The sequence below is a fragment of the Brachyistius frenatus genome, unplaced genomic scaffold, assembly GCF_029030835.1.
Source record: "Brachyistius frenatus isolate BFR_SWC_R1_liver_20210118 unplaced genomic scaffold, ASM2903083v1 Contig_9, whole genome shotgun sequence".
NCBI classification, from domain to species: domain Eukaryota; kingdom Metazoa; phylum Chordata; class Actinopteri; family Embiotocidae; genus Brachyistius; species Brachyistius frenatus.
In genome coordinates this window covers 5,917,250-6,061,428 of record NW_027210608.1, presented here as the reverse complement: position 1 = coordinate 6,061,428, position 144,179 = coordinate 5,917,250, and the positions used below count along the sequence as shown (strand labels likewise).

The 144,179-nt window shown below is 40.7% G+C and overlaps 1 protein-coding gene across 2 annotated transcripts; it reads left to right on the top strand.

Moving 5' to 3' along the window:
* Positions 1–89,564: 89,564 nt before the first annotated feature.
* Positions 89,565–134,897, top strand: insyn1 (inhibitory synaptic factor 1). Of its 2 annotated transcripts, none has more exons than XM_069690483.1 (3): positions 89,565–90,035; positions 90,543–92,191; positions 133,961–134,897. In XM_069690483.1, the coding sequence occupies exons 2-3, from the start codon at positions 92,048–92,050 to the stop codon at positions 134,771–134,773; spliced, it is 957 nt and encodes a 318-aa protein (XP_069546584.1). In that variant the 5' UTR covers positions 89,565–90,035; positions 90,543–92,047; the 3' UTR covers positions 134,774–134,897. The 2 variants fall into 2 exon arrangements, with proteins under 2 accessions (XP_069546584.1, XP_069546585.1); XM_069690484.1 differs by lacking the exon at positions 89,565–90,035 and adding an exon at positions 90,065–90,271.
* The last annotated feature ends 9,282 nt before the right edge of the window (positions 134,898–144,179 follow it).

Genomic DNA, 144,179 nt, shown 5'->3' with positions numbered 1-144,179 from the left:
GGACAGAGCCATCACTAAATCTGCGGTGAGGGACAATGCTGCCTGATCTGTGATTTGCTATTTCTCGCTTTTAAGTCCGAATTTTTCTCCCATCTCTCCAAACACTGGCAACACACTCAGGTTTAGCTGGGATGCACTTCCTATCCTATCGGTATTTCTAGCTTTGTACTTTATCTGAGATGTATTTAATTAAAATATTCATAGATCAATCTGAAGGTGCAATCAGCTCACTTTTCCCCCTTTTATTTACTGCAACAGCAGGTAATTTAATGGAATTTAATCTTCCGCACTCTGAGTCTCATGGAGGGATTCCTGTATAAATACAAGCGGATAGTTTTGTGTCAGTGTGTGTGTGTGTTAACGCTATCTATCTATCTTTAAAAAAAAAAAAAAATTCCCCTTGGGAATTAATAAAGTAAATACCTACCTACCTACCTACCTACCTACCTATCTCGCTCCAAAATGCTATACGGTCTCAGGAACCTCCACTTCATTTAATTTGGGATTAGTAATGGCCGCTGTTACTGAAGGATGCTACAAAAATGAGTGAATGTGATGTACTTTGAGGGTATATGTATACAGTACATCCATATCTTTTCCCTTTTGTCTGTGAATTTTGTTAACTAACTTCAGGATTTGGTATAGTAGGTTGTTCCTTTTACAATGTACGTGCTGTATACAAAACTTATGTCCATGGTAACGGTCAGTCTCAGCTACACGAGATTGAAACCCAAATGTTTTTTAAATGTACTGTTGTCTTTTGACAGGGACATCTGCAAAGTCTTGAACAAAGCATTGGTTCAAAATTGACCAACTTGCTCAAACTTAGATCACCTTCCTCCTCTTTCTCTGGTATGACATCGTGTGGACTTCCACTCGACTTAATTGTGACCATTTCAAGCATTAAGACTTTTGTATTGACACCAAAACAAACAAAAAACACTGATTGTAGTAAACACCAAGTGCCTCAGCTGTTAAGCTTCCTTGTGAGAAAATTCACACGAAACTGGCAACCCAGTCAATGTCATACCAGAGAAAAAGGAGGAAGGTGATCTAAGTTTGAGCAAGTTGGTCAATTTTGAACCAATGCTAAACTTTGATTTAACAAAGACTCAAGAGTGTTATTATTATTGTTCGCCTCTGCTGCTTTAAAGCATCACGTGTATCATCAGCATTCATGTCAGAATGGTCAGAAACGGTCTGTGAGATGAAGATTAAGACCTCAGGGAGTAGCAGAGGGCTCCTGGGTAATTGAAGAGCAGCCGCAGACCTGTGTGACTCTATGGGGTCAACGTGGATTAATTGGCAGCCTGCTGAATTACTTGCATTATTATCTGAGGTACACATGCTCTGCATGGACGGTGAGGTGAGTGAAGGGGCAGAGAAAATAAGGGGGGAAACGCTCTGCTCTCTCTAATTACTGAAACCATTTCCTTTTGGGGGTTTTGTTGTGTCTGATAAGCAAGAACAAAATTAGGTAAGGGTTATACACACACTGTACGAAATTAAAACAAAACACTAGTCTACATAATGATTCATGCATTTGTTCAAATCAAATTCCCTTGATGGTGAACCGTAAGTAAAGTCAAATGATATCTGGGTGCAGCTGATGTACTTGTGCAGTGACACCTGAATAATTTTTTAAATTCCGTAACACACTAATTTATGGTCTGTCTGTTTGCAGAGGGTGTATTTTAAGCAGGTTGTACAGAGTGTGTGAGCTCATGAAATAATAGGATACTTAACTCAGTGAGGCGCAAAACCTTCCTTATGTGCAATTAAAGCGAGGCAACACTCATTTTTCAATGCAGTCATGCCTATCAAATTGATCACGCCTTTTTCAATTGTGTACATATTTCATAATTCTCGCCTTTTTCCACATATATTTAAAGCTGATGGGTCAGCAGTTTCTATTTGTGTACCTTTCCTGTCTTGTGCTTGGTTCTTCCAGATGATGATGTAGTGCTGCCAGCAGATGAGAGATTGGAGAAGTGGAGCTGGGACCTCAGCCCTGCCCCATGGTTAGATTGCGTGTGTCAGCAAGACGCCACAAATGCCCAGTACACACAAACCTGTCTTTTAGACGCTGCCTTGTCAAGACGAAGGTCAGATGAATGCAGAAAGTAGACAAAGGAGCAGGAGAACAGCACTGTGGGTCCCTGAGCCTGGATTTGTCTCACATGACTAATGATACCGGCCGATGGCGGATCATACATGTCATCAGTGTTCAAAAGCCTCAAATCCAGTCCCTGAAAGCACCGTTAGTTTTCCTCTGCCCCTGGCCCTCTCCCCTGGGTGGTCATTAGTGGTGGTTAAACATCCCTCTTCCCATCCACCAGTAGATGGCGTGGGCGATCTGACTGTTCTGCCAGAGGTAGTGGCTAAAGATGGAGGCTCTCTGCCTTCTCTGACAGTCTTCATAATGATGTTGCTGAGTTACATAAGAGTGCAGTATCTCTCAGCAGGCTCTCCATAAGAAATTATGTGTTAGATCTCTACCCAAACTCCCTGCTTTTATTTCTTTTTGTTCTTTCACAGAGCTGTAACAGAGAGCCACCAAAATATTTTTTTTTCTCCCTTCCCGAATGATAGAGAAATCCTGCTTTGATCACTGACCTAATTAATGAAGCAATTGATGAATGTAAATACCAGATTGGTTATGCAAATGATCACAGCACAGGGAAAAAAAAGAAAATACATTGCCCCCATTAGGACGTTCTGAAGGCGTAGAAATTATCAATGCATGAGACAAGATCTTGTTCATGATAAATTTCAGAAAATACAGATAAAAATAAAGCTGAGACTGTGGCAGGCAGGTTTTAGGGTGGAAGTGATCTGGATGAGGGGCCTTTGCCCTAGCACTCCTTTTGTTTTTCTAGCTAAGTAATGAATCCATCTTATTAAGATCATCTATGACATTTTATGCCCTGCGTTGGGCAAAGGAGTTTGTATGTAGATCAGCACTCGTGATAGGTTAGAACTATTTGATATTGCTGATATATCCAACTCTGTGTGAAAATTGCTGCACACACAATTATAAGACAGACCAGAGAATTGCCTACAAAACAACAATGTGATCTACTGTATATGAGACAGCAAACACACAGCAGGAAAAATTATGTCGTCTCAGTAAATGTTAACAACATGAGTCGGAAGGAAATACCCTGAGGTTATCTTCTGTATTCTGTTTGTGCAGATGTGTATATCAACTACTGTATGCATGTGCATGTGGATGTGCATGTGCATGTAGATGTGTGAGTATTTGTGTGGAGAAATATAGGGCTTAGGACAGCTTGAAGCAGATCTAATTGATATTTTAATCATTATAATATGAAGAGGTTCCTCATATATGACCCTACAGAGAATTATCATCCGAACCGGCAGCTGATTTTGGCCAGATACAGGTTTTAGTTTTAGCTTATTGTCCAGCCTGCAGTTTCATTGTTTTGGCTCATTCATCCCAGTGTAGTTTTTTTTTGTGTGCTGAAGACTCAATTGGCAATCACTGAAGAATTTAGCAGCTATAGAGCCAGATATTTCCCTCAGGTGGTAGTAGAGACCAAAAATAGAGCAAAAAGAAGAGTGAATGTTATATCTGCATTCAGCAGGTGGCCAAAACATGAATCTAAATGATTGGTAAGGTTACTCTATCACCACTGAATGTAATATCAACTTGAAGGATGTGTCACAACAAGGCTCCACAGCCATGATAGCGGCTGTGAAAGGCTGTACGCATGCCCAGTGTTGCTTGGAGCTAAATGTTGACATCAGCAGGATAGCATACAATGGCAATGCTAACATGCTGATATTTATAATGTTTGCCATGTTCACCATCTTGGTTGAACATGTCAAATGTTGGCAAGCTATTATAATTACTTGCGAAGGGTACATCAGTATTTTCAATGACTTTGGTCATAAATAAACATTTTGGACAAATTATAATTTTTTTTCTTGGAGCTAAAATCAGGGATTTTGGAAAGTCTTTCCAATTCATGCTCTGGGGACCATGAATGTATGTAAATAACACCGTCGCCAATCCATCCAATAGTTGTTGAGCTATTTCATAAACAAATAAAAATGTTAAATTGGTTTTAGTGCCAGGGGATCCAAGTGGTATGCTGACCAATTATCTGACAGAAAGAACAATCGATTAATTTGCTGCAGCCGACAAATAAGGGATCTTTCCAAGATCAACGCTGTAGTACCAAAAAACTGCACTCAGCAAGTTGCCAGGCATGTGAGAAATTTTGGCAGATTTTGAACTTGCTCTCCTTCTGCCATTTTGTGTGTACAACACAAAATATTTCTTAGAAAAGAAGTCTTTCCCCACTTTCAAATAATTACCCATTTTGTGTGTACAACACAAAATATTTCTTAGAAAAGAAGTCTTTCCCCACTTTCAAATAATTACAGACAATCCCCCTCTCTGTGACCACAGGCTTTTCATCTCACCTACAAATGTGGCTTTTGAGAACAGCTAAAAGCACTTTGTGTTTCAGATGTGGCCGGACATCATGTTGTACAAACTATTTCTTTTTGTGCATACTAATGCCTTTAGGCTGATCAAATCACCTCTTGGTAAGAGGGAAATATTTCCAACCCCCCCTCCTCCCCCCACAGCCATATTGTCATCAAAACAATTAAATTCAGGTTTTATTGTTGAAGACGTTTAGAGGAACTTTGTGATGTTTTCACTAAACTCTCAGCGTTGTTGCAATGCATTAAGTAAAAGAGGCGTGTTTTTTCATAGGTGGTTTGATACATGTTTTGCATGTTTGCATTATGTATGTATATGTATTATTACTCTGTATAAAATACATAATGGAAATATTATAAACCTCGGGCTTCAAAACTTCTAAGTGCTCTAGATTTGTGAAGAAGCGTGGATAATTACATTTTTGGTGTTCTGCTTTTCCAAAATAATTCTGAGATGCTGGCATTTTGGGATTTCAATCAAGTAGTAGTGGTTTTAGTTGGAACCACTGTGAATAGGTTTACAGATTATTTTTGGTGATGAAGTCCTATTGTAGATAGTCTATCTAAGATTGGAAGGTGAGGTGCATTCATCCAGCATGCTAAATCATTGTGCATTGTTTTTAGTAGTAAGGAGAAGTTAAGATTGAACCGTTGTCAGCTTGGCACAAATGTTTCATACCTAAATATTCAATGTTGCCAATATGCAGAGAGATTGGTGGTGTTTGGACTGCTGCGTCCCATCCACTCAGACAGAGTGGAAGGATTTATTCTAGACGATGGAGTAATTTGTGATTTGGGAGAATGCCTCACTAAGCTGGATGGTCTCTTGTTTCAGATTTTTACAGCAATGTCATTATATGCCTGAGGAAGTCAAATCGTGGACAGAGCTGAAAATGGATGGCAGCAAATGTGTTACTGGAAGGTTGCTGGATCAAAAATCTGCACCAGCACTAAAATCTTGGCTCTGACAGTGAATGAATAATCCCCTCTTCCTAACCCCAACAGCTTAAGTGGAGCTATTTAGAGACCTGCAGTCAAAGACTGTGGTCTTAGTGGGCAGCTCTAACATATGAATGAGCAATGAGGGTAAAGTAGGGCATTTCTGCAGAAGGGAACACATACACAGAAGAATTCTCTGAACAAATGAGTTAAATTGTCACACCTTTAAACTTTGACTATTTGTAGGAAAATGAGAGTTAAATATATTTTTTCTTTCCCATTTAAGCCCTCTTGTTAAATCTGAACAAATTGTTCCTTAATAGAGGTTTTTACAAAATAAAATATACTTTACACTTCTGCTGATGGGCCTTGATGTGAGGAGAAATAATGACAGAACTACAAAGGCTTAAAAAGAAGTCGCGCTTTCTAAAATTACCTGAATTATTCTGGCAGTCTGTGCCATGTACTAATAAGGATCAGAGGCCCTTCATATGCTCCTCATGTCCCTTTCTACAATGGAGGCTCCAGGGATTAAGAGCTTGTGCTGTAAATGAAGCCAAACTGACCTCAGCTTTACCGGGGCATATAGACAGAGAGAGAGCATGAGAAAGGCAGGGTGATGTTCATTCTCAACACTGTAATCTCACTTTGTGTTTGAACACAGACTTATGGCAGCCAGTTTGCTTCTTCCCCTAAGTGTGTGTTTGACAATATTTTCACTCCAACAGTATTTAGCTACTATTATCCCCAAATAGACGTTCTGGTTTCACTGGCCTGGCTCGCACCACCATGAACGTATTTAGAAGAACTGGGTACCACATTCAAAGATGGCACCCAAGTCACTCCAATGAACATTGCCAAAAAAAATTCACAGGGCGGGGGGGGCTTTTCCATACTTCACTGAGCTGGAACATGAGTGTCCTTCTCCAGTGGAACCGGCTGAAACCATATGTGTCCAAGACTTCCACCTGCTGAGCTGTCGGTTTTGCTTTTGGCTCCCTGCACAAATTAATGGGATAAAATAAAAAATAATCAGATTTTCTATTGCTTTTTAATTGGATCGAATGCATTCAATTCTTTACGTTTCCTCGCTGCTTGTTTTTCAATGATCGTACAGAGAAAGATGCTTTTGGGCCAGTGTCCATCACGTGATGAATATGCATGATGTAATAAAGTGGTTTGGCCACAAACACATACTTGCTGCCATCCTAGTGCTAGTCCTGGGGGTTGTAGTGTTTCTGGCTAGCTAATCTACTAGCATGTTTACTGCTGGTTGTGAGAGATAATGTTACCTTAACAGACTAACAATTTTGTTTTATATAGTCTTTTGTGGTACCGTAGATATAAATCAGAAGAACCTGATATTTGAAAATAATGTTTTGGAAAAAGCTTTACCACATTTGTCCCTTTGTTGTAGACCTTTAAACAATCTCAAGGCACAGTTGTGTTCGCTTCTTAACCAATTCTCTTTTTTTCAGTAGAAGTAGACAAGGAAGTAAAGTGACCAGGTTTGTGCATTTAGCAGACAGTTCAAAAAGGCTTTCAAACATTTCACATATTAATTACCACAAATCCTTTCATAAAGATGTTTTTTCTCTATGGATGCACATTGTGTGTTATATTAACACCACGCAGGTTCAACTTCTGAAATCCGGGCTATAATATAGCTTCCAGTAATCAAACAGATTCATCTAGCTGTCCTCAGATAACTTTGGTGTTTTTGGTTGAAGCTGACTGCTGTAGCCTTTTCTTAACTTCTCCAGGGTCCTGATCCCTTAATGACTAAAAACAATCAAAGCAACAACACAAATGTGCTTCACTCAGCCATTCCAAAGTCAACAGGGGCTCATGACTTTAACTTACTCCATCAAGAGTGGCTGTGACTTAATTAAACCCCGCAAACAATGTCACGGACCACAGGGGCTGGCACTGCTGCCTTGCCAGAACTTCAAACGCGAGCAAAATGCCATTATGTCAACTCGTTTAAGAAAGAAAACATTTTTCTCAGAGGAACGTACGCTGCTTCTGGCTATGATCCTTCAGGAGACAATCATCACTGTTTATTGGCTACTAATTAGGTACTTTGTATTCATTCAGCATCCTGAATTTGAGATGGAGCAGAGATCATACTTATTTCCCTTAGTTATCATAGCAGCACCATAACAATGTGCAGTTTACTGACTGCTGACTTTATACGTTTTTAAGTCAAACAATAAAGTTCAGAAGTACAACTTGGATAAAACCTGTTGACTGTTGGCTTCACCACTTGAGGACTTATATGGTTATAGAGCATTATCAAGTGATCATTAGAACCAGTTCAGCAACGTGGAAAATGGGATGTTCAGCATGTCTAGTTACAGGTTTGTGAAGCAGATTGCATTAACATTCACTGAGAAGTAACAAAACTCAGAGGTTACTTAATTAAAAGAAGCCAGCATCTGTTCAGTGAACGATTAAATATGAGAGGCATTTACACGTGGTATTTAAAAATAATTTTGGCAATGTGGGTTCTTTAACAGATGATTTAGCAAACAGCTGCTGGTTTTTGTGAAATGAGCGAGAGTTTCAATCACTCTGCCAAGCCACTTTGTTAAGATGCTATTTTCTACGCTTCAGGTGCTTGTGGCTCATAACTCTTGTTTGGCAGTGACGGGTAGTTAAACGAGTTGATGCTCAAGACAGGTTGGCTGACCTGAGAGGCAACCATGAGTCTCTGAACTGCAACATAACTTTATGATCCATCTCTAACTCATGATGCTGTGCACTGCTAATCGGTTTTACTGTTTGCCAAGTTTTCAGCACAGAAAAAGAGTCGAAGCAGCTCACACACTTGATAGAACCTTCACAAAATAGAGTAGAAACGCAAAAAAAAAAAAAATTTTGATTGAACTATTTGGTTACTGAAAAGCTTAGCTCTATAATGGCTGAGTTATCAATCAGTGACCTTTGACTGCTCATCATTTCTCAGTTACAGGAGCCGAACTTTAAGTCACAGCATCAAAAAAGTTAACTATTAGCAACATAAGTAAAGCCAATAATGAGACGCTGTTCTTAAGGAAAAGCAAAATGATTGTTGAAATGAAGCTGTCAAAGATAAAGAACAAAGAATGAATGATAAGTTTAAGTGCACCATCAAGACCGTCCTGACATTCAAACCAGTCCATCAGGTTCATCGTTTACTTATCATCAGGAGAAGAACGTTCATGTAGCGCTTCAGCCTTTGAACATGATTCTAGTTATAAGTTTATCTTATAATTACATCAACAAATGAATACTTGAGTGAAACAGAGTTCTATAGTAGACACAGGGAAACAATTCAAGGTCAGAATATACAGCATTTCAGAGACAATTGTTTCAACTCGGGTGCAAGCCTTTAAGAGCAAAACAGCTCACCCTTTGCTCCTGTCCCATGATTTTCTTATGACCACAGTAAAGGACAGTCACCACACAGTCTGCTGGCTGCATTCCAGGAAAGCCAGGGAGAGCGAGGAGGGAATGGATTGGTGGGATGCTGTGACAGATGGGTACTGGGGGTCAGAGACAGGACAACAGCAGTGTGCTTCACTGTGCATCACAAATATTATATCCTGATTCATAGAATAACTCAAGCAAGCGCTGTGGCATGGCAAGGGATGAACAACTCAAAGGCTTTGCTGCATGAAAAGGAACAGTCTGGCCAAACATTAAACCTCTGATTCCAGTGTGGTGCACAATGGCACCTTCTCCATCATGAGGGGAAACGCTTTCATACAAAACAATTGGGGTTTGTAAAGTCCAACTTGTCTCTCCACGGGGAAGAAAGTATTTACTTTATTGTACCAAATAATCCTCACTTTCAGTGCACTGGTGTGGTTTCTCCTGTTTAACTTTAAACAGACATAGTTGAATACTTTTGAGTCACTAGACTATAAAGTGGCTTTTAACAGTGTAGAACATTTTGATCAGAGATTGAATGTTATTTAGCCAAATCTTGCTGTGCATGTATGTGACTTGGCAACATTTGCTTTCATTTAGAGCTCTGTCTCTTTATCCGGATGAAGTTAAAGTATGTCCTTTTAACACTGTTTGGGTCTCCACCATCTCCCGAGAAAAGAATCAACCTGTTTGTAACTTTTGTCTCCAGCTATCAGCTACATTTATCTATTGTTTAGTGTTGCATACACTGTGTTGTATACAGTGTGTTTATGAAAGCTTTTCAGTCGAAAACAACTGTAGGCACTGAAAGTAGGTTTAATAAGACTATACGACAGCATATGTGCAAGTCCAACCAAAGCAATAAGCTAAAAGAAGCTAAAAATGTCTGTTGAGCATCCTCCTGTGCTGAAGCACCTCTCAGTAAGACCCTGTGCTCTGGCATCCCGACTCCTGCTTTGAGTGATTTTTATTAATTGTCTCTGTCAACCTGCCTCATCCTGCTTGCTGTCCAAATGCAAGCCAACAATGTTGAGAGTCTTGTCACCTGGGCTTTGCCAGTGACTGAGCCGTCTGTTGGTTGCACAACATTGCCCTTGACTTTGTCAACAACACACCCGTCCTTATTACATTAAAACAAACCACAATATTTTATTTTTCATGTGCCTCACCACAAGAGGAACACAGATTCACAGAGGCTGCTCTGTTCCCTCTGTTTCACTTTTATAAGAACTGATTTTCCCTTTACACTGTGTGATGTTTTGTTGGACTGTTTTTTTTTTGATTTTTTTTTACCTCCGTTACACTTTATACTTTTTATTTATTTATTTATGAAGTTAATTTTTTTAAAATTCTGATTGACTTGGAGTGCACTAATGATGGTGACTTTACCCAGCTGTGTCAGATTAAGACAGATCAAACCATCTTATGTATGGTTGTGGTCAGCAGTTAATCACTGTTAAGCTGCTGTCCCACAGCTGCCTTCTACTTCATGTACATACATTTCTCACAGTGGGGGAGGAGACTAGTTTTCTTTTTTTGGTGCAACCTATTGACTCATAGCTATGGTGGTGTCTCTGAGTTGTACAGCTGCCTTAAATAGGAGCAATCACTACTTGCAGAAAGATCTCTTCTAAATCCATATTGGTGAAACTTTTGGAGCGTATATGCAGCTCGTGTAAGGATCGCCGCCTGTCCCTGTTTGTCATTCCCTCTGTTTCCCCCTTCTCCTCATGTTTCCTGTCTTCTCCCCTGTTTGTTTTTGTATGTCATATGTTCCTTGTTTTAGTCTGTGTCTGGAGGGTGTGGATTCAGTCCACTGCCCGCCTCCAGTCACCTCCCACTACTACGCCTCATTCAGCTGACACAGCTGGTTCTCATTTAGGTAATCACCACCTGGTAATATCCACCCCGGTCCTGCACTCCACCTGCGTCAGTCCGTCCGATTGTCTCACCTGGTACCACGCTGTAGTTCTGTAAGTCAGTTTGCTTGTTTGGCAATTCTGGTTCTGACTCCCTGTCTGTGTCCTGCCTGCTGCATTCCTACCAGTGTGCCTGTCTGACTGCTACTTTGTGGTAGGTACCCGCCGTCCAGTGTCGATCCACGGAGATCACCTGCACGAAGAAGCCGTCCTGTGTCGTTCCTCGGAGATCACCAGTTGACGTGTATTGGCAATCCTGTGTCGGTCCACGGGAAGCCACACCATCGACCCAGCCCTCTGTCCTGCGTCGGTCTACGGGGATCACCAGGCATCCAGCCCTCGTGCTCGGTGTCAGTCCTCAAAGACCACCTGTCTGCCTGCCTGCCTGTTGCCGCTGCGGTTCCGCCCGAACCCAGGCTGCCCAGCGTGGAGCGCGAGGACGCACCCACAAGCCAGCCTGAACTCGCCTGTCTCGGCCCCGGTGAGAATTACGGGGACTCCCTCACCTGCCTGCACGGGTCCCGCTGACTCTCTCTCCCTTTCCGGACTAGCCCGAGTACCTGATCCAACTCGGGGAGGATCCAGAGTCGGGAAAGAGACAATTATTGGCTTCCAGCCATCCTGGACTGTTTCTGTGTTTTTGCACATTCAGTTTATTTTCCCCATGCTCCATTGGAAAATAAAGCTACCTGTTTTCAAGAAACCTGCTGTGTGTTTGCTTTTGGGTCCGGTCACCAACACCACCACATAACAGCTTGTGCAAATTACCGTGCTTTTAGTGGCAGCATCACACAGTGGTGTTTGTCTTTCCAGCTGTTTGCCTGAAAATGAATGCCAAATTTGCTGCTAGAGACATTATTTTCCAGAGATAAATTACTGATCCTAATGCCACTGTTTTAAATGTACAATAATATTTCTTCTTTCAAACAAATCCTTCCAGGCAACTGCTAACAAATTGGTGATGTTGGACTGAATGAAAAAGTTACAAAAATTGGTATAAAAATATTGAAAAAGAGGCACTATCATCAGACTTAAGTGGACCATGATAGCAAATAAATTGTTAATGATGTTATCTAATTTACTAATTTGATTGCAGTCTGGATCTGAAATCCAATTGTTGGTTTCTTTCACTTCAAAAGAAAACTAACATGAATTTTCATCTTGACTACTGCAGTTATTTTCCATTGTGTTTTAGCTGCAAGTATGTATGTATATATATATATATATATATATACACGTTATTTTATATATTCTCTATTTTATGCATGCATACATAATTTACATGACCATTAAATATGATAACACTTGTGCACACCGTAATGAAAGTAAGCACAGAGAATACTGATTTATTTCCCATGCAGCAATATGTGTTTTTGAATCACTTTGTATATGCTATGAATCCCTACACACAGGACAACACATGCACTTGCAATGATCACCTATTGCCGGAGGGATGTGTCATTTACGTTTGTGTATGCTCACAGTGAGTCTGTGCGTGTGATTCTGTGTGTGCATGTGTTTGCTTGCGTCTATGCATCAAGCAGCGAATCTTGTTTGTGAGTGGTGAAGGTAATGTTTAAATGCCCAGAGGTGCATTCAGACTCTATACAAAGCTAAGTTTTGCGTCAATTAATTCATGTGAAATAATTTTACGATGGACAGCTTATTTAAATGTACTAAGTCATAATAACCGCTAAAATGTTTTACACCCATCTAGGATGAACCAGTGCATGCATTTGCATATTTCCATTGACTCTGTAAATATTCACTTCATTACATATATTTTGCATACAGCCAGGGTTTTAGATGATCTCTGATTGCCTGACAGGGTTCTTGGCCAGTCACAGTAAGCTGGTGTATTTGCAGCTGATTTATCCCATCTCCACCCTTATTCCCCTTTGACCCATGTCACATTTTGTTGATCCAAGATGGCCGTAAATGGAGAAACCAAACTCCAAAATCCCCCCAGATTCGAGGTTTGAAATTCTGTTTTTATAAAAAGAAAAAACAGCAGAGGGATCCATGTTTAGACACCACTGCAGTGCCAAACATCAACAATCAGAAATTCTCACGCTGATTTTTAAAACCGACCAGTCAGCGTGTTGTGGTTGTACCACCAACACAAATCAATTTGTCATCATCATCACCCTGCAACTTACCAGCTGTGATCCAGCAGTGAGTCACTGGACACTCATGATGACTGATCCTGCATCAGTTAGTAAGTGAGGCCAACAAGCCATCAGTCTCTATGGCCTGGATATAGCCATTAGTGTAATATGATAAATAGGAGACAGATTAAGGAACACAATTTCCCTTTTCTAATATGACTGGAGGTCTCATTTGGAGATATGGCTAATCTTTACACGGCTCTCCATCTCCATCATGGCCCCTCTTCTGAAGCCCAGTGAGACGGTTTCTCTCCTCCTCCAATGACATCCCCATTAAAGCAATCCTGCTGATAAATGCCAGGCAGATTACAAAAAGGGTGGTTTCATTTCAACATGCTCCTTAGGCTGCACTTCAAGACAGGCCAAGCCTCTATTCCCCGCCCTTTAAATTATACCCTGTTTCTTCACACAGTCAACCAAGACTCACTGACTATGAATAATGCATCAGGGTAATCAGGGCCTCTCAATAGATGCGCAGAGCATGGAGAGGATTGATAAATATGGTAGAGATTTGGCTACCGCGTACTGTATGCTTAAAACATGGCAGAAATAATTCAGACACGATTGGAAACGATGAAACCGTCGATGCAGTCAAGTGTATTAAGCAGGGTTTAAGTAAGGCAAACATAAGCCTCCTGAATGCAGCACAGGTCTCGTGTATTGAAAAGGACACTTATAGACTCCCCTCAGATCGATAGCATGCAGTTTTCTGGATTTGAATGATCTACTGCCCTGTAGGATGCAGATGGTCAACAAAATAGCTGAGCTTTTAATGTACATTAAATCTACCCCCCAGCACATCTCCTGGAAGTTACAGTGCTGAAGAAAATGTCTTGTTCTCATTGGGAAGTGATCAATCAAGAGCATTGAAGGAGTGCCAAAGGCACATTGGCGGTCTCCATAGTGAGGATCAATCAGAGACAAAGCCCGTCCTCCTGCTAGTGGCAGTGGGACTGTTTGCTATCAGTGCAACTGGCACTTCAGTTATAACAGTAGCAAAGCTCAGATCCAAGATAATACCAAAGACAAGAAAGGGCTCTAACACACAGAGCCACAGTGTTTCTCCCTGGTTCTCTTTGTAAATAAAGCCACCGTTACCTGCTATCCATCAAACCGACTAGCTCTGAAGCCATAACTTACACTATGAAACAAGGTGTTATCAGAAACTTTTGTATCTTATATCAGCTCCAACACTTTGACAGCTTTGCACTCACTGAGTTTCCTTTCCATCTTTTCAGGAAGTAGGAACTTCTTAACGCTAAAATTAATGACTCCTCAGAAATATGTATGGTAAGGTCAAGGACAGTCGTTTTGAAAATACTGTGTAACAACTTATAAAAGAGACTGTAATGCTTTAAATAGCTTTTGAATGATCTTGTAGCCACAGCAGTGGCATGATAAACTTTCCCCTGTTCATCTATTGAGAGCCGATAGTAAGCAACATTAACAAAAATATATTTGCTGGCCACAAGCTTCAATCTCTGCTGGCCAACACAGATAAATCCAATTCTGACCTAAACATGGGACACATTTAAAAAAAGAAATATACAAAAACCCAAAAGACCTTGACAGACATGCTGCTGATGGCACAAAGGGATTAAGTTTAAACTATATATTGTTAATATAAAACAAGTATGCTTTGTGAAAATACCTATTATAGAAAGAGTTTTTGCAGTGATAGAAAGCAGGTCAAAACATCTGGGCAGGTGTTGATAATGAAGCTTTTGAAATGAAAGAAATGCAAATGTTTACTTTCTCATATATTGCCTTTTTATATTCTTGACAGTATCATCATTCATAGTCAAGTAGTGAAATGGATCAATCTCCTGCCAAATAGTTCCTCAGTGGGGTGCGATGAGCTCACACCACACAGTTTGTTTACAAGCTGTGACAGTCTGTCTCCATGGCGACAGACATTACTTCCTCATTGGTAGTGGAGGCTTGTGTCAGAAACTGACAAACCATAGCAACGAGCTGGTAGCCCACACACACAACAACAGTGTAGCAAATGAACAACTGCGACACTTTTCCTAATGTAAAAATGTCCTGGAAATGTACAATAAATGTGCCTCTGTAAGAGACACCAAACGAGTCGTTATGTTATGCAAACTTATTATGTACTGTCTTGAAATATTTATACTGCATATATTAGTACATACCATGATTTTTTTTTTTACATACTTGGACAAGCAAACATTTGTTCCTCTCTGAGAGTTTCTATTGGTAGGTTCGATTTGGGTCCACAGCGTAGCTACACACACAGTTCCCTTGCTCTCACTGTAAACACTCAATGGAAGAGGACTGTGTGTTGACAAAATGAAATACAAGTAATACAAATCACTAGATAGTGAAAATTTGAAAAACAATGTAAATCTATTCAGTAAAAACGAGTACGTATGTAGCTCAAACTTCAGTCCGTTCCCGTCATGTTGCTGTCACACTACTTCTCACTCGTTAACCTGTTTGCAGCTATTAAAGGAGTAAGCTGAAGGTTAACACCATTTGGAGGAAAACAGATTTGTGGAAAATACAGGCTTACACTGAAAAAAAAAAGAGCAACGATAAAACCGTCCATCTTAACGCGCTGTTAAAACGTCCACCGTAAGATCATTATGGGCTACCTATAATACAATGTCGTGACAGCAGTCCAATAATAAGACAAGTCCAGTTGACTTTGCTGACATTTTTAAACTGATTATTGATAGGGAATCCACATTGCTCTCCTGCTAGTCTAGATGTTGTTGAGATGACTCTTCCCAACAGTCAGTGTTTGCTTTTGAACATAAGGAAATCATAGAGGCTCAGTGTTATACACAGCGTGAGGAATAATAGGGTTTGACTGAGACTTGCAGTCACCAAGGAAACTCAGCTGGGCAGATACAGTGACCAAATAGTGATCATTTGCTACCAAATGTTTGTGATGCTCCTGTTGTGGTCGCAACCACACTGATGGCTCTTGTTCGTTTGTTTTGTTTTTTCCGCAATACAGCCAATGAGACAGCATAGTGTGCTTTTTAATGAATTGAGAAAAAGTGACAAGTCAAAGAAATGTTCTGTTTCTTTTCCATATAATTTCAAAAGTCAGTTTCAGCTATTGCTGAAATAGCATAACATGATAATAATAATAATAATAATAATAATAATAATAATAATAATAATAATACAAAACTTTATTTGTATAGCACCTTTCATATAAGAAATGCAGCTCAAAGGGCTTCACAGCAAAATAATTACATGCAGTGTTTCACATAAAAACAGATATAAAGGAACAATTAAAAATATAGAACAGAAATTAGATAAAAGCATAAGCAACAGATAAAACGCATAAAAAGGAATACAAGTGGAAAATGTAAAATTGAGCAATATGCATTTCAAGGTACGGTAGTTCAAGTGCAGTTGTAAGAGAGCTTCAAGAGTAGCTAGTCAAAGTCTGATGTAAAGAGATATGTTTTGAGCTTTCTTTTGAAAGTATTAACTGAGCTAGCCTCCCTGATATCTGCAGGTAGTTTGTTCCACAGCTTTGGAGCGTAGCTGAGAAAAGCTGAATCCCCAATTTTCTTCCATCTGTTGCTGACAACCTCCAATAAACCAGCAGCAGATGATCTCAGTGTTCTTGAAGGCTCACAAGTAACCAGAGAGTTAAAGATGTAACTCGGTCCAAGCCCATTAAGAGCTTTGTATGTGAGGAAGAGGACCTTAAAGTCAATCCAGTGTCTTACAGGCAGCCAGTGCAGAGCAGCCAGAACTGAACTGATGTGTTCTCTCCTCTTGGTTGTGGTTAATACTCGAGCTGCAGAGTTTTGGATGAGCTGAAGTCTCTCTGTTGTTTTCTTTGGTAGGCCAGTAAAAAGTGCATCACAGTAGCCCAGTCGGCTAGAACTAAAGGCATGAATCAACTTTTCAGCATCTGTTTGATTTATAAACGCCCGCACCATGACTATGTTTCTCAGATGGCAAAAATAACTTTTCGTCACTTTGTTCATGTGGGCCTTGAAACTTAGTTCTGAATCTAAGATTACACCCAGACTAGTTACCTCTGATCGTACCCTTGATGTATGTTTTGAACCAGTCTAAGACACTGTCGGACAGACCAACCAACTTCTCAAGACGATTGATCAGGATGTCACGGTCAATCGCATCAAAGGCTGGGCTCAGGTCCAACAGGATCAGAACTGAGACCTTATTTTCATCAGAGTTTAGTCGGACGTCGCTGATTATTTAACTAAGTGCTGTTTCAGTGCTGTGATGTGCTCTAAAGCCTGACTGAAACTCTTCCAGGATGTTGTTTTCTTTAAGAAAGGAGTTTATTTGCACTGAAACTATCTTTTCAAGTATCTTACTAATGAATGAAAGGTTAGATATTGTCCTATAGCTGGTCAATGCATTGATGTTGAGGTTGGGTTTCTTCAGTAATGGTTTTACAACAGCTGTTTTGAAGGCATCTGGAAAAATGCTTGTTTGAAGGGATGTGTATGACATGTCATACCTGACCATGTACACATTATTTCAGAAAACTACAAGGGCACTTAGAGAGTGCAGACATCTGCCAATAAAGCCAATATTTCACATTTCTAGTATGTGCAAATCTGAAATCACCACCACCATATATGTTTGATTATGTTTACAATTGTGGGGATTTAAAGTTGTACTAATTGACATTCTCCCCTCTGTAACCACCCGGCCATGAGTGCTCCACAGTGGTGTACTGGCCATCGGGAATAATGGGAATTCCAATGGACCACTGCATTAGTGGGTCAGTGGACCATCAAAAGTTACCAGGGCTGTCCACCAAATAGAGTTTAAGATGTATGGCCACATTTTATTTGGCCAAATGCCCTATCTCTCATGTTAATGAAGGTTAAAAAATAATTTGTGGATTCACTCCATGACTCTGATCCACTCCAAAATATTTTAGGTTCTTATTTGGCCCATGCCACACCCCTCCACCGTAATCCTACAAACAAACAAACAAACAAACAAACAAACCAAACCAAAAACATAACCGTCTTGGCGGAGGTAATACGAGCATTTGATTGTTCCTTGCAAGCTGGTGTACTTAGTAAAACTTCAATGGTCCATGTGACAGAAAGCAGATCACATCCAGAACCCTGTGTGTGACTGTCTGCAGTGGTGAGATTACAAAGGCGATAATAGACCTCAACCCCGCCCGTCATATACACACATCAGACACACACACACACAAAAGAGCATGGGACCAAAATGCAATTTCCATGCAAATTTTGAGCACACTTACAAAAAGATTTCCATATTCAATGTGACTGCAATTCAAACTCTGTGTTTTCTCTGCTTAACCTTTTGATTTATTTATACATTTATATCTATTTCTTTTCCCCTTCTCTCCATCACTCTGTCTCTTCCTCATGTGTTGCCTTAATGCAGGTTTTGTGCATTGACCAGAATGTACAGGCACAGGGCCGTTTTTACCCCCCTGTTCTTGTCATTTTATTTATTCATGTGACATCTTGTCCTTTTGCCTCATCCAGCTCAGTGCTTCGCAGGGATACAGATGCTTTAGATAGCAGACACATTTGGGTTGCTCAAGCACTGATCGTATGCCAGCCACTCAGACAACACCATTAATCTCTCTTATCAGCATCTCAGTGGGTGCTCTGGCCTCAGAATGGTATGCTCTGCATTGGGCTACCATTACTCAACGGATGCTAAATAAACTACATTGCTCCTTCTGATTTACCCTCAGTACTGAGTTACAGCCCTGAGCTGAGGAGACGAAAAGGGCCATCGGTCTCCCAGTGGCATTGACCACTTTGTTATTGTTAGTTCCTTCAAAGTGTTCCTGGCCTCTTATACCAACTGCTTGACAATTTTGTAATTGCATTGTGTGATAAAAAGCTAATTAAGTTATGGAAGATCTCTTATCTGTTTTATTTTCCTCAGCCCTATCCAGGGGATGACCTTGATAAGATCACTCGGAGGCTGCTGGCTTCTTTCACTGGTGCTCTGTGTTAATAGGGACAGTGATAACTACTGTGGATGGAGATGAGAAAGGGCTCCTTGATGACAGTAAGCTTAACACAAGATACAGAGATACAGGCCCCGATAAAAAGGCAGAGAGTGCCTGAGGGAATCACCCACCAATAAAGTTCTGGTTCTTGTGATCCCATAAACAACTGATAAGACTTGGAAGCCTAATGAGTTGAATTATTTTACTGACACTTGAAAATGCGAGTTGACTGGTGTCTTATGAAGCAAGACAATATGCTCATGCTTGCAAATTTCTACCATAAGCGACAAAATGACTTTGTGAAGCCCCTGGTGCTTTACAGCGTCCATTGAAGATGTGGTAACACTGGGAGCAAACATTAGGCTTAGACAACACTGTGCGCACACTGGGTCGTGCTGCACTTCCACTTGAAAAGCCAAGATGCAAAAAACATCTAAAGCAAACTCATCTCCAGCGGGCAATGGCGCCCACTGTCACTCAGAAACCAGCAAGCACACCACTAATGCAGGCACACACAAACACAAAGTGATTACATTCAGACGGCCTCTCTTTCCCTTATACTATTCTGGAACTACACAGTGTTGATATAGTGACTGTGTATTAGGATTGCGCTGTCTGTGTAGGAAATACATCTTTTATGGTGTTTACACTGAAAAGGATGGCTAGCTGAGCAAGCACAGCCGCAGACATAAAACATCTTTTATTTTTGTTTGGAATACCCAGCTGGACATATATGGCAAAGACACGGTACTAAATGGCTTTTTCAGTCACAAACACACATCACCACTTGCCATCAGGCTGTCACAAATTAATTGTTCGTATTAAAATCATAGCAACAGGCACAAATATCTATATAAAACTAGTTGAAGCTCTGATATTGCTACATTTGAATAAAAGAAAAATAACACCTTTTTCTTCTCAGACTTGCCTATTTTCAAGGATTTTGAGGCCCGTGGGAACCCTTCACAATTAATGATTGTGGCAACATTTCATAAGAGTAGACAATGTGGCTATATATTTATATTTCTTTGGAAGTGTTAAGAATGTATCTGGGGGAAAATTTGACAGTGCTCTCACCATGCATTACCTAAATGAACTGTTATCCTCGGCACTCACCCAGACCTTGTTTGGTATTAAATAATTCAGGATATTCTCTGTTGCAAACTTCAGTTGCATGCTCGTCACGTCTCTGCTTACTGTCTCCCCTGTGTTTTAGAGGCATAATACATTACACCGGCCCATGATGCAGTGGAGACTGTTGCACATATTGTATGTATTGTGACAGACTTGCACATTCACCTGCACAAGGGTGTGGTTAGGGACATCATTATCATTTTCCACACTATGCTTCTATACACCGATAAACTGCAACATTAAAACAAAACATCTCAGACCAATCGAGGCACAGACCCCTCAAGATTTCCAAAGGTGTCATGTGGTATCAGACATCAAGACCTTGCAGTCCTGTAAGTCACAAGGTGGGGCCTCCAAAAAATTGGACTTGTTTTCCAGCAAATCCCACAGATGCTCAACTGGATTGAGATCTGGGGAAGTTAAGACCATTAACTTTTTGTCATGTTCCTCAAACGATTCCTGAACTATTTTGCTGTGAGGCATGGTCTATTACTCTGTGGAAAGAGACCACTGCTGGCTTGCCTTCTTCCCATAGTGCAACCTGCTGCCATCTTTTCTCCAGGTAAATTATGCACATGCACCCAGCCATCCAAATGATGTGAAAGAAAGCATGGTTCATCAGACCAGGCCATCTTTTTCCTTTACCCCACAGTAAAGTTCTGATGCTTACATGCCTAATGTAGTTACTTTCGGCAGTGGACATGTGTCACCATGAACACTGTCCGGTCTACCGCTGCGCAGCCACACATGCAACAAGCTGTGAGTTCTGACACCTTTCAATCAAAGCAAGTATTGAAGTTTTCAGCAATTTGTGCTACAGTAGCTCCTCTGTGGGATCGGAACACATTGGTCAAACTTTGCTCCCCACATACATCAATGAGTCCCTCATGAAGCTGTGCCTCACAATACCCACTGTTTTGGAGATGCTCTGACACAGTCAGGTAGCCATCACAACTAGGCCCTTGACAAAGTATACTTCAGATCATTATGCTTGCCCAGTTTTCCTTTTTCCGACACATCAACTTCAAGAAATGACTGCTCACTTGCTGCCTAAGATAACCCACCCCTTGACATGTGCCATTGTTTCAAGGTATTCCATGCAATTCACTTCACCTGTCAGTGGTTTTAATGTTGAATAGAAAAAGCAGCAGATGATAAACATAGTAATATAGTTAAAGGATCAGCTATAAATGGAATTAGATACTTAACATAACGGGCAAAAAAGTAAATGGAGAGATTAAGAGTGATAGAGGACTATTCTGACCATCAAAATTAGTGGGAAATTACCTTAAGCTTTTTCTTAATGACTGACTCCATGATCTTTTTGTCCTCGTGCAGCAGGAGGTTTGCACTCTTAAGCTTCCATCAGCAGGACTTGTCTTGAACACCTTCTCTTGCAGAAATTTAACTGTCCAACAGGCTAATTAGTTCTTTGGCATGTGGCCTTTCCATTACAGAAAGAGAAAATCAGAGCTGTGTTATCACTGCTACAAGGCGACCTGCTGACAGACAGTGCCGGAGACCCTGCTGGGATTGGTGTATTGATCAGACAGAGTAAAAACCCATCACTGTGAGAATTGACTGTTTGCATGTGAGCAGACCTGGAGGGTCAATTAAAAATGTATATTGTGGAACTAACAAAGGTGAGAAAAAAGAGACACATTAGGAACAAGAAAAGGAAAGAGCATACAAGTATAAACATTCAAATTTAACACACACACAACACATACAGTATGACAAAGAAATTGTCTACATTTTACAATATTTCTCCCATATATACACATCTATACATACATCCTACTGATTTCTTAATTTAAGGCAATATTCCTCAGGGAAACAGATATTGGATTTTTTTTTTTTTTAAAGTACTGGGTGAATAGAGCAGTCCAATTGACACTGCAAGGAACATGTGCCCTTGAATGACTGCCCTCAGCAGTCATGGCATTTGTACTTGACAAACAAGCTCATTATTGGATGACTTAATGAAAGCCTTCCATTCAGAATAGATTTCAATCCAAGACAAATGATGTGCACGTGGCACCAAGAAATTAGCAGTCAGGAAATGCAAAGCATGGCTCTGTCAGCATCCACTTAATTGAACAAATCCCTGCATCCAGAAGGGGTAATGAGCCCAGATCAATGCAATGATTGTAATTATGATATTGTTTTGATCAGTTAGTCTTCTTTATTGAGCTGGTTTCAATATGACGGCTTTCACAGTCCTTTTTGATTGAGCAAAAACAAAGATCAGAGTTTAACATGGCCCTATGAACTGCTTGGAATTACACTCATTGCCATTTAAATTTGACACAGTAGGTCTGAGTGAAGGGTAAAATATCAACAATTTTACATGAGACATAAATTAACCATATGAATATACTTAAATAATTTAACTTATTTGGTCTTATGACAGAATAAAACAATCAAACTATTGTATTTCATCCCCATAAATCAGGAGTAAGTCAAATTTCTAAATTTGCAAACATGTTGTGAAACTGTGAAATCACCTGTACTCATATTTGTGTTAGATAAGAAGGCATCCACAGTTCCACATCATCAACCCTAGCAAATCTGCATACATTATTTATAATTCAACAATCAAAAAAATGTGTATAGCAAGGTATAAAACACCAGCCTTGAAAACCAAAACGCACAACAACACAGACAACACAAAGTACTTTATGATCATAGTTCATGAAGTAAACCGGCTCTGTCCTGGCAATTTACCCATAAATCTACCTCTCCCAACCTCTTTTTCCCCTTGCTTCACTCATTAATACAATGTCACCCGGGTTCATCCCACCGTAGTCTCAGTCCTTCTTTGCAAAACTGCCCCTGCTTTCTGTTAGGAAATGTAATGAGGTCAGCAGAAACACAGCTTGGCCACCTTGAATAACCCAGTGGATTTCCCATAGACTGTATATAAAGATGGACGACGCATTACCACCACTGCTGTGCTGCCATTTTGTGCTGGTTTTGGCATTTGCAAGGTGGTGAGGATGTGCTGCGTGAGCACATGGAGAACTTACTCGTTTAATGTCATGCAGCCCACCTGGAACAATATTGGTTGTTGTGGTGGCTCACTGTATGGCTATCTTTTTCGAGATAAAAAATAATTGCTACTGGTCTAGCTAGCGAACTAATTATCAACTACTGTTTCGTCATAGATCGGTCGTGCTCTTAGTTTGGCATTGAGGGCCGGGAAGCGAGGCGTGCCCTGAATAACACATTTTCAACCCCTGTCACTAATGTTCAGACTCTGGTTGCAAATGACATCACCCGTACAAGATGGCAGCACCATTTCTGACATATTTTTGCTTCACTTCTGGGAAACTGTCATGTGTTCCATCTTTACATACAGTACTTTCTATAGGATTTCCAAAGATCCAGGTCGAGTCGGGTTGATTCAATATGTTTGGGCTTGAAAGCATTCTCTCGATACATAGCTTGACATGAAGACTGAGCATCTGTTTCAATACTATGGAGGGAAATGAGTAATGCCAATAAAGACAGCCTATTCATGTCAGATTACACAAATAAAGAACAACGTCCTCCTTTTGCATTCACCAGGTCAATAACAAAAGCGTTAAAGAAGGTGATTATTCATACAATGACAGCCCACTCATTCAAACAGGCCAAGAAGAAGAAGCTGACGCTTAATTCAAACAAACAAACAAAAAACACGACAACCCTTATTGTGTGAAACAAGAATGGTGGACTTCAGATGTCTTCTTTTCCACGCATTGACAAATCCTTGTAGGCTGTATGAATCACTGTGGCATTGAAATTCACTCCTCCAGCCATATTTAACTGCGATGCCTCTTTACAGAAAACCTTCACTTTATTTCTCTGATCGACAGTTTCGACCACATTCAGCAATCAATGAAAAAGGTGCTGCATTTAATTTGTAACCACAGCCACTAGTGATGTCACTAGGTCCGAGGTTACATTTGATCATCACTGCAGCAAGGTGAAAATGGTTAAAGGTTTAGCAGTCACAAGATTTTAAGAAGACGCTGAGTTAGTATTTCAACCTGCAAAAACTGTTTTTTTTTTGGCCACTTGGTGGCAGAAGGAGCAACCTTTGAGCACAACATCTTCATCTTTACGCTTTTTAAAGAAGCACTGTGTAGGATATAGTGGCATCCAGTGGTGAGATTGCATATTGCAACCAACTGACCACCCCTCACCTCACCCTCATCTTCCATGCTTCCAAGAGATTCTACAATCTATAATCTTGCAAAACACTCTACAGCCTGTGTTTTGTTTGTCCATTTCGGGCTACTGTAGAAACATGGCATGGCAACATGGCGCGCGCCTTGGAAGAGGATCCGCTCCCTATGTAGATATGAAGGGCTCAGTCAAAGATAATGAAAGCACAACAATTCTTAGTTTCTGTTAAAGTTTCTAGTTAAATGATACTATTTAAACATAATTATGAAAATTATTTAATATGCTGATGATCCTTCATACAGAACATTAAAGTTAATCACCGGATGCTTATGCTTAATGCTTTTTTTTGGCTTTTCCCAAGATTTAGGGAAAAGTCATTTTCTGAAAAAATACATTAAGGCGAGTTTTTGCTTAATGTAAAAGTCGAGCTGTGTTTTACCTCAAACAATTTTCTAATATTGATGAAGCTATGCAAGCCTGTCATGAGCTCAGTTATTATGGCTAGTACCTTAACACTTAAGTACTTTTGAAATGAGCGTATATTTTTTCTTTTATTTAAGGAATGCCCTCAACATTTATTTATTTCTGTATCCCTTATCAGGCAAGAACACACTTTTACATATTTCTGTGGCCTCAGGAAGTTATGAAATCTAATTCCTTTGTGAATAAAATTGCTTTGATGCCTCGAAGGTACAGTACCTCTACTTTTACTTGAATTATTTTTAAATATATCAGTCAGCACTCGAGTTCAGGAATATGTAGGTTCAACATCAACGGGAAATGGATTACGTGTATACAAAATTACATTATGACAGCCTTCTAACATCCATGCATGTAAAGCACCCATGAACATGCACATTCTTTGCCTTTAGTTCCACGTGTGTATGAAGACATACAAATAAATGGATTAGTGACACAACTACGGTATGTGCATGGGGCATTTGCACTAATGTATAACGACATGGAAACTTTAACACGAGGGGCAATCAAAAAGTTCCAAAATTGCTCCTGCTGTGCATGAAGGGAGAGCAGGACTGTGATGTGCTTGAGAAAGCATTCCAACTTAGGCAATGAATCAATGACTCAGGCAAGGTGTTTTGAGTGACTTTCGCATTTCAAGAGGAGCCTAAGACTGAAGAAAGCGCATCAGATCTGGAACACAACCAGGTGGGTTTTCTTTGACTGTTGTGGGGTTGTGTTCCATGAATTCTTCTCAATTACCAATCGATTTCCCAAGTTTGACACCAAATTTGATGTACACTCTGCTCAAGTTTCAATTGCCAATGCTCACAAAAATGTGTGTAACTCAGGTGCTGTTTGTGATCAAGAAACGTACCTTGAAGTACATATTCACAAAGGTTACCATTTCCACCTGCTCCGTGCACGTCCATTGTGCTGTGCTTTGTTCACACATAAAAGAAGCTGTCTCAGAATTTTTTTAATGATTGGTGATACTGTGATTCTAAGAGTCAGCGGATACTGGTCCGTGACATTAACGCTCTGTCAGAACTAATCACTCATTTAGTTTACATTTCAGTATTACACAGACAAGCTATCTTAAGCCTTATTTAACAAACTTTGAGAAATTAAATACAAAAAAAACCTTTTTATGGGAAAAATGACAAAGATGCAAGAGAGCAAATATCTACAAGAATCTCAACATAAATATGAACGGCAAATGTAGACCGTTTATCCATGTCTCTCAAAGTACAGAAGCCTTCATGGAAAATGATTCAACACTGCTGCCAAAATTGCACTTTTTACCATGTATTTGTACATTAGCAGAGTAAGCATGGCCTCATTTAATTAGTTTGTCCAGGGATGGTAATGGGCCAGAAGAATAATGTATTCTTCTCATGTTCACAAAGAGCTTCCTTTCACTTTACTGTTTTACAGTGGTCCCGGATGTATGAATACTCTAAGCATTAGCAATGATATCCATCCATCCATCCATTATCGATACACGCTTTTATTCCTGAACAGGGTCACGGGGGCAGTGATATATATGTAATGATATATACAGTGGGTACGGAAAGTATTCAGACCCCTTTAAATGTTTCACTCTTTGTTTCATTGCAGCCATTTGCTAAAATCAAAAAAGTTCATTGTATTTCTCATTAATGTACACTCAGCACCCCATCTTGACAGAAAAAAACAGAAATGTAGAAATTTGTGCAAATTTATTAAAAAAGAAAAACTGAAATATCAAATGGTCATAAGTATTCAGACCTTTTGCTGTGACACTCATATTTAACTCACATGCTGTCCATTTCTTCTGATCCTCCTTGACATGGTTCTACTCCTTCATTGGAGTCCAGCTGTGTTTAATTAAACTGATTGGACTTGATTAGGAAAGGCACACACCTGTCTATATAAGACCTTACAGCTCACAGTGCATGTCAGAGCAAATGAGAATCATGAGGTCGAAGAAACTGTCCAAGGAGCTCAGAGACAAAATTGTGGCAAGGCACAGATCTGGCCAAGGTTACAAAATAATTTCTGCAGCACTCAAGGTTCCTAAGAGCACAGTGGCCTCCATAATCATTAAATGGAAGAAGTTTGGGACGACCAGAACTCTTACTAGACCTGGCCGTCCAGCCAAACTGAGCAATCGTGGGAGAAGAGCCTTGGTGAGAGAGGTAAAGAAGAACCCAAAGATCACTGTGGCTGAGCTCCAGAGATGCAGTAGGGAGATGGGAGAAAGTTCCACAAAGTCAACGATCACTGCAGCCCTCCACCAGTCGGGGCTTTATGGCAGAGTGGCCCGACGGAAGCCTCTCCTCACTGCAAGACATATGAAAACCTGCATAGAGTTTGCCAAAAAACACATGAAGGACTCCCAGACTATGAGAAATAAGATTCTCTGGTCTGATGAGACCAAGATTGACCTTTTTGGCGTTAATTCTAAGCGGTATGTGTGGAGAAAACCAGGCACTGCTCATCACCTGCCCAATACAATCCCAACAGTGAAACATGGTGGTGGTAGCTTCATGCTATGGGGGTGTTTTTCAGCTGCAGGGACAGGACGACTGGTTGCAATTGAAGGAAAGATGAATGCGGCCAAGTACAGAGATATCCTGGAAGAAAACCTCTTCCAGAGTGCTCTGGACCTCAGACTGGGCCGAAGGTTCACCTTCCAACAAGACAATGACCCTAAGCACACAGCTAAAATAACAAAGGAGTGGCTTCGGAACAACTCTGTGACCATTCTTGACTGGCCCAGCCAGAGCCCTGACCTAAACCCAATTGAGCATCTCTGGAGAGACCTGAAAATGGCTGTCCACCAACGTTCACCATCCAACCTGACGGAACTGGAGAGGATCTGCAAGGAAGAATGGCAGAGGATCCCCAAATCCAGGTGTGAAAAGCTTGTTGCATCATTCCCAAGAAGACTCATGGCTGTACTAGCTCAAAAGGGTGCTTCTACTCAATACTGAGCAAAGGGTCTGAATACTTATGACCATGTGATATTTCAGTTTTTCTTTTTTAATAAATTTGCACAAATTTCTACATTTCTGTTTTTTTCTGTCAAGATGGGGTGCTGACTGTACATTAATGAGAAATAAAATGAACTTTTTTGATTTTAGCAAATGGCTGCAATGAAACAAAGAGTGAAAAATTTAAAGGGGTCTGAATACTTTCTGTACCCACTGTATGTTGTATATAATTATGGTTATGATGATTTTAAGACAAGGACAGATACAGGAGATAATTCCTGCCCACTGCAATAAGACCGTACAATAACTCACCTGGCAAAATCCATCACACAACAATAACACCGTTGGTTGTCTGTTTTCTTGTTTGTTTAAATCTTTGCACTATTGTTTAGTTCGTTTTAATTTAATTTAATTATTCTATTTTATTCTATTTATTGTACATACTGTGCATTTTTATATTTAATATTTTACTATTGTTTTATTGCTTTCCTGTACCTATAATGCTGCTGCCATCCATCCATCTATCTATCTATCTATTTTGATATATAATAACCACAGTCAAATTCACCAACATTTGAGTCAGGAGCTACTGAGAAAAGGCTTTGTTTTGTCAAAATCACATGCAGAATTAAAGTCTGCAATAACATGAACTGTTGTTAGATTACAAAGGGAAACTTTTGTTAAACTTGTACCCTCTTTTTACTCGAGGAAAAAAAAGATACAGCGAGTCTGATCATTGACTTAACACACATGGATTTAGAAATGATTAGATGGAGCCACGGTGAAAGATCCTGAGTAGAATCTATGATTTATTCACCCTTGTGAGGAAATGGGATGCTGCCTTATTTTTTTCTTCCAGTGTTAGACAATGAGACGAATGGTTGCATTAAAAGATAAAAGAAAGTGAACAAGAACTGAATACAAAGGGGAACATGAGCGTAGCTCCAGAGATATGAACTATAATTGTTTTCATGACGCAAGCATTGACCTGCGGTACCATTCTTTGCCCTGCACTCTTTGGCTCTCTGTTTTGGCGTCTTGGGTCTTTCTCCTCACGCTCCCCAACTGCCACACAGCAGAGGAAATGCATCAAAGCTGCAAAGAACTCCATGTAATTTAAAGTACATTATGTCTATTCACTCATCCTCGCCTCTTAACACACTGCACACGAGTGTATCTGTGCTTTCTATCTCTATTCGGCTATGCTTCAGAGAGAGAGGGAGTTTGTTTGTGACTGTGTGTGTTTCGTGTATTAGTGTTGCCCACTGAGCCCTTCTCTCATGACATATCTGAGCAGTGATTATGTCTGCTGGGGACCTCATGTCTGGCTAAAGGATGGGAACAGATGTGATTGTGATCTGTGTCTTTTGCTCTTGACTGAGCAGCATACAAACATCATACTGTTGGTCGGGCTTCACTTCCCTTCCCTTCCCGTAGCTGTTCTTTCTGTTTAGTTTCATTACAGAGTTCCACATTAAACAAATGGCTAGGTGCCCTGTGCCTTCAATATGCTTGTATTGATCTGGACAGTAAGTTTGCGCTTTTGTGTTGCTGCCGTCACCTTGAGTCATGCCTGGAGAGTAGCCAGACTACTTGTAGCCAATTTGCGTCACACTAACAGCACACAGTGTTTTCTTAATGGGATTGTCACAGTGCTAGTGTAGGGTTCATCCAAACACAACGCTTTTCCAAACCACTGATTACTCTTAAGAGAAGACCCAAATTAGGGCCTACTGCCTTCACTTGTAAAGAGGGAAGTAACATACTAGCAGTTAGCTTTCTCATTCGCCTGTAGACCATATGACTCAATGAAAAATTCAGCTCCTTGGAGAAGGGCACGTAACATTTGAATATGTTTTTCCATCTGGGCACACATATGTATGGACACACTCACTCAAGCACCGATCCGCAGTTATCCAGCAACAGAAGCAGGACACACATTAACCACACTTCACTGCATCTTGACGTTGACATGCTCATACCTCACATGATTTCCATAAACCATTACATATTAATTGAAGGGATGTCAATGCAGAATGTAGCGCAATACAGGTGTGTCCTCTGTAGACAGGAATACAATTTGCCAAATTGAAACATAAGACTTGACACAACGTATCTGCTCCTGTCACCAATAGCACGGTTTGACATGTCTAACAGTTAAATGCACGCTCACATGGAGCCAGCAAACAAAACGGGATTAACCACACAACACTGGGAATCATTTCTGCACCAGATCCATATCAAACATGTTTGTTTCACATTAGGTTATTCTGAAATTTCATACACCCTTCACCACAATCACTGCATAGTCTAACACTTGTATATTAGCAGATGGTTCTTCATTTTACGGCTCTGTGTTCTTTGTAGACATCTAAGCACTAAATTTCATAGTATTCATACACAAACACAAGAGCCAGGGTACACTACAGTGATTTAAGATACAGCATTCAGTGACATTTTGCTGAGTATGCTTGCTATCTTTAAGCTGCTTCATATTTATACTGTCAACCACATCTATACCTGGAAGCTGCTCACAACACCCAAAGTCTGGCCACAAGTCTAAGAAAAACTGCTTTACTTAACAGTGCCTTACTTGTATGTAAATAGATGACCCTTTAAGTAATTCTTCCCAGCTGTTTTTTTCAGCTTTAAGTGAATAATAACCTTGACTCTACTTCAGATTATACTTTGTATATGTGGGAGAAAAGTCAGATAGCTCAGTGAAAACTGGTCAAAACATGTCCCATTTAATACAACCTCCCAACTTTAATGTGGTGGATTCATGAAAACAGAATCTGAATAACATGCTCAAACTTTTAGAAGATTTGAAAAGCCGAATAGAGACACTGTTGCCCTGTGAAATACCACACATAGTAAATGTAATGTTTATTAGTGTGGCTCCATCCAAAAATTGTTTTTTTGGGTTGCTTTTCTATTTTCAAGGAGTATTGTGCTTATGTCCTTGTATTGGAGACAAGATTAACAGCAGTTACAAATTGGAACAGACAGGAACATTTCAGTCAGGACCAAAATGGCAGCACTATATCTTAAAACAAATTTCACACAGGGTAAATTGAAAGATTTATGTCACATATCATGCTCAAATTATTTCAAATCATGTTTTTTTTAAAACACCATCAACATAAGTGTGGCCAGCTACCACCAGATAAAAATCAAAGATATGGCAACACTTAAACAAAACATGAGTAAATTGTTAAGACAATGGGAAATAATTTATATCAGATAAGGTCTTGCAATTGCAGACTTAACCGACAGAAATGGGCAAGTCGGTGGGTGACTCACTGTCGCTTTCCCAGCATTATTATTTTGTTCATGTGGTTTTCTTCTCATAATTCAAAGACATTCAAGAGCGATGGTTTGTGGACTTTAAATTGCCTGTCACTACAAATGTCGGTGTCTTCCCATTTGTAGCAACCTCCACAGTCCAACTTCCCCTGAAAAGGAAGTTTTTAAGTCAGTCAAATTGAAGTTCTATGATAGACTAAAAAATAAACCGTGACAGAGAGGAGCTACTAAACTCTTTTTGCATTTTTTGTGGATATTAACAGAAATATGAATGTGTTTTTCGTTTCTATCTTGAAAGGAGAATAAATCACAGTCCACAATTAACACAAGTAGGAGTAGCAGAAGCAAAGACAAGAACTGTAGTGGGAAGTCTAAGCTGTTTTTCTGTCCCTGCCAAGGTGAACCTTTTGAAGCTTGAGGAATAAAAGTCCCGGTGTTTGTGCCGGTTGGTTACAGTTAGCCTTCCACTGGAGGGACAGCAGGGAATATATTGCCAGAGTAAATGAACCAGTCCCTATCTTTGACCACTGTAGCTACAGATACCTCTCTGACAGGTCTGGTGGGGGAGGGTGTGTGAGGGGGGGGGGGGTGCAGGTACAATGTCCTGAGGAACATCTCCTTCCCTACCCTCAAAACCAACACATACGCAGATAAGGATGGTTGTACCATTTCACAACAACAACAAGCAACTTGCAGGGTTACCACGGTTCCCCTCGTGTCAGCAAGGCAGTTCTAATGTTGTAGGGATGGGCACACACAAGGTTATTGGACCACAATTCATGTGGCAACCACAATTCCGCAGGAGAATGTCAGCCCAGGAGAGGGGTAGTTGCAGAATTTTCACACTTCACTTAAGACTGGCAATGTTTGACCTCTTCAAATTGCATGCTTTTTCCCCAAAGACACATTTACCCACCCTTTGAAATAAAATGAATTGCCCATCAGTGGCTGTCGACCTGTTATAGAATCTCCTTTCTCCCTTTAACCATACCAGCAGTAGAGAAAGCAGTAAGCAAGGGTAAAGCATATTCCATCCACCAACCAAAACAGCCACAGTTTGATTCATCATAGCGGTATCTCTAGCTTGGTTACACCTGCCTCAGATCCACACTAGAGTTAGCGCTGACCAAGACTGCAGTACTGGACAATCCAAACTACGGGAAAATTTGTGAAAATCTGCAAAGGTTACTTTTAAAAATACTTTTTTCCTGCAGGCAATGATTTCTTCCAAGAGTGTGGGGAAACTAAAGACTCTCGCCTTTCAACAAGATTTATTGTTCGAGTTGTTTCCTTAAAGTGTAGGCACATGTTGACTGATGGTTAGAAATGGGAAATGGACAGCAGTTTCTTATGCTGAAGTCTGATGCTAAGTGACCAATCCATTCATCCTGACCTCCTACTTACACTGACTTTGTCACTGTAATATCATCACCGCACTTCCTCCTTTCCTCCCATCATATTTACTATGACTGCTGGAGGGCTTTTCTGACATGAACACAAACATATTGTTTTGGGGCGCATGCTGAAATGACTGATGCTGCTGTTCTTGGGAGGACAATCTCTACACAGAATGTCCCATCCCTATCTACCATCTTCATGTGACTGTTGGTGATTCAATTAGGGAGCAGTAGGTACTTGGCATCGCTCAGCAGTGGCCATTCTTAATCCCATTTGCTGACACTTCATGACATAAGTGGGGAAAGAGAAGTCAAAATGATCAAGACCTCGGGGCTCAACCAAACTCTCTTTAGCTTGTGTTAACATTATTATTTATTGCTGTAATGTGCTCCCTTCTCATTTTAAATGTGCACTGGACCTGAGTAAATTGTTCTAAGTAGGTTAGAAATAAATTCAAGGCAACACTTGACCAAGGCATGCAAATAGATCACCATCTTTTTTTTTTTTTTTTTTACCAGATCAGTAACCTCTTAAGGGCCATAAATGCTGTTTCAATAAGCGTGGGTGCACATTAGTTCACCTTTTTACTGTAGATCCTGTAAAATGGTGAGAAGAGCACAGCTGTTACTCAGTGGAATATGCTGCAAAAATATCTGAACACTTTCAAAGGCTTGACAGAGCAGAATCAGTGATAACTATTGATTTATTTTTCATTACTGATTCAATTCACATACTAGCTTATGAATAAAATGTATTATGTAATTGTTGCTACTTATTTCTCATATTTGTGTACACAATAACTGCATGTTATTTATTTTAGACCAAAGCAAACTAAGTTTCTGTGTACAAAGGTGAAGAGACTATGCCTTAAAGCAAGCTACTCTTTTCCTGACATCTACAGAGACATCTATACCTGTGGGGATCATCTGCTCCAATCTCTCATACCTTGCAGTAGTGCTGACAGCTGTAGCTGCTCTGACTCCCCCATCTGCCTAGACTAATATATACATTACGCTCGATAAGTTGGAGTTGGGGAGCAAAATGTACATTGGATGGTTTTCCCTGATGCAATTAAAGACTGCTAAACCATGAGCAGTGGCTTAGTCTGTTCCGTAACCATGAAGCGGAATATTAGATTTCCCAACTCCCCCTGCTTGAACACTGTGAGGGTGAGAAGGAGATGGGAAAATCCCTGCAGGAGACCTGGAATCAGGCATAGAATGGGCCCGGTCTGGTCAAAGGACCAAGATCAGAAATAATTACAATGCAATTACTGAAATTATAATTTACATTTAATTATTATAAAGTTTGTTTGTAGTTTCCAGAACATTTGACTTGTCTTTTTAAATACTTGAATATGTGCCTCTGAAGAACAGACAGCACATATAAGAGGTTCTTGCATGAGCTCTATTGTGTGCTCAACCATCCCCCTTGACCATCACATTGCAGCACTATATCCTATTCCTTGTCATTTGCAATTTTATTTTAGAAATCACTTATTGCTCCTCAATGGCATTTTTAATTGATTTATGTTTGAATAACTGGGTGTGGTCAAACCTTTACATAAAATTCTGCCTTGTTAATGACAGGTCCAAAGGTCAAAATGAGGTCTGACCTTCTAACTTGTCACTCTATTCTGACATATTCTGTCCCTTCAAAATGTGACTGCTGCTGTATAGAGAGAAGCATTTGAGTGTGGTTATAATACTGTGAATAGAGATGAATTCGGGGCCATAAAGTTTCTTTTACTTTTCACTTCAGTAAAGCACGGCTCCCAACACAAAAACTGTCATCTTTCAAACGTCTACTTTTTGTCTTTTGGCATTTTTTTTTTTTTTAAAGGTTAAAAGGAAATCAGCTGAAATATTCCTGCAGATATCTAAAAATAATATTACAGTTTTTTATGATTGCTTAAGCAGGATTTTGAAAACAGGGCTCATTTTGTGAAACAATTACACACAGCTATACAAGCACTAGAACACATCAGATCTTTTGCAAAAGGAAATATTTCGACATTCAAAACACACGTTCGTATAAAATCTGATTTTGTTTACAATTAAGCGCCTGTAAGTGTCGGCACACATGACGGCAGTGTTGGATCAACTGGTTCAAAGGCAGTGCCTTGAAATGGCAGAGATTTTTTGTTTCGTAGTTGGAAATATTTTGACATTCAAAACACACATGTTCGTACAATCTGATTTTGTTTACAATTAAGCACCTATAAGTGTCGGCACACATGACGGCAGTGTTGGATCAACTGGTTCAAAGGCAGTGCCTTGAAATGGCAGAGATTTTTTGTTTCGTAGTTTAGTAGTAGTATATTGTAAAAAGTGTGAGGCTGAGAGTGTGCTTCGAGTTGTGCAGATCTGGGCTGCGGTTCTTTGATTCAGTTCATCATACTACTGTCGGGTCTTCGCTGTCTCAGTACAATTGATAATCTCTAATTTATGTATTGTGAGGGGGGATATTGCATTTGTATTTGGGTCCAGTGGAGACAAATTCATTGTTTAGAGACAAGTTTTCAGGGGTGTGGTGAGATCATGCTGTCCATTTGGGGATATGACAGAGGGTTATTAAATGAGAGGGCCAGACTATCCATCTGATAAAGATTCATCTAAAAGGCAAAGCTGTTTGAAGACTGAAGCCAATTAGACATGATATGCAAAGGGCTCCAAGATTTACATTTTCTTCCATCAAGCGACAGATGGATTTATGTCACTAACGCCTCAGATCAGAAGAGGAACGGAGACCAAAGGCACGCACATTATTCATTCAACACTGCTGCATGCATAATGCTAAGTCTGTATTCGATAGAAATATTGTCTCAGAGGTCTGCATCCACTGCACAAAAATAGGAAACTCTTTACTATAGCTCATGACTTCTGAAATTGAGCTTCTTTTGCAGGAGGGTTTAATTCTGTCCAGATGTATTAAAATAACCAATCTAATTACAAGCCTTCCATTTGCACAGAGAACAAAATCACATCAATGGGATTTTGAAAACATATTTACAGAGGCTGAGGCAGGGAGCATATCTGCAAATATTGGATTTTGCTGTGAAGGGAGCAAATGGGTCAGGGTAACATTAGGAACAGGGGAAACAATGACAAAGCGAGACCATGGGGGGAAAAAAATCTGATAAATAAGAAAAGCAATAAGTCAGATATCAATAGAGTGGATATAGAAAGCACACCAATAGTAACTTGCGTGCCTGCGTGCGCGCATACACACACACACACACACACACACACACACACACACACACACACACACACACACACACACACACACACACACACACACACACACACACACACACACACACACACACACACACACACATAGTTTATCAAGTGACTGCATGAAATAGGCTTGAAAAAACCTTCCAGATGATACACTGTAATATAACACAGCACACACATATGTAAAAACTTTAGAGGGAACAGTAATTCTTACTATAGTGTTGTAATAGTGCGGTGATAGTGGTATGTCATGCTTATAGAGAACATTAATCTCATTAAGAATCTGATGTATTAACAAGAAACATTGCAAACCAGCATACAGCACATGACAAACTGTCGCTGGAAACAAATCATCAACAATAAAGGAGTACAAACAAGAGAAGGCAGGAAGTTTGCAATTATTAAAAAATTAGGAGTAGTTTACTAGTAAACATATTTAAACATAATTTTGTTGGCTTGTGTGTTTATGAGACACTTAGCAGACAGATTTATTTACGGTAAAACAGGAGGGCAATGACTAAATCACTTTCTACTTTGTTAATTGCAATCATTTTCATAGCATAATATTCACAGTTTCACAGCAGAGCTACTTCTAGTAAAATGACTTGACCATCTACTACCACCACAGTTTCAACAGAACAGCAGCACGCAGTTCTCTTCTCATGTTTCCCAACTCTTTGTCACCTAAACATCTGTCCTCTGACTGACTCATTTTAGACAATACCAGCCTCTTGAAGTCTGGCATCCAATCGAAATACTAAATGATAACCTGTGACAGTGACAATACAGAGTTATTCAGTAAGCTGTCTGCATTCCAGTTTTCCCCTTCATATTTTACTTTCAGATTACTTATGAAAATGATGAGCTATCTTCGCTTTAACTGTATGTGACTTCATTGAAACAACCATTCATGAGTAGCTGCAAAATATCTTGATGATTGCAACAGTCACAGCACAGATGATCATTGCTTTGAATAATGAGCATTGCTGAGGTACTGCTCGGATTTATTTAGAAAACCTATTTAACACACTTATCACAATGTACTTTCCAAGGAATCAGAAGATAAAGATGCAGACAAAACAAGAAGTAAAAAATCTCATCAGTTTATGTGTGTGTGTATGTTGATGATTGCTGGTGAGTGGCATAGTAACATTGAACAGGGCAAAGCAATATCAGGAACTAAATGAGAGACAAACAAGAGGACCTGAAAAAGCCCCTTAAGCCACGAAACATAAAGGCTTCAGGGCAACTGTACTATACAGGGTATTTAACCCATCACCACATGTAGTGGATGGCTTTGTCTTAAGTGCATTGATGTATGGGTGGACATTTTTAGCATGAATGCTTGCAGTGGAAAGTCCTTCCCAGAGCTGTGTAGACACACATGCAAAAGAAAGCAGCTAGCAGTAGATTTCAGTTCAAACCAAGACTAGGTCTATCTACAATAGAAGCCTGCAGGTGGGTATACTGCACTGTACAAATAAGACAGGTAGAAAACCCCAGTTTTAGTTGTGGGAAAACAAAATTTGACAAAGATTTTCAGTTTCAAAGCTGGTTCACTGCTTTTCAAAGCAGTAAAGAACACTGAACGTATGCCTCGTGCATGCCTCAATAAATGGCAACTGGCGCAGAAAGAGATATGCACAAGCAGGAGAGTAGCAATTAGAGACACAGTGGAGTGCTGAGCCAATATAGGCAGATAAAGAGCCCCTTTGCCCACAGTTTTCAAGCTGTAATTATGTGTAATTGTGATTTTTTGTGTGTGTGTGTGGCTCCTGAGCTGCTCTCAGCACCGCAATTCCTCTCAAATGAGTCCTGTGGGGCTCACCTTCACTTTCCCTGCTCAGCACTTTAACACCACACCCACTGATGGCCTGCTCCAAGTCATTATTGTGGAGCCATGTATGGTTGGGTCTTCACGCCTACATACCCACAACCGCTGCCTCTGCTGCCAACGCAAACTCCATCAGTTGAATTTAATTACATTTCAGAATTTGCATTAAAGAAACTGTCACCACTGAGCATGATAAATGTAGAGAAATACTGAACCTATCAGGAACATTCATGCAGACAAACTGATGCGTAGTTACAAGGACAGGTCCTTGTGCACAATACAAGGAGAGAGTGCAAAACAAGGCCCATAAAGTCAAAACAGCACTGAAAATAGCGAAAAGAAGCGTATAGCCAAGCAAACGGCTCTGTGAGAGCAGAGAGAGAGAGTATTAGCAGAATAACATTTGCTCGTCTGGAATGACCAGATCCAAATTTACTCTGAAAAGATGGTCTGGCAATGCTCAATTGGGATTGATTCCAGTCATTGCATGCTAATGGACATAGACATTAGTTTAATTTTAGAACTATTGGATCAGCCTTTATCCAATCAAAACTGACCACCTTAAGATGTATTTTGGACACCACAACTCACCAAGCTGTAAACAACAGAGACCCTCCCACAATGCGGGCAGAGTGCAAAGCTATGTCCACCAATGACCAGTGCAGACTTTGCAGACTCTGGCTTCAATATCTCGATACTTGCTGGTGTTGCTACAACTGATCATATTGCTTTATCTATCCCCGCTGCCATTGTTGGAACTACATTTTGAAACAAACAATTGACTTCAATGTCTTTGTAGTGACTGAGCAAACCCTGGTGCAAACAGGGTTTCCAGGCCATAGTCACAGTGAAGATGGAAGCTATGAGCAATAGGAGGGCAGAGCCACGCTTAAAATGCATTCATTAGTATTAAATACAAAATCAAGGCTGATGGGAATAACATTAGTTTTGCAGGTACGAGGTCAGAAAACAAAGTATTGAAAAACAGACTGCCTTGCTGATGGAACTGAATAAAAAGGATGGGATCACCAAAGTCATCACAATTGATCCTGAGGGACAAAACTTCCTGAACAAGCCATCCAATAGCTGTTTTCAGTAAAACTATAAATGTGAACCCCATGGTGGCAATTGGAGGAAAAGTCAAAATATCACAAAAGCCCTTACAAAATATCTTCTGGGGGCCGTAAATGTCTGTACAAAATTTTGAGGAAATGATATTTTTTGAAACCGTTTTTGAGATAGCGCAGTTTGGACCAAAACTACGGACTGAGGACGCAACCAACAGGCCAACATCTCCATATACTGTAATGTATGTTCAAGTTATTAAAAGAGCGTAGCTGATGTTTAAATCAAGTGCTGGTAAGTCGTACTGGCACATATACTAAACAAAACTTGAGATTTCTATGCATATTATAGTAAAATGGAGCAGTATACGGTTTTAGCTATATATTATGGTGCACAAATGAGCATAAATATCACTGAAACAAATATGTCATGCAGTTTCTCATAATACTCTCCATGTTTTCTGGCTGTTCTGTTCTTCAGGGAACATTTACTGCACACTATCTACCTGGGATAAGTCTCCCCCTATCAAAAATGATACATCACCTGAGACTTGCAGCATGTTGCTAAGTAAATACTTTGCCAGATTATCCAGTCAGTGCTCCTCTCTCCTGTTTTACTCCCTTTGGTGATGTCTCTCATACAGAGAATTGGAATTTCAAATTTCCGCTTTTGATGACATTTGGGCTGAGGGCTATGACATAATGTTTCCTCAGTTGAATAAATATGTAAATACAGAGCACTCTGTCATGTCTGGTTAAACAAATGAATGACTTCATTAATTAGAATTTTTGCCAGTTTTGTGTTGAATGGGTGAATTCAACACAATGTGAACACATTGTGATCTCATTGTGTTTACGTCTTCGCTGTACCTGTGAATGAATGTTATGTTGACAATTTTGAATCCACAATAAGCAGTTGAATGATGGTACTTCACTAATATTTGCTGCAGAGAAAAGTAAAGCAGAGAGCGGTGCAATCTGTGAACTGAAAAAGCTCAGATTTGTGGCAGAGCTGGATCCTGGGAGTGTGAATATTGAGTTTGTTCCACCATGATGCCACCCTGCGAGCCCCCAGGTTGATGCCTTGGGTTTTTCTCTACAGTTCAGGGTTTCTTTCATGCCATCTGTGCCTGGCTCCAGGACATGGCATTCAAACAGTGCACTAAGCAGGCATGGCTTCTATACGCCTGCTCCAAAGAGTCTGGAAGCTTTCAGTTTGAGTGAACAAACCTCAGGTCAGATGGGGACCACAGAAAAGAGACCTGACATCAATGCCACCAACAATGAGCACATAATCCTCCATCTAGTAGTGGATATGCTGTTTATTTTCATCGCTGTTAGATGCGCCATTGTAGGTATTTATTTTTAGGGGGCACTGTAACTTGGAGAGTGGCAGTTTAAACTATACAGACTAAGATTTTGTAATATTGCTGAAAGTACAGCGATATAATCATCTACATCCAAATAATGGTCATACAGCTTCTTCTAAAACAAGCTGGACAAACATCTTTAGTAACATCAGCAGCGACTGTCCCTTTCTCATGACCAACAATAAGAGGATACAGCATCAGGTTTCTGTTTAATCAGATGCTTAGGAGACAGAAGGAGGATGGCCGCCAGCTACTTGTGTTTCTGCATCTACAGCTCAGCGTGAGTCCCACTAATCTGGAAGAAATCAAAGATTAGCATTTTTGAGAGGTTTGCATTTGCCTCGAAGACCGCTGACTCAGTCGTTCCTGAGCCCTTCGCAGCCCTCCGGGGAGAAATCTGTCTGGCACATTTCATATTCCATACTACAAATAACTTACATTTTCTGGGAGAATGTAGGTTGGTGCTGGCGTGTGCCAAAGTTGAATTGATGGGGACACCACCTCTTTGATACGAGGGGCGTAACCGATGGGGCCGATTGACTGTGCATTAAAATTTCAGCGTAATTAAAATCAATCTTTACAGGAGAACATTTCATGATGTGAAACAAATTGCCCAGTCCTTGCAAAAAAAATATTAATTACTATCTATTCTAAACATGTGAAACATTAAGAGTGAGAGCAATTTGCCGGCATCGCCTTGACAGGCTCAACTCGTAGCTCTCTGTCGTTTTGCTGCTGAGATGAAGCTGACCTAGATTCCATTATTTCTAAATTCTGCTGATTTTCCAACAGCAGGTAATTAAGTGTGATTCTTCCACCTTGTTCAACGGGGCTCTGGATGTTTCAGAGTTGGCTGCTGAGTCAGATGGGGTGGCGCTATGCAGCTAACTGAGATCTAGGAGCACATCTCAGTGCTGCTGCCTTTAGTGTGCATGCCAGCTGCCTGCCAGAGGCCCAGCCTCATTAGCTGAATTACAGAGATCAAACAGAGAGGCCGAGGAGGAGAAGAAAGAGAATCCGCTGTCCCTTTCCAAGAGGATGGGATGAAAGGCACACAGATAGTGAAGTGGGGGCAGCAGAAGACATTGTGTAACTGGCTCTGAGTTCGAAGGGTGGGTTCTTTGATTCCCTGTCTATTATAAATGAAAAATGTGTAGCACTTTGATGGCCTGCACAGGTCTGTTGACATTCTAGTCTGGTTACTGATGTATCGCGGTGAAGAAATATCGGCCCTATTGTGTCTTTGACGAGGCCAGACAATGCTCGATCAATAATGTTTCATTAAACTTTTAAAGTTGTTTGTGAAGTTTAAAAAAACAGTTTTTGCTCTTGATGTTGTTTTATTAAGTCCAAATGATAATTTTTGTATGAGTGTAAACAAATCAGTCAAAAAAAATCTGCTCAGATTGGAAAAAGGATAAATCCTGAGTCTGGTTCTTGAAACAAGAATGGTAATACAAACTTTGATGCCTGATTTATACATTCTCCTCAAGGAATTCCTTCTAATTTTAAATTTCATTCACTTTGAGACACACATAAAAACACACTTTGTGTTAAAGACGATTTTCTTTGCAAACAAACTTTATTAACATGTATCAAACTCTGTTCTTTGTCCAAGACTACTAAAGCCCACTGTTACAATGGAAAACTCTTTCTGAATCCCTCAATTCTACAGATATCTATCCTTATAGGTCAAAGGTCTAAACACCATGAAACTGCATCTTATCTCCAACTTCTCATCATCGTTCTTTAATAGCACATCTGTTGATCGCAAACATATAAGAATATACAGAACTGGTTATTGCCAGCTGAATAAAGTAATGATTTATTCAGGGTGATTGATCTGGCCTTGGACTCTTCGTTCACATTTTGCTTGTCAATTCCAAAGACAGCACATGCATAGTGTATCAGTTAAGGGTTGAGATAGGTAAAGCATACACTGATTAAAGGTCAACAGGGGAGCAAAGTGCAAATCAATAAATATAGCTATGCAGTAAACTCATTGGAATGTGAGCAAATCATGATTTTATTGTCATTTTACTTCGCTAGGATGTGCACATAAATTGACTGTATGTTACTATACTACGGTGTACTGCATGTATGCAATTTTGCATACAATTCTTGAGCTCCAGATCCATTTGGCCTGTTTCTCTGACTTTGCACATTACAGTGCAGAGTACGACTAATAGAGACATAGTGGTCCCCTTAGTTTTAACAACAGAAGCCCACTTTAAACGGGAGAGATTTACAGTGCATCACTAGTATTGCCAGTGAGGCACTGAGGCTTACTTGAGCAGCGGTGAGGACAGCACTGAATTTAGAGAGGGATTTCATTAGGGTGAGAAAGACACCATGGTCTGGACCTCCGGTCACCTCTTGTGAAGTTGACAGCTTTGGGTTTGAGCATATTACCAACATAGACACTTCCCTAATTAAGTCCTCTCTTGCTTTTAGAAACTTAATTGATAAGATAATTGGGTGGTAGTGGGGGTCTCTGGCTAATTACTCTTTTGGACACAATTACTCTTTTTAGACACAGAAGGTGAAATTGCTTTTATAATAGTAGTAATGGAATCTCTGATGTAGTGAAACCATAAAATCAGTTGATGGATTTTTTTTAGCAAAATGTGCAACCGCATCAGAATTACAAGTGTCAAAGTGATCTCAAAGCACTTACAGAAAGTAACTATCTCAGAGCTTCCCATGGACACGTCCCCAAAAACTGAAACATTAGATAAATATGTTTAATACAGGATGAAGGATTTTTTTTTTTTAAACAACATTTACTGGTGTGATATGGAATTTTGTACAGACATTCATTATACTCAGAAGATGATAATTTGTGGATTTGACTGACATTTCTTGAAATCTATGTAATGGATTGCCATTGAATATGTTATGGACATTAATATCCCCCTCAGGGTGTGTTGGAATAACTTTGGTGATTCCTGCATTTTTCATTCTAGTACATAACCAGGTCAAAAATGTTTGACCATCACTTTTGTAAATAACCAAATAGTTGGACAAATAGTGCATGGTGCTAATTAGCAGGTTGGCATGCTAAGATTGTGAACATGAAAAAAAAACAACTATGAAATATGAGCTTGTTAGCATTACCATTGTGAGCATGTTGCTATGATAGCGTTACCATTTAGCTCAAAGCCAAAGTGTCTTACAGTGGTTTGCAGGAGGTTGTTAACTCTGTCATACTTGGCATTCAGGGAAAAACCTACATTTTTTTCTGTAATTAATACAAATAATTATTTTTCACAACAAAATAGTTCCAGAAATATATTGTCTCTGGTTATCACACATTGACGAAGTGTGTGCAGCGTATGAAAGATGAAATCAGCTTCTGGCTCATGTAATTCTAAACACATCCATATATTGAGAAAGAGCCTTTGAAATGCATTTATGATTGTGTTCAGTCCTTGAAACAGAAATGTTCATGGATTTCATGTATATTTTATATATATTACAAGGAGCCTAAATTTTAATGATGAGAATATGTTAACCATCACACATTCATGTGAGGAGTGAAGATGAATCCATTCAGAACACTTCAGTCGTATTCAAAGAGAGTGCCAGACAAGTATGCTCTGCATGGATTTACTGTCCCTGGGGAAAGGGACAGACTCCATTGCAATCTCCTTTCTCATTTTATCCCCGAAAGGTGTTGGCAGTGCTTTGCATCTAAAGTACCTTAGATATTATCAGTGTTACAAGACCTGACATTAAGAGACACAACTTAAAGATCACTTTAAAGACTGCTGAAGGAAAGGGATGATTAAGAAACATATGATGTTCCATGTGATGAAAACTGATGTAAACCGTAATTTATTTAAGTAGTAGTAAATATCCAACTGCACTCATATGATGTGTTGAAATCCACTGTAAATCCAGAAATAAAGACTCAGAAATGGGTCACATACCTGATCTGCAAACTAAGATTACTCAGTCAGAGGCCTTTAAAAATGCTTGAGACTCCCAAATCAATCCCAATGTAGCAATAAAGGCAATGTGTGCTTGTTATCTCTGCTAATTCATGATTCAATACATGGTACCTGGAAAAAGATCAGATCTTCAGTCATCTCATGGGCTTTTCAGCCGATAATCCATCACGCCAGAAGTCTATTAGTACAGTTTAAGTGAGATTTTAGCTGTCAAAGTAGTCATTCAAATAGTCACTCCGAGCCTTTCACAGGTCTCTGCATAGTTATGCCAAAAAGGATGTTAAGGAAATGCAAATGCACCGCCATGCTTCCTTACCTGAGGCAAAGCAGTCTGCTCTCTTTCAACACAACAACCAAAGCAGAACTGCTCACTCTCCCTCATGTATAGCTGCAGCCCATGGCAGCCACGGGAATGTAGCAGTGAACCGAACAGTTAACCAAATTAAAAATGCAAGCAGTGATATGCGGCCCCTCGCATATTGCACGTTGGGGAGCCAGCAGGTCGGGGGTGGATTCGGCCGCGGAGTTTACCACGCCTGATGCATGTGCAATGTTTCGTTAGGTTTGGAGCACCCTTTGACCTTGAACATCAACTTCCTGTGTCATTGCGAAACATCAAACTTTGCTCCATCGCCAAGGCGATGCCATTTGATAAAAACACACAGGCTTCTCAATATATCATCATCAACGTCTTAAGGCTATTCTGACCAATTTGACATGGATGTAATCAACCAGCTCAACGAAGCATGTGAAAGTATGAAAAAGTTTATTTCCTGTTGCCAGCATGTGGCACTATGACTGAGTGAATATAACCATACAGATGTCTTAACCTTCCTGCTGTGCTCGGGTCTTTTTGTGACCCATTTTCACAGCCATTTTGATGCAACGAAAGACCCGAGTGCAGCAGGAAGGTTAAGGGCTGGAATGTTATCATACATGTAAAGTTTGGAGAAGGTCAGTCCATGTACATAAGATTTACAGCAATTTGTAGTTTCATGGCGAGACGCTCAAAATGGCTGCCTTGCCGCGGCCACACCGTTTGACGAAAACAAATTATTTAAACAACTTTTCATCCCAAAGGTGTTTACATTGCACTGAAACAATTTCAAGTCGGTCTGACAAAATCTGAAGGAGGACTTTGTTAAAATACAACATGCGCGAATCAGCAAAAATGGTCACTGAATTAAAAATGGTGGATTTCCTGTTGAGTTGAGGCCATGGTGCCAAGAGACTTTTTTGTACATTTAGGTGCTTACTAGTTAAGAAAAAGGCCCACAACAGCTACGTGTGCTAGCTCATTATTCCCTGTGTTATAAATAAAGGATCAATATTCTGCTTGAAAAACATTACTCAAATTATTATTTTTCATTATTCAAAGGGAGGAAATCACCATACTGGGAAAACACAGCTTTTACGATCAGAATAATTTTTTGGGGGCCTTTTTATTCATGCTTTACTTGCAGAAGCAGCTCAGTGGGCTACCATCTGTGTCTCTTCTATTTAGTTTCATTAGCTTCTACAGTGAAAGGCTAAAATGGTTCAACCAAGTCTGGAGACCATGGATGTGGCCAGCTAATGGCTGCAGAGATATTTCAGCTTGTACCAAAAAGGCAGACATTTTAATTCACACTCTATCTGGCATGTCTGATATGTTCTGAAAGACAACAAAGACAAGCAGAAGACAAACCTTTTATGCATTAACTATGCATTACAAATGTAAGTATGAGGGCTTTAAAACTATGGAGTTGTGCTATGGCTAACGGATAGAAATCCATCAGCTTTGTCACTGAAAAGTCACATCTTTTCTGTTAGTTTGGAATAAAGGACAACAAGAAACACTACAACACCCTTGAGCCTTGCTAAAGGTAAATATGAAGAAGACACAAGTCAAGTTCAAGTACCTACACCAGCTGGAAACTGTAACAGAAAGAGGAAAATTTGGCACAGAAGATGTATTTTTTTGATACACTAAAGTTTCTGTATAACTATGTTGTAATATGACTAGATCAAAAACAAGTGAGAATGATCAAACAACAACAGTAGTTGCTTTACAGATATTTTTTAAACCTGGCTTTCACTGCAATTTTATAATTTTTGACATCTGTTTTTAAATGTGTGCACCTTTTTACTATTCAAAAGAAAAATGGTCATATTTAAAAAATGTAATCTTCTATGAAGATGTACAAAAATACAATTAGATATAGAGTGTGTGATTGATAATAGTGTGTGAAATTATTTGATTAGTTTTAGAATGAAAAGTAAAACTACAAAAGAAAAAATACTACATCCAACAACCACTGTGGCATCTCAACAGGTCTCATGTCCCAGCAGACTAACGTGTTTCTTCTCTTGTTACGTCATGTTCTCACCATCCCCCCTACAAACTTCTTGCAAACCAAATCGTCCTGCAATCGGGATTCATCACAGTTTAATACATGGGACGGGTGGGTCTCCATTGATCTTGAATTCTGTGAAGTCTGCGATACACCATCTGGAAACCACTGAAGGATTCCTCCCAGAGGCCCCTGTAGCAGACAGAGGCTCGGGCTTACAGATACTCACTTGTTTTTTTATAAACTTGTTAAAATACTTTCTTCATCTGCAAAAAAAAACCAAAAAAACACTGACACCACTTAGATTTCAAAATGCAAATCTTTTCACGTTGGCATATTGGTTTGTTAAAGCCATTTCTCGGTTTGGTCCGTGGTATTCTGTAGCTGTTCAGTCTTTCCTCGTAAACAAGGCTCTCTGCGGGAGACATCTGAACAGTGGAGGCTATTTTGATACAGCAGCAAACATCTGAACAACTGGACACGATATCTTGTCTCCCTCAATTACAATCTGCATTTCAATAAGTAAGCTGCTAAATAATAGACATATTTTTGAGTATCTGGCTTGCCAGAATAACAAATGCTTTAAATAAAACCACTGAATGAGAGTCACCGCTCATTGTAACAGCTGGTACCAGTCCTTGAAGGAAATTTTTTTTTTTTTTTTTTAATTCATTATTTAATCCACTGCCACCTGTGAGAGTAGTTTGGTCAGAATTAAAGAGTAGCCAAGGCATTGATTCCAGACAGAATTACACAAAAGCAAGCTTTTACTTTTTTTTGGCCAGTGACCGTTGAGTTTTGAGTTTAGCTCTTTCTTGAAATTAGCCTCAGGAATCATGCGAGGTAGGGGAGAGTTGCAGGGTGTGTAAAGGCAGAAAATGTGGCAGAAATACTGCAATGAGTTGACAGGAGAAGGAGCATGCTGCTGTTTTTAAAACATCTAAAAGTTAGTTATTGTAGTTTGACCCTCACCAACATGGGTAGCAGTTGGAGGTGCAGTCAGGTGTGGCTGCGACACAGTTGCCTGTCAACAATTTACAAAAACAATCCTCCGTGTCTAAACTCGGCCAAATCTACACACACAAGCATGATGCACGTACGTGTATTTGTGGAGTGTGATTTACTCTCTCCGAGGACATCATTATCTCTGTCATCCATCACAAATAACTCTGTTTAGAAGTCATAGAGATGAAGACGCTCCTTATTACTCCCTGAGAATCATCATGTGTTCAGGTTTTCTTCAGTATCAAAATAATAGAGATCTCTTTGTACATTAAAGGCTACATTGCTAAAAGGAAGTGCTAGCACATTTCAGTATAGAACCTTGTTATCTATCAAATAGAAGAAACTATAGACTATATATAAAATTAGGGGAAATCTGTACACTGTGGGTAAACTGTCTGTTTAGATGTGTGAAAGCAAGCTTTGCAAACTGTCAATACATGAATTTAGTTGAAAATACTCAGCACTTTTTGCTGAAAAAGTGCAATAGTTATTTTTTTTTTTATTTGAATACAGCAACAGCACAAGAAGGCTTTAACATGCATTACTTGCACAATATAATACTGGTGAGCAGTGCTGTCAAAGCCTCCCCTCTCTGTAGAGCCTATCATAATGAATTGCTGTATAGTTCCTGCTCCCTCATGAACAAAAGAGCCTGTTTTAAATATCAGACACTATTTAAAGATTTTGCAATCCAGCAAGAAGTCTGGGCTCTCCATTCAGACCTCCATCATGTAATCTTTAATCTACTGTACTCTGTCACTGGAAATTTCCTTTTTCCGCGTCCGTCAAGACCTTTGCTGAGCACTCACTATTCGCACAATCAATCTCATCACTACACACAAATGTAGGCAACCACGGACGAAATAGAGAGGTGTTTCTGAGCGAAAATAAAACAAAAAAGATTACTTTTTGCCTTTTTTTTAAATTTGGATTACTGTGCTCAACAGCTGAAAGAGCAATAATGTTGTGTGCATGTCACAACCGAATGGATGCACATATAGAAGAACTCACACACACACTCTAGTATATCAATACAGGGGGATCATTGTTGTGGCAGCTTTCAAAAATACTCCCTCTCTTTCACATAACACATTTTATATGTAATCATCTTAATAACATATTTCAGCTCCTACAGTTTTTGAACATGTGTTAGGCTTCTTCTTACTGGAACATGGTGGCAATGCTGCAACGTTGACTTATGTGTGCAACTGCAGCCCGTGCTTCTTGTGTGAAAAACAAACAAACATAAACAGAAAGGTTAACCAAGGCCACACAAACACATACAAAACAATATTTGCTGTTGTGTGTTCAAGCTCCATGCCTCACAAAATACATTTCCACATTGCAGCTCCACCGCAGATGACCTGCCTGGAATCAGAGTGATACTTTAAAGATGAATAGTAACTCAGCTTTTCTGTCTGCACTCACACACTGTTACGTAGGAAGCCAGGAGATTAAGCAGTCAGTGTCTTTTGTTGGCTAAGAGGAACTAGTTAAGCAACAACGCAACAAACAGAATTGTTATTGAAGGAGCGGTTGATCAGTCCCATAGAAAGTCTCTGAATAATTGCATGATGTTTTTTAAGTCTCGATCTCAGTACATGTGTGTGTACCCAGTGCTCCGTTTTCATGTGGCTGAGAACATGCTGCGTTTCAGATCCTGTAAAAAATGGTGACTTACAAACATGATGAAGAACAAGAGCTGTGGATTTACAGCGGTTGACAACACCATTCAGTGTCATGCAAATATCAATCTCTGCGTGGCAAAGATTTTCTTTCAGTGCGCTCATGAGAATGGAAGGAAATGTATGCATGGTGAAATGTATGCACGGTACTACAACACGAGGAAGAATGATTTATGGTACTCAGGGCTGTAAATGGACAGATGTGACTGGAAGGACCCTGCTTTTGTAGCAATCTGGGTATTATTATCTTGATAAACCAACAGGCCTTTATACTGTGTAAACAATACGGCATGTACGGTACATCTTTAAATGTAGGGTTGGATGCAAAGGTTGTGGGCAAATTACATACGGTGTTGATACCCCTGCGGCAATAAAAATAGCTTTTTATTCAAATATTAGTGTATTGTTACTTTTTACTTGTTTCAGTTTAAAAAGCAGTTGTTTCCTGTACTGGGCAACCGACTAAGTAAATGCTTACAGCTCACAGCTTGCAAACTCCTTTTGTAGCCAGCAAAAAGTGTTTTCTATTATTGTTTATGGAATTTCTAGTCACAATTTTTCTTGCAGATCACTTCAAGTTCTGCATGTGCAGTTTATGTTTGAGATCTCAATGATATTTAAACACCGTAAGATGACTGCCAACATTGGCTTCTGCAATACTTTGACTACAGTGTTAAGGGAACATTTGTAAACTGTTGCATGAAGGGAACATCTATAGTCCCACTTATTTACTGTCATGATGTTTTTACAGTATTATGGATTACATTACACTGTCTAATGTTCAGCTATGAATGATTTGTTAAGTCATTGTGTGGATATATACTGTACACTAGGATATTTACAGTAGCACTGAAAGCACTTTGATGCAGTCCCCATAGTTTCCCTCCAATAGCACCAACATCCTTTATTTGAACATGAGACTGAATCTTCATGATAGCACTGTCACACTGAGCCACCACTGACACTACTATAAATGTTCTACAAATAATCTTTGTTTGAACACACTCCAGACTTTCCAATGCACTCACCATAATTGCTATATAATTGCTAATATGGTATCTTCATTATTACATTCATGAGCATGGGATATATCTGCTTTGTGATTTACATTTTGGTTATTTGCTGTCTTAACCCCCAGGTAAAGCAGTGCAATTGCTGTCCTCCCAGACTTAATCCTTTGATCCGGTGAGAGGGAGCTGGTGAGATGTCAGCGGGATGAACAGAGCTGTGACAGGTGAGAGAGGGAAGAGGGAGGCATAGAGGAGCCGCTCTGTCATTCAAGTTAGCGGGAGAAAACTGCAAGCTCTGTGTCTTAATGAATGAACCAATGCCCCCTTTAAGAGGACAAGCTTGCGAACCGCACTTGTGCCTTGTTTAGCTGAATGAAGACGAGTGGTATAGAGACAAGGCGAAAAAGGAGAGGAGGGACACGGAGAATCCATCGTGCCCTTCAACAAAGCAGGTGCTGAGCTTTGGTGCAGATCCAGAATAAGGAAAAGGAGAGTCACAGTGGTGAACATGATGGGAAACAGTGGAGATAATCAGGCTCTACAAGTGCTTAGAAAGCCAAACTACAACAATATACACAATGAAGAAGGCGAGGATACAATTAGTTTCCTCAATTTATCTGCATATCTGTGTACATTTGCAGTTCTGTATATGGAAGTACATTTACAGTTTTTTCAGTTTTTGAGGAGGCAGACATATTTTCTCAAAAATGGAGCACACACCGCACATATATTCATCCTAGTAACTTAACCTGAAGTGCAACTGTAGCAGAAAAAAAGGGTCCTGCTACGGTATTCATTGATTCCTATCTAATCTCTTTGCTCCTCACCTTGGGTTGATATATCTTTAATGGTTGATGTTCACTTCAGATGGACTGATGCAAAGTCGTTGACTCTTTTGCAAGGTTCATTGCAGACCAGTTAATCCCGTCAGGGACTGTAGCACAGTGTCATTAATAGTATATGAGGAAGACAATACACCTTGGCTCCCAATGCACAATTCCAAATTACTGAAGTGCATTGTGGGACAGGAATACTGGACTGTCCACTGGCACAGTTCATTTTAGTTTTCATGACCGTAACACTCTTGGCAACGCTGGTGATTATGTTCTGAGGAGGATTTTAGCGGTTACTCGTATAGTATACAGTCTGAGTGACTAATGTAGATTTTTAATTATGCTGCGTTATGAAACAGCCCCAGGGAAAAGGTTGAGGCATGCAAATTGCTTGGAGTTGGTTTTATTAATGCATGTGTTTAGCAGACTGCTTGCAAAACCCCAAACTAACAAAAAGTCTCATGCTCCCCTTCTGCTATAAGATTACTATTCTGTTTTTGTAACTTAGCAGTGGTTATCAATGTACAATGTAGATGTGAGTCAGTAAATCACATGGTGGTTAATTTAAATGAAAATGTGCTGACGCCTGTCATTTATTTTGATTTTTGAAAAATATAATAAAGTTTTCGTGTATATCTAGGTCACTTTAAGTCAAAACAGCGAGATATTTTACAAGGAGTGAGTATTTTTCCAGCCCCTGAAGCAGTAACATCACGGTAGCAGTGACACAGTGTGGTACTTAGATTATTCAATCACAGTGGGACGATACACTGCATAATGTATACACTAAAGTGTGAGAATGCCGCATACTACACAGCTGGTGAAGGAAATCTTAAGGCACACACTCTCTCTCCTCCAAGCTGCCGCCGTGCAGTCGGTAGATTTTGCCCGAGCAAAATAAAGAAACAACAACCGAAGTCAATATGTGTCAAATAAAATCAATTGCCTCATTAAGGGTACAACACAGAAGATTTTTCACAGACAAATGCAATGTGATAGCCCACAATTCACTACATTATTTGGCTTTTTCATTTTGTCAAGATGGAGTAATTGTTTAATTAAAATGAATAAAGGGAAAGAAAAGAAATCAAATCACTGTAAGAGACATTCAGGCAGATTTATAGTTTTAAATACAAGTTTTGGCCTCTTAATCTACCTTCTTTTTGTGTGCACACACTCATTACCATACATTTTTTAACTGTTGAGTGAAAAAAGGAATAGCCTTCAATAGCTTAAGGTAAATTTGGGATTGTTACACTTCATATCAACGTAGCCTCTACATGCCGGTCTTTATGTATTAAACATTTGAGCTTAAAATTCAGATCGTTCACCTAAGCATTGTGAGTCCCATAGAAGCTGGTGACAACAATCTCTACTCTCTAATGAACCTTCATGCCATGTCACTTCAAATGGGCACTGAGTGCACCTGTGGATTTTGGCACACACAATTATCATTTGTGGTGATCAATCATGGCCCCAATCCCCGCAGATTGTTTTATGAGGAAACTGTAGTGAGCCTTGCTTCGCTCTGGGATAATGAACTGAGGCCGTGGCCTGATAGTTCAGCGTGGCCTCACTCTCTCACATTTCCCCTTTTAGCTGGAAAAAGCCATTTCCTGTGGGTTTACTCACTCAATGCCTCGACTACAAGAGTTGTGCAGGATTTTGTCATCACAGTAGAAACTTTTCTGTCTTCTCCAGAATGACTGGTTTTGTTTGTTTGTCATAAATGTAAATGTAACACAAGGATATATAAGCAGGCGAGTTTTAGTGCACTCTGTATTCAAAACACAGGGCTGTATATCAGTCAAGACAGTTCATATTAAACACGATTTGTCACAGGGCCAGGGGAAAATAAAGGTCGGATAGAATAACAAACAAATACTGTATGAATAGGGTATGGCAGTTTGGGCCATAAGCTTGAGACACGTCACATTTTCAATCTCCACCAGTGGGAGGACAAATCGCCTGAGAGGAGGGATTAGGGTTGTGAATCACTGATGGAATAAAAGCCTCTTGTTGTTGCTTTGTAAATTGTCTCTGCCATATTTACATGTTAAAAAATGGATATCTTTTGTTAGGTGCTGGCATGAAAATCGTTCTCCTATGAGTCAGCAGCGATTTTAAATATTCATGACTTTATGTGGAAAGCAGCATTTAGGTCCAGGATGCCAATGAGAAGTAAGCAAAGGCACGGATTAGCAGAGGTGACAGGGTTGATGAATACAAACATTTAGGAGATTATGTTTTTGATTGGAATAATGCTTTGCAGGCAGATTTATTCGCAGCATTGGGGGAACGATTAGATTTCCTCTACTCCCCCTCGCAGCATCCATATGGAATTTTGACATGCTGTGTATGCTGGCTCCACAGAGGTGGGGTGACATTCAGTTTTCCACTGTGGAGGGGGAATTGATCCACAAGGTGACACCCAGTATAAGAGCTGTCAATAGAAGGTCAGGAGCGCTCCACTGCTGAGCATACAGAGTATGTACTAAGCCTCCTGTGCAGCCATGCAGTGTCGATCAATGTTATATGAGAAGACTGTAAACATCCAACTGAATCACCCTGCAGTTTGCATTGGATTGCAATAGAAACCGAGCCGTGTGAGTTAGGGATGAAAGGGAAGTGAAAAGTGAATTAAAAACTTTCTGACAACCTTACCAAACAACACGCGCCAGTACCGGTAGTTTGGTAACTTGTACAAGAAACTAAATACAGTGAGATACGGTGATTTCTTGCAGAAGACTAATAGGTGTGATCACTTTTATGTGACAGACAAAACATCTCCAAGCAACATTGTATTTCTGTTTGATGTTTCCTTGTCAGTGTCGGTGAAATAACAAAAGAAACACACACACACACACACACACACACACACACACACACACACACACACACACACACACACACACACACACACACACACACACACACACACACACACGGACGGACACACACACACACCAGACGAGACACACAGGCACACTCACTTACAGTGGGGAGAAAGTTCAGAGATGAATTTCTGTTCTTAATGTCGGACTTTGATCTGCTATATTTGATGTGCACAACTGAAAGAATGAGTTTCACCTTTTTTCCCCCGCTTTGACCTGCTTCCTGGTTTGACATCAAATAAGCAGTGTGATCTTGTTCGGAGATTGAGAGGTTGCTAAAGTATCCTGAGGTCTAAATCAGAGAAAACATAAGTTGACTGCAGGAAGTCAATAGTCTGATTGTTACCTTATTCTGAATCAGACAATGATTAATAAGTCCAAGAAAGTCCAGCCTGTGTGTTTTAGAATTCCTGTATGCCTTTTTAAAATACTGAAATTGTGACTTGTATTACTGGTATCAGGCAATGAAAATAAGACTCTTGTAAGAGTGTAATAATAGGAGACTTCAGCCACGCTAGCAGCTCTTGGAGGATGTACTTCAGCATTTAGGTAAGTGCTAACACTAATGTTCTACTCGTTTCAAAATGACAGCAAGCTGATATCAGTCTTTGTCTCACGCTCTCACGCAGCCCAAACAAATTTCACGCCAAAGAGGACGAGGCCACATAAAGCCCTATTTACCAGACCCAAATTCAATGTAAGAGTATATGGGTCTGCCCACGCTGTACTTCTGTAACTTTATTATAACAGAGATGTTTCAGTTTCTTTGCTTGAATACAGTCTTAAGTATTTGTAGGAGTGAAATTATGGTAAGCATGGGTTCTTTCCCATATAGATTATACAGGATCTGAGCTGATCTTTAAAGTATATCTCTAAATATAGCACCACGTAGTAAGAATGAAGAGACCTATTATTGTGCCATCAGTTGCTGTGTTTAGATAAATTAATATTACATGTGGACGGGATAATGAGCATTTAGGAAATCATAAATTCAACTAGTAAAAGAGTTTGTCAGCAACACATGTTCTGTATTTAGATTTTTAAGAAACCACCTTATGTTCAATTCAGGTTATATGGCTGAATATAAGACAGCACAGAGGCCAGTCTATTTGCCTGCAGTGTCACATGGGAACATGGAAGGAGGTAATTTAGTTTGTTGTGTGTTAACAGAATTCAGTTTGCTGTGAATTAATACTAATTAGTACTAATGTCTAATTTAGGTAGTAGCTTCCAGTTACATGCCTTTTTTCCACCGAGCGTGTTCATCTGTTTAACTATAGGAGAGGATTAGTGAGCTGATGCTAGCAGCACACGTCTAACTGTTCAAATGTTGTACTTAGCTACATTTGCACTCCTGCACGTGCTGCTAAATATCCTGATTTAAAGTGGCAGGTTAGATAGCATGCCAATCATTCAATTAAACAAAAGTATGTGCATGCAGTGCAGTATTGAAGGGGATCTCTGTCACTTCATGTCACTGCTGCTGTCATCATGTTGCATTTACTGGTCATTTGTCTGTCTTTTTTGTGTTGTTTTGTTTTGTTAACACTGTTGCAGTTGTGATTATTTCAAGACCTCCATTTACATCACTGTGTCAATATCTCCCTCAGTGTTGACTGGAAGGTGCTCATGCAGGAACAGTTGATTGTTTTCCTCACCCGTGATTTTGGTCATTAACTTACATGAGCGTTGTCGTACCCTGAGAGGAGGCCACAACAGGTGGCCCATGGTCCACTGAGAGCATCAGCCTGGGTATAATTTTTAGTGTAAAATCAGGCTCAACCATGACCACGGGAATATCTCATCAGCCAATGCACAAAAAGATTTGTCACTACTAAATCCTTTTGTGGTGAGAAGTAAGGCATTATTGTTGAGGAACCTTCTACACGAAGCCTGCTGCTTTAGCTTGTCTTCTTAATTAGGACAGTGACTTTGCCCCACAGGACATGTTTGCCTAAAAAGTGACTTGTCTTATTGGGGGATTTTAATTATATTCTACAAATTTGTTTGTGGGTGCCCCTTGCTGATAAAGAAACTTTTAAATTCCACACTCTCTCTGTTTGTGTTTAGGTATGAAAAACATTAGCACATTGGAGTATCACCGTCATGCACAATACAATTTTTAAAAATGATTTTCCTGTCTCAATGAATACAGAGAAATATCCCCCATACATTGAGCGATTAGCATGACAATTTGTCAGAACGTATGGGACTGAAATAAAATAAGAAATAACGTTATTTTTAATATGAAAATAACTTAAGTGTGAGTTAAAAAGATCCAATTCCAGTGGATTATTCACAGCCAAGTCCACCACCAAAAGTCAGCTTATCATGACAAGAAAGGGAACAAATAAACTCATGAATAAATGCAAATGGTTATAAATATGCACATACATAAACCAGGCCGTGCTAGTCTGATGACAAGAGGTGGCTGGATGCGAAGCTTTGCACCATTGCTGATGCGCTGTTGAGCAGGGCCCTCCCGCTGGCCCTCAAAGAGACTCTATACCAACCCCAGGACCCCGTTTACAATCAAAATGCACTTAAGGCACAGCTCTATGTTCTTTCCTCTGTTTGCATTGCACTGGTAAAGAGGCCTCTGTATTCTGACAGTAGCAGGGCGCTGTGTTGAACTGTACACCGTGTCTTTCAGACTGACAGGTTTGTTTGTATGCAGAACACACACAGCCATCACCTGGGGAGCAGCTGGGCTGAAGAGCAGGATGGAAAAGTTCAAACTGGCTCAACTACACCTAAGGGAACAAACAGGGCTACATAGGAATAGACACAAAAAGAGACACAAATACACAGTACATGTCCATGCACACGTAGAACGGGACTTACCAAGGAAACATTAGCGCTGAGTCTCGTTCAAAAATGTTTGATACGAATACCATACTGGTCCCTGAATGATACTTTTTTCTAGACCAATTTTATCAATTCAATTTTAAGAAAAATAAAATTACATAATTTTTATGCAGTAACCTAGGCTCTTTTCTGTAGCTACAAATAAAGTTTGGTACCACATGACATGGCATTTTTCCAGAGTAGATAATATCAGAGCAATTCGGTTGGTCTCATAAAAGTATTGACGTTCGGTACCTAAGCAGCACACAGGGTAACGGGTGTCAATGAGCAGTCTCCTCCAACTGTTCAGGAGCTATTAGAAAGGGGGATCTATATTAGGAAAGCAAAGGCAGGGGCCTTTTAAAACAGCTCAGGGCTAATGACATTAAAAAGACAAGATTGATGTGTGAGGAAGGACTGACACGCATGAAGGACACCGGAGCTTGGCCTTGTCCTCAAAGACAACCAGCATTGTCATGGCAGTGAAAATGGGAACTAACAGAAATATTTTGGAAAGTGGCTGCTAGGCTCCCAGCCAGCACTTCAACCAGAGAGTGAGAAGGTCGAAGGGTGGCGTCTGTTGCTTCCAACACTGTTCTGTCATCACTAAAGCATCCACATTTTCCAAAATGACCACCTCCTTTCAAGGTAATGTAGTAGCAATTTATTATGGAGCTCCTTCCAGGTTTCTAAGCTCCTCAACCTTTGATGCCAGACACACAGCAGAAGAGTCACAGTTAAACAAATTTAAACTATGAGAAAATACTTGCCGATCACTTGCCTGAACTACAGGTGAGAGTCGAACCACCAATCCTTCTGTAATTTTCACACTCCTCTTGCACTCACTTATGAACACAATGAACAAGAAGCCAACATACTTGAACTCCCTCACTTTGACCAGGAAGTCGCAAAATACCAGAAATGTTCAATCCATTGTTTTCAACAGTGCTGTGAGTACCGACCAATTTAACACTACAAATTTATAATTTAAGTCAGATTCAATTTCAGCCAGGATTTGAAGTAAATTGTTTGGGAAACGTAAAGATGACACGGCTGCCAAAGCAATTATTTCCCTATATTATGTCTTTGTCATGCGCACATGTAAAAGCACCATTAGAAACACATTTAAGCATATAAATCAGTTTTATCTAGCATGTATATGTGCTTTATTCATAAAATCTATGGCCATTAGCATTTACTCCTACCTGTCTTTATCAATTTCCCACTCCTTTTAAAATATTGCTTCCTGGAATTACCATTCAGCTCTTTTATGTGCACATTCTAAATGTGCACAAAAAGAGATGGATAGAAATGCACATATTATCTAAGGCGATTTCTTTTGATGTCTTGCCACATAATTCTTACATCAGTGTTTCCGCTCCTCGGTTCATCTAAAGAGAGAGTAAGGAGTCACTTGGAACACAAACAATTAGCAGCATAATCAAAGCAATTAGATTTGTTTTGCATTGAGACAAGAATCCTTTTGTTGTATTTGCAGAGACTCTATGTGCCCAGATTCTTTATTGTCACAATGTTTACAGACTCAAGGTGATCCTTTGCTCTTTTTAAGGTGGCTCGCCTAATCAGATTACTTAGGTGGTGTCGCCCCTGTGATCAGGCTTTGATACAGAGCAAATGATTTAAATTTTACCAGGCCAGCCTGTGAGACAACTTTAGCCTTGACTCGCTGATTGGTGAAGTGCTCTTTAATTGGTTTAAACTTTGCTCTCGCTGCTCAGGGATCTACACGCTTAATTTCAGCAAAAGGTCAATATCAATAAATCTGGATGCTAGAGATGGTAGGAAGGCAGAGGCATGGAAATAAAATGCCTCACACTCTTCTGGTTCGAACTGACCACAGGGAGGGGGAAGCGAGCTGACCCTGGTAACACCGCGAACCAACAAGGTGCTAAGAGAAAATTAGAATTTGAAGCTCTGTCGGCCCACCCTCTTGTCAGGTGTTTATTGCCCATGACCTCTGCAAGATGAGGTCAGATTTTCATATTATAGCAAACCAACTCCTTTGGCACAATTGGTTGCAGTATATTCAACAGCAGCCTAATGAAATGGCTCGACAGGAAGAGGAGGGGCCGCATCAGCAAGCGAGCAGAGACAAGCAGGGATAGGTAGTGAGTATTAAGTGGTAAAGTAGAAGAGACTGCGCAAGATTGTGTGCACTGCAGAGCAGATGCAGAAGGAAGGAGAGTGATATGAAAGAAAATCTACTCTGTTGGGGCCTTTCTTGTTGCATCAGCTCCTCTCTCATGTGAGCATTACAAGGCCCTACAAAGGCAAGCATGAGAGGCCGCGGTGCTGCAGGCCCTCGAGGGGATCCAAACTCCACACTTGCCCCTCAGGATTTCACTCAACCAAATGGAGAGATGAACAGCCCCACTGATTACATGTCTAATACTTTCTACGGCTCATCACTCTCTGATGCCCAAGTGGAGCGCTCGCTCAACAGGCAGTCGCGCAAACACGCACATGGACCGAACTAAGCTATAATCATCAACATCCTGGCTCCGATCCATCAAGAGATTATGTCACCTGTCGATCAGAGTGATGGTAAAGTCTTTCAGTTGACACATAGGACTGTCCAGGTAAGATTAAAATAAATGACCATGGCTTGCCCTGTGGCTTTCTTAATCTGTCAGCTGATTGGTCTGTGCTGTGGTGGTCAAGGCCTCAGTAAAGCAATGTGCTCTCCTGCACAGTGGAGCTGAAATTGGGTAATTATTCCGTCTGGTCACCATGCATCACTGTTCCCATGAACTCAGAGAAAGGCAACATCAGCCAGAGGGGAAATACAAGGAGAAGCAAATAAAAACAAAATGAATGTCAAACCTATATAACATCAGGCCACAGAGTTTTGGGGTTATACCCAAACTACATTTTTACTGCATGCAAATATTCAGTTTCTCTTTTTGTTGTGTAAATCAATCCTGTCAATTATATACTGCATACTTGTCTCACATAGCCTCCAACTATAATACTGAGACTAAACAGATTGTAATTGTCAAATACATTCAAATGAATGCAACATGCTGAGGTCAAACTGAGCCTTTGGTTTAACTTTATAAACTTAATTGCTGTTTGATTCGAAAAGACTTTAAAAATAGTAAAAACCCATACATTGTAAGATAATACCTAATTTTTTTACATATTAATAATAATGGGATCCAAATTACATGCATGTGTTGGACAGAAAAGGATGGAATATCATTTCATAATGTGTGTCAGGTGCTGGCATTGAAAAGCCCTAGTCATTGAGATGGATTGCTACATTGTCATTGCTCTTTGGCTGAAAACAAATGTACTGTGTTGAGCGTGTCTCTCGACAATAGAAGTTACCATTATAAGCTGTTTATAAGTGCATTCATCTGCAACTTCAGTTCATGTACAAACAAATGGTGAAGGTTTGTTACAGCTTTTGAGAAACTGTTTCTTGCTGGCTTTGTGTTTTGTGGCAAGTTCTCTACCTAACAGGGGCTGCCCTCTCAGAGTCGTTGAGGCGAGTCGTCAAGTGGAAGAACCCGGACTCGACTGTAACCTGCTATAAACTGAAGAAGAGGTGCAAACACACAATCCTGCTCATATAGCTCATCATGAGAAACCAATAACTACTGTATGAATGGTCCTACCGTCACAATCCATGCACATTTCAATTCAAATAGCTTCAGGATTTACATATAGTCACAGTCAATATCATCTCTTTACAATAAAGAAGAACTTGTGCTCTTTCATCTGGTGACTTGTAGGGACTTTATAGGACTTACTGCAACTGGGAACAGCTGTTCAATGGGGACAATACACAAAGACCTATGAATCAAAACAATGTACTTGGCCAACAAAAATAGTAATGTCCATGTGCTTTGCCTGTGTTGTACCTGTTACTCTGACCACTTAATACAATAGGACCAAAAGAAGGCTGTGCTACATGTTATCTTCTGCTGACTGGACCTGGGGACCATTTCATACTTACGACCCATATGTGAGCACAGGAGAGGACTGTAGAAATGTATTTGTGAAATTACATGCTGGCACCATTTGGGATCTCAATCTAAGTAGTGCTCACCAAATTGTGAAACAACCCCCCGGCCTCTAAACCATCAGCAGTGTTTCTTCCAAGCTAATGGTAGCAGAATCTGAACACCCAGAGTGCTTGCCTTTTTGGCAGCATGCTTGGTGAGCACTTCACAACAACATGAAGGAGACTGGGGATGGATTGTAAGTATAAATGTGTGATGGAGTTCAATAAAACCTTGCTCTTCCTTGTGTACTGTATCACCATAAGGGAACACAGATTGGGGCCAAGGAGCACAGGTTTCAGCTGTCAGAAAGAGGACCTTGGCATCCCCTCAAGCAGCGATGATGATCCATGCTCAGCAATTCCCAATCAGGAGATGGGGATCTGTAATGACAAGCACCAATCAACTTGAACCGCAATAACTACAGGGCTAATAGCATTTCATGTCCAATTAGGTTAGTTGACATGGGTGCATCTCCCTGACACAACCTCCTCTCTGTGAAAGGCACACTCTGATGGAGAGGGAGGAGGCATACTTCTGACTGGGCTGACAGACTGGGTCAAAATCAGCTCTCCAGTGGGTTAAGTAATTTTGACACTTTGTCTGCCTTCCTGTGTAACTGAGCCTGGTCACAATATACAGTGTTTGGAATCATACAAAATTGAAAATGATATTTCGCTTTTGAAACAAAATAGCTGAGGCATTGCTTTCGCCACTGGAGTCCATCTTAAAGCTTAAATGCCGAGGTGCATTTCAAACCAGACTGAGAGTAGTCAGTAGGGGTGATGCCTCTGAAAATACTTTGATAAAATGGGAGACTTGACCGGTGAGGCGTGTGATGCAAATTAAATTCCTCTAACAGAGAATCTGATTGAAGTCAGAGAGGAACTGACCAAGCTGAACACAGACCTCACAGGCCCATCATCCCAGCCTCGGGCTCCTTGGCTTGTAGCAACATCTACCCCCTGTAACTGAGCAAACACAGATGAGGCAGCCTCATTTGAATACCTTGCTCAGGGGGGGCTCCAATCTCGTCCATGTTTCCCCCAACTGGCAACAGAGATCTCTTGTGGAAGGCAAATTTCAGTCTTTAGAGAAATTGCCTGTTGTTTCCAGTCATTGATTTGCATGGTTTCAGTGTACACAAATGTGCTTGAATGAGTGTGAAGACTATCTTGATTTGTTTTTAGAGGACAAATTGGGGAAGCAGTATACATCATGCTCAGCTCAGGCGTCGCTTTGTTCAGACGAGAACCCCTGTGATCCTCAAACTACATTGCAGAGCTACGGTATTGTTGCCCTGTTCTCTCTAAAACAAACCTGAATGAAAACAGTGGGGAATACAAATAAAAATCACTGTGCCTCTGCCAGATGGAGCCCCGCTTGGTAGATAATGCCCATCGCCAAGCCCCTGAGGTACATTAGCAATGTTTATTTAAACAGCTGGGCTGAATATTGCCCTTTTAAATGGAATGAAATAGCCCCATTAGCGGGCCATGCACTCTACTCCTTCCATTTATTGTTTCCTACTGCTGTAAAAGTCTCTCAACATTGAAGGAAAGTTGATTAACAGTAAGTGAAGCTGAATAGGTGGTAAGGAGGTAGCAGAACAAAATAATTAGTGGGGAAGCAGGATCAAAAAGGCAAAACATTATGTAACCGCAACATTTCTAGATCCATGAAACTTTGCAAAAATGTTAGGCACTAAAGTAAAGTCGTGATGCACTATAATTATGGGATAAATAGCTTTATTTATCAATTAACCCTAACAAAATTAATACGTGATGGGAAATATCTGTAAAGTTCCTTTTTAGATCAGGCAATGATAGAGTCTAGGCAATAATAAGGTGTTGACTTGACTGAGAAACAGACACAGTGCTCCTTGACCAAACGTACCTTGCAGTCTTTTTCCGTAAAGAATGGAAACAATGAAGAAAAAAAAAAAGACTGTTGAAAGTATAGATAGTCTTTCCTTTATTGTATATTGAGCATTACCATGTTGTGCGTGGAGAAGTGCCCAGGGTTCCTATTGGTCAATTTCACTGAACGTGTGAAACTTCTCATATAATGCAAGAAAAAGCAAAATCCTCTGACTGACCAGTCTTTTTGTCAAGACGTTGTACGGTCTCCAAGATGTGGCATCGGCTGTCATCCGCTACGACATAGTAGAGGATAAAACGATATATTGTCGTGCCTAACTCCCATTTTCTGTCCAAATGCCCTGCAACGTTTGGGTCAGGCTATAATCATGTGCAGTCCGAACCCGGCATAAAATACAGCTTGTGTAGCTCAGACTGTTGGAGCTGCTCATCAGCTTTTCCTTACACTCAGCAAGGCGATGAATTACAGTGAGCCATCTATATGGCTTGTAAGTGTAGTATGAGTTGCAATGAAAAAGTTCTGAGATTGTTCCTTTTGTGCACTAACAGAGCGCCACTTAGTCGTGCATATGGAGCAAGGGCAAGCAATAACTTTTGTGAGTATTTCAAGCTGCATCACATCAGAAAGTCACTGTCCAAGACCACAGAACGTGCGCCAGCTCAGGAGAGCATAAGAGAGCATGTTGGTGGTTTTCTCAAAATGAAGTTCAAGTTGAAGGGTCGCAGTGTTTGACATTGTTTAGGAGATCTAGCCAGAATTGCAGATGGTGCCTGATACACTTACAGAACGGGACTTCTGAACGTATGTGACAGAAGTTCTAGGATCGGAGTATCGCTGCACAACGGGACCATTTTTAAGGGGATGGCAGCCACATTAAAATCAGGTACAGGTGTTGGTTGTTATAAGCGCAGCCTCTGAACTTTTTTATCTTAACTCTAATTAGGATAAACTTAAACAAACCAAACCAATCACCAGGTTAATTTGCTTAATATTTCAGTACTTTCAATAAGTATATACTTTTCGTTGTTATTGAGAGCCACCATTTCAATGTCTCAACTGGATGACATCACTGCAGGGATACATGAGTAACACTTCCGACCAGACCTAACCAGGGGCTCATTTATAAAACATTGTGTGAGATCCATACTAAAAGTGTACATGAGCACAAAAGCAGAAAATGGCGTGCGCAAAAAATATTCGGATTTATATAACCGTGCGCACACACACACCTTCACGCAATGTTCCCTTTATAAATCACAATCCACCTGTAAATGTGTGCAGGTAGATCAGCCTCACATACCGCCTTCAACACACCTACATTAAAACATAAATGGTCAATGCAAAGCATATTATAAAGGTTGATGAATATAAAACTAGCCATGTGGATCAGTCAGTGGTTCTTTGGTGAATCGTGTAAACAACGGAGAGGAAAACAGGGAATAGAATTTTTCCGACAGAACCCGAATTGTTTGTGGACGGGGTGGAGGGTATGAGGCACATATTTGTTCAGTGGTTACAGCTGTGGGGTCATAAACGAAAGAAAATGCATGCTGCTACCATCCAAGTAAGGCAAGAAGGACACTGACTCACTGAGTGGGGTTGTAAGGCAGGCTCTTTGTCGACTGTAGTTGTGTCATCTTCGTATCATGTATTTGGACACAGAAGGAAAACGGATGCAGGGTCCACTTAGTGCAGTTCACAACAAACAACAGCCATTTTTCCTACAGTCTGTATAACAGAAACAAACCCAGACTCGTTTGGAAAATCGCACCTTATCTTAAGTTTTACTGTAATGTAAGTCCATAAACAGATCCCAACATAAAAAATTTTTTTAAATAAATATTACTCAGAGGTTGTCATAGGTGTATTGATGGTTTGACAGCAGCACTTCTCCCAGACAGTGGCTGTCAGTCTGTCAGTTGAACTATGCTTTTGCAGGTCTGATTAGGTTGACAGTTCTCTCTGATCATTTTCTGTAACGACTGGTGGTGTGGCTTCCTGCACTGAACATGTTTCTACCTTCCCTGCCTGTAAATTAATGTAATGTTACTGGATAGGAAAGGTAGTTGGGGGGCATCGTAGATTATATGTCAAGTTGGAGCTACAATTTTTTCCTTGCCATTAAATGTCAACTATGAGATGTAGGTGTGGAAAAAAATCAAATGAGAAAAATAAACCTAAAGGTAATGAAGGCAAAAATAACTATCTGAATCATTTGTTTGTTGTTCTTTTGATTATGTACCGTATAGCATAATAAAATGAGACGTGCTTGCATAATGTTTAAGATGAGTGTGCCAAGTTTGATGATGATGATGATGATGATGATGAACCTATACAGTAGAGCATTTTTTGTGTGTTAGAGGGAGGAAGAAAGAGAGCAATAAAAGATAAAGAAAACAAGTCAGACAAAGAGAGTGAGTGCAGGGTGTATATTTTAATTTTTCCTTCCATTTCAGAACAGACTATTGTAAGCCTGATTGGAGTGTTAACAAAGCAGGCTGGTTTTTGCTTTTCTCTCTGAGCCATCAGATCAACATGAGAAGGAACAAAAGACCAGGGGACGGCTTTGGTACTTTCTATTCTGCAAGCTATTTCTAGATAGATACATCAAAAAGACATGCAGACAAGCAAGGAGAAAGAGTCAGACAATAGATAGATAGCTAGATTTAAATAGAGTGTGTGCTCAACCAAAAAGTTTTTGTTAGACAGAGAATTATAGCGTATGTAAAACACGTCTTTTCTGCATTCAAAAGGCTGCAAGTCAAGAAACAATTGTGTATTGGCTGACTGCACATAGTAGTCTACGTTGAGGTTAGATACCAGTCAAGTACTGAAAGACGGCCTGGTGGTCTAGAAACAACAGGATGTTAAAAAGGCGCTGATATTAAATCATTATGGTCAACTTTCCTGTGCAATCAGAGGATCCACTTTAGAATGCCAAACTAATTAGCACCGACGTTTTGGTGAACTTATGGGACTCCACATTGTTGACCAACATCAAGTTGCCTTGACAGTGCTGACCTACCGAGAACTATTGCGGCTTTTTGCTGTGTTGCACCATTTACTATTTTTTAACTCCCTTTGTACAAAAGTTGCCACCAAAAAGCAATGGTTTGTAGACATTATGAAACAGGAGCTGATTTGTCCCGTTAGCAAACAAACTAAGCTTATAGGCTCCTTTTCCCCCCTTAAATAACTATTTATTGAACAAAATGGGGTGCAAAGGTGAACAGCAGGGGGAGGGGAAAGAAACAGTGCAGTAGAGAGAGCCTATAGTGAACCTGCGGGTGCTATTGGGAGTGATTATAGCACTAGTGCTAAACGGGTCGACTAGAAAATGAATGGTTAGGTCTTCTGCTACAACAGTTAAACAACTAACCGCGCGAGTGGTCACCACGTCACCAAGAATGTGACTTAGTGAGGTGACAACACTTTACTCAATGATATATTATTACAAATAATAATAACAGCTTACTAAACTGCACATAGGACTACTCTTATTACAAGACAACTATTGCGTTTCCAACATTTGTTTTCGAGGAAATGATAAAACGTTTGAAAGTAGTGCTGCTGGGAAAGTTTCCCTGAGATACTACTAATCCAAGAACAAGAGACTCCTCATCACTGAAGCCTTTTCTCTCACTTAAGTGAAACATGGTTGGAATGTGATAATATATAAAACCCACATTTGTGTGGCTTGTCTATCAGTCACAGACTCACACTCTGCTCTGTCAGGCTCTTAGAAGCGGTCAAAATCATTTTCTCTGACAGTTCGTATTTTTCAGACAGCCTTTTTGAACTCATCATCTGTGACAGCCATAATTCTTGGCCGTTTCACAGATTTCCTTCCTGGTTCTTTTCTGCAGTAAAGACGATGAACGATGCTCTGAACTTATTTTCAGTCGTCATGCACTCATTACTACCATGAGGAAAACACATTAGCCTACACAGAGACAGCTGCAGGTTGAAGTGGGCTTACAAAACTATTCTGGGGTTGACCAATATGATAGTATACATTATAATATTAAGAAAATAACCGTAGACCTAATATCTTAATCATTTTTATCAAGACTTTTGGAAAATCCAGTTTGAGGCAGCTTTTTCTGTTATTTCTGTCCGTATAATTAGTAAACATTATCTTAGCAGCCAAACTAAGACAACATGATCATTTTCAATATCTGATATTGTCAGCTTTAATTGTCAGACATTACTTACCACTATTCTTTAGCAGACAACTACTTAACATTCACCAGTAATGTGATTCCACTTTTGAATGTGACAATTAAAATAATGAAAATGTATTGCCGTTATTATCAATAAATATGAGCCTCTGGTCATTTTAGATCAGAGCAGCCCAATTTGGGGTCCAGAACGTTGTTTGTTTTGTCCCACCATGACATTTGACAAGCTCATGCATATTTTCCTGTATCTTAACCCTAACTGTAATGACTACAAACAGGCAATTTTGTGCATCTAGCAATACATATGTTTTATGGAAATATATAGCATAGTGCTGTTAAGCTTCTCCATTAAATTACATTGGTCTATGTCCTCTTTATGAAGATTTATGATATTTTCTTTCTCTCCTGCTAATGCTCATGTGCTGTTATTGAGTACTGCGTCACTGATTTTGGTTTATTTTTGGCCCGCGGCCCTCCATCCAGATACATTTCTGGCCCTTCTTATGGGCATCTCTGGTTTAGATAAATGAATGATGAATTTCTAGTTGTTTGAAGTTAACTTCAAGCAAAATACTGATTAAAACATTAGTCGGTGGCACAGTTAAACTCTGGTAAAACTAAGAACTGTACTTGTGGTGGATGGCTATATCTACAAGTGACAGGAAAGCAGAGGTGTCAGTGAAAAATGAGTTCTACCCACTCAAATATAAAACTTGGCTATTACCACAACAGCGATCCACTGATTGGGCACATTTGTCATTCTCTTAAAGAGCCAAAATAACATATAATCAGCTTTCAGACACATTTTAGTCAAAACCAAAACTGACTGAACTTTTGCTGGGATCGTTTTTATGTGTCAGTATAAAGACTGATTGATTGAGGCAATAACTCCTCCACCAAGGTTAACCACTCTACATCGGTGCAAAGTTTCCTAAACTCAAACACTCTCTGCGTGTGATTTTAGCTGCATCCCTCAGAGCTCTGTCAGTTTGTGTCTGGAGGTTTGGCTGAGAAAAAAAAAAAGCTGTTTCCAGACGGACAGGGATGATATAGTCACTTCTTCTAGGCCCCCAGTGCTCTAATCGGCTTTGAGAAGAGAGACGGATAGAGGACATCATTGTATGTTGCTTGGTGTTTCAGCCCTCGAGGCCCCATCTCCTGTGTACCAAGGCCAAGCATCTCTCTGGCCTCACACAATTCAGCTTGTGTGAGGCGCGATCTGCTTTGTGCCCCGGGGAGCTAGCCGCTGCTGTAGCTCACCAAAGTTTGTGAAGCATCCAGACTCACTACTTTCATGTCTGGATGTGTCAGTGTCTCAGCAAGATCCAGTATAGCCATCTGTGAAGGGGGGTCCCTTCTTAAGGCTGTTGTCTTTGTTCACCATAAAGATTAGTATTTATTTTTTTCCCTCGTTTCACCTGAATCTAAAAAATGAAGCCCCGGTATTAGAGCACAATTCTCCTGCAGTAAAAGGTCGGCTCTTTTTATTGAATCTACTGAACTGCCCATACCGCTCAAATTAAGTGTCTTATAATGCCGCCACTTAAATTGTCCTCAAAAGTGTATGCAAAGGTACTGCAGATTCCGCTATTAAAACCTGTATCACCAACTCCTCTGGCTTTTAAAATTTGCACTGGCTTTTAGAAGTACACAATTCAGCTATAATGAGGGAGAAAAATGACTAAGTCAAAGTCCCATTTCACCACCAGAAACAAAAGTCTGCATCCATTATTAATTAGTGATTTTACTGCATTTTGCTCACCAGATTGCCTGTTATGTCACCTCGTATTTAGTAGTACTAGCACTAAATCCGACAAATGTGAGGTTTGCACTTTTCCTCCGATTGCTTAAACAAGATCTGTGTTGTCTTTTTAATAATGCATGCTGTATGAGCTTGTTCAATGTAGAAGAGGTTTCTTTCACGCATGCATTTTTAATATGACCAACCTTGTCTTCGAATGACCCATAGCACTGTCTCATTAGGAATAAGATGTAGTTTCATTAGTTTCACTTTGGCACCTGGGAGACTCACAATATTCACCTCAACTCTTGTTTTAGCCCAAAGTAATAGGAAGGATGTATTTGATCAATAATGCATCATCAAGATAAATGCAGAGCACTCCTGTTGTTTATTTCAATGCATACAAATGCTTTCACTTTTAAGAGCACTTTAATAGCCATATTATGTTAAGTTGAATTATTATCATATCTGTTTCACTAAAAGCATTAGGAGTAGATTACTGCCATTATTAAAGAAACATGTTATCTGTCAAACGTTCTGGTTTTACATGAAAAAACAGAAGCCTGATGATTGAAGAGATTTTACATTTCTGTTGTCATAGAAATTCGCAGATGTTTGATGCAAAGTTCAACTTGTCAGAAGTAGAACTGTGCACAGCACATTGTGCATTAAGTTGTAATTATCAAGTCCCCCATTGTCATTTGTGACACTGTCTCCCACTTCTGCCTGGTTAACCCATTCAACAGTGTGATTGTTTGCAGTTGTGTTCTGATAAAGTGAAACAAGCACAATGTTGTTGTTGTTTTTTCCAAATTTCTATGAAAATGGTGGGCACAAGACTTTACTGTCTGAATTATTGTCTGAATTATATTTATTGTTTTTGAGATTAACTAAAAACAAACCAACATGAAGCATGCAAAATGTTGACATCTCTGCAATTGTTCAACATGTTACAATAATGTGAATACTTTAATTTTGTACTAAATATCAATAATGAATATTAGTAAGGAGGTCATTTTCATGTCTTGTTATTTTTCCTGGAGTTGAATGGATGCTGATATTGATGTCATCTGTATGCATTCAGTGGAGAAACTGGTCTGAGATCTGTTACTATGGTAGGTAGGTAGGTAGGTATTTACTTTATTAATCCCCAAGGGGAAATATTTTTAAATGGGGCAGGAGCTGGAGATGCACAGAGGCAATTAGCTTCTACTGAAAGCAGAAATGACCTGTTTTTATGTAGGAGGGTGTGTGAACCTTACTTTACTCCAAGGGCAGGATTTCTGGAGGGCTGTCACCTGGCCAGTGTATCTTCAAAACAAGGGCTGGTTTTCTTGCTAAAATGACAACTTTCTATTTCCTCATGCATTAAATACAAAAATTGTGGCACAAATGTATGGAGTTAAGCAATTATAAGTAAGACAACTTATACTATAAATACTTTTTTCAATGAGCTGTATGCAATCTATATCAATGAATGCAAATTCATTTCATTTTTCAAGTATCTTGCCCAACACTAGTACATGCAGACACACTTTGACTGAAAAACATTAACATCAATTTTGCAACATGAGTTTATTAGAAAGTTCTGAATGCGCAGACCTCATGTACACATGCCTGTCTGTGAAAATGTACATCTGGATGTCTCAGTCTGTGTGCATGCGTGCGATTGTGGCAGCACTGCTATTTTGCATGGTAACTCAATTCCAAGGCTGTGGCTGAGCACAGGGTTGTCTTTGGCTGTCACTTCTCATTATATGCTGGTCAGTGAGACAGCTGAGCAGAGGGCAGCGTATGAGCAGTGTGGAGATGGAGGGACTCCTGGTGATGAGTGACAGACTCTGGCATTGAGTGACTCCGTCCTGTTAGGAACCCTGCTGTCTTCATGGGGAGCCTGACCCTCACGTATAAAGGATGAAGAATAATGCTACATATCTCCACCCTCACACGCACACATACATATAGACATACCAGCAGATGCAGAGGTATTGAAATAAGTTGGAATCCATGCAGAGACTTACACAGTCACACATGTGCAGGAAAAGGTAGAAGTGGATGTATTCACTTTGCAATAACCTCATGAAGAGACGCACACCTCCAGTGCACACACACAGGCTGACAAACAATCACACCGTTGTCTCCCTGCTATTGATATTCCTCACAGCTGCGGCCTTCATGCACTTACAAGTCATCATAGGCTGCTTTCAGCCACCACATATAATGGAACTCTGCAGCACTTCATTCCTCTATTTCTCTTTTCCCTCTCATGAAGGAATGTGAATGCATATATGAGCGCAGTGGTACATTTAGAAATGCAAAGCAACTCACAATATCACAGCCAGAAGTACACATCCAGAGAGTTGTGCATTTAGCAACTCAGCAACACAATAAAGCATCTTTAAACTGAGAGGACCTTCAGCCAGAGAGGTCTGTGATTAATGTAAAGCATATATAAAATTCAGAGGGCGCTATAATAAATGGTCCCTCCTTGGGATTATTAGACAGAAGAAAAACTGGTTTTACTCTGCGTGTCAGCAAGATTCCCTTATAGCCCAATGTCTCTCCACAGAAAAACCATCAGCATCATCACTGAGCAAGCTGTAATACACAGAGGACCGTGAGCAGGAAAGGAAGCGATGCCTGTCAGAGGTTTGGCTGTTAGTTTAGAAGACTGACAACAAAGTAACAGCGAGAACATTTCAGGCTTTCACATTCACTGCATGATCCAGTTTCAGATAACACTGTGGTGCTGCTCTTAAAATTTAATGATCCCCAATTGGTAAACTGTTACGTGTAGGAGAATTTCAATGAGACAAGGTGGTGGATATTCTAGATGTGGGAAAAAGGGGTCAACAGATAAAAAAAAAAAAGGGATTTTCACATTCTGCTCCTTTTTTTTTTATTTTGGCAGCAATCTCTATCAGTGGAAAACAGAGGAGTGAAAAGTTCACCATAACCCTGAGCCCGTTTTACATACATACAAGGGAAATTATGCAGCCATGGTGACAACGATAGCACCCTCTGAAAGGCAACATAATGGTGCAATTCTGTCATGTGGGAAAGTATGTATGGACTTGTGTGTGTCTGTGTGTATGCTGCCATCCTCGGCATTCAAGATTTAATTGTTTTTTTCTTCATTCTTTATAAGAAATGCACCATCGCTCCAAACCCAAAGTGGGATCTGTGACAGTGTTGGTTGAGCTTTCAGCCATTTTGCAAAAAACATCTTGATAAGTCACTTAATTTTGCATCTTGCCTTGAAATGTGATTTATAAGTAAATAAGCACACTGCCAGTGGGATGGGGTAATGTCAACTTTTTCAATGCCATCTCAGTTGCCTCGAGAGTTTTCAAGAATATCTGCTTTCAAAAATAAATCAAGGCTGCAAGATTAATTTTAAGCAGAACACTGATAAGGTGTTCGTGTTTTATACAGCTGTCATTGTGCAAGTGGCACGGATATTTTTTGTGGCTGAAAAATTTCTCCTCTTCCCTTCATTTCTCCAACCCCCTATCTCTATATCTTCCTTGGCAATCTTTACTGTAGGCAGAGATTAATCAAATTGTGATATATTCCACTCAAGCAAAAAGGCTTTATTTATCAACTTTGGTCAGGTCACAGCAGAAAGGTACGAGCCTTAAAAAATGACTTGATCACAATCTTACTTTCACCACTACACCAACACTTTATACATGAACAAAATTCAGTGTGCCACACTGGCTTGGTCATTGAAAGTGACTTGAGAACAGCCAAGAGTTTGATGTTGACTCCATATCAGCTTGTTATCAACGAACCTAAATTTTGGATCCTGTTAGAGATAAAAAAAATAAATAAAAAAATAAAAAATAAGGAAAAGTGCATCTATGTTTTTTTTTTTTTTTTTTAATTATTATTATTATTCTTTTACCTATCCTCGGCTTAAACCATCCCTCAGCACAAACAGTGCCATTCAGCAGACATGCCACAGCCCCGTACTTACTTGTCCTATGCTCCTTGTCATTGTCCATGTTATTCACGCTCTCATTAGCACCGTGGATGTAGGCATTAATGTCTGCTCCATGCGTTATGATATTTTACATCTCGAATCCCAAAAGACAACACACAGTGGGGACTAATATTTTTGTCATTTTTCGCTCTGGTTACCTGCTGAGATACTGTGTGTGAGCTTTGCATGTGTGTGACAGAAAAAGAGAGAGAGAGAGAGAGAGAGAGAGAGAGAGAGAGAGAGAGAGAGAGAGAGAGAGAGAGAGACATAGCATCAGATAAACGTGGTAGCGCATGGCGTGAGACGCATTTTGTTTTCTGCAATTGAGTTTTCTCAGTGAGTTAAGTGTGAAAGAAAAACCCATCTGAGTCAGATTAAAGTTGTTGCTGAGTTAGTCATATAGCCAAAGGTGTGTTGCAACTGTCGCATGCTTAAAAATCGACATTAATAAAGGTAATGAACAAGATAGTGAGATAAGGATGCCTGACCTGTATTCAACGTCACCAGCGTGCTATGTATTTGTGGTACTGTGCAGTTTTTATGGCTTATCAGAATCTACAGAATGTACAATGTATAAATAATTCTATGTCATGTTAGTGTGCGTATGTATATGTGCATATGCTATATTTACATATACTGTACAGTTTGCTTGCGTGTGTGGGACCATATGCACTTCTTTGAGCTTTTTTATGTTTGTTCTTCTAAGCCCACCACCATGTCAGCATGTGGCTCAGGATGACAAATCTCCTCTCACTATCTACAGCCATGCAGCTCTCCAACGCGTGGCCGAGACCATGTTTCCCAGCCTCTCTGACACACAGGCGAGCGGCCTGCTTGCTAAACTACCCCTGCTCCCCCAAATGGAGTTCTCATTTTCAAGGGGAACGGCTGCATGGCATAACGCACTTTGTCTTGGGAATTACTTTTTCTCTGCCTGTGTGGCTCTCTGGGATGGACATGGCTGGCTGGCTCTAGGGGAGACAGATGGAGGCCGCTGGCTAGCCTGACACATGTTGAGCGGCTGTGATGAGTCAGTGAAGAGGGGCGGGCGGAATAGGGGGGCATAGCACTCCGTCTATGTGATGTGTTGATGAGAGCGGGGAGAATCGGAGGGTGGCGGCCCCACTGCCTGAATTCTGCTGTACCCAGACTCTGGAGCTTAGCTTCACCAACCCGTTCAGTGAGCGTGATTTGGATAGGAATGACGACATCTCATCACCACTGGGCACTTAGGGAAATCATGAACTCTTAGAATATTTCAAAGAAATTATTTTTAAAATGGATGAAAATCTGAATGAGCCAGTTTGACATGGATGGCCTCCTTTGATTGTTCCTCTGATATTCATGATCTCCTAGTTGATGATCATAACTTCTTTCAAGTAGATCTTGTGCCCATCATTGAACTGGTGCTCCTTGACACCAGGTGAGGATTGTTTCTAGTTCTCCATCTCTTCCCCACAGCTGATAGTGTCTTCTTGTCCTTCTACCAGCCTTTAAGGCGTTTTAAGTTTTGCTGTAGATTTGGGGTCCTTATGCTTTAAAGAATATGGTGATGAGATTTTCAGACATTCCTGACAGATTCAGCAGGCTAACTAAGATAGATTGTTGTTTGGTGTTGTTGTCCCTCGTGGTGTGGCTTTTGGACAAGCTCATAAAACACCCATCTCTTGTGACCATAAACCAGGAGGATGCTGTTAATATGCTGTAATTTCAACTGGAGACTGTAAAGATCAGAAGAAACATCAAAGTGGCCAGCCTACAATTTATAACCACTTCTTTTCACAAGACTGAGTTTAGTTGTGACACATTACGTCACATATCCTGAGCCTGAAACAATTACACTCACTGAATGAAGACTGATATACAGTTAAAAGTGGTTGAAATCTAGTACTAGTAAGTGAACATGCAGTGCACTATGAGCACCAGGATGGTATATTCAGAATAATCAAAATTTTGTATGGAACATTTGACTGGTCATGGCTACATAGCAAAAAAGAAGGGACCACCAACGTATTTTCAAACTGCAGTGGCAAGAGGAAGCCACAGCTGTTAAGTAACTCTACTGCTGTTGGACCGAAGCCATCAGTATGCCTATTGTGTGGAATAAACAGGGGATGGAAAACAGGTTCATTCCTAAAAGATCAAACAAAGCCAGCAGATATGTTGGCGGGTGATTCATTCAAATGCCAGGACTATTTCTGGTAAATGCACAAGGGCTGTGTGTGATTTGAAACAATATACCTGGCTGAAATTGACGTACGATAGAAGTAATAATAATAACTTTATTTCTCTAGCGCTTTTCAAAAACAAGGAACAAAGCGCTTTACATTTTGCAACAGTATAAAATATAATGATAAAATACAACAGAAGTAAAACAGACAAAAAGCAGACAGTCAACCAATAAAATAAAAGAGTGACTTAAAAGAAAACAGTGTGTTAGCGTCCCTGATCACCTCTGGCAGGTCGTTCCATAACTGTAAAAATAAGTGGTGCACTAACACTGAAGTTAGTTACATGTTTACTTACAGACGTACACGAATTGTGACACAGGCAATGAATATCTGTCCTACAAGTCATGGCAGTCCATTTAATAGTTGTTGGAATACTCCACTAACAGACACAAAATGTCAACGTGCTGCTGGTGCTGATCACCAAAGTCAGGAGGCCTCTGGGTATCACAAATTCTAAGTGTAATTATTGATTGTTAAGATTAGGACCAAAGTGAGTGGACCGACTGACTGACCAACATCCAACAGACTGACAAAGTGAATGCTACCACCATACTAGGCATGACTAAAAAAAATTGTATCTGCCTAATTAGATTCATTGTAACACTTTGTAAGACTTTTGCACAGATGTAAGTAATACAATTACCAAACTTATGCTGGTGTAGAGGAGTATATGGCCACACTTTTGATTGGGCACTCATCATGTAAACTCATCACAAAACAAATATTTCCATGACACAACAGCAAGGCAGAGTGTTAACATTGATGAGGTGACTAAAAATGTAGTTTGAGATCAGGATAAACTGTCCCATTGATTTATTTAATTTTAAATTTTTACATCAGATTTTGATTTCAACTGTACAAATGCTAACTATATGAGAGGAATCTTCCTCTGGTGCCTCGTGCTTGATTCCAGACCAAGGCAATGAGAGACAAACTTGGGCTGCCTTGGGCAATGAAACAAGAGTGGCAGTAGGCATCAGGGTCAAGCTGAAAAATTCAGCCCCTGGATCACAGTACATATTCATATTTTCACTGTCACATTTATACGAGCAACCCCATCCTCCTCTGCCTGAATGCATCTTCCTTTTCAGACCCCATAAATATCTGAATCAACTAACAACTCCTCTTGAGGAATTAAAAAGGCATCATTAGCCAGCACCTGAAGCTTGGGTCTGATGCACTGTGAGGATCTTGTCGATGTTGATTAGGAAAAGAGTCTCAAGGGTTGATCTGACCTACAGCAAAGCCATATGTATTGAGGAAACCAGGCGTACATCTAATGTACAACATTTCCCTTTTGGCTAGTGTCAACACTATTGAAGGTGATTTATTTTTGTTGAATTAAAACTGGTGGCTAATTTGTGTTGATACTAATAATATTATGAATAAAAATAGTGATAAAATACAAAGCACAAAACAAAGTTACAAATTGGTGTAATAGTAGAAGCAGGATTCTAATATTTCATGATTGCAATTAGTCACACAAAAAAAAATCAGTCAATGAAAACTAAAATCAAATAGTGGGGTCTTGTTCACAAGTGAGGGTAGGATGGAGCGGGAGATTGACAGGTGAATCGGTGTGGCATCAACTGTAAAGCAGGCGTTGTGAAGGGAGGTGAAAAGGGAGCTGGGCCAGAAGGCAAAGCTTTTGTTTCACCTGTTGATCTACGTTCAGGCCCTCACCTATATTCAAGAGCTTTGAGTAATGACCGAAAGAATGAGATCACGGATAAAAGTGGCCAAATGAGGCAGCCTGGAGTAGACAGCTACTCTTTCACGTCAAAAGGACCCAGTCGAGTTGGTTCGGACATTTAATTAGGATGCCCCCTATAGGAGGATCTGGAAAATGTTACTGAGGAAGGGGGACGTCTGGATCAACTTGCTCAACCTGTCGCCACCACGAACTAACCTCGGGTAAGCGGCAGAAAATGGATGGATGGATGGATGAATGGATAAAATGGAATGAAATATCCAACAATAACATAAGATAGAAGGCAATAGACCAAAGACCAAAATGATAAAATGGTGTGTTAGCATTAATACATCTTGACAAGTGTTTTAAAAGCTGTTACTAATTTTGCAAGCCTCCTATGATTGGGCAAGAACCTCAAAAGCTGAGGAACTCTGACTGTAAAAGCCAAGGGGCCTCCTTTCTACATTGCATTTACTAAAAGTGTTCATGCGCACAAAAGCAGAAAACAGCATGTGCAAAAAAATATTCAGATTTATAAAACCGTGCGCACCCACAACTGCACGCAATGATCCCTTTATAAATCACAATCCACCTGGAAATGTGCGCACGAAGATCAGCCTCACATCCCGCCTTCAACACGCCCACATTCAACCATAATTGTTCCATGCAAAGCATATTATATCTATGTCTTGAATTTTTTTCAAAGGATGATGATTAGTTTGCAATGTAAATGCGGTGAAAAGGAACGTGTTGGAGTGACAGCGCGTGTGATATAATGAGCGGAATTAATTATGAGATATAGATTTGCTTCTATTATTTACAGATATTTAAGTTGCTCATGGAATAATCATAGGTCACGAGCAAAAATTACCCTGCTTGTTATGATGTTAATGATGAAGTGAAGTGAAAGTTAAATGTGTGAGAAGCTTCGTTATACGTATCAAGTTGTCTGTCACATTTCATTTTTATAATCTGGCTTCAATTCACCACCTCACCGTCTGTGTCGCCAATTTTCTCCGTCTCCAAAACGTGCGTACGGATGGGTCAGAGTTTTCTAACAGGTGCACACTATTTACTATCAAGTTTTGTTTTGTGTGTACGCAACGGTTATAAATGAGGCCCCAGGTACCTTTAGTCTTGCACCGTGACTTTGAAACAGCCAACAGAGCCCTGCTTGCTAACCAGCAAAGAGACGCTAAAACAGGAGTGATTTGAGCTTGTCTTCTGTTTATTTGAAAAAAGGCGATAAGCTGCATTTCATACTAGCAGAAGAAATGACGGCAGTTTTTGGATTAACCATGAATACAATGAATTCACAATGATCTCACTGAGATGATATACAGTGCATCCGGAAAGTATTCACAGCGCTTCACTTTTTACACATTTTGTTATGTTACAGCCTTATTCCAAAATGGATTAAATTCATTTTTTCCCTCAAAATTCTACACGCAATATCTCATAATGACAAAGTGAAAATAGTTTGTTTAAATTTTTTTCAAATCTATTAAAAATAAAGAACGAAAATATAACATGTCCATAAATATTCACAGCCTTTGCTCAATACTTTGTTGAAGCATCTTTGGCAGAAATTACAGCCTCAAGTCTTTTTGAGTATGATGCTATAAGCTGACACACCTATTCTTGGGCAGTTTCTCCCATTCTTCTTTGCAGGACCTCTCAAGCTCCATCAGGTTGGATGGGGAGCGTCAGTGCACAGCCGTTTTCAGATCTCTCAGAGATGTTCAATCAGGTTCAAGTCTGGGCTCTGGCTGGGCCACTCGAGGACATTCAGAGTTGTCCCGTAGCCACTCCTTTGTTATCTTGGCTGTGTGCTTTGGGTCGTTGTCCTGTTGAAAGATGAACCTTCGCCCCACTCTGAGGTCCAGAGTGCTCTGGAGAAGGTTTTCATCAAGGATGTCTCTGTACATTGCTGCATTCATCTTTCCCTCCATCCTGACTAGTCTCTTAGTTCCTGCCGCTGAAAAACATCCCCACAGCATGATGCTGCCACCACCATGCTTCACTGTAGGGATGGTACTGACCAGGTGATGAGCGGTGCTTGGTTTCCTCCAAACATGACGCTTGGCATTCAGGCCAAAGAGTTCAATCTTTGTTTCATCAGACCAGAGAATTTATTTTCTCATGGTCTGAGAGTCCTTCAGGTGCCTTTTGGTAAACTCCAGGCGAGCTGTCATGTGCCTTTTACTGAGGAGTGGCTTCCGTCTGGCCACTCTACCATACAGGCCTGCTTGGTGGAGTGCTGCAGAGATGGTTGTCCTTCTGGAAGGTTCTCCTCTCTTCACAGAGCAACGTTGGAGCTCTGTCAGAGTGACCATCGGGTTCTTGGTCACCTCCCTGACTAAGGCCCTTCTCCCCCGATCGCTCAGTTTGGCCGGGCGGCCAACTCTAAGAAGAGTCCTGGTGGTTCAAACTTCTTCCATTTACGGATGATGGAGGCCACTGTGCTCATTGTGCTTCAATGCTGCAGACATTTTTCTGTACCCTTCCCCAGATCTGTGCCTCGATACAATCCTGTCTCGGAGGTCTACAGACAATTCTTTGGACTTCATGGCTTGGTTTGTGCTCTGACATGCACTGTCAACTGTGGGACCTTATATAGACGGTGTGTGTCTTTCCAAATCATGTCCAATCAACTGAATTTACCACAAGTGGACTCCAATCAAGTTGTAGAAACATTTCAAGGATGATCAGTGGAAACAGGATGCACCTGAGCTCAATTTTGAGTGTAATGGCAAAGACTGTGAATACTTATGTACGTGAGTTTTTTCGTTTTTGATTTTTAATAGATTTGCAAAACTTTCAAAAAAATTATTTCACATTGTCATTATGGGGTATTGTGTGTAGAATTTTGAGGGGGAAAAAATGTATTTAATCCATTTGGAATAAGGCTGTAATATAACAAAATGTGGAAAAAGTGAAGCGCTGTGAATACTTTCCGGATGCACTGTAAAAGCACCTACGACTCTTTCAACAGATACAGAAAATACCTGATATTTGAGATGTTCCTCAACTGTAAAGATATGATTGAACTAATGTTGACCAAATCTTTAAAAAAAATAATTGTGGCTTCCAGTCTACAAATGTGAAACATTCAGCCAGAGGCCAATGTGTCATATTTAGCAGTGATCTTTGCATTGAAAAACAAGTGGTTAGACTTTGAACAACCAACAAGAATGATTTAAGTTGTTCTCATTTAGCTAGAAAGAAAATATGAAAGCTGCCTTCAGCACAGTTTTTTCAATGAGCCATAGATTGGCACATCTTCCATTTATCAATGGTATTGAATTCGATGTTTATGTATGATGCGTCCCACTGGCAGAACAAATGCGGCCGAGAGTCGAGCCTTGGGTAACACCAAGGTGAGTAGAGACCCCGATGCCAACTGCTGAGCTGAGGTGAAGAATAATTTAATTAGACAACCTGCACCATCAGCTGAAAGTAGACAATTTTTGTTACTTTTAGAAATGCAGTTTCACTAGCCTGCAGAAATACACAGCAAATAATTTATTTTCATTTTAATGTCTTTTATAGAATAAATCTATCAGCTGTCTTGTCACTGACATTACAAACTTTGTTTTGTAGTTCAAAGCAGTTTGAAGTATAAATAACCAGACTTCATTCCATTGTGTCCATTATAGAAAATGTATAAATGTAAAGAAAGAAAAAAACATGGCACATGGTCGACATACTTTTTTCTCTATGTCATCTTGTTTCAGCTTTTTTCATGTTGTCAACAAGGAGCTGGCTCGTTTGTCATGACAGCAGTGAAATGCTATTTTAGAGGTAATGCCTGAATCCCCGCAGGACACGGAGGATTCAGTATGTTGCACAACAAATCAAACAGATATGACAAAAGAAAAATGGCGGCATTTTCTAAATCGCTTCCTTTTCAATCATCTTGTCTCCCAAAATAGCCTACTTTAGAATGCTCTCTTTAATTAAGGCCTGCTTATACAGGTGACAAACACATTAGTAAAAATCTAACATCCCTTTGAGTGAGGAAGACTTGCAAGAGAATACATTTTATCAACTCAAATCTCTAGCAGAGCTTAGTCAAATAATGTTTGCCAAATAGGTAAACAGGTGTGCAACAAAAAAAAAAAAAAAACAAGTATGTGGAGGAAAAGGGGGAGAACAAAGGGCAACTAGGAAGATGTAGAGGCAGCAGAGATGACCCACATTGGTGCGACTTGTTATGAATTCGCAATGATGCTGCTGGGCTTGTTAGCACACGGCTTGGGAGCCAGGGGTGATGGGAGATGCACAGTCGGCTATCTCCGCTAACCCCTCTGCAATTCTATTACACTTGTTTATAGCTCTTGGCAAACAGCACACCAAAGATACTTTAGCTTCTGAGAGAAGGGCAGGGTTAAAAGGGGACGACTACTTAGCATTTCACAAGGAGACGGAGAGGGCATTCTGAGCAAAGTGAACACGCAGGGGAAGTGAAGAAAGAACAGATTGAAAGATACAGATAAAACTGAGCTGACTGTCACTGTTAAACCACTGATGTATGGTAATAGGACCAAACAGTGCAAAGAACACTATGGGATTAAGTGTTATTATGGATTATGTTTTTTGCTAATCTTTCTGTGAATTGGAACCTTTATGTCCTACCCCTAGCACAATTTGAGCGGATTTGTAAAAATCTCCCTGATCTGCATGAACGCTGAGAATATTTTTGAGTGACATTTCATTTGTTCGTCCAGTTTTTAGTGCCGTTTGAGAGACGGCAACTGTCACAGCTAATGTAAATGCAGTCAGTTACTCTGTGCTTTTTGGAAAGCAGAGTGGTGACAGTAGTAGCACCTGCAAATTAGCAGCTCTTGTCACACACACACACACACACACACACACACACACACACACACACACACACACACACACACACACACACACACACACACACACACACACACACACACACACAGACACGCAGGGAAAAGTGTTCATGCCTGTGTATGTGCGTGTGCAATCTGTGTTTGACTCAAAACCATCATAGTCAAGACACTTTGGCTCATCCTCAGTACTTCAAAGGGCTGTTTGAAGGTTTTATGGTTTAGGCAGGATTTGGTTAAAGGCTGGGGTCAGGGATTTAGTTGTGATGGTTAAATTTAAATTAAGGGGAATGCATTATGTCAATAAGGGTCCTCACAAAGATAGAAAGGCATTCACCTGTGTGTGTGTGTGTGTGTGTGTGTGTGTGTGTGTGTGTGTGTGTGTGTGTGTGTGTGTGTGTGTGTGTGTGTGTGTGTGTGTGTGTGTGTGTGTGTGTGTGTGTGTGTGTGTGTGTGTGTGTGTGTGTGTGTGTGTGTGTGTGTGAAAGATAGTGCAACCTGAGCCGCTTGCAGTTTTAAAATGATAGGACCCCTTTGACCATGTTATCTGCATGGCTACTGACCTGCAGGTGTTTACAGGCCTTCCCTTATGTTTTAAATTAAGGTAATTTCAGTAAACTGCAAATGTTTACAGAAACATTTGCAGTTTAGTGATTGCTTCATCCAATTTTTGGATGAAGCAATCACTTTTTCATAGCAGTCCAAAATGTTGCTTACTAAAAACAACAAAGCTTGCACGATGTAATTTTAAATTCAACTGCTGAATAATTTATAAAAACATAAGTTGCATAACCTCATATTGAAGAGAGTTGTATGACCCACAGCTTAGAATTTATCTGTTATACCATCCCCTTTATCTTCCGGATCAAAGACTGGATCAGGTGGATACACCTGATGATGTATATTTTTATACCACCTTTCACAGTGCCAAGATAAAACCATTTTATACTGTTGCTATGAACTTCACCTCTCTCAGCAGCTCATGCCGAACTATAATCAGGGCAAATGAGTCAAACTAATTACAGTATGGAAAATCTGCCATCACAAGAAAAGTTGAACGGATGAAATCCGTACCTACTCGCTCAACCGCCTGACCACCCATGGCTAATGGTTTCTACTGCCACATAGGAGAGAAGTGGTTTACTAAACTGTAGTTTTTACTTGATTAACAGTCACTAGCTAAAAAACCAGGAGCACAATCGACATTAAAAATACGGCGAGATCAACATGTTTGAGAAAAATATAACATTAACATAGATTTCTAGTATAACAAGAACTAAATTCACGAGTGATACATCAAGCAGTGACAGTTACTGAAGGAGGAGTGCTGCAGTCAGGCTTTCTGTCCTTAAGGCAGTGAAAGCATATATAATGGAAACCACAGTATGTCTCGGCATGCTGGGCTCATTTCTATTTCCATTGCATCCTCACAGCAGGAGATAACCAGACTGGCCCACAATAAGCAGGGCCAAACCGTGACGGTCCCCGTCCTCAATCGTGCTGTGTTGATGTCACAGTTAACTGATGGGCTCAACATGTGCGTTTATGCTCTTGCGCGGGAGTTAATGGGAGCTGAGCACTTTTTGTTGCTGAATGACAATAAAAGCTTTGCAACGGCCAGTCAGTGAAAGAGTACAAACAGTGGTAGAACGTAACAGTAGTACTTCAGTACTTCAAGTCATGTACTGTGTTTGAGTACAATTTTTAGAGTAAATTGTAAGTTAGGCTGCTTGGTTTCTACTTTCTGTTGCATTCTGCTTTTACTTTGCTACAATCCAATACATTTATTTGACAGATGTAGCTACTTATTTTGTTTGTGACATTTTTACATAAAAACCGAAACTTCTGAAAAACAACACATTGCTTAAATCTACACAAGACAAAAAAAAAAATAAAAAATTATGAACACAGAAGTGTGTCGCTCGGGCTTCTCATCACATTTCATATCAGATCTTATTTTCTACTTCAGAGTAATTCTCCCTCGAAATTGGTCAGATATGTTATTAAATAAATTGATCTAAGCTAAGCTTATCACAATTCTTAAATTCTCACTGGACAAAATTAACAAATATTTTCAGAAAAAACTAAGATTCCGTCCAAAATGAATATATAATTTGTAGAGCACAATCTCATTTTTCCTTTTTCCAAACCCAGTAATCATCTCAAGCCCTTCAATTTTATCTTTATATCTACCCTTTAGAAGGGGTCCCACTCCTCGGCTTAATAGCTATTTTTTGGTTTCCACTGTGACTGTTGGTGCAGCACCTGGGTGTCACATATAGTGCACAGCAGGATTTTCTGTGATACTGATGACAGTAGTTCTGCAAATAAAGATGCACCCGAGGCTACGAATGATTAGAACTTAGTTTCTGTGCATTTTATGAATCAAACAATTTAAAAGCAGAACTGGAGCATGAGAGTGACAAAGCTCACTCAGACACTGAAATCTAAATGTAACAACACTGAAGATACAATTCAAAAGAAGAAGGAATGACTAATGAGGAAATCTCAGAAACTTACCTCTGCTGTCTTGGGACCATCTTGGGATGCCAGAAGAAAAGTACTCTTCCTGGCCTTCAGCTGTTGTGGCCATGGCTGTAGAAAAAGAAAAGAGGTGTCACAACATAAAAAAAAAAACCTAGGGTTCGCTCAATTTTCAGTAACAGTGACCCATGTGTAAGACAGTACAGTAGAAACATATCATAATATAGAAGTGTTTGTAAAAACATCCATACTTGCTGACTACATTTTGTTGTTAATCCTCCTGTACCTTTAACTAAATAGGATTTTGAATGCAAACATTTTGCTTGCAATGAAGCATTTTTACATCACTATGTTAGTGTGCTGGTGATTGTGGCAGGGATCTGAATATTTCTTCTCCCACTGGATATAAAGCAGCAGAAGGTGACTTAGTCACTGAGGCGAGCAACCAACTTCTCAGTCCTTATTACAACAACAACAACAACAACAACAACTTCTTACAGTATGGTCACCATGATTTCCAACAAACCACTGAAAAAACACCTTCAGAAGAAGTACAAGGTCACCTCTGAGCTTTACAAAATGTATTTTATACCCGCTTCAGCCAGATTTATTATTACAATTTGCTTCAGACTTCAGTTAAAACTCTTCTGTAGTAAATTTTAAGATGCAGTTTTTTTTTTCAAAGCAACATGCACTCAAGCATCTAAAACTTCAGATTAACTTCAATTCTTGCACACATGTTAATCCTTTCACTTTATGAACTGAATAAATGTACTCAAATACCTTTGGTGGCATGTGCATTTATATTTGGATGTGGTTTGATATCCCTTTCATGTGAACAGAACAGTAGCAGTTGCAGGCAAAAAAATCTGTCATTCTCTTTTCGCATTAGTTGCATACACACACACACACACACACACACACACACACACACACACACACACACACACACACACACACACACACACACACGTTCTCTCAGACCACCCCCCCCCCCACCCCCCACCTCAATTATGTCATAACTGCAGTTTTTAGACCAGTTAAATTGGACTCATGCTTCACTTTACCCCTTGGTTTAATTCTTCTGCAGGTGTGAACACAGTAATCTTGCGTGAGACCCTGAAGAAGAGGTGGCCTCTCCACGGTCCTAAACAAGCATCTGGAGCATTTCATTTGCTGTGATCCACCATCGATCCAAACCAACTACCAGGTGTACTCCACGAGTTAAAAATAAGCATACTCAATACTAGCTCCTTTGTTCTGCTCAGTTCTGTGAAGGTAGCATGTCTTCCATGCAAAGTGTGAAGCAGTAAATATTTGCCATTTCAGCATTCTGCTGGTATTGCCTGCCCAGATAATCACCACGATTATGAACAAATGCCAACTCTGCCAGTGCTGCATGTCAAATTGCATAGCAATGTTTCTCTCAGAAATATGCACTCGTCCAACACAGAACCTTCTTCCTGTATTTACTTTCCTGTTTCTGCCCCCACACACATCTGATCAATGAACATCCTCACGTGGTCGGTTGTGATACATTTTGTTTTGCTTTTTCACTGAGTGAAAAGAAACCAAACCAAGAAAATATTCTCCAGGTTTACAAACTCATCAACTGATTGAGACCACAGCAAACAAACTATAACGGCCCACATTAATCCAAAATAGCCATACCTGTCCTGACTATGACACAGAGCTAATCTGCACAGGTCATCTCAGGCTATGGGCCCCAGTGTAGCTGTGTGCACTGTCCACAATTTTACCACTGGTGAGGAAAGCAAATGAGAAATCAATCAAACACTTAAGCTTCATTTCATTGTGTAAGAGCACTGATCCATCACATGGTGTTATGATCTGAGACAGCCTCTGCTCCTCTACATGCTGCATGATTGCTAAAAAAAAAAAAAAAAAAGACACACAAAAATAAAAACACAGACACATGAAAAGACAAACACACACACACACACACACACACACACACACACACACACACACACACACACACACACACACACACACACACACACACACACACACACACACACACGCACGCGCGCGTGTGTGCAGAGGATGTGCAAACTGAAATATCAAAAGGTCAGTAGACAAGCTAGAGGAGAGACTGGTGTCATTGTAAGACAGGCTGGGTCTGAGCTCCCTGTCCCTGAGTGTTTGTCTGTACCAAACCAAGGACATAACTCAAACTCATTTACAAGGCACAATGTCTGTGTTTGGCCATGCATATTTTAGACACCAGATGTGCCTTGCAATTCTTTTGGCTCACAAATCATCATTCAGTCTCAGTCATCATACAGCCCCAAAAAAAATGGACTATGGAATTATGATTTGCAGAGATTACATGAAAACATACTTAAGCCTCTTAGTGAGAGTGTATTATATCAGTGGAAAACATTTGACTATACATACCTTTAAATAAATTATGTCAGACGTGAGCTGACTACCGAGTGTCTCTTAATTAATTCATGAGAATATGTTGAATGTGCATTAAAAAGTGCAATTAATCAACCTTTGACTCAGCTTCATGATTTCATGTGATTTGTTCACAGAGCAGTCTTGCCACGTAACAATAAATAGTTAAGGGCATCAGTCCAATACCAAGAACTTTTCTCTGTCTGTCCACCATTTTATTCAGAGCAGAGAAAAAGCAGCATGTCACAACTACACCACAGTGCCACACAATGGCCAGGAGAGGAAAAGCATAATGGGTACAAATGAATTAAAGGGAGGATACCACAAATTGTAGCGCACTCCTTGACACATTAGGAAGAAGGTCATGTTTGTTTGCAAAACTTCTCAAAATAGTGGACATGGTCAGACTGTGTGTCAGACATTTATGTTAATGAACTCCACTTTGAAGTTCAAACATGGGTGCAGGAACAATGTTGGGCAATCACAGATTAACACTGCTGGATGAAAAAGGCATGAAGATTGTTCCTGAGCTGATGAACGCGTTTTGTTTGAGCACATGAGAGCTGAATTCCTTGCAGGGGACAGGAGGCTCTGTGTGTTTGCAGCTTTCTGAGCAGTGAAGGGAATCGGGGGGTATTGAGTACTGAATGAAAGCTAATTAGTGAAGGGAGGAAAGAGTGATGTACTGCTGGAGGAGGGGTGGTCTGCTCTCTTCAGAGTAGCTGGAAAACTGTTCCACATAGATCACTGAAGTAAAATACAATGTTCGGTTTCAACAATAATAAATCATTTTTCTGCATATACATATTACATATTGATATTAGGATATCAAAATCACTTTTGTCCCCCTAGAAGACAGTGAATATGTAAATACAACTTTTCTTTAAAATGTTCTCTTCCAAACCTCAACTTTCTTTCTCCACTGATATCTAATCTCAAACAGAATAAAGTTTAAAGTTAGATGAGAGGATTGATACTTTGTCTTTACGGTAAATCTAAAGCTAACAAACGCCAGTGCTTAGCAAAGTAACAGCTGGCCTGGTTCTGTCTAAAGGACAATAACTTCTTCAAGTCTCAACTGGCCAAGAAACAGAAACACTGCAATGGGCTGGTTCTTTTTACATTTTGTATTTTGTACAAATGAAACAACGATACAAAGTATTAGCTAATAATGTTAGTGGTGCTGGAGAACCTTGTTATCTCTGGCTAACTGTTTCATCTGGTTCCAGAGTTTATTCATTAACTGGGTGCTGGCTGTAGCCGTATATTTACCGTACAGACACGAGAGTGGTATCAATCATGTCTGCAATAAAGTGAATTATCATATACCCAAAATGGCTAAATCCTTCTTTAATCTTTGAACTGACCTGTAAAAGCAATAGTTGAGCAGAGAGGATGGCACTTACTGTCATGTGAAGTAAAGAATGTTGAGGTGTTTCCACCAGTGCAAAGTTGAGTAAAAACTGAAGGTAATCAATTACTTTTGGTGATTTTTCTTTTGAATCAGATTGTAACTGTGTTTTATGTAATCGTCTCTACATCTGGGGCTTTTTGTTATATATTAAAGTGACATGAGCGTTCCTGCTCATAAATAGGCCAAAATACTCCTAAATTCATCCAGAGCCATACGTGTTTAGTATGTGCACACAGGGAGTATACAGTACACGGTGTAGATATTGATCGTTGTTGCTTGCCTCAATCCACTTTATTATAAACAAAATAAATTCCAAGTACATCCTGTATCAGCAAATGTGAGCCCAGAAATTATAGGGAAGAAAGCCCAAAAAGATCCTAGCTGTATCAAATAAAATATGAAGGCTTAGCGGAAGTAAACATAATGCGAGATAAACAATGCAAGTCAAGTAAAATCTCTCCTGGACTTAACTCTTATAGGACCAAATTACCTATATAGTTTCCCCCGGATAGGAATGCCCATTCTGGTGTTATATGTGTGTATGTGTGTGTGTGTGTTTGTGGGTATGTGCCCGCATTTGCCTGTGTGTATTATTGTGTTTATGCATCTTTGTGCTTGTTTGTCAGCCTGCGCCCAACTAGAAAAAAAATTATGTTCTATAAAACGTCTCTATAAATGACATAGCACAATAAATCCATGGCAGAAATATTAAGTGGAACCAATATTTTTCTGGACCCATTCCAGATTTCTAGTAAAACTCACAAATCGGGATGACCTTAGCGTTAAAAATATACATTTTACAGGGGAAATAATCCATTTCCCTTCCAATCAAGGCATCACTGCCATGGAGCTATCGGTGTTGTGCACCTGGGCCTTTCCACTGAGAGGTCATTTAGTTTAAATTCTGCCTTTTAGGGAAAGCTCTATTAAATACAACATGAATACCCAAGCAAACAGGTATCGCTGCAGTGTCACAAAGAAGTAATATGAGTGTAAAAAAAAATGTAAAAGGTGATGCAAACTGTTGCTCTGTTCTGAGGAAGGAGCCTCCCATATGTGCAGAGAGACTGAGCAGTGCAGCCACATAGGAAACATGCTCAAGGACACCTGTTTCATGCAGGTAGCAGTTTGCAAGAGACATCTTGTCTGTGCAACACTGCACCAGCCATGTAGAAATGCAGGGAAAGGCACAGGATCTCTTTACAGCCCCTTAACTCCACATGGAGCCACGATGTTCTTAAGAATGTGACGACATGTTGAAAATTTGATGAAGTCCTAAGATGACACAATGTGACTGTGTACTTTAAATAAAGGCTAACACTATGAAGCATTTCTTTATTATATTTTTTAATACCAAACTAGATCATTTATTAATCAAACAAAACATGCAAAAGAGAATTTATTATACTGCAGAATATTCTCCCAATTAGCCTTACAGCATCAGCATAATGTCTATGATCCTCGTAGTAGAAACCACAGAGGACACCAGAACAAATTCATCTGCATGAAAGACCGACCTAACCTGAATACACTCTGCATTTCTCTTTACAGTTATGCTAAGCAACGCACACAGCCTCTGGCTCTCCACGACTGTTATCTGCCAAAACCTTCTAGAAACCGGTGTGTACTGCTCAGGAAGTTGACATTTTGAATTTGCTTTGGAAAACTAATTTCATATTAGGGTGCCTCTGGGGTTATGCAGGGCTGTGTCTTGCCTTGAAAGGAAAAATCCTGATGAAGAGGACAAGGGAGAGAAAAAGTCATGCTGGTCCTCCCTCCCTATTTCTGTGTCTCAGTCAGATGAGGTCATCAAACACCAACCTGCTTTGTATATTAATGATGTAACAGCCAGGGTTCTTTGGACACCCTGTCCCTAGAGACTGCTTGGCTGGCGGCAGAGGAAGACTTCATCTTGATTTAAGAGAGAGATAACACCCTCGACAGAACTGTGACAAAGGCTAGATAGGCAGTGTGAGAGGAGATAGTGAGGGAGTGTCGACGCCAGCAGAGAGGATAAGACAGGAGAGGAGCAACTCTGAGATACACTGTGCCTTTAAAGCCGCAAGCCCCTCCTCCACGGAGCCGAGCAGAAGAGCCGAGTGGTGCTGGCAGGAGCCTGAGCCCCACGATAAACTCTGGCATCAGCTTCCCTTCATCCGGCAGTCAGCGAGGACACAGTGAGGGCGCAGGGGCAGAGAGACGGGGGATGGAGAAAGAGTGACAGAAACGGGGAGGGGGGGGGGGGAAGCGTGAGACAAAAACAGTAAATAGACAAAGAGGGAGAGGCTGTCATAAGAATCACACAGCTCCTTTTTCACAGCAGCAGCAGCAGCTCAGCCGCTCCGTCTGCTGCCTCCAGATGCAGGCGAACGCTGACAGGGATGAAGGGTGGCGTGTTTTCGGCAGCGCAGTTATCTGAGTGATGGTAGCGGCTGCAGCGGCATCACAATCCGAAGCAGGAGCTCTCCTCACCACTCCGGCTCTTAGTCATCTCCAGCCTCCTCTCTCCCTTCTCAGAGTGCTATCAGGGCCATTCATCGTTCCCATCTCATGCCTCCTGCCTCCTGCCGCCTCCCTCTCCTCCTCCTCCTCCTCCTCCTCCACAGCTTCATCCTCCACTTCTACTCCTCCTCTGATGAGCCACAGCCTCAGAGTGAAATAACCCTGCTGATAGAAGCTTCTCCCTCTGTCAAGACAGTAAGTAAGGGGGTGGGGGGAGTTGTGTGTGTGTGTGTGTGAGGGGGAGAGAGAGTGTGCGTGTGAGACAGGGAGAGGAAGAGAGAGGAAAAGCAAGACAGTGAGAAGAGAAGATGTTAGCGTGTGCGACAGAGGGACTTCTAAAGAACCAGCAGGTTGTGTGTAGCTTGAGTGATCATGCTGTGCCTGGACAGTGAGCTCTGGCCATAGCAACAGCAAAGTGATGCACAGGAAAGGTGAGTAGGAGTGTGTCCCGGCTTGTGTGTCTGTGTGTGTGTGAAGGGAGGTAAGGCAAGTGCTGCTGAAGCAAGAGGTGTATTTTAACAGCAGCAAAAAACAACAACTCGTCAACGCAGTTCACTCCTGTCCATCTCTGAGTCCTCTTCACTGTATTGATGTTGCTTTTTTACACTGCTATGATGTAGAGGAAGAGGAGGGGGGGACCAGAAAGGGAAAGGAGATGACACACGAGAGAATAAGTGATTGCTTTCCTTCCCGTCTGACCAGGTGCCATGTGCGATTGGCCAGCATACCCTGTGGCAGTGGCATCACCCTGGATTTGGCGAGAAGCTCTCCCCCCTGCTTGTTCTCTGAGGCTCCTCTGGGAAGCTGTCATGGGATTTATCTTGTCCTGCTGGATGGCACGGAGCTCTCTGCCTCTCTGAAAAGAGTCCACAGAGAGAACATACACTACACGGATAAGAAGTAAAATAATTATCCAATCACAGCACAAGCAGGCAGACCGGGTTCCCTTAGCAACAACTGAAGGAAGAGGAGAGGATCCTTTTCTCTTTCTGCTCCCTTGGTTTTCGGGCACACCCCTGTGGACTGCTGTGGGTCAGTGTTTTGCGAGAGGACTTGGAGAGCGTTGTTGCGTAAGACAAGCTGCCACCCGAATTCCAAAGGAAAGGTGCTCATTTTGCCTTCCACTCCCCCTTGTTACTGAGTCTCATTGGCACCATGATTTTTTTTGGTTATCCCTCTGCAAATTCTCATCACAAGTCACGTTCCACTGGCTTAGAAATCAAATCATTCTGATCCCACGCCACCTGGAATGAGCTCTGCGTTTGGGTGGGGGGGGGAGATTGGACGCTCTGTGAAAAGACCCACACCTACCTTCTTCCGTTTCATGGACGAGAATTGAAGGACAACATGATTAGGTCGTCATCTGCAAAGAAAATGGACGCGAAGCAAAGTTTATTTTGATGTGAGTTTCTACTGAGAACCTGGTTATTTTTCTTTCCCCGGAGGAGGAAACACCACACTGCACAGAGGAATATTCCCTTTTTCAAAGAGGATCTGTCCTTTCTCTCTGTAAAGACAGTAGCCCTTGCTGAGGGACTATATTTAGAAGGCAAATCTTGTCCCCGCTGGCCACCAATGATATAGAACACCATCATTTTGAAAATTGAGCCACTGCTGGGAGTTCTATTTTTCTATCTATGCTGGATAGCTTACCCTGCAAAAGGGTTAACGTGCACCCCTTTTCTGCTTTCACTTTTGTATGTTAGCCTGCTATCCTGTCACTGTGTTTCACAAGTAAAAAATATTGTACAGGACAAGTGGAAGAAGAAAAAAGTATTTACCCTGTATAGACAGGCGTTTTTAATCGCATCTTCTTGGGAACAATTTCAAACATACACACTGACACATGAGTTGGCTCAACACGATTATGTAAGAGTTTCATACCAGCTTTAGCCCATGTATTTTGCCTCGTCTTTTTCCATGGATTTACTGCGTTTGACTTCTCCCATGCTACTTTTCTCTTCGTTTTTGGAAGTGTCTACCAGAAGGCATGGATGTCAGAGCGTGACCCTGTGCCGAGTGTGCAGGCGAGGCAAGGTGTTTTGGCTGCCCAGGTGCTTTTAAGATGTTGAGGTCTCCCTGCGTGGCCGGGGCCCCTGTTCGGATCAGTAGCACTGAGGCTCCCTGTAGCCAAAGACATGGACCCCGACTCGGCTCCCCCACGCCCTCAGCCTGTTGGCCACTGGCCCCACGTCGCCCTGTAAAGGATGTCCCTCAGCAGAGCTCCGGCCCGGGACACCTCTGAGACCCCCAGCCCGAGAGAACGAATCCGCAGCCACATGAAGATGGTGATCGACCAGCTGGACGGCATTCTCAAAGAGCTCAAGGATGTGGCCAAGGAACTCCGGGAGGTGAGAATCTAAATCAGCTTACACATATCAGGCTTTTGAGAGGGGGATTTAGAGGGGAAGGAAAAGACGCAGGCAGGGAGGGAACGTGGGTGCCAGGTGGGTGTGCTTCTCAACTAGGCTGCATTTAATTAAGTGTAAAATTGTAGTCGCAGCATGGAGATTTTGATTAAGATTCCAAAGTGATGAGATCTCACTTTTTTTGGTGTGTTTGTAGTAGGAGGACACTGTTGATTACAACCGTGACGAGGCTGTCTTCCTTTTACAATCAACAAACATTTGCTCATCGGCAAATACAAATGTCCTTCGTGTGTTCAGTGGTGCGTTGTGGGAGGTACAGTAGCTGTGAAGAGCTGTTGAAAAGCAGCAAAGCCAGGCTGACAGGAAATATAGACGCAGGCTTAGATAAGATACAGGATTTAGCGCCGCAATAGTTATATAACCATTTTGTTAAGGATCAGCTGGAGTCTTACTGTATTTTCGCAACTGCCATGGTAACGCTGAACATTTGTGGGTGTGTGTGTATATGAAGTGAAAAAGTCTGAACAAGGATCAGCGGATCAGCAAAGGCAGACACTGTATGTGCACGTATATAGACTTTAAAAAATGTGTGTGATGGCTGATAATCAGAGCACATCAGTTTATGCGTGCGAGTACAAAATCTCTTTGGGATCTTCCCCCTGCAGTGTCCTCAAAGCTGCAAGCTCTTCTTGCAAAGCTCCTCTGCAGAAAGAGATGAAGGCAGATAGGGAGACAGAGACAAATGAAACCTGAGCAAACAGTTTGTGTCTGACCCATCCCACATCCTCCGAGCGCATCACATGATTAGCCTCCCACCTGCTCCTGATCGGGGATGCAGAGGGAGCGCATCTCCGTGTGCGTCTAAATGTGTTGCACGAGGAGGAGCGAAATGGTCAATGTTGGTGTGTGTAATGACCTGAAGGAATAGGAGGGGGGAGAGGGGGTTAAAAAGGCAGGCTGAAGTCGTCATAACTCACTCCATCACTGCAGAGGAATCCCCCCCCCCACCACCCCACCCCCTTCTCCCTGACTCCCAGCTCGGGCCCACTCACTACGCTCTACTTTATGTACTTGCACAGTTGGAGGTGCAAGGGCACAGCTCGCCGTGCACCTTCCCTCTGGTGAGCAGGAGAAGCCGGCCCCTGCGTGCGGGCGTGATTGATGACTATGGGACAAACTGCAAGTGGAATAATGCTGGATGGAGCTATTTATAAACAAAAACACGGCCTGTGCCTCTGCCAGCTCCAACGCATATTACCGTTCTTATCCCAGACCCCATTAGACAGGGCTCGGCAAAGTGGCTCAAATGTCATTTTTTTATTGGGAGAGCACAATCCCACCTATTGAAATGGACTAAGGAATCATATTAGCCGCAGTGGCAGTCATAATGCTGGTATCAATATCTTGCAATTAACTGACCTATGAGATTGCAAACTGTATCAAAGGGAGTTGAAGAAACAAAATCAGTGTAGCGCCATCAGATGCATGGACGTCTAATGTTCCATAAAATCTCTCATTCTTGGCCACATGAAAGAAACACTGTAATAGATAACAACTGTCACATAAATAAATTATGAATTGCCGTGTGAATGTAGTGAAATAAATAACTCGGTGAAGGAGCAGTAATGACTGATTATCACCCACACTGTCCTTGGGGAATTGGAGATACTGCAGTGCTCCGAGGAGCTGAAGCTGACACTCCAAAACACAAAGCTGCCCAGAAATTAAGAAGTTACGAATGTGTTACTAAACTTAATTCACAGTGCTGCTTTCATCGCTCCAGATCACATATGTACAGTGTCAATGTGCCAACTGATCAAAAGCTGGATCCAGGAAGCGATTAAGGCACCTAATTTTAACACATTATTAGTCACAGCGCAAAAGAATCTGCCTACATTTAATTTTCAAATTCTGTCCGCTGCCTCAGAGGCACATACGTTGCATATTGCAGTGTTCATTTAGATCGTTTAGTCCCTACTGTTATATATCAAATGAATTCATTTCTAAGGGTGTCGTCACAGCCCATAAACCCATAAAAAAATATCTTCTCCATTTTTCAGCCATTAGAGTCCACTTTCTTTGCTCCATTTAAAATGAGGTTTTACAAAGTTTACCAGTTTTTTAATTTAATAAATATTTCAAGCACCAAGTAAAAATTTAACAAGGCTCAAGGGGAATCTCACAAGTAGGTGACCAAAAAAAAAAATTGAAATACATTTTTTTAGATTGATTTGCTAGCCCTTGGCTTGTGAGGCCTCAAGGGAAACCTGTTTTTTTTTTTTTTTTTTTAACATGGAGTAGGATGTCCAATATAATTAAAATACTGTGTACTGCTGTAGATTTCGGCTCTTCCAACATGAGATCAATCAAAATCAACTTTTTTATGAACAATTTAGTTTCAAATAACGGAAATTAAGGAGATGAATCACAGCATAGAGTCAACATCATGGTGTAAACTAGGAAAAAAAACAAAAAACAACTGAAAGTATTCACTTGCATTGATTCTACCCCAAAGCAGCTGCTTTTCCTCATTAATGCACAAAAACTCTTAAAAAAAAAGAAAAAAGAAGGAGGTCACTGTTGGGTCTTACTTTCTTGCATGCCAGGATTCATCATCTTCATCGCTAAACATCCCTTCCCTGGAGGACATGCACAACTCATCTTAAATACGAGCAAAAAATAGGTTCACCACTTTTTACTAGAGAGTTTGAGTGTCTACGACAACACTCAGCGCAGTCTGACTGAACCCTGTGGTGAACCTACCATGAAACTTTAATCGCTGTTATGTAAATGGTTTTGCCATGGACAGTGTGGCTAGTGACAGGGCATGCAGATAGAACAAAAAATTTGCAAAACTCAGCAAATAGTCAGCATTTTGAGGGAACTTGAGAAAAGTGCATTAATGATTGTTGAATAGAAAGCAATAGAAAGGAAATGTCCACACTTTTTTCTGTCAAATCATCAAAACCCACTTTGAAAGCCACCGGTATGCAACACAATAGATGTAGTTACTCCTCTTTTTCTGAAGGCGTGTTCATAACTAGTTTAAAATTAAAACCAGCAGACACTTGTCTCCCTATGGCATGTGGTTCCATCCCCCCAAGCATTTAGATTAACATATTAGATTATAATATGTGTCTAAAACTATGTAATTACTAATATTATAGTGAACAAATACAATCCAAATACTGTTAGTGCACATAAAACTGGATTATTATAGCAATCACTTTAATGGACGAGTGTCAAGTTATCACTGTTTGCTACCCATTTTGCAGCAGTCTCAGGCAGCAAATATTCTTTACATGTTTAAGAAAAATTGAACACAGAACTCAGGTAGTTTTTCAAGATTGCTCCCTTCAAAAGGCTATTACTGTCAAATGCAGCCTGTCTTACTCGTGAATCCCATTACAGGCTGCATGACAGGTAGAATGAGAAGGTCCTAAAGGAAGGACATTGGAAGGTAATATACTGATAAACTACTCCATTTGTAATAATAATACTGGCAGGAGTGGCAACTCTAGAGGAAATAATTCATTTAGATATCGTGTCAACCTTGGACTTTGTGGAAGTCTGGGGATAAACAAGAGGGGAGGAAATGGCACCAAACAGAATGCAAAGCAACCTCTGAAACCTGAGTTGTTACGTTCTGCTGAAACAGAATTTCAATGAGAAAAGGGCAACTATGGAAACGCAAATGTAGGAGTGCAACCATCTTGGTTATTAGAGAGATTCAGAGTGCTAAATTGAAAGAATTTAATGAAGCGCTAAAGAATAAAAAACAAGAAGGGGGAAAAGCCGCACTTGCATGGACTCTGCGGGTGCATAAGGAAGTTGGCAGTGAGTGAGCTACACATCATCATATATGCAACCAAACAGGGACGATGGACTTTTATTATGTGGATGTAGTTATCATGCAGAATGATAGGATGACCAGACAATGCTTCATGTCTGTGCTAATCTCAAGACAAATGAACACAGGAAGGCAACCAGGACTCGTAGAATAAAAGTTCTGAGAGAGCTGAATATAAGCTGGACAAAGAGCAATTATCAGTAACAGAGCACAGCGTGTCCAGGAAAGTCAGCCTTTTGGTATTTGTGTACATATGTTAGTGTAATGCTGGAGATTGGCTTCCTATTGGCCTAAAGAAGGAGGACAGAGGCAGCAAAAAAAACACCAGTGTCAGGTAAAATGTGTACACTCCAAATGTCAGCTCTTTTAGAAATGAAGTACTGAGTAACAGCTCTATTAATGAGACTGGCTATCAAGCAGTTATAGAATGGAGATTTAAGTGTGTCATGAATGCTTTTGAGTGACAAAAAAAAAAAAAAAAATCAGTCATCATGTTTTCGCATCAGCCTTTGCTTTTAGGTTGTGCTTGTTTTTGGAGGAGACAACTTGTGCTCAACAAGCTCAGCTTGCCACTAAACAGCAGATGCACGTGCCACAAATGTGTGGTCTACTCAGTTTCTATTCATCACCCAATACCAGCTGCATAATCCCACCGGCCTGGCTGTCAAATCAAGGCATTTGTGCTAAAATGGAGTCTGTCAAAGAAAACTGCCATGTAAATGATCTGATCAGGAGGGCGACTACGTGGCGGTCTTTCATGTCTGAGGCGGGCTTAAATGCTGTGTTGTTGAAGCCCGGTGTGGATGGCGAGGTATCCAAACACCTGGCCCCAGATCAGTCAGCCTTACAGCCAGCCGGGAAACCAGGAAGCCAGTGGTGTCTCCTGAACGATTCTGAAACCAGTTATGACATTTCCCCCCCACCCCACTGAAATAAATCTGTTCCAAACCCAGAGGCAGCCCAAGGGAGACTAAAACCAAAATCAAAGGGCCATTATTTTCTGAAGGGGCCGTATCCTCTCCTCACTCTGTTTCCCCCTGCTGATGCTGCTGCTGAGCGGGGCAGGGAGAAGAGAAAACTGCTTAGCAAGAACACTTCAACATCTAACCGTGAGGGGGGCCTCTTGTAATCACTGTCACTTTCACTCAGGGAGCAGAACAATGTACAGCACACTGGTATAAACACTCTCAGTCCATGAAATTGTTTATCCCATTACAGGGGAATATTATAGGGATAAGATTTACGGGCATGGCGATGATATTTGGAAATTCCTGTGGGGAAAATGGGTCGCTTTTTTATCTACAAATTCCAGATTTGAGCCCCAATTTGTAGGAAATAGGCCAAATCTTAACCAGAGGAAAAACATGCCTGTGTTCATAAGCACAGAAATGTTGAAAAATCTAGGAAAACATGTAAATTTCAGACAAAAAAATTTGCTTGTGTGTGCCAACATGCTGGACTAATTCCACTGTAAATAAAAACCCAATTTTAATCCAACTATTCATGGTGACTTCATATGGCTGAACCACAAACTTGGCAGGTGGTTATGCTTCTTTTTGTTTCTCCAAATGAATGCCTCCAATCATAAATTACAATCAGTCACTAAGCTGGGTTTCTGATGGATCATTTTCCTCAAAACAACCGTTTTTTTTGTTGTTGTTGCTTTGTTTTTACTTGGCTGCCGGTGTTGTGTGGTTTACTGCCCAGCTGACCACAGCCCAGCGATCTCCACTGAGGACGGCCCAGCCTGTTCTCCACAACAGAATCCATTTACCTCAGATTAAGGCAGGGCTTTGGCCCAGTCTCCCACGTGAACACGTCTACCAGCTGTCCTCGCAGACCCAACAACACTTACTGGGTGCCACTGAAAGCTTAACCACACACAGAGGAAAGTACCCTTCAACATGACATACCTGGGCCAAAGGGTTTCTTCTCATTAAAAGCCATTTTGGAAGAAATGACAAGTGCCCGCCCGCTGTGTCTGTCAATTTGTTCCTCCTTGTCTGACCTCTTTTGTGTGTGGGAAATTAAATTCCTAAATTAAACTTGGTGACGTGCCTCCAGCAGAGTTCTCTTTGCTCAGGAAAACAACATGAACAAGGTACCGCGAGCCTTATCTATTCTTCGCCGAATTCAAAACATCCTTCCATCTCCACACCTGTGTTGCTGCCTTGAGCTGAACTCCACACAAATTTGTTCGTTCCTGGAATAAAATCAGGGGCTCAATTATTCTCAGGACTGATGAAATACTGCTTCAGGATTTGAAGTCGAATGTCTGATCATGTCTTGGGTTGTGCTGACTTTGAATAGATTCGAAACCTAGTCACAGTGTTGCTCATGTTTCCTGGTACAAATCCATCACAGTGACCCCACTGACAAGTAGATAAGCTGATACAAATGTGACACATCCCTGCTTTAATAAAAAAAAGAAAAAAAAAAAAGGGATATTTATACATCTTGTGTATTTAGCTGACCAGCATCCAACATCAGATCGTTAATTCCCGGATCCCCATATTAAAAGGTAAGCAGCATCAAGAACTGAAAGGAGATCAAAGCAGGGAGGGAGCGCAGGTAAATAACGGGTTAAGACTTTAGCGGCATCTAACCTTGAGAGCTGTGGAGAGAATAAAAACTGCACAACGCAAAGCATTCCCCTGAGCCTCTTTTACCTAGCTCTGCTGTGGAGCTCCAGCTTCTTTAGGATGCAGGCCCAGCATATTGACTAGGCCATCATGCCTGTAAGACCCACTGGATTAGCTGGCCCTTTGAGTTTTGCCTCCCTCCGCGAACCCTGCACTCAGCACCAACTGTAATGAGGGCTTTAGGTGAGACCTGCTGAGGTAAACACTCCAAAAATTGCGCTTGTTGTGCTCATTGATTTTTATCTACTAACACACCTACTGTGGGCCAGTTACAGATAAAGCAGTGATATTTTTTTATATATATATTTTTTTTTAACCATGCACATTTGTACTTTGTGATTTAGCCACAAACCCTTCTGCCTGTCCCAAGGCAAGGATAGAGCTGAATCGGATGAAAAAGGATGTTAAAGGCAGCGCAAAGAAAGACAGAGGACGTGTGCAAAGAGAGAAAGAGACGGAGAGGGAGAGATGAAGGCCGGATGGAGATAATGGTTTCTCCTGCCGCACAGAATTGCGACAGACTGGGTGGAACAGCTTAGATCAATTGTTGCAATTGTGTGCATTCGTGGGCGTGTTTAGGATTGTTTTGGCCTATCTCTGTGCTGTGAATAAAACCAGTAGGCTGTAGTTAATGGTGTGAAAAATGGCATCTATCGAAGTGCACAAGCAGCCTCCAAGAATAGCTACATCATTTAATTGTGTCAAAGCATACTGTACGCAGAGGGACTGCTTTCTCTCTATTAGGCCGTCAGGCTGACTGTCTCTCTTACCAGGTGTGGATGCTAATTTTTTTCAAGTGTACAGCGGCACGTAAGGCAGAAAATGAGAAACAGAAATTAATAATGTGATCCATTTGTGAAGAGATGCTATATTTTCCTGTTTCCGTCGCCTGTAAAAGTGCTCAGGGCACCGTGGGCCAACCCACTCACCAGCGGTGCAGCTTAATCCAGCTACAATCTTTGGAACTGCTTTATAACGGAGGGATCATCAGGAGGCTTTTTTTGTCCTTCCTTTTATTTTTAGCCATAGTCTGTAATGCATCATAAATCAACCCAGTTTCGTATGAGATTGTTCAGTTTTTAACCAGCAGAAATAGCTGAACTTAGACGGCTCACAGCTAAGCAGCTCCTTCCTCTTCAAAGGGACTTAAAGTTTACACATACAGTAGCATGTCTACACTGACACATGATGTCAAGCTCAAAATAACATTCAAGTGGTTTCTTAGTGTGATATGAATATTCAGCATTTCTGACATTGGAACCATGGACATTGCATCTGGTAGTTTATTTTGCATGGTGAAAAAACATTTGCCCCCAAAAAAAGGGGAAAAAAATGGTGAAAGTTACAACAGTATGAGTCACTTCTCTCGCTCTAATTCTGCCATGGCATCTGAAATGGTGCATTGGAGGAAGGGAGGGCGGTGAGAACAAGAAGATTAGGAACATGTAGTGTCTTAGCACAATGAAAAATGAGTGTTATGTCTAATTTAGAGTGTAAACCCACAGTGAAATTTTGATGATGTGATTTGATGTTTCATTTTGAGGCTCTTTGGTTCCTAACTGTCACCTGATTTGATCACCTCTATGAAGAGTGAATGATGCGTGGCTTCTTGATTTGCTAGTTAAAGTGAACCACTGAATGGGTAGTAAAATATAATTTTCTATCAGGGCAGAGTAATTTATTCAACAAAGGTGTTTATTGTAAAGTCTGTCACTACTGAAGGGATACAATAAATTGGACTGAAAATAAGTCTTAAATCTGTCGTAGTTAAAACATATAAAGCCTCTGCACAAAGAAACTATCATGGAAGAAATGCATTCATATAAAGTAACATTTAATGTGACTACCTCAACAATCATTGGGTGCTTGTAGTTTGACAGCCGTCTTTGTCATTCACTGTGCGTCTATGAGGGAGGAAAGTGCACTGAAACATTCTGTTAATGTGTTTTTAGAAAACATTTCATGGGATACTGAGCTTCCTGTTTACCTTGTCACAAACCACATTTGTGTTGAGTTCTGATCTCATTATCCCAAAACACAAACGTACAATGATTCTATAAGGAAGTTGTCAGGGTTATGCATTAGCGCAGACTCTGGCTATTTATTACTAAGCACATTTCCCCTAGCAGAAATTATTTGTGTTGTGAAAAACAACACACAGAGGACACAGTAAGGACACACTGCCATGGAAGTCCAGTTTTTTTTTAGGGGTCTATAAATCTTGGCATCATCTTTTGCAGCATCTACTAAATTGTCCTGTCTCTTCACTTATAGCTGTTTTCCTTATGCTGTTGTATAAACTCAAATTATTATATACACTGCAAAAATATAGAACTGATCTCTGACACAGAAACTTTGGATATTTCAAGTATAGATTTTTACATATTTACAATTTGAGTAATTAGTTAAAACATTTTTAAACCATACTACATATTACCATACAACATTTTGAAATTGTTTTCCCATAACAGCACAAAGAGACAGGCTCAATTTGTCCCTGGAAAACAATTGTGCCAAGGCAGCAGTAAAAACCTCACAAAGAAAGATTCTGTGGAGAAATCGTTGAAGAACTAACACCATATGCATTACACAACAGAAGTCTCACTTTCATTTGTGATAATGGAGTTCATTTTAGAATAAGGAGATAATTATTCAGTAAAACATGTTTTTCCAAGTCTTTATAGCACAATATGGTCCTCAGGTTGCTGTTTTTAACAGTAAAAAGGAGTTGTTTATTTTACTGGTACAAATCACAGCAGCTGAGGTTTACGTTAGACAGTCATACAGAAAAGAATGACTAAAAATAAAACTAGTTAAAATGTTTCATTCAATGTCAACTCTGCAGGAAAATGACATGTGATCTTCAAACATGTCCACAGAAGACAACCAGTACGCTTTCTGATGTTTGTTGTTTCTCATGTTTGAACACTTCAACTACATATTCTCCCAATTTGGTAATTGCAAAGACCAATATTGTTTTTTTTCCAAAAGCTTGCCAGGAAGTTGTTTGTTCATGAGGGATGCGATAATGTTTCCTCTCATCCTAGCAAGAGCTTTCATGAAGCTCATGAATAAAATGGTTAGTTTTGGGTTCTTCGTTTGTCTCACATTAGAGAAGCTTCGTTGAAATTTGAATTGGCAGAGCTTGCTAAGGGTTGTGAATACAACCTGAGAGTGAGCACTGCTTTGTGACTTTAGAGGGAATACAGCTTCAGAAGCATTAACCTATCTGTGTGTAAGTTGGTTGGCTTAGGTTGAAATTTAACATCATGGACTCCTGACAACATTTGTGAATTTGACTTTAATTGGTGAAATTTACCAAAAACAATTATATTAGTCCACAATTTTTGAAATAGAGCAGAGAATAGAAACAACTGTGAGCAGGGTCAAATAATGCAGGGATTAGTTGAATATACATAGATTTCTCTGTTTGCAAGATCACTGGCTCTTGGAGGGAAAAAGGCTAATACAGAGGTAATGCATTTTGTCATGTAAGCACCAGAACTGAAACAAAATGACAAAACTTTAGTTCTCTTATTGGGATTTCTTTCAAATCCACCTAATTAATGCCAAGTAGACCAAGATCTATTTAACATTTAAATGTCATTAATTACTTCACTTTGTGAGGAGCTGCCTGTCTGAATATCTAAGGAGGGTGTCTGAGTTTGGCCTGAGGTGTCATTGCTAATTTGCATCGCGGACCTGAGCGGGATCTGTCTCAGTAAATGAGTTTGTTATTTTTGTTTTGACTGATTATGCAAGTGAAGATTTGAATTTTACAAATGAGCAAGACTGGCAAGGCTGACTGAGTCAACGAAAAGTCGACTGACCCAAAGTGATGTATGATGGAAACCATGACTCTGCAGGCAACGTGGTCATCTGAAGTTCAGCAATGAGATATTAATCACCATAAAAACAGTGAATGCTGCAAAGATGCCTCATCGACAGCTGTACTAAACCCTTGAATCACAAAATGTAAGTACTCACAAGGAAAAGGAGCCAAATAAAACAGTGACGCACAGAGCTGCATCAAGGCATAACACCTGTTCAGTCAGGAAGCTTCTTTGCATACTGGGAGTTGGGTGCATAAACGAGAGGCACGGGATTGTGGGCAACGATTTTAGGTTCTTACATTTATGTGTTCTTTCTTGCTTTTGGATTTCTTTGTGGACTATTTCTTCAATCGTTTTGGCTACGTGGCTCGTTGTTGGCTTGCATGTTGGCCGGTTGGTGTTAGATTTAGTTGGGAATGGTATCCAAAGGGAAGCCATCTATCCAAAATGGAGTGAGGTTTGTGCCATTAGGTGTTGGTGGAGCAGGTGCTGAGGCTGCAGGTGAATAAATTGGCCATGATAACGAGTTAGACTTCCAGTTTGAATTCAGTTCATTTGTGAGAGAAAAATCTTTTTTGTCTTCAGCTCATTATAAGTGGCCTTTGTCATAACGACATGTTTGCACATGTTTCACTGCAGTCACCGTGGTTGTCTGTTGAGTGCAGCATCTTTTAAAGTCTCTGAGTTGTAGTTGTAAAACTAGAAAAATTAAACCATGTTGTGTGTCTTCAAAGACAGCCCTCAATGTTTCTGGAATCCCCCCCCCCCTCGCCTCCCCACATCCCCACCCCCTACCCCCCCGTCTCTTTTTCTGTCACTGCTCTGCACTGGCAGCTCACACTCTGCAAGTGGCACGGCATGGATGGCTGCCACCACTGTCATTGTCAATAGCATGACAACACACTATCTAACGCGGGGTAGGGCGAAATGAAAGTGGCACAGCAGAGAGGACAGGCTAATTATTCAGACACACAGCTAAGAGCAGAAGGGGACAGAAGATGTCAACAAACTGTTTGGGTGATTAATATATTTTGTCATCAGCGCAGTCACCTGTGCAGTTGGCACTTTGGCCAAGATGATGAAGATTTCTGACTTTTATGCAAAGCAGCAACGGTTTATATATAATTATGTATAATTTGACTTTATGGTCCGCTGTTATTCTCAAGGATATTTACTGAGGATGGAACTGTAGGTTGATGTGGGCTGCGGGGGAGGGGAGGTCCTGAATTTGTTTTTATTATAACTATGACAAAAGCAGATTCCATATATTTTTTTGTTCAAAATGATGCTGCTTCTTGTCACATGTAATATTTCAGGGATTCTTGATGGTACTGTATCCTCATTAATATGCATATTTCTCCTCTGTACTTTTTATAGAAAATATATTCTATAATAGTATCCACTGTTGCCATGAGGAGGGTTCAAGAGAACCTACTTCATTTCAATGTGAAACTAGATACTTGTGGGCGATTGCTTGTAGTGTTGCATGGACACGCTGACCTGTGGCAACCTGCCTGTTATTTTGCTCCAGTGAACAGTGATCACAGGTGGGTGGACTGAGAGAAGCCGTTTCTGTCGTCAAATGGCTACATGATTAAAGAACGGGTGATCTGATCGAGGGTCTTAAAATGCTACGAGCCCAGTCATTTTCAAGCAAATGTAAGAACTTGTTGATTGCCCTTGTTCTACAATGTAGAAAACTGAATGTTATCACTGAATAAAAAAAACAAAAAACATTAGATAATATTATCTTGAGCTGCAGAAAACCGTGTTTACTGGGTGGAGGGACTTAAGGTGTCTCATCTTTAGGTGAACCTAGAGGCAACAGAACAAAGGGTAATCCTGACAGCAATAACTGTAACATTATTAACAGTCGACTGCATGATTTATTTTATTAATTTAAAGATAAGGATCAAAAGAAAAAGCCACTTTAATTAAAAGATTGCACCGATGATGGTCATCTTGATACCTGCAACCCAGCCAGGAGATACAATCTTTAGGTTGATTGAAATTAATATGGTTTGATTTACTGATATATTAGTGGCTCCAGCTTAGCTTCCATACAAACATACATCATGCAATTTATTCAAAAGAGCCTGTATATACACAGTAGTTCATCCGTAACCTCAACCATTTCTTCAGTGCATCCATTATGCAAGTTCAAGTTCGTGCTCATCCGCACTGACTCACGTGTACAGCCGCAAGTAACGCGCATGCATACGATACATTCAGTTTTGACAAAGCAGAATCCATATTTACAGGCTGTGTGTGGTGAGGGAAGAACGAAACAGCACAAGAGTCTGACAAGTAAAGCCTCTCCACTGTCCTTAATTCAACTGTGACTCGCAGTTTTGTGGCTCCCAGTGAGGGGCAGAGTATTCAGTGGGAATGAAATGGTTGGTAGAGATACTAAGAATGACTTTCCTGACAGGATAAGGTACAGACAGATTTTTATTACATTTTTTAAGTGATAGGTTACTATGACATAAATTGTTGTTGTGTTGATAAATGAGGATGAACAAATCTTACAGCCTGCTATAAATCCATTCCGCTGTTCTTGTAGGGTTTTGTTTTATGTACAAATTTGCAAATTTGTGTTTTTTTAAACGGTCACTGCATACAGTGCGATGATCATTGTGTGGTCCAGTGCGAAGAAATAAGTGTTGCAATTTGTGTGAGTGAGCAAGGACTTAAGGTTAATCATGACTGCAGTGACCCTCACGGAGTTACATTTTCTGGCTCTACCACATAAATCATAGAGCCCAGTCTGCAGCTTGTGGTTTATTACAAATTCTGTGTGCATCTGTGACTTGCCAAAAGGCAAACTATGTGACTAATTGACCTAATGTTTAGAGCCTGTCCTTTTTTGGCTTACGAGCCATTGACATGGATTAGAAGAAGGAGGGAAGGGAACGATGAAGCAGAGTGGAGCCGCGATGGTGTCCTCCAGAGTGGCTGTCAAGGTCATAGCTGGAATTATAACTCCTAGAATCAGCTGTTCATGTTGCCAAAGAGGGCAGCCTGATGGAGTGCTTTGCCCACAGTCAGGACTTTCAGAGTCAGGTGAGGGTGAAGACACACAGGTCATCCATTGTTGGGTTTGAGTGGGGAGGCTTTTGTCAGCACAAAACAAACAGGACGAGGATACAGAACAGCAGGACGTCCAATGTCGGTCGCAGTCTGCATTGGTGTCCTTGTATGCGTGTGTGTGTGTGTGTGTGTGTGTGTGTGTGTGTGTGTGTGTGTGTGTGTGTGTGTGTGTGTGTGTGTGTGTGTGTGTGTGTGTGTGTGTGTGTGTGTGTGTGTGTGTGTGTGTGTGTGTGTAGGGAAAGTATTGAGAGACTGAGAGATGAAGTATAGGAGGAGGCAGTGTGAAAGAGAAGGGAGGAGAGGAGGAGCCGGGGAGAGACCGGGAAAAAGAGGAGAGACAGACAGAGAGAAGGCTTATCTCTTGGCCTGCAGACAACAGTTCTTTTTCAGAGCTGAAGCCACGTGTACAAAACCGGGGGCAGGAGGGGGGAGTGTGTTCCTCCTTAGGGTGCTTGAGCCAGAGGGTCAGCAGTTCATCTCATAATTCTATGGCTGCAAGTCAGTCGCAGATACACGACAATAAAAAAAAACTGGGTCTAGCTATTTAACACCTGTCATTTCAGCATCTGCACTGGGAGCTGACTGGAGCGGCTGTTAGTAAAAGCGTACAGTATTTGCAAGGGTTCACAAAGGAGCATGACAGATTTCTCTTTATCCATCTGTGTGCTTGCTTGTTTGTTTTTCAGTTTAAAGCCCTCATATTTTGCACTGATGCTGGATTTTCTCGAGTCCTTTGCCCCAAAGAAGCATCAGATCCATCTGTCTTGCGTCACTATTGCTTTGCAGAGTCATTTGTAACAACCAAAAATAGCTTTGGTCTACATTTAGTCAATGACATCTGCTATGACCTAAATGGAGGAAATATTAAATGGGCCGCCGGTAGCTAAATTTGTGGTGGCACACACTTTTTTTTTTTTTTTTTTTAAAGGGATCTGTGTTTTCAGTACGTCTAACTTATGAAAAAAAACAGGAAGGAAATGAAGGGCAACGCTGATGCCTATAAAAACGTCTTGAAAGTCACAATACACCTACTGGAGAGCCATTTGCTTCTTTAATCCAACATTACGTATTTACACGCGGCATCATGCAGAAATGTAATTTAATGGAATATCAGTAAGGAAGAGAAAAATAGGGGCAAATGTGCAGCACACAATGAAGAAACCATTATTGAGGAAGTACAAAAACTAAATTAGTATTTTGATTGAAAACAACAAGAACATTTTAGAACAACAGTGTGGGGGTATTATTCCAATGTACAGTACATGTTTTTACATGGAAAATTAGCTGAAATAATAAATGGAAAATAATATGTTTTTCATCCCACTGTGTGTGTGTGTGTGTGTGGGGGGGGGGGTCTTCTAAACATGTAATTTTGATATACAGAAATTCATTTTTTTGGAAGTTTTCCCAATGCCTGGGGAGGAACTTTGATTTAAGGATTTGACTGAGAAAAGCAACAAAATCAACAAAGTGTAATTTGCTTATTTTTTTTGCCTCTTTTTTCCCCCCATTTGTTACCACTTGAAGATGTTTAAAATGTTTAAATCAAACTCTTTGGTGATTTTGAACATAACAACATACATACACAAATCCAATAAGGAGAATTGTGTGTTGAGGCACAATAACGTTCTCAAACCAGTAAAGGGAACTCTTGGCAAGCCTGTGAGTGATGGCCACATTTCCCGCACATTTTCTATGTAAATGACAACCTCATTTCTGTACTTATCGCACCACTTTGCTCAGATCAACGTACCCTCTCTTTCTGCTTTGGAAAGAGTCCCACAGTGCTTTGTATCCAGAGCTGAGTTGCCATTATGATGCCCCACTTTGATTCTACAAAGAAAGGAATCTCTTCCTTGCAGAGCTTCATTTCTCAATTAATGCTGCTCCAACTGATTGTTTCAGAACTTCAGACAAAGTGTTGAATAGAAACCTATTAACTAAAGATAAGTTTTGTTCTACTTTTTTGTTACTTAAGTCCAGAAAAATAATGTTCTAATCAGCGGGCATCATGTGTCTCTCGAGGACTAAAATAAAAGTGAGAGACGTGCAAGGGATTCTTGTTTCAAAACTTTTCTCAGTTTAGTTTTGTAGACTCAAGCAGGAGACAGCATGACCTTTGCACGTAACGTAGCTGTGAATGTAAATCTCACACAAAGCTCTCCAACTCCACTAATTGATGCCTGCAGCAAAAAGATGAAAACAAAAAAAGAAAATCTGCTGCTTTGACATACCCATGTGAAGATGTAGTGCTCTCATGTGCGAGTGTGCCCCTGAGAAATTTGCACACCGTCAAACACCCTCTCCTCTTCTTGACCAGATGCAGCCCATCCGGACACCTGGAGGAGGGTGACACCATTACCTCTCCCTCAATCTAATTGCATGGACACGGCACTGGCAGTTGGGAAACAGTTCTGAAGCCAGATTCAGCAGGAGAGGTGGCAGGAGCTTGTTGCTCTGAAATTCGCTCTGACAGTCCCGTCCTGATTGACAGATTGCTAAAGGTTGACTGGAGTCTCTGCTCACCGCAGGTAGACAGCGCCGTTTGCCCCGCCTCCACGGGGTTCCGGGGAGGTTGGCTTTGGGATTGGGAAGTGGAGAACAGCTCAGGAAACATTTTGTCTTGGATTTGAATCTGGCTATAACTGTTGGTGGTCAGGCAATTAGATATACACAGTGCAAAACACAGTCTCATGCTGTTCTCAACCCACTCCTGCCTGCCTGCCTCAGCACAATACATATGTATGAGCCTCAGCTCAGAAATAGGAAAGGAATAGTAAACTACAGCTATTTTCATTTTTTAATACAGGCTGTCTTCAAAGGTAATAATGTATCCAATCACTGACATGCTTTGATTCTTCTTTATTGACTTAATCCCCGATTGTTAAGTTTATTGACTTGATCCAATGTTCTTTCCATTTGTTTGTACAAACAAATTCATGGTCAAAGTCACCTGACCTGCCATGTTGTTTGCTGCACTGTTTGCAATCTGAGTAATACATTTAAACCAGTTTTATGCACTTACACAGAAAAGATTTAACAAAAGATCAATAAATGTTACTTTCACTTCACAGATACATTGTTGTTGTTTTTTAATCAGCAAGCCTAGTAGAGGCAGAGGATACATTATTGATCTCAAACTCTAGGACACGAGCGGATATCTTTGAGGAGCAGCAAACTTTGTTGCAGAACTTATCTTTGGTGAACATCTCGCGAATCAAAAACACAGTCGTATCTGGGGCTTTAAGCAAGAAGATCTGGTGCAACCAAGCCTTACAGTGCATCCTTAGACAAACTAATAATTAAATTACGTCCGAGCCCTGCAATGTCAACAGTTTTGCATTCTAATGAGGTGCACAGAGGTAAATCTGTAGCATATTATCTTACAATTACTGGCTTCAAATGCTCTGGATACTAAAACCTGTGATCCATGAAGATGCATAAATTGGATTTTATTTTCTATTCATGTACATCTCTCAATGTGCATGTCATTCATCTTGGATAGACAAATAAAATGGCAGCAGATAATTTTAGCATGATCATCTTTGCAAAAAAAAAAGGGAAAGGAAAGGAAAGAAAGGGAAAACAAACAATTGAAGGTTGCCTCGGGTATCATTTCTTCGAGGGGCATTGAGCCATTAAAGGCACAAACAAGCTTCAAGGAAGGCTGGAAAAAAGGAGCGCTGGCACCGCTAACAACATCGTCACTCAGCCCACCCACCCACTTCTTACCCTCCTTTCACACCGCATTGTCAAGATAACTGTCAGAAATGTTTCATGCCTCAGAACTGCTGGAGAAATTGTTGGCCTTTGTGGGAGGTGCTGTGTGCTCAAAATATTAAGGACAATAAAGAAAGAAACAATCTGGCAGAGCAGTTCAAATTATCATTTATTTGATATAGGTGCACCAACCCAAAGAAACTTCTTGCAGTGAGACTTTGTTTGGAAGCAGTGGAGAATTTTCCTGACGAGAAATCTGCTGTTAACTTTTGTGACTGCCTGTGGCTGTATTTTCCATCCATTTTATACTTTATTGAATTTCCAGCCTTTATCTGCTATTACTGTATTTAGTGTTGATGATTTCCAATGAAAGAGAAAAAATAGGCTATCGGACTCTCTTAATTCACTGCACACACTCTGGCCCCTGTCATTTAATTAATAGATGGACGCTCTTTCTTTTTTTCACCTTTTCCCGCTCCCCACAAAGCTATCCGTTTATTGCCACTTTCATTACTTGGAGCAGACTGGTGAGTTTTTGAAATCAGTGCTGGCTATCTGGAGGCTAATGAATTCGGTGGACTGCAGATATTGCAGGAGAATCTGCCTTTGCTATCAGAAGACACTTAGTGACATGTTCATAGTTAGAATAGAAAATTGAGGAACTAAAAGCTACAGTTGCTTTGTTAAATACAAGGGTCAATCAAACAGTTCAGAGACTGCTCCTGTTGGGCGTGAGTGCTAAGTTTCAATGTGACGTGAGAGCAGGAGGAAGCTTTAACTTTTGTAAGTAAGTGGACAGAGTTTCTTCACTTGATCCTCATCAGCACCTGAGTTCCACATGTTTTTGTGAGCAATGGTCTGTGCATGGTGATTTCTCCATGCAACTGAAACTTGGGCAGAGAGCGCACATCAAAGTTTGTGTAACATTTTTGGGGAACAGAAAGAAGTAGCAGTGAATCCAGTGAGTTGTGGTGGAGGAGAGCTGAGATTGTGTTGTTTCGGGCAAGAAACTTGTCTGTTTTCAGTGCTTTCAGAGCAGGCACGCTGCCATGATGGAGAACCACTGTGCCAACGAGCCACATTTCAGGTGGTGTGCACGGAATGTTTTCCATCAGGCACCTCAGATCATCACAGTAGAACTCAGGTGTTGACAGTCTGACCCTGGTAGATAAATTCACAGTGCACATCCCTCTGAATGTCCAAAAAAAACCACTTGGTTGCTCCTGACCTGATGCACATTTTTCAGACAGTGACGTTCTGCCCCTCTTGAAACACAAATGTCACTGTAAACACTTGTCCTGGCTCATTGCTTCATTGCTGTAGAGTTTCTGGGGCATTTCAAGTGTCACTGTTGCAGATTTCCTGAGTTTGACACAAAATTAAATGCATGCCTTCTGATTATATCTATAGCAAAATTGCTGTGCGCCAGGAACAGTTCTCACAAAAACTTTCTTAACTCAGGTGCTGACGACGATCAAGCAACAAAACTTGGAGTACTTACTCACGGTGTCTCTGAACCTTTTGATAGACTCTTGTGAATTTAACAGTATTTTTTCTTGAATTTATCCCCATTTATTTCTTCATTAGTGGCCAACTCTAAATTGTAAAGCTACCAATGGAGGTATGCTAATATTAATTCTGCATATGAGAGCTCTTGGAAGACATGTTTCCATGTTTATTCATACCATTGATTAAAGTGCCTCCTGAATGTCATGCACCTTGAAATATCAAGTATTTATTAATGAGCCATCTCTGAGCTAAATCCCAGCAATACAGTAGCAGACCTGTGCTGGTGTAAGTGTTGGCCTGAAGCACCCTGCCAATGGCACTGAGGCATGTCATTAGAAGCACCCTATCCAGCCCAGATACTGGACTGTAGCCAGATTTGTGGCCAGAGTAAAAAAAAAAAACCACAAACATCAATTGTCCAGCAGATGTAGAAGCAGCTCAGTTGTGGTCACCTCTGTTCAGAGTTGGTGAGGCCAGTTCCTTGTTTTTTTTACTGGTTAAATTTAGACCAGTGTCCTACGCTGCAGATAGAATACTAATCAGGCCAGTGCGAAGCCAAAGAGAGAGCTGCAAGAAACTCCACTCCTGTATTCCTCCTCCTTTTCCACTGCATTAAAGCTTTCAGGCTTTCAGGACCCTGTACTACTGAAGTAACCCCAACCATAAGTTTAACGGTAGCCCAGAGATATATTGACTATTTCTCATACAATTATGAACAGCTTTTGAAACACCCAAGGCATTTTAGTGACACACTAAAGTCGCTTAATGGGACACTGATTTTCACCACCGGACTATCCAAATAAAGTGTGATCCATTAAATTAATATTTTATCTGCATTTTGATGGGATCTATCAGAGACTGAAAACATTACCAATTATTTATTGTCCTGCTTGCACACTCTGATTTCTTCCCATTTTGTATTAGTTTGCATGAGAATGCTTCTCAAGCCATTTGTTTAACTATTTGAATAATTGAGGAGGTACGGTATATTCACATACATCATTGAAGAGCTGCAGATGGAAAGTCAGCTTTTTGTGTTTCTCGATCAATCATATTTCACTATATAGACTTTTCTAGTTCCATATTTAGAGATGCTGCTGATGTAGACAAACTTTTGAAATACTAAAACAGGCTTTTGTTGTGATGAATGGAAGCTCTTAATGTGTATTAAAATCCTTGTGAATCATAAATAGCATGGCCTAATCTTTGATTTTTAATAACATACAGTAACACATGGATAATTCATTCTGCCCTAAGTGCTTGCATGGGAAGCTTTCCAGGTTACTTGTGAGGCAATATGTCCATGGGACTTTTTGCTGCTCATTACTGACCAAGGTTTCGGTTCAACACCGATAACACAGCTCTACTCCAAAGACTACAGGAAAATCTAGAGTAGCATTTGTGGCTGACCGAGCACACCAACTCCCATCTTGCTCTGTCTTCTTCTTTTCTTTTCTTTTTTTTTTGCTCTGGAAATGAGAGCAGATGCCAAATGAAACCGCTAAACAGAGCAGTGCTGAAATAAGAAATAGCTGTAACCAGGACACACCGAGTGAATATTTAGAGCAATGTACATATTTTAGCTTGCCACTTCATGTCATTCCAGGTCAGAGCGGATCACGGCTGCGCCTGCACTGATTTAACTTGTTGGAGTTGCGCGTGCAAGTAGAAGTACAGTAGGGCAGTGCCAAGCAAGCACTGTTGACAATATGTGTTATTTTTCTGAGAGATGGGGCATGGGTTATTAAAGGGCATGGTCTCTGGCTTCTGCTGCCTCTCTTATTATCATGCTCTTTTAGTCCTTGAACTTCCCTGAGTCGATAGAGCCGCTCCAATCTGGGGTCTAAAGTCAGGGGGCTGAGAGGATGGTACCCACGTGTCAGTACACTTGCTGCGGCCTTGGCGAGAGACAGAAGGGTTAGGAAGGGTAGAATAAGGGCGAGACGATGGAGCTACAGACAGAGAAGGAGGGAGATTCGGGGGTGCTTCATCATCTCCAGTGACAACTGCACACAGAGGGAAGCAAAGTACATGTCCACTTACAATCGGCAACCTTATCCTGCGGGCTGCCAGCTAGCGGTCACCTCGCAGACGTCTGGCCAAACCCATCTATTAACCCAGAGGAGCTGGCCACTCTCCAGCTCCAACAACTGCGCTTTTAATTGTGCTTGTGTTCTAGGGGAAGAAGGCAGGCTGGTTTGCAACGATTACATTCTTATTCCAATTACATACGGCTCAAGAGACTCACTCTGACAATAATCCACATACCACTACAAAGAACACCTGGTGTTGTTAAAATGTTATATTCTTTGACATGTTTTAAAAAACTAAAATGTGTAAACATAAAAAAAACTATGCTTACTTTTAATGACATTAACCCCCTAACCTCCCACTCCACCCCATCCCCTATACACACGCACACACACACACACACACACACACACACACACACACACACACACACACACACACACACACACACACACACACACACACACACACACACACACACACACACACACACACACACACACCTCAACACACCTCAACTGCTGAATCCTGTCGATGCTGCAGAATTTGCCGGCATGTACATAATACAACAAAACTAATTTCCCTGTCTCCCGCTGTTCTTGAGCCATGAGAAGATGAAAATATTCATTGCTGTTGTCCTGAGCACAGCATAATCATCCAGGATTTATGCTTCTAGCTTGTATCAAATTAATTGTGCATGGAGTAAGGAGGGTGAGAGGATATCTCATAGAAATGGATTTCACCATGTCATCACACAATTGCATAAAGTACAACTCTATTCCTTGTTTTCGTCTCTTTCATCCCAGCAAAGTCCACACAGCTGCTGCCTCCACCGGAATACAGAATTGCAATGCAGATATATGGTGCTGCATTATATATTAGCTAATTTCCAGGCTTGTCACCACGGAATAGAGAGGCGTGGTATGTGCGGAGTTTACATTGAAATGGATAAGCAAGCCAACATGTGACGAAGCCCCAGGATTATCACATTGAAGGTTTTGAAGTCTTCTGCTGGTGCAGTGGTTACTTGTGCATAAACACTTAAGTCGCAAGGTGAAACTTAGCAGGAGTTATTAATGGAGGGCTACTTTTTTTTTTAAAGGATAGTGAAAAGGGACAACTCCATAAACTTAAGAGACAGTATCACATTCAAAGAATAGACAAACATGCACACAGTACCAACAGGGTTTCAGATGTTACAGTGTGATGTGCGAAGTTTGTTTTTTGTTGCTGTTCTCCCGGTACCAGAAAATCTAAATCTGACAAAAGATGGGTCGAGCCACTTGAAGTTTTCTAATGGCCTTGTTAATTAGTTCTTTATTGTGTGTATTTGTATTTATTTTATTTGCATGCATTCATTGCCATATAGTTACAACCTCATAGTGGGATTGAAAGACTTGAATTGAAGGTTCAATGTAAAGAAGCCACTGGTGATTTAGCCCATCTCTGGGGTGCTGTTTCAGTAGTCAAGCTGATAATGAACCATGTCTTCACACAGTTAATAAGGAAAATAACTTGTTGCTTTGAAATGATAACAGCTTTGTAACCATAACAGGAAAAACAGGGAGTGTTTGTAAGCATGCATTATGTTAAAAATAGAGCTGTTCTGCATAAGTATAATTTTCTTTTGTTGGTGGAAGCTGCAGATCCTGAACCTCTCTTCTCAAATATATAATAAAAAAGTGTATAAGGTGCAATTAGTAGCTGCTTCCTTTGTCTAGATATTCTGATTGAATCTGCATGCTTGTTATTGAAAACTAAAAAAATTCCATTTTACTGCCTTAAATCAAAAATGATTATTGCACTGATGATATCAGGCAAGTGATGTTAAAGACCAATCAAGTTCACTGCAGTTATTAGCAATTAAGGCCTGAGGAAGCAAAGACTCTAGATTGATGTCCATCATCCAAGTCTTTCAAACTGACTAACAAAATCACCCCCCTCCAGAAAGATGCTCCTATTAAGAAGATGACATTGTTTGTCATTGCCTTCCATAACTGTTATATATCTCTGTAGGATACATTACTTTATTTTACAATGTGACAAGGCTATAGGTTGAGGCCAGGTTGGGTTTTGGCACAAAAACAGCTTGATTAAGGTTGGGGAATGCCTGTGATTTATGTTACAAATATTTTTCTAAGTTTAACATGTACTTTAGTACATTTTGGTATTGATTAAAAATACTTCTTCCTTGTGGTTTGGGTACCTTCACTGCTATGGTTGTAAAAATAGAAACATGGCTTAGAGACAATATTGGTAAAATGAGGTAGAAAACAGAAAAAAAAGAAAAGAAAAAAAAGAGCACTCTCCTGCATTGTGGTTCAACACTGTCTAGCCTGCCATGAAAGCCTCATAAACTTTATATACTGATCTCGAACTGTACTATATTGTACACAGGTCAAGACATATTATGAGGTTACCTTTGAATGATGAGCTTAAACAAAGGAAAGCGCAAACAGAGCTGACCCAATGAGATTGACCAAGTGATCATGAAGGGATGGATAGTGTTGGGATAAAAGAGTGGATTTATAAGACTGTGCCACATTCATAAGCCCAGAAAAAGGGAGGGGTTGACAGTAAACCCTGTAAATCCATTTGGTTTTTCAGACATGGATGGAGAACAGAACTGACAATAGCTTGAGGGGCCAGTGCTCCATGGAGTGAATACCAGAGCGGAGGAGAGGAAAAATAAATAAAGAATGTGTCACCTAGTGGGAGGAGGCACCAAGGCAGGATCTGTCAGAACACTGCTGCTGTCTGCAGATTAGATCTGGGGCTATTTAAAGAGGGAAAGCATGCCAAAGCTTCCAACGCCAGTGTCCACGCTGCACCCACCGCCACTCTGACATTACTGGCAGCCATCACCTTGTGACAAAAACAAACATGACGCATAAATGATGGCTACAAAGGAGGGTAAGGACGGGGGGGGCATTTTCTGCCGCCGTGATGGACTTGATCACCCTGCACGTTCGCTGCATCTGTGTAGATTCACCGTATGAAATCCAAGGTCACACGAGAGAGAATTTGCTTGATGATGTCAGAGATGGAGTCAGAACTACCGTACACATTTTTAAGGGTGATTGTTGGCATTTAAATCAAACTCTATAAGCCTGAGGTTTGATGTACATTCTGCCATCCAAATGATCAGTGTTTTCTATCAGGATCAAAGTAACATGAGCCAGCCTGGCAGACAGTCTGACTTGGCGTGTGCTGTATATGAATCCGTTGTGTGTGTGTGAAACACTGTCTTTTTATTAGGGGTGGGGGACTAGTGAATGATGCATGTGTTTGTGTGGGTGTATGAGTATCTGCCAGAAGATATGAGTTTGGCTGTGTGTATGGGAGTGTGTATGTATATATTGTCGTTTTGTGGGTGCCCATTGGGGGTTTGCGTTCTTTCGCGAGTGCATTCTGTTTGCGTGTGTTTTCTGTCCTCCCACAGCAGATTGATTAGATAGAATGCCGCTGGCGAGGCCCCGCTGTGTGTTTGGTCACATCACTCTGACTCTGTGATGTTTCTCTCCTCAAATAAAGCAACATTAGCCCAGTCATGTTTGCCTCCCAAACATGAGCCAAGGATGATGAAGCTATGTGCATGACCAAACTGCAAGGCTTCATTTACCCCGTGATACCTTCTCCCTTTCCCTGCTCCCTCTCGCTCTAGCTGTCTCACTCTCTTCCTCCAGGCAGCAGCAGACGGACTCTCTGCTACAGACTGAGTCATTCTCAGCCAGTCAGTTATCTCTCCATCCGGCCCTCAGATTTCACCACTCCTTTTGTTGTCATCAATCAAAGCTCCGCTTCCAGAGAGAGAGAGTTAGAAACCCTGAAAGGTGTCAAAACAGTGGCCAACTCAGGACTTGCACTTGTAGGTTGGCGCTGCGTTTACGCACTAACACAGAATCCATGGATTATTAATGTAGCCGCTTTTCAAATGTTTCCAGGAACCTTGTCGAATGGTGTGTGAAAAACGAGGAACTTGCATCAGAAGGCGCCATGGCGAACACCGGTCGTTGCATCATGCAGACTTGCAAACTGGCACAACAGTAGGTTTGGAAGGATGTGATTTGCTGGCAGCCTGAGCGTATAGGAGAGAAGGGTCACGGAGAAACGCAGGTGAAGACAAAGAAGGGACGAAGGCTCAGTCATAGAGATCCTCGCAAATGTTCCTCACAGATGGCTCGACGGAGCCTCCGTTCCATACCTCTACCGACTAATTACATGCTGCGCCTGACTTCACACTTTCTCCTCCCTGCCAAAGCCAACTTTATTGAAAAGATGAATACGCTTTACATAGAACAATACATCTCCATTCTTCACTCTTTCCAATTTGTGTCAACAGCATAGTACAATGGGCCCACTGTTTATGGACTGGCAATTTAAAACGTGAAAGCAAAAGATGAAGTGAGAGGAGAAAAGGATGGAAAATTGCCTCTCCTGTCCTTCACCGTCACCGTACATTGCTTATTTGTCTGTGGTAATTGGCCCTTTTAATGTTCCAGGAGAATTCAGGTAGAGAACCCCACTGTGTTACTGTCTCTGCAGAGCAGAATGTAGCAGGCGGGAAGATATCTGATGGATGAATGATGCATGTTCGAATAAACTGTATTCCTGGTTGGGTAGTCTTGGACTGTCCATTTGCATCGTCCTTACTGTATGCAAGCTTGACAGTCCAGATTGATCTATTGTGTAGTTGCACTTATTTTCCTGTCATCGGGCAGACATTTGGTTTAGTCGAATGTAAATGAGCCTAGCTAAGCGTGATATTTTTCGTGTTTATGCATACTGAAGAAGGTTATCTGGTGGCGTGGCTTTGTCTGGGCAATTACAACCCTTCTCCTACACCGGTGGACAGAACATTCAAAACTGCCACCAGAAATAGTAGAAACATATTAATAGTGCACTAAAAGACTACCCTAGTTAAACAGGTTTTTGTTTTTCTCTCACTTTGGTGAGATTTGTTTACCAGGCTCCTCTTGCCGGAAGGGTTTGTGTGACTGAGGTAGCGCTTCTCCACACACCACCATGTTTCCCTGCCAACTCTGCAACCTATAATTATCAGGAGACACACACACACACACACACACACACACACACACACACACACACACACACACACACACACACACACACACACACACACACACACACACACACACACACACACACACACACACACACACACACATTAAAACGCAAATCAAGAGAATTGTTGGGAGGGAAATATCATGGGATACTTGCTCTGAGAGGAACATATATGTATTCTTAGCTGATTTCAGGCAAGTAATCAATATGTTTTTGAGCTTATGAGTAATATTTCAATATGTAATTAAAGGAGCTGATCCATGCACGTTGACTAATTGTTCTCCCGACGAGATGGCTGATGAAATCCATCCAAAAAAGAGAGCGCAAAAGAGAGACTCTTACGGCGTCTAAATGGGGATCTGTGCCAGAACATCTGGATTTTGATGACTAATTTCACATTCAAAGGCTGCATTTTACACTGGAATTCTGTTAAAGTTCATTCTTTCTCTGAGAGGATAAAACCTTGGATTGAGGAAAAAGGATATGTTAAATGTACAAATAAATACCAGAGAAATGGTGTTTGGATGCAGAGAACATCTATTAGTCAGGCAGTATTTTTGCAGTCCTTGTTCGCTTAAGTTTAATTATTTGTGACATTTAAGCTTTGCAATCAAAGTAGTATGTTGCGGTGAGGGTTTTTGTAGCATTCAAAGTATAGTCACTGTGGATCTTATCAAAATGCAGCAAATGTCTGACAAGCTTGTGCACGACTTTGCTCTGTTAGAGCTCTCAATACGATTCCCTCGCCCAGGGAACGCACGTTCAATAACATAATACCAATGATCAGATTTCAGCCTACTCCCACTCAGAGATGAGACATAATTGCTTTATAGATTACTCCGATCGCCCAGTGAGTGTTGAGGGCTGACTTCCAAAATCATCTGGTGGCAACCTGGAACACACAACCGATTATATCACACCCAAAAGGCGCTGCTGTCTATTTCATAGCTCATCTCACTACTTACTCTAAACACAGCCAAGCTAAAAATAGGAGAAGAGTTCAGATAATGACAAGGAAGGTCGTTGCTGGACTCGCTATCTCCGCAAGGTCTGGCAAGGAGCCGGCTGATTGTTCATTTCTATTGTTAGCCACAGCAGACCGTTAGGAAGAAGTTATCCACACATTACGGGGGAGATGTGTTGACATCTGTCACCCTGATGATTGATTTGCCTGAAGGAGATTCTTCAGTTTGCTAGATTTTGGTTGGTGTTTTACAAGATGCAATGTGTGGGTGGGTGGACAGGAGAGCATCTATAAATAGAGAAGCCGGTGATGGCGAGGGAGTGATGGAGGCAGGTATATGTGGCAGCCAGATGGTGCCTTGTGGGGAATGTCTCCCAGTGATTTTGTTTGCAAATAGGTCTCTGTAAAGTCACCGGCTCCTCTCCTCCAACTTGCCTGCTGTTATAGGCAGAGCTTTAGGAACTGCCATATCTGATAAAGGTGCTGCCGACTCAAAGATGTCCTGCTGCTCGCCGGAGAGAGAGTGAAAGAGACGCACTGTGACAGGTTTTGTCACTCTCTGAGGCGACCGCCCTACAGATTGTCACAGATAGAAATGGCAGAACCCTGGAAGCAATGACAAATTGTTTTGAGAGGAAGAAGTAGGAGAGAGAGAGTCATGCCAATATCTGTGGCCTACTTCAGCACAGCAGTGGGGAAGGAGGGAAGCGGGCCATCACTCAAGATCTTTGTTTTTGCTTCCCATCACAATATGTGGAGGTGTCGCGACCCTATGTGCATGGGGCCTCTGAAGATCATTTACATGTTTGTAACAATTATGTTTCCATCACTACGCACCATTTAACACTTGACTAAACCACCAACATCTACTTTGACTATGTTCATAGGCTAGGATTGTATATCTCATTTGAACACTTGAAGGAAATGCATTAAAAACAAGCTTTGCCTGCACCAAAGAACCAATCTTCCCTTCCTCTGATTCTATCTTCTTTATTGTTTTCACCTTGACTTGACTTGAGGTGTGGTTACAGTATAGATGTATGTGCACAAGTCCACTCTAAAAAAATATATATACAAGCCAAGACAGCAATCCTTGATCTGCTCCACTGAGTGAGTGCGATTACGACACTGTGAGCACAGTAACAGAAGCCAGGGTGATTTCACAGAGATACGGGCACATTTTCTGGTTCATAAGTGCTAGCACCACACCAAATAAAACTCATTTGGGTGTGAGAGCTCAAACAAACATTTTACGAGTACACAATTTTCATCTGCAATTATTTTTTTAATAGAGCAGCCACAGGTTTTTATACCTTCAAGTCTTCACTACTTAGGGTTCTCTTTTCCCATCTGTGGCTCAGGATTAAAAAAAAAAGCATGTTTTTTTTCATACATTTATGAGGCTTGATCGTATTTTTTATTTATTATTGGAATTGTTTTAAAGTTGAGTACATCTTAAAAAGACAATAACACCTCGGGATAATGCATTGCTGTAAACGGGACCCTATGATAGCATATCCAATACCGTAGGAAGGTAAAATACAGGGCTTATTTTAAACAGCTCACTCCTCCAGACAGTGAGTCACAGTCAAAGGCCTGAGGGTGAAAATGCTTTGTTGATGAGAGGTCAGACCTGTTCAAGCTAACAGATTGGCCACAAGTAAGTACTCAGTGCAGCCACCCAGTGAAAAAAATGTATCTAGGAATAAACAAATCATCAAAGTGTGTATGGCCTATGACAGTTGTAAACCATTACAACCATTGTTCCAACTCATGTTACCTAACTGCAAGGTTAATCTGTGGGTTTGTCATGCAGGTCACTGGTACCTGTAGCTGCTGTGCTGACAGGTCATGTTTCCATGGTACATTTTCTACTATATTAGTTACTTTCATAGCAGCTGAAAAGTTTCTGAAAGCTAAAAATTATGCAACCTTGGCTTGCTGACTAGATGCATCTCAACATGGTCACAGTCTTTTAGTGGGATAATGCAGCATGTGACTAAGCATGAATCATTTCAAGATTATTCCAGGTGAGCAGGAAGAAGGAGGAATGAAACTACCTCTCCACACAAATCCGTCTTTTCCCACTAAGATACAGCGAATCGTCCTCTGCGGCGCGGTTCATGACGAATAATGCTGCTGCAAACATTGGCTGGCTGATAATCACCAGCCAGCCAAGGTGTAAACCAAAGACAAAGAAGATGGAGCAGAAATGAAACACCAATTGAATATTGCTGAGGTCTAGCATCCCTGCCATAAAGCTGCAAAGAGAAGGTTAAAATAAAAATAAATTGCATAAAGGGTTTAGTTTTGAACTCCGCTGTGGTAGATCCGGCTATATTTGTTGGGTAATGATATATGTGTTCGCACAATAAAACAAAATGGGAGCACACTCCCATTAAGATAACCACTGCAGGCCAAGGAAACCTAGAAACGCCAGTGGCATATTGATTGCTCGCTGGGTATTAATAGTAGGGGTAAGCTGCTTCTCTCAGACCCGGACACTTCCTCCAAAGCTGTGGTCAGACAACAATGTGCAGCAATGAAAGAGTTCAAACAAACTGAAAAATAGTACAAGTGCTGAAAAGCTGAAGTCTGATATTTGGAGAGCATTAACGTGTGTAGCATCTATCCTGAAATATTTTTTTTCAAAGTTAGATCGCTATGTTCATTTACTGCTGTCATGATGTCAGATTTTCATTACATAATTATTGTGTCAAAAAAAAAAAATCACTGTAATGATATTATTGTGATAGAAAATGTTAACAGACTAATAATAATTAAATCGATCAGTCAAATTAATCTTAACATTTATTTACATTTGCCGATGATTTAGTGATGGCTTCATCCAGAGGCCTATATTAGCCCATCTACTGATTCAAACACTGTTAGCTGATGTCTTTGACACCACAGACAAATAAGCAGGAGAGATGCTGTCAAGTCCAACACCAAAATAGTTAAGCTTTAACAACACAACTAAGACTTTAATGTAACATTTATGGTTTCAGGGCCAGCAAAATAACTGCGACTTTATCTGCAAAATCTTTATCCTACAAAATCTGCAGGATGACGGAGACAGAGGTTGGTGAACAGATTGGTGGTGTTGCCCCTTTCACGCTTAAAGGGTAAATGGTCTGCACTGCACCTTTTCACACAATTATTCCCACTCATCCACATTCACACAGTAATGGTGACATGCAAGGTGCCCGCCTGCCATCAGGTGCAATTTGGGATACAGACAGCGGGAGCTGGGATTGAACCGACAACCTTGTAACTGATCACTTCTTGCAGACTAGGGTCTCTAACAGTCTCCATCTTTTTTTATGGAATCTAAGAAACTCTCACACTGGCGAGCTAACTCTTAAAGTGAAAACAGTGTCCAGCTCTCTTCTGTCATCTCCTCTGTTCTGATTTTGTGCAGTGGTGGCCACAGGGCACACACTGCTGTGTATTGAACTAGATGGTCACTAGCGCTGGATTATTTACAATATTATCATATGTGTATTTTTAACATTCAATCAATCATTAATCTTTTTTAAACATCAACGTTTTTGAGAATACCAGTATATTGTGACACGTTTAGTGTCATTATGTTTCGACTCTACGCCTATATTCTTTTAAAATGCTATATAGCCAGTATATAATAAATGTGTCTGGAAAAAAACAAAGATTACCTGTTGTTGTTTATTAATGGCATGCTGACTTTTACATTATTAACAGAGATGTTATATTGACTCGTGTCCTTTAGATTGGTTTAAACTGGCAGGTAAATATTTAGTACAATTGACAGAAACAGCACAGTGGAAAGCAGTCAAAACATGTATCAGTTGTGGCATATAAAAAAAAAGTATGTAATTAACATTGATTACTGATCAATAATCACAGGTATTTTATTATGTGCCAGCTAATTAGCATCATTAACTGTGAGCATAACACAGAGAGCGACAGTAGCACAACCCCCTGAGCCCTGAGCATGTTGGTTGGCTTCCCTGCCCAGTCTAGCCAATAGTGCAGGATTTATTGTTTGTATAGTTGGCATGTTGTTGATGGATATGCTCATCTTATTGGTTGTTTTTGATGGTACTGAATTATGTGTGAGAACCAGCGTGGATCCTGCTGTGCTGATGGAAGAAAGTTACTAGCAGGCAAAGCAGACTCATGGCGGAGGTTTGGATGAAAGCAGGCACATAATTCATACTCAACGTGGCATACTTGAAATAGTATGTGGAGGAGAGCTGCAGATGTGGCCGTTACTGGATTTTTAATGTTGAAGTCGCATGTCATGACATATTAATGATATGTCAGCAAAATTGCTGATAGTAATACCAGTGCATTCTACATACTTAAAATATAAACTTGCACACTTCATCCCACTGATGCATATGTAATGCAGACACTGTCCTCACAAGGAAGCCGGCAGCTCCGCTTGTTAAAATGCTTAAAACAACCTCTGTCCATGTTTTCCTGACAAGTGGCCTTTTGAGGTTACGGGAGTAATGACTGTCCTCTCTCAACAGCAAATGTAGAAGTAGTGTGAAGTTGTTATGCCTCTACAAAAAGGCTTAGGAGGGAATTTGGGGAGGATAATTGACAAAGTGAAGTCCTTTGAGACCACATTTTACGCCCTATCTCCTACCAACAGTCAGTGATAGGTTCTGAGGCATCAGAGCAATTCTTCTTTTACTTATTTAACCAGATGGGTAGTGGAACAAAAACTAGTATGATATGTTTTTAAAATGGTACAGACAAATGATCTATTCTGCTGTTAGGAATGACGACTTGCTTTGATTTTGACGTGTTAACTGCTTAGGACATCAATTATTATGGAAAAGATGATTTAAGTTTGGTTATACTCACCTGGCAGTTTTAGTGTTTCCGCCACTACATTTGTTTTTTTGTAGGCAAAAACATCTGGCAGCTACAGGGGCTGTGCCTTAATTCACTTCTGCATTACGTAGCAATTGTGGTTGCTGCATACAATAACAGTATGAGCAACTGACAGCATGAAGGTGACACTGAACTCGACACAAATTACATCAATAAAAAAAGCAATCTGTGAGGTTGCTGCCTTTACTTACCATGAACTAGAGTGTCTAAGTGTGAGCAGCAACTGCGACTTGTTGACCTAAGAGGCGGTTGTGCCAGTGACTGAAAACCGCCCAGCAGCTGTCATGTATGATATCTGAGTGATAAACAACAAGCTCTTATACATTCACATCTCAGATCCTCCACTAATAGACTGTACATTCACTTCTCCTTTCTTTTTCACCACAAACTGAGCTGGTAGACTTGTAGGGAAAACAATACAAACAAAAACAAACAAAAACATGTTCCCCTCTAATAAAAAAAAAATTAAGAAATTGCCTTGAGGCAACTTTTTTGGGGTAACTTGATGTGTTATTCCAGATTTTTGGGGGGTGTGCAATCCATTTACAACCCAGGAATTGTGAAATAGCACCCAGTACTGCTGCACTGCCGAACCTGTCATTAGGCAATATCATCAGCCCCCAGCCCAGGAAGACAGGCTGTGATAAGAGCCATAACAGGAATCTGGGGGGGATTTTTTAATTACAAAAAGAGAGCAGGTGATAGCTTTTGCATGGTAACTCCAGAGATGGATCATTTCTCACTCAATCATAAATAGAGCTCAGTCTTGTTGGCTGAAGAAACCGGCTACAGCTAAATATTTTGCTGAGTGGGTTGCTTCCATTTTCATCCTCTCTTAAGATAAAGGCATCGATGGCAATGTGTTCGTGACTGTATGAGTGATAATGTGACTGTGTGAGTGATAATGTGACTGTGTGAGCGAGGTGCAAATCAACTCTGATGTTATGAAGAGGTTTTATTGTGGGCTATATTTATATTTTGAAAGATAAAAAATGTGTTTCTCTTAGATACAGAAGTGGAACAAAGCTGACAATGAGATCCTAAAAAGCTGCGTAAGTTAAATGTGAAAATAAGTCTGGTGGGGGAAGAGGAGGATGATTTTCCTGCCAATCAGTCTTTTGCCCTCTGCGTGCCTCTTTCATCCATTCTTCAACCTGCTTTTGTTCCTTCATAAAATAACTTTGGAAGTGGACTACAACTGATCGTTAGAAGTCACGGCTGTGGCGATGTCCATTAGTTTCAATGACATGAGGACATACTGTATGTCTTTGTGTGTTTGCCGAGCTACAAGTACATTCCCAAGCCCGTTTTCTTTTTTTGCCAGGATAAAATGCTGACTTTTATTTGGCAAGTTTCAAACGAAAATGTGTAAAGGCTGTTTCCTGTGACAAAGAGTGAAGCACATTTGGGAGAGAAACAACCAGGTTCTAAATTGCACCTTATTGTCCAGCTAGATTCTATTACTTTCTTTAGATACTGACCAAAATCAGATTTATAGCTTGGACTACCACTACTGCTACTTGTGTAGGTCAGCCCTACTCCACTACAATACAGGGCCAATAAACAACTCAAACCCCAAGACACATCCAAACCAATTATTCCAAGTAATTGAGTCTGTAATGAGATGTGTGTATATTCATTTTCAGTCAGCATTAACTGTTTCCTTGACTACACACAGCGTCTGACGCAAACGGACTTTGACAGCCAAGAATTTGTTTTTGTTTTTTTATATTAGGCTTTGATATTTTTATGTACTAACATGTTTCCACCAATTTACTGCCATAGTAAGAATTATGAGGAATTGTTATTGTAACAAATTGAATCAACTGCATTGAATCTAAATAATAATAATACATTTTCCAACGCAACACCACAAAATGGGATAACCACATAGCCATAGAGCTGCACTGTGTGCGTATCTTTTTTTTCAATTCAGGAAAAACTTCCTGCTTATCTACTTACTGGTTTGGGCTGGAGACAAACTGGCAGCTTGAGGTGTCAGAGTGGGGGATTTACTGCTGGATTGGGCTGAGCCAGCTCCCGTAGTGTTGCATTCTCCCCTCTGCCCGAGAGATTCTCCCCTTTCTTCTCGTGCAGGTCGACTACATTTACCCTTCAACCCAGCACACACATACATAAACACAAACAGCACACACACTTTCGCCACGCTCTGATAAACTACAATCACTTTAGACCTTCACCGGCTTCTCCAGAAAAACACCATGTTGTTAATGAAAACTCTACTGAGTCATTAAAATGGGTCGGTGTGGCCTGGCTGCACTCACATGTGACCAGCATCACCTGACAGTACACAGGCCTAATCCACCCGCTATCTCGGGGAAGCAGACAGACTGAGGAGCCCCGTAGCGTGGCCCTACCATCTTTTTCTGGTCATTACCGGCTCTAGGCCTCTCAACACGGATAGAAGCAATGAAGGAGAACCTCAATAAATGATCAGTTTGCTCTGCCAGCACCGAACACATGCTGCATCTGCTGCCTCCCTGTTGCGGGAAGACAGAGTTCCTATCTTGCTCCCTCACTGATTGTACAACCCATAACCTCTACAGGTCGATAGTACAAACCGTCCAATTTTGCCACATAGCCGGTAGATGAGTCGGTCCAGTCTAATCACTTAAATTTGGCTAAGGAAGTGGTTGATTTCCCAGACCTCAAGGACTGCACCTCTTCTAAAGCCCCAGAGGGATAAATGAAGCCCATTATGCGGTGAAGTTTGTAATGATGCTTTTGATTAGTGAGTTGTCGGAAGGTATTGGCCCTACGCTCATCACAGCGTTGTTTAGCACTTTAAGGCCTCCGTAAAGATGAGTGGGTTTTTTGAGAAAAGATGAAAAAGCAGGAGGCATGTGCCTAATGAAGTCTCAGGCTTATAGCCCCTCTCATGACAGGATAATTACACCAAATGCTTCCAGCGAACACTTCAAAGGACACTTCATCCCTGTGCCAACACCACGCAACACATCTCACCAATCAAGATGGCCTGACCTAAATCAGGTCCCCCTGGCTTGTCTGTAATGTGTTCCACCCACTGACTCAGTGGACCTCTGCAAAGTCAAGCGCATTTGAATCCCGACCTCACTCGATATACTTGACCGGTACAATGAGCATGCTGACATTTCTGCAAGAACATATTGACAGGTTAGTCCCATAGCATGTAGCAGGATGTCACACGCAGTGAACAGAATGTGCTCTACATACAGAAACATGCAAACACGTGAATACCTAACTCTCCTCATTCAGTCTCATTTGTGCAGCACAGCCCACAGAATCACCAAACATTAGAAGCACATTGATCCAGTTGTATCGACGATGTACTCAAAAATATATGCATTATACATTAAACACTCCATAAAATTGGACTACATTTACTTATGCGCCTGATGCTTTGTGAGCCTACAGATGTGCATATTATCAATCAACCAGACACACTTGTCACTAAAGGTTGTTTACCTGCCATCTGAATCCCACCTGGCAAACCATCAGTTCAGCAGCCCTGTCTTTTCTCATGCATATGCCTCTAAAGGAGAATGATGCAGCATACATTCCTTTGCATTTACTTAAAGTCACCAAGTCTGGAAAATTAGATTCTGACGGACAGCTGAATTTTTTTTTAAAGCTATGTTAAAGTGATAGTCCAACACAATTATTTTTCCTGGAGGTTGGAAATGGGGATGCAGGTTTCCAGTTTGCTCTGTTTAAAAATCAGAAGCTGCTGTGGTCAGGTTGGAATATATGGTCTTACAATTTACTATCCCAGTAATTATACACGACCCTGTTCAGACTTAAAGCAAGCTAGTGCACGACAATACGTGGACTTTTCATACGCCTTTAAGTCTCCTGCTTCATAAATCTGCCCTGAGTTTCCATGTAATGGTCTAACCTTCAAGCCAACCTTTCTCTGCATATAATAATATATATATATATAATACATTTGGCATGTTTTTAACAGACAGCTGTGGGATATTAAGTATGTAACAAAATTCAAAATGCTCCCGAAATGCTGTTTCACCCAATGGAGAATAAGATGTCTGGAAACGATTGCCCATGTTTACGAGTCACTGGACAATTTTTCTTGTGAATCCAGTAAATATGTCCTTTCAGAGTAAGTCGAGGATGATAAATTAGCTTCTGGGGGATAAGATAAACCATATCACTACAATGTGAGTGGCTTGAATGCCTCCCTCTTCTCGTCTTGAGGAGAATTAAATTGAGGGGAAATAAGGATAGGGTGCAGAGGAAGGAGGAACTGCAAAACTGCAGGAGCTAACTGCATTAAAACAATATTTGCGAACACTTTGCTTACAAAGGCAGCATGCGAGGCCATTTTGATAATTGTTGAGACTTCCTAACTGGCATTAATCGCTTCCAGCGCTGGAAGTGCAGCACAGGGGCAAGCTGGAAATCCATTGTGACATGTTGAGAGAGAAATAACACTTAGATGTGTTTGAATGGCTCCGCTGAACATTTCAGATTTTTCCCATGAAAAAAATGCAGAGCCGTGCTAGATGCTGCATAATTAACAAACAAACACTGCAAACTTCTCTCGGTCTGCTCGGAAAATGACTCCTGGAAGAACGGGTGGCACAGGAACAGATGGAGAGAGGCCACTTGAACACAGCGTAATGAAGTGATCCACAGAAAATTCACTCATACAGCGTGCATTTCAAATGAACCCAGTGAGGGTGTTATGTCTCATTTATTTTGGTAACTCGCACCTGATTTAGTTTTTACATATGTGCATTGCTGCACTGCTACAGATGCCAGATTTAAGAGCTGTTTTTATTCGGTGGTAAATACTAGAATATGTAACACAACGTCAATATGGACACCATTTCCACATGGATCATTAGAAACACGTTAAAGATGCACTTTTATATAAGACTTGCAAAGGACTGCAATTTCCATCTGTTCTTTTCCTACAAAAAGCCATCAATGCACATCAAAGCTCACCGTCAACATTAAACATCTGTTTAGAACATGTGGTGAATATTCCCCTCTTCATAAGACACAATTTTACACCTAAATTTCCACATTTGCTCAAATTGACCTCAGCCTAAATTTTTCAGCATCATATGAAACATTAGTAGAGGAATAAGTTATTCCAGTTTTAATGTTCCAGTACATTTTCAATTAGCAATAAGAGAGAACAGACGCTCACTCAGGGGAAAAAAAAAAAAAAAAACAGGTACCCACTTGCAATACATAAATCATGATGCCAGGTGGAGTTGAATATTAAAGAAAAGGACCCTTGTAATGATAGTGGACAGTCCTGAATCTATTTCCCAAATCACCACTCTGCCTGAGAGGAGGCTCTTCAAGAGTTTTTACATTACTGACCACCGCTCGGCGTTAGATTATCCTTGCCTGTCTTTTCCACCGCTATAGCTCTCTGTCACAGACAAGGCTCCAAGTGCCCTCTTTCACTCTGACCCTCAATTACCCAGCCCAATCATCTCAGAAAGGTGTTGAGGTACAGTAATAAACCCTCGCCTGATGCCGCCTCTCTTTTAAAGCACCTCTGAGAGTGCTGAAATGACTGAACTCTGTGTTGATCAGGTGCTGTGACCACAGTTGACTCGTGGCTGCCAGCTGATAGTGTGCAGTGAAACAGAAAAAAAAAAAAAAATTACAATACCACTTACTGCTCGGTATGCACTGGATAAACATAATGTGTGCCCGGTGTTTGCTGGGTAGTCATACTTCCATCGTCGATAGATCAGGATCTAAAACAAAGACAAATATTATAGAATATGTTTATTGCCGTAAATTGTGCATCCACCATTCACACACTGAAAATCATTGTTATAGTCATCATCAGACTTTTTAGTAGCTCCCACTAGATACCATTTACAGTAAAGGAAGTAAGTGAAGTTGTCAGTGGAGCCGTTGAGAGAAAATTAAAGACTGAAGTTAAACTCAAATCCCCAGCACTTGTATCCACCCTTATACTATACATTACTGCTTAACTGTGTTGCAAATGGAGTCTTTTCAGTCACAAGGATATGCCATCGCTGCATCATAAACTTTGTCGAGTGATAGTGCCATAAAGTCTACGGGGGATACACAGCCTGACTCCAGAGGTTTAACACATCTTCAGGCTGCATACTCAGATTTTAACAGAAACAAAGCAAATGAGAAGTCTGAAATATTGTTTAATATAAGCTATTATTTAGTAGGCCTACATTTCAGACATTATTAGAGGTTATCACAAAAGTTGTCAGGAGGACATTGTCCACCCACACAGGTGTTTTCTTTTATTTTGGCTTTTTTGTGCACAGGATCTCTCTTTTATTTTGTAGTTTCACTTTCATTCATACTGCAGTATAACCTCAAAAAGACATGTGGTGAGATGTACAGATATAATAGGGTTCCTCTGTTAAATGTTTCCATAGTAAAGTGCTATAATTACTTTTGCTTTCTATTTTTTAGTCCTGGAGATTTTTATAAAGCAATTTATTTTTCAAACACACTGTTAATGGCTTGCTCCTGATGTGTTCGTTCATCCTTTGTGCTAAAGCAATCTGCTCATCCAATTCACCCCATACTGTAGCTCCTTCATCACATGTTCTCTGACGGGGGGAGTTCATTGTTGCTGCATTGAGCGTGCGCTATATTGTGACCTAGAAAGACTCAGCAGACCCTTTGAGCTGAGACAGTTATCAAGCTAAATTAACCTCCTACATACTGCAGGGAGGAGTCAGGCCAACCGGCAGATGAAGCAGGCAGGAATACATTTTAGGGTCATGATCCACCGCAAAAGTGAAGCAACATTAAGTGGATGTTTGGCAACCAGAGCTCAACTGATAAATCAGCTGGGCGATTTAAACTGCCGATATTGGCCTATCACATATTTATTGATATTGTACGTGTTGGCTGATATCAAAACTTTTTCTGCAGAACATAATGCACAAAAAGACGATTGAGGTGAATTAAAAGTTGACTATGTGTGCTTTAATTTTCATAATCATTCATAAAGATCCATTTCCCAGTGAGTTTACTGATTCAGTGAACCAACCTCAGTGTGGATGATATCCTGTCTATATTACATATCTTTATCACAAGTCTCAATATAGTTTGATACCCACATTTGAGGGCTCTTTGAAAAAAAATTGTGTTAACACATTTTTGTATACGTTACTGTATACATTTCTGTATACACAATAAGCCATAATATTAAAATCCCTAGCAGGTGAAGCATGAAGTATAATACAACAGCCCAGCAGTACGTCTTCCCTTAGAAAGGATTATTATGGCCAGTTGTTTTTTTTTATCTGATGGAGAGAGGTGTTGAGTAATTAAATCGTTATTTTTGAGACTGTAATTTGTCAGTCTCTAAAACCTGTCAGTGGTTTTAATGTACAGTATGGCTGATCAGTGTATATATATATATATATATATATATCCTCCATTATCTTTGCAACACGTTTTACCAGTCTTTGAACGCATCACAGTGTAGTGTTCGTGTTCAACGTGTTTAAATACAAATGATACAATTTATAACAATGACTTACCGCTCTATCCAATAACTACTTAACAACCAATAGTCTGTCTCATTGTAAAGACAGTGTTGTGAAATACTTCTCATAGATAATTTTTTAATGCGCTGATTAAATTAAGTCCCTCGCTCAAGTTGTGTAATCAAGTAAACAAAGCTATTTCAGCTCCTTTGGCCCAGAGAAACATCTTACATTAAGAGCTCCATGAGTAAAAGTCTGCAAATCACACAGCAAACAGGCTGAGTAATTCAAGGATTAGAGGATTCATACAACCCAATTCCCTCTGGGCAGTCTGCCAATACACAACTACAGTCCAGGTACTCATGAGGTGTATGATGCCACAACTGGCAGATCTGCAGAGGAGCTCACTGACAGATGAGCCAATGCCGTGCACGCAGAGGTGTACAGCCAGGTTCAAATGCAGGTGGTTTGACTTAACAGCACAATATATTTCCGAGGTAAGGATTTTATGTTATGGCTGATCGGTTATATAAAATGCAGCGGTGAGGAGAATAACAGCACCTACTCATCCTTCGGACAAATTTCAGACGGAAGGTTTATTTCTTCAGAAAATTTGTCAGTATTCTTATTTTTGTTACGAGGATTTAGCAAGTTTATGTAGGCTCATCAGCATATTTGACACAAATACCATCTAGTGCACAGCTATCATTTGCTCTGTTTGCTGCGGCGGAGACAACCTGAGCTTTTCCGTGAGCACACGAGCAGAACAACACTTATACTTTATCAGTATGTTTGCATTTACAGCCAGACAAGTTGGACAAAGAATGACTGTAATTCCACAAACAGGAATCAGACTTAGTGCTGTTGATACAAGCACAATCATTTTGTATTCATAAGAGCCAGAAAAAAGCAACCACTGCAAATAATTACAGAGGCAAAGGGGGGGAAAAAGGATCATGTTCCAGAAATCTCAGGGTAAAACTACACTTTCGCTGCTATTCGGCTGCAATTATGTTGCAAACCCATATGTGCACGTTTTAAAAGAACTTTTCAGATCTCAAAACACTGTGCCTAATTGCCGAATAGTTGGGGGAAATGTATCGTTTACAAGCTACGTGGATGTTGAGTGTTTTCATTTCACAATAGATTGTTGTTGAGAGCAGAACATGCTGATTGAAGGTGCTAAAATGTCAAGTGCAGAGGGCTTGGATTTTAGGCGTTGTCAGCAAACCAGTGTGATTTCAGCTGAAGTGCTTTCTATTCAACAAACACTCAACACACTGGCTGCTGATGACAGAGGCACCGAGGTTAATTTTGAGAAAACAATAAATGAAATGCTTTTATGTGATACTTTTCCAAGCAGCAGTTGAATATTTGAGTTTGTTTTGTTTGACATGGACAATACAATAGCACTGGAATTAACATAAACATCGAGCATGTAAAGCAGGTTAAGTGTTCGCACTGTGAAGCTATAGGTCTGTGAAGGTTCATCTCATTCATCCTGGTAGCTACAATACAACACAAAAGGAATCAGTCAGTGGATTTAGGACACACAGCTGTTAACACACATCTAAGAGGCTTCTTCACTTTCTGTCTCAGAAACCTCTTTGATGAGTCGCACCACGTCTTCAATGTTACAACCTCATTCCAGTGGATATTTAATTTTGTCTCGATGTAGCATGAAGCCAATTTACAGCACCTGTCCACAGGAGGCCTAGGTGGAAATAAAAAACAATTTCAAAACCATGAACAAACAATTAAGGATTTATGGATGAAAGTAGTGTAATGGCAAGCTGTAAAGGCAGACAGATCTATTAGCAGCTATGAATAAATCTTAGCTTTTGGTAAACTCGCCTGTGGGGAGGAAAATCAGAGGGATATGAAGCATCTGGAAATTGAATGTATTGTAGTGCCGGGTAAACTGTCACAGAGAAGTATTTTAAAGTGAGTTTACAATTAATACTTTTGGTTTCTTTTACTCTTTTATCAAATTTTTTGTGCAAAAAGCCCTTTGCGTGGATGTTCAATCGGCTATCACTGCAAAGCACGTAATACACACGCCCATCCACTAGAGGGAAGCGTATCAGTGTCACGTCTTTTCACGAGAGATGTATCAGTGTCCCATGCTTGAGGAAAACTAAATGGAAACTCAGGTGGTTAGGATTAGGGAAAAAACACGATTATGATTTAAAAAAAAAAAAAACTCCTGCACTCAAACCAACCCTCCTACCTTCTTTGTACTTCGTCTCATACCTCTGTGAAATTACAGTCAACTACTTGCCTCAAAATGTTCACATGCATGCTAACATGCAAATGTTTAGAAAACAAGGGTGTGTTGCTTTGGGTTTAGCTTGCTATCATTTGCTAAGTCGGACCAATCGTGCATTAAGGAAGCTGAGAATTGGGAAAGTTCCAATTTGGGAATGTCCCACTTTTAAGTTGAGATTGTTCACAAACAGGCAACATGGAAGCCCTCAAAAAATGTGCTCTCTTTCTGCTGTCAGAATACAGCAGAATGACACCCGCGTTATCAGTCGTATAAACCAACACGGACAAAATGGAGCATAGAGGGCCAATAATCCTCCTACTCCTCTTTGCCTACAATTTGCTTGTCTACAATATCTCACTAGTTCTTCCCTCTTGTGCTTTTCCTTCTCGATTACAGGTGGTGGGTCAGATTGATAAACTAACGTCCGACTTTGACTTTGACCTGGAGCCAGATGACTGGACGGTGGCCACAGCCAGCAGCACGTCCAGCAGTGAGCGGGGTTTGGGCGAGGCCTTCAGACTGGACTTCCTCAATGCAGATGTGCTGTCTGACAGCTGGGAGTTCTGCAGTTACCTGGAGGCCGCCGGCACAGCTGCCCGCAGATCTGGTGAGCAGCCAGTGGACCCACGACAGGAGCTGGGCCGCGGGACCATCCCCACCCAGACCTCCACCCCACCCCCCACCACTGCCTCGGTCTACTCTCAGATGAACGGCGGGCTGCCCATCCCCAACGGGCCACGCATTATCACTCCAGACTCATCAAGCGAGGAGGCCAGCAGCTCCACGCACAGCCACAAGACCTCCCGCACCTCCGGCACAAGAGAACGAGTCCGCTTCAGTGACAAAATTCTGTACCACGCGTTGTGCTGTGATGATGACGAGGAGGAGGAGCAGGAGGAGTTACAGGAGGACAAAAGTGGCTGCGCTACGCCAGAAAGTGATACAGAGCCCAGCCTCCTGGTCGGCTCAGTTGCCCCCAGACGTTCTTCCTCTGAGCACTCAATCCTCCATAACTGTCTGGACCCTTCCTACATCTCCTCTCCAGTGAAGGGGACAACAGGAGCTCACACACTACCCAGGAAAGGTCTCTTAAACCCTGGCTGCCGCAAAAAACTGTTACGAAATAGCAGCACACAAACTGTCTCTGACAAGAGCACCCAAACTGTACTGCCCTATATTCCAACCAAACAGAAAACAAAGGACCACTGAGAGAACCCGACGTTTATCATAAATTTCATGAAGAGGACTGTGCATTATTTAATATTAAATACATAGCTCATAGATTAATACACAAATAAATTAATTACTAAATAAATAAATGATATATGGGAAATCACTCGACTACCTAAAGTCATTCTGAGGCTCAGGGAAACCACAATAAAATGAAGCAAAGCAGATCAATAAGATGAAAGTTACTGGTGGACCAAAAGGTTAGTGCCCGCTCTGAGATATACTGAATGGACTCCCTGTGTGTAATCATTCAAAACAATGGCAGAGATTACAAAAGCAATCATTTTTACCAGAACATCTTAAGTGCTCAAAATTGCAAGTATGAAGAGGTGCTTTCCCCTCGTCATATATTAGTGTAAGTCACCAAAAAAAAAAAAAAAAAAAATGCTTGTTCCTATAATGTGGATACAAATCATTGCTCATTCTGTACTCTGAATCTGTATAAACATTGTCTTTTTTCATGTTCCAGTAATTTCAAATGTCAAGGGGATTATTGCTTCCAGCAGGGAAATGCATCTAGATGCACATGTCAAGCCTCTTCCTCTCTTTGATGTCAACAGACGACTCAGAGCGAAGAGACAGAAAACGACACTATTTACCTGCCCTTGATTTTCCAAAACACCACATTGTGATCTCTTCTTGGTCTGCTGCCGAGGCTGAAACATTTGAGTGGCAGGCAGAAGAAAAAATATATATAAAGTAATTTCGGAAGGTGCGGTCCACAAAAAGTGAGATTTCCAATTTTTCATCTTCCTCCGAGGCTGCCGGTGACGTCATTAAGGCTTAGGATCCGAGCTAAACAGCAGTCCACACACACACAGAAAAAAAAAGTGCAAAAGGTTTTGTCTCTTCATTCAGTCGCCCAGTGGGGAATTGAACTCAGCAAAGCAGCATTTTATTCACAGGGCTAACGCCAATAACCATTCCTGATCAATATGTTAGAGGGAGGTTGCAGTGAGAGGTCTCTCTGCTGAGCGTGCATGCCACTCTCCTGGGATCTGGGAACAAAAACTCACAGTCAGATCTATTTACTTACACTGAGCCGAACAAAAATTAGAAGTGTTGCCCTAAAAAAAACTGACATTTCAAACAAGCAACAAAAAAATGTGCATCCAAGAGTGAGAGCTGATGGTGAAAAGAGAGTGCTTCTGGTCAAGTATATATATATATATATATATATTTTTTTTTTTTTTTTTTTTTTTTTTTTTCCACAGAGCAATAGCATACCCTGGGAAACAGTATTTGTGAGCCTGGGCCCCTTACCCTTGTTCTATTTTCCAGTTTGAAAAGAAAAAGTAAAAATGTTGCCGTCTTAAAGAGGAAAATCCTTTCTGACACCCGTGAAGCTGACCTTTGTGTTTCTGATCATCCAGTGTAGACTTAACCTTCCACAGGAGGCCGAGAAGGTCTGGGGGATCTTACTCTTCCACATACTCTTCCTCAACCTACTAAATTAACAAAAGCAATAATGTGGCTATAATAAACCTAGTTACTATTCTAAGGATTACCCAATATGGTTGAGTGGTTTCTCCACTGGTACCCTGGATAAACTGCTCCGCTTGTGCCTCGTGATGTGCCAAGTCTACAACTGGCCGCTGCAACCCTGTAGTTTATTAAGTGCTCTGGAGAAGCACATCCATAACAGCCCACCTCTGTTTTTGTCTGTGTGCTCCTGTATAACACTTATTGCATAGTGCACTGCTCCGGGGAATTACAGCCGTGCTGTTTAGGCAGCATCGAGCCTCCAGAGCCCGATATAAGGAAAGCAAAGCGAGCACTTTTACACCGGGCAGCTTGCTAAAAGCCACACAAGCATTAATTAGCCTAAAGCTGATGGGCTATACATGCACATACCAGAAGTAATTTTGTGATTTTTAGGCTTTTTTTTTTCTCACCTGGTTTTGTAATGTTTTCTTTTGTCTCGCTCTGGCTCAGTTAATCCCAAGTACCTGTGAAGAAAGAGGCACTGAAGAGAGATCAATGGCTCGCTCCCCAAAGCATTGGCTGCCATTTCCCTGCTAGATTGGGGACCAACAGGTCATCACAGCCATTAGCATAAACAAACAAAGCTATGCCGCCACACAGGCAAAGCATCTATTACAGGAAAACAAACTAAGCCCTTATTGTGATGCCTATACACCCGCCAGACATTACAATGTGAGAGGATTTTTTTTGTTTTCCTTCTTTTCCAGTCTAAAGATTTTATAAGTCATATCAGCAATGAAATCACCTCTTCAAATATAGAGGTGTTTGGCACCAGCACAGAATACATTATCATTGGGGACAGATCTGAGATATTTGGACAAAACATTAGCAACGTCTCTTTTGCCAACAGGCTCATTATTCATCTCTAATAGAGCAGAGCTTTGTCCTCGGTTCTCTGTAGGACGGGGATGGGTGGAATCCAAAGGTTATGAAAACCTGAGCACACTGATGCCAAATCATCTGCCAACCAGGAAGATCATTTTTATGATGCCACTGCATACAAAACAGATGTTGTGTGTTTGTGTATGTGTGTATATGTGCGTGTCTCCTGTCTGTATTTTCACTGCCTTTGTGCCTGCACATTGTGTGAGGAGATAAGTGATATTTTCTGAATTTTACGCCGCCTCATGTTTAATTTCATATTTTATTGTCACAGCAATTAATGGAGATCAATATGAAATAGACGCTGCACATCCCCCCCCCGGAAGTCTTCTGGCCAGACTAGTCCATAAGACAAGATTAAACTAAATCTCTTTTAGAAGGCTGCAACGCGAGTCATGCCATCTGTGTTTTGACATCAGCGATGGGCATGTATTAGCTCACATCCCTGATCAATCCTCTAATCACAGCCGCTGGGACACTCTGTTGCGTGACTCACAAATAGTGTGAGGCAAAACTACTTTTAAAAGGTGATTATGGTACTATAACACAGAAATATAAACCCCCAGCTGGTTCCTTACCCACCCCTTATACATAATTACCACACTTCACTCTCGCTGGCCTTTGTCTCCGTCAGTGAGAAGAGGAAAACAGATGACAGATCTCTGTTTTCTCTGTTGATTGGTAAGGGTCCATGAAGCGGAGAGCTCAATGGAGTCTCACTGATTACTATGGATTGGCGAATGGCCGGGGCTACCTAAGGTTGATTTGTTTCATCTTTGTGCCATTTATATCCTGCCGCTACAAGAGCAAACTATATCTATTCTAGCTCCCTCCTCCTTCCCCTACTTGGAGCCTCCTTTCAATGCACACACCTCTTCCCATTCATCGCCATTGGGGATTTTAGTCACAGCACATCTACTGACTCCAACCGAGAGATGAGATGATACCTCAGGGTCTCGGTTTCTGGTCAAACAACTAGAAAGTTTTGTGTCATTGAGCATATGCACACGTCAAACTCTGACAAATCAAAGTCAAGCTAACAGCTCACTGCTGCTGACTCTGGCTCATCAGCAGCAGTGGAACAATGTGTTGAACCTCAGGTGCACTGGACAGTTGGCACAGGGTTACGTGGCACAAGGTCTACCCCATGTAGAGGACACTGCTGCTTTTATGCGCACAGAGACACCGCTCACAACGGGCCCCAGGCTCTGTACCGCACAGTGCCCTGGCCAACCAAAAGAGCAACTCCCGGCACCTGAGGGAATGGCCGGACAAGGCCACTTCAACCATCAGTCACCACTTGATTGGGCTGGGGGAGTGATTAATGAAGAGCCATGCAACGGCCGCAGATAAGATTAGACCTTCACAGGTGATGAAGGACAAGGCCTGTGGCTGCAAGGTTCCTGGGACAAAACAATGCCTTCAGACGACTTGGCACACCGTAATTAAAGTTAACGAGAACCCTGTCACTTTTACATGCACTGTGGCATTGTGATTTAACAGTGTGTCAAGAAAAACTAAGAAATAATAATTATTCTTTGATAGGCCAAAGAGAAGGGGTCCATAAGGATTTGATCAAATAAAGCTACCGTGTCATTTTGTAGTGTTTGGGGAACACTGCACTCATGCAGATAACAGGCAGAAAAAGTAAACAAATCTGACATTTGACTACTTTTTTGTGACTGCTGTATTTCATGTAGTAAACTGTAATTTTGTCACATTTGAAAGGTAAAACTAATTGTAAAAATGTATCCACTAATGCTAAATGACCGTGGGGCAACTACAGCTCTTGCCATTTACCAGAAACTTTATTACAATCACTGTTCGAAAGTCAATCAGAAATATGTAATATCTCACAACTGCTACATGTGGTAGAAAAGACACAGAGCAACAGATGGAAATAATGTCATGATGCAGTGCTCTTGAAAAGAATTGATCAGCACACCCGGGCTAAAGAGAGAAAGTTACCATTTTCAGCACATTACCTGACTGATAATTGGAATATCTCCCAATGTGAATTTAAAATGTGGCATGGCCGAGTGAGGGAGAGGAGTGCCGAATCATTGCCGAAGCAATTTCTGGGAGCGAGTGAAAACGAGAGACAGAGAGAGAAATGATTGCGGCTGAAATGCTACGAGTCCTCAAATTGAACCACCATAGAAATGTAACCTTGTTGCATACCGCATTAAATTGCACACAAATGATGTGTGTAATGACATGCTCAGCTGAGCGAGGAATACATCAAGAGACAATTGAATTGGTCCAGAAAAATACACAATTACAGGAAACATCACTGACAGACTGCAGGAGTGGGAGAAGCACGTTTCAGGGAGCAGCATGATCAGAAAATAGATATTACCAAGTTCCTAGTGAGTTGTCAAAGGAAAGAATCAATTAGAGGAAGACGCTGTTAAGTGAATTCGCATTTGAAAGGGGGACTATGGAATACAAATGCAACTAAGTGCAGCTGTGTGCGTGGACATCTCACTCTGACAAAACAAAAGTCAAAAAGCAGCAGCACTCTTTTTGCAGACAGCTCCGGTTTGGCAGCCTGTCAGCATTTCCATGGAATTTTACAGGTAAAGGCCAAGAAGGCAGGGAATTGCTGACAGTTTAGTAAGACCAACAAATGAGACTTAAATGATGATAAGACAGGTGCAATGTATATGGCGAGTCCCCAAGTGCCCCTTATTTCACCTTACAAAGGGCTTTCCCCATCACTCATATTTACTACTTTCTCCACAGTCCACACCCTATACTCACACACACACACACACACACACACACACACACACACACACACACACACACACACACACACACACACACACACACACACACACACACACACACACACACACACACACACACACACACACACACACACACACACACACTCTCTCTCTCTCTCTCTCTCTCTCTTTCTCTATTCAGTCTCTTCTATGCACTGCTCTGGCTGTAATGAGCTCTGCAATCTAGCCCAGGAGGCTGTGACTGAGGTCTTCATCAAAAACGCAGCAATTTGGAAGGTGGCAAGGACAGGTAAGAGTCATTCCTCTGCAGCTGCACTGTGGAGCAGAACAGTGAGGGGGGACAAGCTGGAGTTCAGTTATGCTGCAGCAATGAGTGATTGATTGTGTCATGGATTGGTTGCTGTCTTCTACTTGCAAAAATCCAACTGACCTTGTAAAAGAGGCTCTGAGTGCAATAATTACCACTGTACTTAGCTTGCTCCAATTAGTCAAGTTTTTTAGCATCTCAACACTGTCCCCTTTACTCCAACTAAAAAGTGGGTCAGCAGACGGAGAGGGGTGCCTGCGTGTTGTGTTACGCTGCTGTGCATTTCCAATACATTATAGCAGTGATCATTCTCAAATGACTGCAATTAGTCAAATGTCAGGCTTGGTTTGAGCACTCACGGTCGCTTGCTGACAAAATAGCTCAGAGGTATGTCAAAAGATTAATAGCGGTGGGATTTCATTAAGTACGGTGCTTGAAAGAAACTGGTGAAATACACAAATTAATTACAACTTCTGTGTTTTCCCTTCAGTTTAGCCCATAATTAGGCACAGAGGACAACAAAATCAGTCAACAGACTCAGGTGTTGATCTAGTTGATATACTTAAGAGATACTTTTATTATGTCACATAATCAGTTCTATTTATTGAACAAAAGATCATTTTCAGTAGATTACAAAGATGTATGGTGAAGAATAAAACACATAAAAATACCTAGCTCGTCCTGAGCTGTAAAACTTTGAGAACAAACTTTTCTACTTCAAGTTGCTGAGTGCCAAAAAAAAGGCAAAACTCACATTCATCAGCCTGTCAGCCTTGGCTTGTTATGTTTTTTTGGTGGGGGAACTTGCGACAACATCCTGATCAAAATTGAAGGCCGAAGTTTACATAAGTCTAAGGACCGAACTCTGATAGTTTGATGTCACTGACTGATTTCCTTTAAAAATATCTGGTAATGACAAATGCCTTGTAACTCGGTACCAAATTTCACTATATAGTCTACATCCACACGTTTTTGTTTCATAGCTTTTGCTCCGGTAACGCAGATGTAAATTTCAATAGCGCCAGTGACTCACAGCATTTTAGTCTGTAAACTAATCTTTGGCCACATGTCTGAGTTGCGTGTGATACAGTAACTGGAGGCTTTGCTGTACGCAGCTAGCTAGGCTGTGTGGTTCAATGTCTTTAAATACTGTACAGATGAACACGGTACCTTCAAGTGTTTGGAAATTGGTGGAATGGAGAAAAAAAATGTGTTTTACTACTTTTTACTTTTACCTCCAGTAAGTGTCAGTAAACTTCCATTGTTAGTACATTCAGATGATGACAGTCATCTGGAAATGGTAAACATGATCAAATCTGGTTTTGCTCGAGTGCTGTTGTCTCCTTAGCAATTAAATGATTTGGATTATGTGCAGTCTCCTCAAAGCATACATACTCACTTGCTTTGTATTTGGACTAGATTATATGTGCCTTACACATTTAACAGATATGCTTAAGTAAAAAAGGGGTTTGTGAGGGATATAGTATGATTGGTGGGATGCCAAGTTACATCATAAACAAACATCACTGCTTTTCGATTAAAATTGATCCTAAGGCAGCAAAAGGCCTGTAATGTAGCTTGGATAAAAAGCAATCAGGCTGCAGTTTTAAGTTATGGCATCTTGGCCTTGTCCAAGTGGTCAATAAATGTTCTTTTTTTGCTTGTGTCCTCAGTGCATCAGCCTTGGCTATAAAGCCTAGAAAGCACAGCCGTAAAATGGCTGTGTGGGCCCTTCGCTGGCCTGGTGTCTGGTATTCTGGCAAGGGTTTCTGGCACCCTTGGTGTCGGACTAGAACTTTAAGAGCATGTAAAATGTAAATCTTGCAGCTGACAGACTGATCTCTGCTGTCTCCAGACTGAATTTACCACCTTTCACAGAGTAATAAGAAGCCAGCTGTTCCAACATCCTATTACCGAGATGAAATTAAGACATTATGGCTACTTTTTGCAGACACTAATAGTGGAAACTCACAATCCCACAGTCTAAAATGTGCATGAGGAAACTATTCCATGAGGGCAAAAAAGCAGGCTCAATTTATTCCAAACAGCAACTAGCAATGCAACTCTGACGTAACATTCTGCTGTTCTGTGGTGAGCTTTATCTTCACCTGCACCAGACTGGTGTTTGGTGACTCACTGTGCAGCAAAGCAGGAGTAGGTGTGCAGTAGGTGGTGTGTTTAATTGGTAATTCACTGCAATTTTGGTGTAGAGGATGACTGCACTTTGCAGTGTCTGCTGCTCACCTGCTTGAGTCAGGTCAACAGCAAATGAGCAAACACCTTTTATGTACGTCATGCTGAAATGTTTTAATTGATTGCGGCTTCTTCAACTATTAAGACAATAATACAATTAAAGAAGAGTTTTCAGTTGCATCATAATCTGATATTAATAACTGCATCATTAAGCTGTTTTAAAATTACCATAGAAACTTCAGTACTCAAGAAAACTTGAATTGCCATATATACATGTTTGGGCTGTCATGTATCTTAACCTGTCAAAACCCAGTAGCTCCAGATTTTACATCCATATAGGAAAAATAGAAACCCCATAATTACCATTAGTCCTAACATTAAGTAACAATGTAGGAAATGATATGCCCTCTTTGTAACAAGGTGGAAAGCACAGATGTGAAGGTTGGGTTCATAGATGGCATATATGTCTAACTTTCATGCAGGATACCACAATTACAGCCTTTAACAAACTTTAATCATGTACACCAGGAAGCAAGATTTTTTTTAAATGTAGGTATTCAATGTAAAACATGTTTGCCCCTGAATCTAAACTACAATTCTGCAAAATCCTCCAATATTGATGTTCCTGCCAGGAGATAAAAACAATAACACTAATTTCCTCTCAGGAAAAGCTGGACTGACTGGTTTCCCTTAACAAGCAAATAGGTGATGGCCAGAGGGGCACTCGTTCACTGGTTGCACATGTGCAGTTGACTGTGTTTACCACGTAACTTGCTCTCTACTTAAGTCTCAAGTCCAATATGGCATAATAGCAACATGTAGTCAATGGCAGAAGGCACATTGGACATTCTGGCCTTTTTGGGTGCTTTGATAATAAGGGATGCAAAAATATCTACAGGGCAGCTAAAAACATCAACTAATGCATCATATCAGAGAATGTAGCAGATGTAGCTGGTGTACTTATCTTACTCTTCAAGGTGCATAACGGTCAAGGGAGAACATTTCTACAGCAAATGCAGGTTTGTTGTTAATAATAATATTGTTAATATTGTTAGATATTTTGGGAAAATATGGCACTAAACTAACTAACTTTTTTTTTTTTTTTATGTCACACGATTTTTAAAAGCCATATTTTCATTGAATTACTAGCTCTACCTGAGAACTGATTTATTGTGGTGATATAGTTGCACCACATCATGTTTGTCACAGCCATTGGCATACTTGTAATGCAATTAAATACACAATGCTGCAAGCACTGTTGAAGAAACTGTTAAATATTGAATGAGGTTGCTGCTTAGGTTTTACTAACTTTTAATGAGCCGGGAAGTCAGACAGTGGAAGGAATATAAGATCCGGTCAATTTTCAAAATAAAACACCCTGTTGAGACTTCCGATCATTTATCGTATCACTAAATCAACGTTTACATCCCCACTTTCAAGTGGGATAAGAAATGCCCTCTCCTCCTGCTGCAGGCACTATATGCGAAACGGTTACAAAATAATTATGAGGATGAAAGTTTTTTCTGAACAACTACAACAGAGCAAACTGTATTCACTTTGTCTGTAGGCTACAGAACCAAGTTGGACAAATTACCAAATCAGGAGGTCAAAAAAAGACAACGCTCCGCTTCTGAAACGGTCCTGTTGGGGTATGAAACACGAGGTTGGAACACACGTTACGTGACGCGCCAGTGCCCGGTTGAAAACGCATGTAAACAACCAGTAGGGAAGGTTTTTTATCTAATACTCGTGTGGTCAGTGCCAA

Coding starts and splice junctions, on each gene's coding strand:
- insyn1 (XM_069690483.1), top strand. CDS start 92,048: ATGTCCCTCAGCAGAGCTCCGGCCCGGGACACCTCTGAGACCCCCAGC. Junction 92,192..133,960: donor TGGCCAAGGAACTCCGGGAG/GTGAGAATCTAA, acceptor TCTCGATTACAG/GTGGTGGGTCAGATTGATAA.